Raw genomic sequence first — 144179 nt, forward strand, 5'->3', positions numbered from 1 at the left:
CATCAACTAAAGATGCACCATTATTTTATGTGCCATTAGGAAAACCCTTCTAATTAAACTGGCAACTAAAGAATGTAAGACACCTTTTGATTTCAGAAATGTTAAGCTATAAAAAAAAGGACATGTTAGAATCAATGAAATATGGTAATTATTTAGTGGTACTTATTATAATTATAATGGACATTATCACTGTTTCATAATTACTGTTTATTTTCTGACTCCCCTACTAGAATGAGGACTTCATGAGGACAGATTTCATGCCTGGCTATTCACTTACCATCCAGCTCACCTCTGGTACTCAACAAATGTTTGCATAAGTAGATTTCTAAAGTGAACAGAAAGTTCCTCGAAGACAAGAATTATGTATTACACTCTTATGTATACTTATTTTTTAAATTGACATGTAACACATGTAAAGTGCACTAGTCTTAAGTGTGGAGCCTAAAGTCTTTTTATATATGTATACATCTGCATTATAATCACTCAAATTAAGATATAGAACATTTTCCTACAGTACTTTTCCCGGGGCTGAGGAAATAGGAGGTATCTGTCTATACTTATTGATTGATTAAATGGTCTTCAGCTACCCTTGTATTGCTCGGTTTCAACACACTACTGTTTTCCCTAGTTCAGTGGTTCTCAAACTTGCAAGAATTTGGAGAATCACCTGGAAGGCTTGTAGAAACACAGATTGCTGGGCCCCAACCCCAGGTTTCTGATTTAGAAGGTCTGTAGTAAGCCTGAGAATTTGCTTTCCCAACAAGGTAGTGCTGATGTGGCTCTAGTGGGATGGAGGAGGGGGCGTGTCTTTCCAAAGGTATTAAATTCTCCCTAGTCATATGCTCATTCTAATCAGGGGTTCTTCACCTTTTCTGAAAGCCCTGGCAGTGTGGTGAAGCCCACGTACTCCCTAGAATAATATTTCTAAATGGAATAAAGTAAAATACTTGGGACTACAAAGAAAACCAATTATATTAAAATGGATTGTTCAATTATTTAAAAAATTGTAATATGTACAATATTTGTGACAAGTCAGCTGTGATGTGATACTAAAACATTTGAGGTTTCTGTTGGTGAAAACCTCCCACACCTACCGATAGTACTACTGTGGTTTGTTGCATACATTTCCAGTTGAAAGAAAGGGTAGATATCAGATAGAGTTTAGTGAAATAAAGAACCTAGGTTAGGAATACTCGCCCTTGTGCAATCTGAAATGGAACGCTCTACTCTTGACATTTGGTGAAGTTCCAAACAATTCAGTTTGGTGGTTCAATATTATTAATTAAGTATCTCCTATGTGGAGACACTTTGATAGATGATCGACATTCAGAGAGGAATAAGACACTACCTCTTCTCTGTACAAGTTCCTCCCATTTTTGGTGGGAAATATAAAAATATAAACTGATGATTAAAGTGGAGTGTGACATATGCAGAAATAGAAGTATGAACAAGGCACAGAAGTAAAGAATGGAATAATTTATGCAGAAGTGTGACAGATAGGGATAAGATCTAGAACTCGGTCAAATGGAAGTTGTAGTGGTAGACTATTACCTCGGTGGTCCTTGATGAAACATGCCTCCACATATTCAGATCCCCTGTATTGACTCTGAACTTGGCCACAAAACTTGCTTTGGCCAGAGGATATTACCAAGCATGACACAAATAGTTGCACATGGGGGCTTGTCTCTTGTAATTTTGGGGCTTCAGCTGCCTTTCAGAAGCTTGGACTTAGAAGACTGGATGAGGAAAGGCCATGTGGAGAGTGGCCCCAGAGGACGAGAGGCCATCTTGGATGTTCCAGCCTCAGCTGAGCTCTCAGCTGAATGCAGCCACTTCAGAAATCGCAAGTAGTAGTGAGGGAACAGCAGCAGTACCGCCCAGCCTACAGAGTCGTGAGTAGTAAATCATTGTTTTAACCACTATGTTTTGGAGTGGTTTGCTACACACCAATAGGTGATTGAAACAGTTGTTTTTATTTTATTTTTTTAAAATTTATTTATTTATTTATTTACTTTTGGCTGCGTTGGGTCTTTGTTGCTACGCATGGGCTTTCTCTAGTTGCGGCTAGCAGGGGCTACTCTTCCTTATGGTGTGCAGGCTTCTCATTACATGGCTTCTCTTGTTGCGGAGCATGGGCTCCAGGCACACAGGCTTCAGTAGTTGCGGCTCAGGTCATGGGTTCTAGAGTGCAGGCTCAGTAGTTGTGGTGCGTGGGCTTAGTTGCTCCACGGCATGTGGGATCTTCCTGGACCAGGGCTCGAACCCATGTCCCCTGCATTGGCAGGCAGATTCTTAACCACAGCACCACTAGGGAAGCCCAAAACAGTTGTTTTTAATTTCTTTACTTTCTGTCCTCTTCCATTTGGCTTTTAAAAACTGCAGAGGACAAAACACTGTTACAAAAAAAAAAAAAAAAAAAAAGCTGATGCAGAGATTTTTCTGCAAACAAATAGGCACAATTTCCAGGGAAGTGTCTAGTGCTTCATACTTTTAAATCCTATAAGATCTATGGCTAGAGAATTGATATGATAATTATGACTCTGGTAAAGTTAAATGCTGATCTTCAGAGAATGATTACTTTAAATCATAAACTCTTAAAACCTGGGATTTTGAGCAGGAAGACATCTTGGAGTCTATGCAGTCTAACCTCTTAATTTAAGGACACTGAGGCTTGAGAGGTTAAAACCACACAGTGTGTTGTTAGTGGGGTCCAGGAAGGAAGCCAAGTCTCCTGGCTTCTAATGCAGTGTCTTTTAATAAGCAAGAAATGGTCATTTGTAGCTTACCACTTTCATTATCTTATTTTCACAATAGGCTGAGTTGGTATATTTATACTTCCCAATTTTATAAATGAAAAAACCTGAGATTTGGATTTGAAGACACCTGCTCATTTCACATAACTCATAAAACCAGGACTAGATTCTGGGCCTTATGACCCCTGGTCCAGGACTTTTTTATTATATCAGGCTGCCTGTGATGTCCAGTGTAATGAGCAAAGAAATAAACGAATATATTTTTGAAAGAGAATCAGCAGCAGACACTAATCTGGTTCATCTTTGAGTTAGCAATATACCATGTACATAATGTTCACTCAGTAAATATTTGTAATATGAAATGAATATATGAATGAATGAATGAACACTGAATAAACAAAAGATAGACCAGGATTAAGTTTCATTTTAACCAGACATTCCGTTCTTGAAATGTATGATTACTCAAGATCCCTCTGTACTTGAAAAGGAATAGGGGATAAAACCCCAGTCAGTAGTAATGACAACATTTTATAATTATTGTGCTTTGAATTTGAAAGCAGAGTAATAGACACAAAGGTAAGCTCTTTCAATATGTCTCTCCTATTTTGTACATAATAACTCAGAAGGCCCTCTGTGGACATGGCACAATGGTGGGAAGGAGGTGAAGGGAAAACTTTCTACTAGGCCATCGGGAAATGAAGGTTACTCCCCTTCTCCCAGTGAAGAACTAAGGTAGCAGAAGTGACCCAGGCAACCTTGAGCAGCTTTGTCCAGTAGAAGGAGAATGAGAGCAACATATTATTTATTTATTTAATAAATAAATTAATTAATTTTAGCTATTTATTTATTTATTGGCTGCGTTGGGTCTCTGTTGCTGCATGCGGGCTTTCTCTAGTTGCGGCGAGTGGGGGCTACTCTTTGTTGCGGTGCGCGGGCTTCTCATTGTAGTGGCTTCTCTTTGCTGTGGAGCACGGGTTCTAAGTGCGTGGGCTCAGTAGTTGTGGCTCTCGGGCTCTAGAGCGCAGGCTCAGTAGTTGTGGCTCACAGGCTTAGTTGCTTGGCGGCATGTGGGATCTTCCCGGACCAGGGACTGAACCCATGTTCCCTACATTGGCAGACGGATTCTTAACTACTGCGCCACCAGGGAAGTCCAACGTATTTAATTTAAATTTTTCTAGTAGCTACAGTAAAATAAAAGAAAACAGATGAAATTAATTTTGATAACATGTTTTATTTAATTCAATATGTCCAAAATATTATCTTTTCAACATCTAGTCAACACAACAATTATTGATGAGATATTTTACTTTCTTTTTTTTTTTTTTTTGAGATGTACTTGGAGTACATCTCACTCCAGACTAGCCACATTTCTAGTGCTCAGTAGCCATATGTGGCTAGTGGCTACCATTTTGGACAGCACAGGCCTAGCCACACAGGACATGGTGATTCTGTAAAAGGAAGGTGACAATAATCACAGCACAGAGGAAGTAGTCTCCTAAGGAGCATTTGAGGAAGTTACCCTGCTTTAGTCCAATCATGTAACCCCAGACCACTGCTGTTTGAAGGGAGATTCTACTACCTCATGTTTGGCTCTTCAGCCCTGGGCAAGTACCTTAACCTTCATATAACTCAGTTTCTCATCTGTTATCACTTGGAGCTGCTCAGATGATTACATGAAATAATAGGTAAAAGCATTTAGTCAATACCTGGCAGGTAGGAAGTACTTGATTAGTAGTAGCTATAAAAATCTACTAGGATCCCACCTTATCACACAAACCTTAACCTCATTTTAGAGTTTTATAAAAAGGTTAGTAGGGCTCCCTACAGATTGCTATCGTCTCTTCTGCAGCAAGTGTAAAGGGGCTCTTAGGTAAGGTGAATTGGGAAAAAAGTAAAGAAACAAAAAAGGTCATGAGTTGCATTATAATTAGACTTCTTCTATTAGAGGGAATCATATTAATAAAATAAGATGGTGTTCTACTTTTAAAAAACTGTGGTAAAATGTACATAACATAAAATCTGTTACGGAGCAGGAGCCTATGGGGCCTTCCCAGGACAGACCCCTCCCCCATATCCTCTGCTGTAGTTCCTCTCTGACTACCCAGATAATAGTATCTCATGCATATTTCCTGAGTTTTTCATTTGCTAAAAACCACCACCAAGTGGAAGAAATTAACTACTTGACGATCATGAGTACGTGGCCCCAGACCTGCTGGTGACTAAGGATTGATCACCATCAAGCAGAGAATTGTGCAGGAGTGCATCACATACCCTTTGGGATGACTCTCTCTCACCTGGCCTTTAAAAATGCCTTGCTGAAATGCTTCAGGGAGTTCGGGGGGTTTTGGGGCACGAGCCCTGCAATAATCCTTTCTCTGCTCCAAACTCCGACTTTTCGGTTTGTTTGGCCTCACTGTGTGTTGGGCACACAAACTTGTGTTCGGTAACAAACCTACCATTTTAACCATTTGTAACTGTACAGTTTTATGGCATTAAGTGCATTCACACTGTTCTGCAACCATCACTGTCATTCATCTCCAGAACTTTTTCAGCATCCCACAATGAAACTCTGTATCCAATAACTTCCGATTACCCCCTTCCCCAGTCCCTGGTAAACACTATCCTACTTTCTGTCTTTTTGTGTTTGACTATTCTAGATATTTCATATAAATGGAGATCTTTATTATTTTATTTTATTTTATTTTTAAAATAAATTTATTTATTTTTGGCTGCGTTAGGTCTTCATTGCTGCACGCGGCTTTCTCTAATTGCGGCGAGCGGGGGCTACTCTACGTTGTGGTGCGTGGGCTTCTCATTGGGTGGCTTCTCTTATCGTGGAGCACAGGCTCTAGGAGCACAGGCTTCAGTAGTTGTGGCACACGGGCTTAGTAATTGTGGCTCGCAAGCTCTAGAGTGCAGGCTTAGTAGTTGTGGCGCGTGGGCTTAGTTGCTCCACAGCATGTAGGATCTTCCTGGACCAGGGATCAAACTTCTGTCCCCTGCATTGGTAGGTGGATTCTTAACCACTGTGCCACCAGTGAAGTCCCTGGAGGTCTTTATTTTTTGAAGTAACATGTTATTTCTTTAAACATTAAAGTAAGAAAATTTGTTCTTACGGATAGAGTAAACCTAGAAATGTTTTTAAAGAATAATTAATGTTGGAATGCATGTTGATATGTGCAGATGAAAGGCACTGAAGTAACAAATTATGACTATTACACATACATATCTGAGGGAGATGATCACCATGAAGGTTTTTCTTTACTTTTTAAAAGGAACTCTATGAAAATATATGCACATGAATATAAATTAGGACATCTGCATAAAACCATTGCTCATAAATGTCATAAATAATCAAAATGTTCATGAATATCAGAAATCTCTCTGGTTTACAGGTCCTTGGGTTCCAACCTTGGCTGTGTCACTAGTGTGCCATTTGGCCTGAGCTTAGGACCTGATCTTCTCAAGTCCCTCCTATCTTCATCTGTGAAATGCAGATACTAATAGCTGCCCTTCCTACATCACAGGGTTGATGTGAAGATCAAACAAGATAATCAGAGTAAAAGAGCTTTGAAAATACAAAGCCCTGTAGAAATGCAAGGCATTATTAAAGACTGTGGAGAGATTGCTAACACAATTTGATTCAAGGCCAAAGTTTTGTACTTCCAAAAGTTTAAAAGATATTCAGCATTTGCAAATTATTTAGAAAACCAAATTCCTGCTGTGGTGACCCAATACTATGACTGAATTATATGCTAAATGCTGTACATTTGATACCTACTGCTTGCTATAAGTCACATAACCACATTACCACACTAGATGTAATTGTACAGCATTTTGCAATATCTTCCATTTTTGGTTGGTAAGAGGTTATAAATCAACATAGCTTAAAGACAAACTCATGTCTTCACTAGAAAATTTGGTTTTTAATTTCTTTTACTTTTCCATGGTGGCAACAGTGCTCTCTGTAACATGTCTACTATGAGATGCAATTTAACAAGCATTAATTAAGTGCCTATGGTGTACAGTCATTTGGGGTAGAGATGGGGTTGGGGGAAGGGTGGAGGTCATGAGAAGAAACACAAAGAAAAAAGGGGTCCTTGAATTGGGGGAGATTTAAAACTGGTGGGGAGTGGCATATCCTGTGACAACTAACTACAAAGACACAATGAAATCAATGCCAAGAAAAGGCTTAAGGGGCTTCCCTGGTGGCACAGTGGTTAAGAATCTGCCTGCCAATGCAGGGGACATGGGTTCAAGCCCTGGTCTGGGAAGATCCCACATCTGTGGAGCAGCTAAGCCCGTGAGCCACAACTACTGGAGCCTGCACTCTATAGCCAGCGAGCCACAACTACTGAGCCTGTGAGCCACAACTACTGAAGCCTGCGTGCATAGAGCCTGAGCTCCACAGCAAGAGAAGCCACCACAATGAGAAGCCTGCACACCGCAATGAAGGGTCGCCCCTGCTCGCCACAACTAGAGGAAGCCCACGCGCAGCAACAAAGACCCAACACAGCCAATAAACAAATAAATAAATAAATAATAAATTCTTTTAAAAAAAATGAAAAAGAAAAGGCTTAAGTAATACATCATGCGGGTTGGAGATGTTCAAAGGATTGATTCATTCAACTAGGAGGGCAGAATCTTGTGAGATTTGTCCCTGGTCCTGATGCCTGAGAAGGATTCTTTGGGTCAGAAATAGAGGTGAGGATGTCCTGAGCCTGCAGGAACTACACCTAGCCTATCCCACAACTATTTACCCGCTAACTGGCTGATAAAACTAAACAACTTGGCAATGTGCCAGTGACTCTACACAGTAACAGCTGGGTGGTGTTAGGGGTTAAATCCCAGATTCTCATTTGAAAGCAAGAGCCTTTGGCATTCCACCATCCCAGGAGGCCAGTTCAGAGGGCAGTCATACACACCGCTGCAAACAACACTTCATTTTATTTCAGTTCCATAGAGTTGCAAGAATTTAATCTTTGTTCAAACGGAGGTTCCAAATTTAAATAACCCACGCGCAGCTGGAAAACTCTCCAGGCCTAAGTTCCACCTGCTTGTTTCTAAGCTAACTTCTGCTTGTGTCCCAGTCAGTTTTCACAGATCCAGCACCAACCTTTACGTTTGAGTTTAGTTTTGGGGGGAGGGATTACACTTCCCCTTCCAATTCATTACTGTTAGATTACTTTTCCCTTTCCCCAAAGTATAAGAACTCTCTTCTAACCATTATCATACTATTAGCTAACATTTATTGAGATCTTACCTTGGGCCAGGCAGTGTGCTATGCGTATTACAGCATCTCCCTTACACAGGACAGGTAATATTACTATTTCTATTTAATTGCAGAGGAACAGAGGCTTAAAGAGGTTATGTAACTTTTCCAAAGTCACCTGGCTAGTTTAGTGATGGAGTCCAGTGGAGTCATGACACGCACATATAACCACTGCACTGCATTATCCCTACCCACCTGTCTTTCTCTTCAATATCAACAGAGAATTCTGTGAAATTTAAGTGTCACTTGTACGCAAACCATTTTGAAGGGTGGCAATCTGTAGGTTAAGAGGAACAAGCCGCTCCTAACTTGCTAGAATCATGTTGACTAAGATTTATTCAGCACTCTCTATGTGCAAGACACTCTGCTAAACACAGGCACTTTCTCATTTTAACCTTCACAGTAGCCTTAGAGAGGGGCATGATTATCATCTCTTTAACAGATGAACAAACTGAGGCACAGAGGGGTTAAGCAACTGAGCTCAGGTCCTCTTAGAAAGTGGTGGGGACAGTATTTGAACCTTGGCTGTTTGATGTCAGAGCTCTAGCTTTTAAGCTCTGAGCGATATGGCCACTTCGGATGAGTTGAGCGTCCCTGACAAGACCTTACTTCAAAATTTCTCCCCCACTTGCCCCAGAACTTGAAGTGAGAAGCCTTAGACCCTCCTTTGCAGTTGGGAGTTGCTGTTTGTTTGCTGGAGAGGAGTGACCCTGGGAGTAGCGAGCATCGGTTTCCCTCAAAGCCCTGTACCAGGTGATGCAAGGCAACGATGGCGGGGGGGGGGGGGGGCGGCGGGCGGGCAGGGCAAGACCCAGTGCCTGCCCTCCAGGCTGGAGAGGAGCAGGAAGGAGATAAACAAGGCAGGTGCAATCGACACTGAAATTGAGGAACCAAAAGCAAATGAAGTCATGCCACTCCTTTGCTTAAAATCATTCACCAGCAGTCATCACCAAGAGGATGACGACAGCCTGCTTCCCTCAGCAAGACAGGCACAGCTACTCCTCCTGCATCTGTCTGTCTTCCTCCTTAGCTTCATCTCTGCCCCCCTGTCACTCACTCTGTGCAATAGCCAGGCATGTGACAGACACCTTCATGTCCTCTTTGCGTCCACCTGACCTAAGTTATAGCGCTCCTTCAAGACTTATCTTGGTCGCACTTGTATTCAAGCTTTTACTGCTCTCCTCTCCCCAGTGTATGCGACTCTATAACACTTTGTACACCTGTTATAGCAGTTATTACCCTAAATTGAAATCGTTTGCAAATTTGTCTCTTCAAAGGCTTAATCCTCTTTTGCATCCGGAGTGCTCACTCCGCACGGGGGACACACTAGGCTCTCAAAGCTTGGGTGAAAGCCAAAATACGCACATTAACCCGATGCAAGGATTCCTAGGTCGATTAGCAGTCCTGCACCCAGCGCTAAACGAAGACACTTGGGGATCAGCACTTGTAAGTTCAGGAGAAGAAAGATCTTTGGAAGGACCCAAGGCAGACCTGGGCTACACTCAACTGGATGTTCAACAGTAACTGGGGAGATGATGAGGAAGCAAAAGGCCTTAAAGTTCACCGATTTCGGAAATCTGCCTGGTCTGGCTCCACCATCGGTAACTTTTTTTTCAACTGGCCCTGTCACAATATTGTACTTATAGGCGTGCCTGCCTCTCCACCAGCCAGCACCTTCCAGCAGTGTACCAGTCCTCACTCCGCACCCATTGGGTGGCTCAGGCCGTACACATCACCCTCACCGTTTATCCAGGTATTATTGTATTAGATATTTAAAAATTATCAGCTCATTTAATCCTCTCAACAACCTGTGAAATATTTTTGTTTATTTTACTCGTGAAGAAACTGACGTCCGGAGTGCTGAAAGCACCTTGTTCCGTACCACTGCGCGCCCCTTTCCACTGCGCCGGGGCTGACCCCGCTCTCTGAGTGGAAGGGGTCCTGGCGCTCCACGCTCTCGGGCTCCAAGGACCCCTAAAGCAGAGTGGTCAAAAAATGTGTTGCATTCTTTATCTGCACAGTGAAAAAGTTGTTTCGGGGTAAAAGTTGTTGAGAAGGAAGCCAAGATGGGGAGCTAAGGGGGAGAGAAGAAACAGGAGGGGGGCGGGGAGGGGTGGAAGAAAGACCCGAGAGAGGGCTGGAGTCCAAGGCAGCTGAGGCCGGGCCGGGCCGGGGCGGGGCGCGGGGGCGGGCCGGGCGCGGGCGCAGAGCTATTGGCCCGGGCGTCCGGGAGCGGCCCCAGCGCGCCCGCCCGCCGCCCGACGGGGAGCCCGCCCGCGCCTCCCATCGCTGACAGCGGTCGGGCGGCACCTGGACCGCAGGGCGAGCGAGCCGGGCAGAGCCGCCAGCACCCCGCCGGGGACGAGGAGGCTCGCAGCGCCCAGTCCGGAGGAAGGTAACGCGCCGCACCGCGCTCGGGGTTGCGGGGTTTGCTTCAACCGGTGGGGTCTGCGGCCAAGAGGACGAGGGAGGCGGCGAGAGGCTGTCAGCGCGTCCGGCTCTAGCCTCGACTAATCTGCCCACTCGCTGTGTTACCTCGGGCAACTTTCTTTCCCTCTCTGGGTCTGTGTTTCCTCCTCCGTTAAATGAGGGAGTTGGTGTTGAATGGTGATGCTTTTCTGGTCTTCTGAGTTCTAAAACGTGAACTTCGTTTTGACACCCGGCAAGCGCCCTTTCTCAGTTTCGCACTCACTAAAGAGCCGGCTCCGCTGCCCAGGGGACGGTCTCCAGGAAGCCGAGGTGCTTGGGTAGGCGGCGGTTCCGTGGGCTGTCGCGTTTCCTGGGGCTTTCGAGGACTGAGCCTGGGCTTGGGACTGGCTGCTGGGTGGCCCTGACTACAGAGTAACTGCCCCTAGATTGCTCAGGTGGAGTAAGGTAGGGCGTTAGGACCCATCTGCAGGCGGGGGGTTGGGAAGGGGGAGTTGGGTGCCGATGATTTCTACCTGGAAAATAAGCAGATTTGTTTTGGAGTTCTCCTCCTACACCCAGACCTTGTCCCGTGGTGAGTTATAAATACAGGAATGAGATTTATTATCTTTCAAAGTAGAAAACCAACTGCTTCAGCAGCTAGGACATAGGGCTCTCCCAGCATGTAGGAAGTGGGCCTCTCTCTCTGCAGCCTCCCTCTTCCTTTTCCTCCCTCCTCCCTTTATAAATCCCCTTTGACTTTGAGGGGCTCCACTTCCTGCCTGAATGAAAAGTCCTCACTTTCGTTGAGTGCTGGTCTGTGACCAGCAGCCTCCAGGGCTTTGGGCTCTGGGTTGAGATGGAAGCCTAGATAAGAACAGACTATGAATCATACTGTCAGCCTCTACCATGCAAGGATGTGCAGAGGAAGCCCCATGGGGTTTCAGACAGACAGACAGACAGCACTGGAAGGTGGGATGGATTCCAACTGCTGTTCAGCTTCCCGTCCCCTTCTTGGCAGCCATTCTCAGCTATGCAGCCAACTGTCAGTAGGACGGAGCAGCCACACGGAGGAGGGTGCTTGAAAGGAGCAGGGGGCTTTGGTGGGTTCTGTGGAAGGTCTCCAGCAATTCTCTCCCTTCTCTTTCCCTCAGCCCTCAGTGTGGGATCCAGGTGAAAGGAGATTCCAGGGTCCATCAAGAGCAGTGGAGGAGGGGGGCAGGGCAGTGGCAATATTGACTTTTTTGGGGGCACTTATGGGCCAGACACTCTTCTTTGCATGTAACACGTCCTTAGTTCTCACAAAGCCACGTGAGAGCTGGTATCCTGATATTTACCCCATTTTACAAATGAGAAACTGAGGCTCAGAAAGATGGCTTCCCTTAGTCACATAGCTAGTAAGTGGCAGAGCTGGGATTCAAATCCAATCTTTCTGACTCTAAAACCTGTGTTCTTTTCCCTTTTTTGGTGCTCCTTGAGTAAGGGCAAGTTGGAATAGTGACAGCAAAAATGATTGTTATTGAGTTTTCACGAGGTGACAGACTCCATTCAAAGCATTCTGGAGGTGTTATGTCATTTATGGTGCAGGCGTTTCAGTCATTCTGGTGGGCATCAGTGATGCCTTAGCGTCTCTCAAGCAGCAGTCCCATTCTGGAACGCCTGCCTGATCCCACCCAGCTGCTGGTGAGTGAGTGGGTTGGGTGAGGGCCCTGTTTGCTTTATCCTAGAGGTGGTTTGAGGTCTCATGAAAGATTGATTGTCCACAGCTGATCCGTTAGACCTGAGCGTTGGCTTGTGAATGATCCCACTGTCCCCTAAGAGGCCTTTCTCAGACTTCGCTCAATAAACATTTGTGGAATGAATGAATTAGCACCTTGTGCAGAGTGGTCTGCTGTCCTGAAGAAATGTGAGGCGGCCCCTGGGGCAGCCCGGGCCCTCACCATCCTCAGAACCCAGGATGCCAGGCCAGATAGTTCTCCCTCTCGGGCAAGGAAGGTAGGGTGAACTATGCCCCTGTGGGCTTACAGATTTCCCTGGTAATGTGTTGGCTGCCACCTGTTTTATAAAGGAGTTTTTAAAGGTAGTAGATGAAGACAAATTTGACTTTTTAAAAAAGTTAAAAGGAAAAGTGACTTAGTTTTAATCAGGTTTCTGTTCTCTCAAAAAGGGGAGGAAACAAGATGGTACTATTTGCCTTAGGGCTTCCCAAACTTCTCCATTAGAAGAGTCTCTAATAGCAAAAGAAGCCTGACAAGTGCTCCTGGGGGTTGGGTTATAGTTCAGATTGGCCCCAGCGAGCATGAAAATTGTTTTAAGGATTTATGCAGGTTTTTTCATTTGATTCTGTATGTCTGTCAAATTTAGTTTTTCTAATAAATATTTATATATAGTTTTCTTCCCCAATATATTTGTGTAAAATTGGTGTCCTGGCATATTGCTTTATATTCTTGCAGGGCTGAGAATACCCAAATGGAGAAAGAGGACAAAGGTTCTGGTCTGGGAGCTTTAAGTATTGTTTTCATTTTCTAGTCACTTGGTTCATAGTGATAGAGCTTCCCAGCCTCCTGTGGTGATAACCTCTTTTCCCATTTTTCAGAGTGAAGAACATATTTAAAAAATAAAAACAATCATTGTTTTCCCTCCCCCAGACTTATTAAGATATAAATGACATTGCATAAGTCTAGGGTGTACACATGATGATTTCATACATGTATATATCACTACTATTTTTCTTGTAGTGAGGACGTTTAAGATTTAGTCTCTTAGCAAGTTTCAAGTATGTAATACATACTATAGTCACCATGCTGTATATTAGATCCTAAGAACTTATTCATCTTATAACTGGAAATCTGTATGCTTTGACCAAGATCTCCGTTTCCCCCGCTCCCCAGCCTTTGGCAATCATCGTTTTACTCTCTGTTTCTATGAGTTTAGCTTTTGTAAGATTCAACGTGTAAGTGATATCATTATTGTTTGTTTTCTTATTACCAAAACTATACCTATTTGTTGTAGAAAAAGATAAAATACAGATTAGCATTAATAATAATACATCTGTACTCAGAAACAACTAATGCAAAACTTGGGATACAGCCTTCTAAATCTTTTCTCTCTATCTGTATGTTAAAAAAAAAAAAAAAAGAACAAATGAATATAACCCTTACTTTTGATTGTATTATTGTCAGGGCTAAGAGCCATCTCAGGTTGCTTCTGAAAGAATGTTGAGAGTAAATCATGAATAATTAAAGACATCATAAAGGTTAATCCTGTTTGTGAACCCCAAAGTTTACCCCCTATAGTTCCCCTGTGTCATTTAGTTTCCAGCAGAAAGAAGTGCCCGCAGTGGGGCTGCTACTGAAGTTACGGAGTCAAGTTGTGCTCCTTGTTGAAGTGACTCGAGTATCTGAAATGTCTCAGATGTAACAAAAAGGTAGCTCTTCAGTGTTGTTGATGTGCAAAACGTGAGCAGAAAGTTCTAAAGCTAAATAGCACAGTGAGGAGGAGAGAGCCTTAGATAAGGTCCTTGCTCCAACATTGCATTTTAGTACCTGTGTGACTTTGGGTAGCTTCTGTGAACCACTTTTTCCTTCCCTAAATTGGAAATAATGACACCTACGTGATTTTTCTCCACCGAAGTCACTAGGAGGACCTAGTGGCAGGTGTTACTGTTTGTTACTTGAATCGCATGTCATTGTGTATGCAATTAAAAAAAAATTTTAAGGTAGAAAAAACCAAAAACATTGTCGGTCTTTATAAAAATGCTGAAATCTAACTCCTGGGCCTAACGTCAGTAGGACTTAATTATGACGCAGATGCTCTGTTGGATCCCTACTCTGTTTTCTTCAAAGAATATAGGATTCCTACGTGGCTGGCATCTCACTGATCTTCATCACAATCCTGAAGCGAAGAAAAGGACAGAAAATAGTCCCATTTCACAGAATAAAAACAGGCTTGTCATTCAAGGGAGCTGTTCCTTTGCACTGGGAGTCCCAGAGCTCCTGAGGGCTGTCTCTAGCTGCCTAAAGCAAGGCAGAGGCATGCTGGGAGGAAGCAGTGACAGCAGCCGGAAAGGTGATGATGCACCCCTGGGGGCACTCACCTAGCTCGGAGCAGCTCTGTGGAGAGGAGTGGGCCCTGTATCGGGAGGCAGGTGGCTTGGCTTCTACTCCTATCTCACAGATAGGCTGTGAGCTCTGGGTTTAGTCATGTCCTCTCCTGGAGCCTTGTTTTTCGTTTTTTTTTTTTTTTTTTAATCTATAGAGGGAGTTGGACCAGATGAAGTTCTTTCCAGTCTTAAAAATCTATGATTCTGGGTTATTTTCCATTCACATTTGCCCAGATAAAAGTTTGGTAAAGAATCCAAATGAATCAGGTGTCAGAAAATGTTCCCACTTCTGTTGCTTTCAGTGCCCCCTCATTATTTTCTAAGGGTCTCCCCAGCTGACTGCCCTCATGCAGAACACATGATCCATAGATCATTGAGGGGAGAGTTGTTTCTGCTCATCTATTTGTTACTGTTAATCTAGAACATCCTCAGATAAGGCTGTGTGCGTCACAAAGTACTCACTTCTGAAATCACTAAATACAGTACTTTTCTTTAGTGCCCACTGGGTATTGGTCCTGTGCTGGGACCCTTGCAGAACGTGAGAGAAACACACTCTAGAGCGGTTTAGAACCATAGGCTAGGGCGAGGGAGGGAGAGAGGAGACTGGAGAGAGGAGAGAGCGCCAGGTGTGGCTGGAACACCTTGGAGATGAAAAGGCCAATTTGGGAAAAGATTGAGGCTCTAAGGGCTTGGAATCTCTGGTTTAATTCTGCATCTAATTGCCTGGCACTCAATGGGAACTTAGTAAAGTATTTTCAATGAATTAATAAATGAACAAATGGAAGAATGAATGAATCACTCTTCTGAAATGAAGTCTGTGCTGAAATGTGGTGTAATGATCCTCAGGTGGTTGCAGTGACTTTACATATGTGAAGTACTTACCACTTACAAAAACATGTTGCTATGCATTATCCCTCAAAATCATGATAGAGATTAAAGGAAACCAAAATAAAAGCATTTCCTAATGTCATACTTTCTAGATATTTTGCAGCAACTAGTAGACCAGATTTGGTTTGCTATCCATAGATAAGTCTTCTTTCTATAAATGCATCAAGAAATATTTGAGAGGGGGGTATAAGACCTAGTAAACAAGTCCACAAATTTGCATTGTGAGTTAGAGGGAGAAAGAAAGGCATTGCTTAACTTCTGAGTGAATAGACATTCTTTTTTCCCTTGTAGAGCATTGTTTTACTGTAACTCCTGGTGTAACTGACACCATCAGCTTCTGATTAGACAGATGTGTTTTGTGCTGCCATTACTCACGGCCACAGGCGCCTGGTCTCTCCTGCCACTGGCTGAGTCAGTTGATTAAAACACAGGGCTCTGAGGCTGAGGGCATGGGCTGGATCCCAGGCCAAGCCAAGGCGCCCTGTCAGATCCGTGCCTCAACCACTCTGCCCCCTCTGCCAGCCATCTGTGCTGGGAGGAAGACTGAACTCTGGCATGTTAGATTCTTTAGGGCAGAATCTTCATCACTGCTGGTTTTAGACGAATCATTTGAGTTTCAGATATAAAGGGTCTGGCTCACAGACTTAGAAAATGAACTTATGGTTACCAGGGGGGAATGGTGAGGGGGACAGATAGACTGGGAGTTTGGGATTGACATGCACACACTGCTATATTTAAAATGGCTAACCAACAAGGACCTACCGTAGAGCACAGGGAACTCTGCTCAATATTCTGTACTAACCTAAATGGGAAAAGAATTTGAAAAAGAATTTTTAAAAAAAGAAATAAAGGGTCTGGGTTTTCAGTTTAATTCTTTGATTTTTTATAGAATGGATTCTAGGGTTGTTTTAGGTCTGCCATCTTGGGACATGTTGAAGGGCGCATCCTGAGACCTTGGTTGTCCCCCAAGTCTGCAACTATCACCATAGCGTATCACTTCCTCAATGTGTCTGTAAAATGGGAATGATCAGACCTGCCTCACATTTTGCTCAGAGGATTAAATGAGGGCGTATATTTAATGGTCATATATTTAACGTGGGGAGCGGATGCCCAAAGGTGAAACCAGGCTAAAAACTTGTCCCTTATCTTGAAGGCAGCAAGGAACTAATGGAAGTGTCTCAATATTGTGTGTGAAATAACTAGACTTTAGGATAGTAACACTGTCCAAAGTATGGAAGGTGGATTTGAGGTTGATTGAAGGCCCACTTGTTTGGACTTGTGGGAACAGATAAGATATTTTAAAGCTTTTGGTAAAAGGTACCTGTAGGAGCAGAGATGGTGCTGCTGTGTAATTCAAGACTTCTGGAGGAAGGTACACATGTGTTGGAAAATGGTGGCTCCTATACTAATTTATGGACTGGACCACATTGGGGATTAATTCCAAGATGATAACTATGCCTGCCTTGGAGTTAAGCATATTTATCTTTTTTTTTTGCGGTATGCGGGCCTCTCACTGTTGTGGCCTCTCCCGTTGCGGAGCACAGGCTCCGGACATGCAGGCTCAGAGGCCATGGCTCACGGGCCCACCCGCTCCGCGGCATGTGGGATCCTCCCGGACCGGGGCACGAATCCGTGTCCCCTGCATCGGCAGGCGGACTCTCAACCACTGCGCCACCAGGGAAGCCCCAATTTACCACTTTTAATAAGGACCCAGGTGTCCTTCTGGCAAAACGATTGAGGCTTGGACCCAGAAAGAATGTGTAAGGGCCGTATTTCCAGAATTGAAGTTCTGGGAATTGTTGACACCCAGTACGTGTTGAATTTGGTTCCTGCTTTGCAGAATTTCTCGTGCTCAGTAGGCACTGCTGCGGTTAGCAGTCTCTGAGTTTCCTGGCGGGGGAGGAGCAGGGAGGCGTGGGCCACAAAACTCATCTGTGGGCAAATTGCAAGAAACTGAGTGGCCCTTTTCCCCAAGCCATCAGCGTCAGACACAAGTATACACAAGTGTGTGTTTGTATGTTTCTGGGCCTGTGTTTCCGTTTCCCTGAGTGTTGTCAGCTTTATCCAGACCAACAGGAAAACCTGACATATACCCGGAGTTCCTCAGGGAAGAGCCCCTGGGGAGATCAGCCTCCGTTGCTAGAGTTGCCTAGATGTGGAGAGGATCACCCGCTTCCCACATGAACTGGGTGGTGGCCCGAGCCAAGGGTGTGGAGGAGATGTGGCTCCACCTGTCAGAAGCTTCCGGGAACAGATGTTCGTGGAATGGAGCACAGGTGTTTGCTTGGTGTGTGAGGAACTGCGGATGGAGTGGACGTGCTCCTTTTTTCCCTTCTCTGGTAACCTTTCCCCATGATCACTCTCTGAGTCATTGGGAACTGAAAGCTAGTCTCAGGCTGACAGGTGGAACACAGGTTGCAAGATGTACCCTTTAACCTCCTGGAGGCACCTCACCTTGGGGTTTTGGAATGTGAGACCTTTGAACCTGTCTTCCTCATGTGCCAAGCCCCAGGTCCTTCTCAGTGGGTTAATCAAACGGAAGAGGAATCCTTTGATAGATTCGGGTTTGGTCTCTCTCCTTTGAGACCACAGGCACCAAGACAGATGAGCTGTGGGTGGGAATGGTCAGCTCTTTGAAGGGTGTGTTTGTGTGCTTCACTCCCTATAGGTGCAATGACCACGTGTTTAAGTTTAGTTTGATATTTAAGTATAGTATGACTGGTTGATCTTTGGTGAAATTTTGTCGCTACTCTTTTAAAACTATTATTATTATTTTTTTTTTCCTTTTGCGGTATGCGGGCCTCTCACTGTTGTGGCCTCTCCCGTTGCGGAGCACAGGCTCCGGATGCGCAGGCCCAGCGGCCGTGGCTCACGGGCCCAGCCGCTCCGCGGCATATGGGATCCTCCCAGACCGGGGCACGAACCCGTATCCCCTGCATCGGCAGGCGGACTCTCAACCACTGCGCCACCAGGGAGGCCCTAAAACTATTATTAAACAGCAAACGTTTGTGGATAAAGGGGCAGCATGCTCTGGGGGGAAGAATATCAGACTTAGAGACAAGAGTTAGTTCATTCAATAAATACTCAGTGTTTACTGTGTGCCATAAATTGTTTTAGGCTCAGAGTCCAGTAGGGAAAGCAGACGTCTATAATTACACATGGTGTGATGTTAATAGTCAGATGTGAGTATAGAGGGAGGTGGGGTGGTGAGAGGGAAGAGGGAGCAAGTGCCAAGGGCTTCCTGGAAGAGGTGACACTTGAGAGGAGACTTGAGGGATGAATAGGGGTCAGAAAGTTAAGAGGGGCAGGAAATAGTGTGGTGGGCACAGTTTCACGTTCAAGGTAAGGTTGGCAGGAACTGAGGCCAGGGAGGTAGCAGGTGGGCTGAACATGGAGAGCTTTGTAAATCTCGTTAAGGAGACTGGACTTTATAAACTCCTAACTTGTATTCTGCACTGTGTGAAAATTGGGCAAGTATTTCCTCTCTGAGCCTCAGTTTCCTTATTAGTAATATGGAGATGATGATTGCCTGGCTTTATCTCATGACATTATAGTGAGACTCAAGATAATAATAGTGGCCAACAGTTACTGAATACTCACTATGTGCCAGACAGACTTTGCATTAAGCTCTTTACATGAATTAACTCATTGAATCCTCACCACAACTTTATGAGATAGGTACTATTATTGAGCCCATTTTATAGATGGGAAATCAGAGGCATGCATAGACGTTAAGTAACTTGTCTCAGATAAGAAATCTAATACATGGTGGAGTCAGGATCTGAACCGAGGCACTCTGGCCACAGAGCACTTCTCAGTAGTGTGCACGTGTGTGTGTGTGTGTGTGTGTGCATGCTTATGTTTATAGTGCTATCTCTCTGTCAAGCTTAAGAGCCTAGTTATGTTTGCTTGAGGCGGAAGAAATGCATAGCTCTTGACTTGCCGTGTGTAGTGTTTGGCTTCTCCTCTGCTACAGCTGAGCCTCTAAGCTGGCTTCCTCCACATTTGCCATTCAAGTCGCCACCTCCTTCCTGAGCACTGGTTCCTCATCTCCATCGGAGTTCTAGACACAGCCACTGAATTTTCTGCCCTGTTATTAGTTTTTACCTTTAACCTGGCTGCCCTTCCAGGCACTTCTGGTTGAATGCACTAATTCCGCAGCTGACTTAAGAACTTTGAGTCTTGTTTGATTCCTGCATCTCCTGAGGAGCATTGTTACTGCTTCCTTCTCAATGTTGTTCCCAAATGACATTTATATTTCACCTCTTTGCACCTTCTAGCTGTCTGCGGCTTTTGTGAGATCTATGGCAAAAGCCCTGGTCCTTTTGATTATAGTGACTCCTCTCATTCATGCTAAAGTAACATGTTTAGAAAAGTAAAAAAACTCACAGACTCCCCCATTACCCACTGCATAAAACACAATTCCTTCGTTTGACATTTGAGACCTGTGTTTTAGATTCATATCTTCCACTATCCCCTTCTATGCACTTAGTCTTCCATTCAAACCGTATTCCCCTTTCCCTATAGCAACCTCTGTGCATTGTTTACATAGCTTCTTGTCTGTTCCTTGAACGATACTTTTTTTTTTAAGATGTTGGGGGTAGGAGTTTATTAATTAATTTATTTATCTGTGCTGTGTTGGGTCTTGGTTTCTGTGCGAGGGCTTTCTCTAGTTGTGGCAAGTGGGGGCCCCTCTTCATCGCGGTGCGCGGGCCTCTCACTATCGCGGCCTCTCTTGTTGCGGAGCTCAGGCTCCAGACGCGCAGGCTCAGTAGTTGTGGCTCACGGGCCTAGTTGCTCAGCGGCATGTGGGATCCTCCCAGACCAGGGCTCGAACCCGTGTCCCCTGCATTAGCAGGCAGATTCTCAACCACTGCGCCAGCAGGGAAGCCCTGGAACAATACTTTTATTCCCCTTCTTGAGCTCTTCCCTGCCCTGCCACTTGCTCTCAAAATCTTACCTGTTCCTAAAACTGCAGCTCTGTGGTAATTCTTACTAAAACCTTCCTGGTTCATCACAGCAGGAAGTTTCCTCTCCCTACTCTAACTGGTTTAGTGTTTGGTTTATACCTCTTTTATGGTCGTCATCGCATACCACCTGTGTTAATGCTCTTTGTGTACTCATCTTATCGTCCCTATTGGTCTGAAATTTCTTAGAGGGCAGGCACTTACTGTTATTTCCTTATTGCCCGGAGCCCAGCAGGCTGACACAGTACAAACGTGCTGAATGAATATATTTTGAAGCACTGAGTTATATTCACTATCTTTTTTTTTTATACGAATTTCAACATGTCAATTGGCTATAAAAATTTAGTGGTCAGAGGGCAGTTATTAATTAGATATTTGGGTTTTTGTTTGGTGTGTGCGGGAAGGGATTAACATAGTGAGCCTGAGGCTGCTTGTCCTTAGAAACGCTTGCTTGCAAGGTTGGTCCTTGACTGGTACCTGGGAACTTGGATTGCAGAAGGGTTCCCACCACTCTAAATGATACCAGTAGTTCACTGTATCTAAACTGTGCAAACAATGCAGTTTATGCTGAGCACCTGCTTTCCTTCTGGGAGTCTGGAATTTGGGTACATGCCAGGCAGGGGGTATCTACATGGCCAGTCCCCAATAAAAACCCCTGGACGCTGACTCTCTAATGAGCTTCCATGGTTGTTAACATTTCACACATGTTGTCACAACTTGTGTGTATGACTCAGCTGACATAGGCCTCTTTGAAGCCCATGCCTGGTTTTCCCCAGACTTCACCCCATCTACCTTTTTTCCTTGCTGATTTTGCTTTGTATTCTTTCACTGTAATAAATCACGGCTGTATGATTGTATGCTGTCCTATGAGTCCTCCCACTGAACCATCAGAAATCTGGGGCTGGTGTTGGGGATCCACTCAACACACCATGAGATGCCACAAATGCAGACCCAATCCTTTTTTTTTCTTTTTTCTTTTAGCTAAGACTTCAGAGTTATTAAAGTTTTGGAGAGGTTATTGGTCCTCACATAAGAGAAGAACACAATTCTTAAGACTGTATGCATATGGGCATGTGAATGAACATAATGCTCTGTGAGATAAAGCTGAAGCCTTCTTGATTGCTCTCTGTAAAATTTGGGTGAGAAAGAGCTATTGGAGGAGGCTTGGTTTGATTTTTCATAACTCTCAAGTACTGTCAGAGTCCTAAAAATATTAGTTATCAGAACTAGGCTCTTAGAAAAACTAGGGGCAGTATTAGCCTGGGATCCACCCATTCTTATTATTCCTCTAAATCAGGAGTTGAGTTCCTTGGGACATTTTTCCTGCCTGAAAATAAGGGGTGGGAAGGGTATCCATAATGTTGAGATTCTATTGTGTCGGACATCAGCTAGGTATTTTACATGAATCATTTCCTTTAGTCCTCACAAAGATCCTCAAAGGTAGGAATTTTAAGCTGTACAAACATAGTTAAGGAAAATGAAACTTAGAAGAAGTGAAATACTTGTCAAGAGTCACACAGCTAGTGAGTGGTAGCCCTGGAATTCAAGCCTAGGTCCAAACTCCCAAGTCAGTGCTCTTTTTTTTTTTTTTTTCCCATTGTGCTGCCTGAACACAATGGTGTGACTTCATAAAATAATTAATAATCCATCACTATATCAGGTCTTTTACATGTGGCTAAGCCTTACCTGGGCCTCAGTAAATGTTAAGTTTTGAGAAGTTTTATCTTCTGGTGCCTAGCTGGAAGGTTTAGAGAAGGAGGAAGTTTCCCTGGTAATGGTGGCTTCTGTGCATGCCCTAGGCTTGTGTATTGCCTTTCCAGGGTCCTGGCTCTATTCACAGGGCCCAGGAGTGTGCTACAGTCCATGAGTGGGTGGAGGCAGGAATGGCCTGCTCTGTCATTTTGTCAGTTTCAGAGCAAGTGTGCCTGAAGTCTTCCTGATAATCTTGGATAAAAACTTGTCTGGGAACAATCTGCTTTATGAAATTTGAAGGTAAATGGAGAGTTGTTTTCTTTTTAAAGAACAGAACTATAAGGAGGAAAATAGAAATAGGTGATTTGGGGTGCCCTCTTCTCTTCTTATTAGTTTCATCCTAGGAAATGCTTTTATACCACATTGCTTTTAGATGATAAGCATATTTCAGTAAGGAAACAAGGCCTTGGGCTCCACAGAGTACAGTGGGAAGTGCTGGGTATGAACAAATAAGTTTAGCATCCGGTACAGGGCCCAGCACAGACTAGGTACACAATGAACATTTGTTGAATAGATGCAACTGGGGGGTAAGTGTCTTACCTCTTTTGCTGCCCAAAGGACAGAGTAACTTGGGCCCCAGTTCCCATTAGTGTGCTCCTGCTGAGGAAGGGAAGATTCACTTTTTTTAGATCAGATGTTGAACCTGGGGCCAGGCCATCATCATTTCAGAGAATGAAATGCAAATGGTTTCTCCTTGGTGGGATGAGATTTTATTTGTGATGCTGAGAATAGATTTAGTGGTGGAGGTCGTAATAATAACAGCTAGTACTTAGGTAGTGTTTATTATGCGAGACTAAATGCTTTACACCTACAAACCCATCTCATCCTCACATCATACCTTGAAGTAGATATTTTACCAATGAGGAAGCTGAAATGCAGAGAGACTAAGTAACTTGCCCAAGGTCACATATAAGTGGTAACTCTGAAATGTAAATGTGGATACCAAAGAGCAGCCACTTAACTGCTCTTCAGTGATATTATAAAGGAATAGGAACCTAGGCATTTTCCCCCAATTTTTTTTTTGTTTTTTGTTTTTTTTCCGGTACGCGGGCCTCTCACTGTTGTGACCTCACCCATTGCGGAGCACAGGCTCTGGACGTGCAGGCTCAGCGGCCATGGCTCACGGGCCCAGCCGCTCCGCGGCATGTGGGACCTTCCCGGACTGGGGCACGAACCCGTGTCCCCTGCATCGGCAGGCGGACTCTCAACCACTGCGCCACCAGGGAAGCCCCCCCAGTTTTTTTTTATTGTGGTAAAATACACATAAAATTTATCATCCTAACCTTTTCTAAGTGTTCAGTGGCATCAAACACATTCACAATGTTGTGCAGCCATCACCATCATCCATCTCATAACTCTTTTCATCTTATAAAATGGAAATTCTATACCCATTGAACAATAATTCCCCATTTCACCCTACTCCTACCCCCTGTCAACTACCATTCTACTTTCTGTTTCTGTGATTTGATTACTCAGAGTACCTCATGTGAGTGGCATCATACAGTATTTCTCTTTTTGTGACTGGCTTATTTCACTTAGCATAATGTCCTCAAAGATCTCCCATATTGTAGCATATGTCAAAATTTCCTTTCTTTTTAAGGGCCAGTAATATTCCATTATATGTATATACCACATTTTGTTTATCCATTCATCTATCAATGGATACTTGTGTTGCTTCCACTTTTTAGCTGTTGTGAAAAATGCTGCTGTGAACATGGGTGTATAAATATCTCTTCAAGACCTTGCTTTCAGTTCTTTTGGGTATGTACCCAGAAGTGGAATTGCTGGATCATATGATAATTCTACTTTTAACTTTTTGAGGAACTGCTGTACTGTTTTCCACAGAGGCTGTACCACTTTGCACTCCCATCAACTCTGCACAAGGGTTCTAATTTCTCCACATCCTTGCCAACACTTGCTATTTTCTGTTTTTTTTTCTTTCATAGTAGCCATCCTAATGGATGTGAGATGGTATCTCTTTGCAGTTTTGATTTGCATTTCCCTAGTGATTAGTGATGTCAGGTATCTTTTCATGTGCTTATTGGACATTTGTATATCTTCTTTGGAGAAACATCAAGTCTTTTGCCCATTTTTAATTGGGTGTTTTTTTTTGTTGAGTTTTAGGAGTTCTCTATAACTTTTGGATATTAATTCTTTATCAGATATATGTGATTTTCAAATTTTTTTCATTCTGTGGGGTGCCTTTTTACTCTGTTGATAGTGTTTTGATGCACAAAACTTTAAACTTTTCGTGAGTTCCAATTTATCTATTTTTTTCTTTTGCTGCCTGTGCCTTTGGTGTCATAGTCAAGAAGTCACTGCCAAATCCAATGTCATGAAGATTTTGCCCTGTGTTTTCTTCTAAGAATTGTATGTTTTAGGTCTTATATTTAGGTCTTTGATCCATTTTAAGTTAATTTTTGTATATGGTGTTAGGTGAAGGGCCAACTTCATTATTTTGCATGTGGATATCCAGTTTTATCAGCATTATTTATTAAAAAGACTGTCCTTTTTCCATTGAGTGGTCTTGGCTCCCTTGTCAACAATCATTTGAGGGAACCTAGGCATTTTGAAAGGCCATCTAGTTCTTGCTATTTCTTTGCTTTATTTATTAAAAGAATAGTACAGGTGAAAGGCTTCTCTTTCCATGAATTCCTGGAGCAATTTCTGGAAATTCTGCTTTTCTTTTAGGTCTATATAAACCTTAAACAATATTTTAACTTTTTATCAGAAAGAAATGAAAGTTCATGTTTGAGTCTTTTCATACTTTTCCCCCTAACATAATGTTGTTTTTTTCTTCCCTCAAATACCAGGCAAATAGTAGAAATCAAGTTCAAACAAGCAGGAAAGACTTCATAAACTCAAGTTCCCCCACTGGGAGACCAGTTCATGGAGAAACATGATGACCGGTTGGGAATTTGGATTCTTTAGAGTTTGTGATATGAAAGTCTATTCTGTGACCTTGAGGAAATAGGAGATTTTATTGCTTGTTCTGTTGTCCTTTAGAGTTGAATGTGCATTTTTGAGTCATTGGAGCATGGGGGTTGAGGAACTGTGAGCTCTTTTCTCTAATGAGTTTCATAGCATCATTAATTAAAGATGGCAAAGCGTTAACTTCTCATTTGGACATGTTTCCAGTTGTGCTGGACTTGTTTTTCAGACCACATAGTTGTTTTTAATTAAATATTTTGTGGTGTTCATATTTGCATTGAGGGAGCATACTGACCAGAACAAAGTGGAAATGCAATTGTTCGCCAGATTCCAGCCACAGATCCTCCAACCTTTTTTTGGGGATTTTTCATTTGTGCAGAACTAAATAATATGACAGCTGTGAGGCCTTAACCATGGAAATGCCTATTTATTTGCCTGTTGGAACAATTTCCATGACAGAAAGTACTGAGAGCATGCCCTTGATTTTTAAGGACAGGTTTATAAAAACATCAGTTATGAGATATATCAGCTTACATTTCATGGATGTTTTCAAATTTTGATGTGGCTGAAACTTTTCTCCATGTCTGTCTCTTAGAGAAAGTTTATAATTCAAAATCCTTGAAGAGAAAATAGAAAACTGCTCATCTCTAAAACATAGAATTTGATTAATAACAGTTCTCAAATGACTTTCTTCCTTATAGGTATTTGTATTTTGTAATGAAACTGGGCAGGTGGAGTAGCAGTTTATTAACAGACAATTAGCTTTTGTGATTACTTCTCTTGTGAAATCATTTTGATTCTTTGGTTTATTTATTTGGTTTCTAAAAGGTAGTTGTTTGAGGAGGAGGAAAAATCCTTCTGGTGACTTAAAGGTACTCAAAGTGACACATTTCATAGGAGCCCCATTTGGCGATGGTTTGCATTAAATGGACTATTAAGTTAAGCTACAGGTTAAGAGAGAAATGAGCAGCCCTGACTGAGAATAGAACACAGAAGGGCAAGGGACATGTGGCTGACAATGGCCTCCACTGTCCTGTCAGATAACCCTTTCTGATCTATCCCAGAAGGGTCTGAGAGAGCTCTATTGGTAGAGCCCAGGGTCACCCCTAATTTGAAGAGGTTAGAGGCTGGGTTGGTGTCATATTTTCCCTGGTGAGTTGGGTCTTTTTCAATGATTCAGAGTCCAATCTATAGAACAACGGTTTTTTGCTGAAGCAGACTATACCCCACATCGGACCTTGCTCATCTGGCTTCTTTTGACTCATACTGGGTACATACCCAAATTTAGCACATAATAATAATCTTTCCTGTAGAATTCACCAGTTACATACTGTGTGTAGGTTCGATCTCAGCTAGACTGTCAGCATGTCAAGGTTATTCATCCCCTTCTCCTGCAGCTTTTGTATTCCTGTAACAGCTGGTAGGATTCCCAGGGAATGAGGTTGAGAGTTATGGGTCTTTCTCAATTTCAAGAAATTGAGAAAGCAAACAGCTATTTGCTGCATGTATTCCCTTATCTATGAGCTCAAAGTTTAGCTATATGACTCCACATGTTACTCCCAACATCTTGCTAGCCACACGACTTAAGCCAGAAGAGAGGGATTGAAGTGGACACACATGAGATACTTCAAGTATGTATTTGAAGAGCTGTTGTAGGCGTGTTGGAAAACAGCTGTTTGCTGTGTCCACAGTGGATGTGCAAAAGGGAACAGATGGCAGATTAGATGGTAAAAACTTAGATGATAAAGGGCTGGTCCACCTTTAGGATAGGAAAGGAACTTAGAAGTTGTCTATCCCAGTCTATTCTACAGATGAGGAAACTGAGGCAAAGGCAGGTTGAATGATGAATCCAGGCTCACAGAGCTACTGAGTAGCACAGTCAGTGTTGAATTAATGTCTTGCGGCTTGCCGTTTTCCCATAATCCCCAAACAGGCTTGCTGTTTTCCCATAATCCTCTACTCCCAATCTTTAATCATTGCAAACGCTGTGACTAGATGCTCAAGTGCTCTACCCAGCAAAACTGAGGTCTCTTCCTTCTGGATTTTTTTTAAATTTAAAAGGCTAGATGACTATCTTCCTGGTGGAGGGGGTGTGCAAGTAAAGACCAGAAAAAAGAACATTTTCTGGAGGTCACTGTGAGCCAGTATACTTACTGAGAGTTCTTTGTTTTGGAAGATGCACGTTTGTACACATGTACCATTTCTCTGCCATGCCATACTTTATCTCTTCACCCTGAAGTAGTTTCTAGGGCATTTGGTTTTCCCTTATGCTGTGGAATGGTGATGGGGCAGGAGCTGCTACCATCCTAAGGCACATGCCAGTTTCCCTAAATAGAAGGCAAGCAAGAATCCTCAAGCTGGGTTTTTACATCTAACAAGTGAGAGCCCAGGGATCAGAGGAAGCTGCTGGGAGGCTGTCCTTGAAATGCAGATGAATTTAGAATGAAAGAGAAAGCACAGTGTTTGGCATGTAGTTGTCACTTAAGAAATAATTATTGAACAAATGAATTATGGTGCTTCTCTTCCTTCCCTTGTAATTATAGAGCTGGAAGGGAACTTAAAGACAAATTCAGCTCAACGTTTTCATTTTATGGGATGAGACAAGTGAAGACTAGTGATTTGCCCAAAGTCTCACAGCTAGTTAGGGACTGTGCTGGGGCCAGGCACATGTCATTCTCTGTCTTGATATTGTATTACGTTGAACCAAGTGAAATTGTCATTCTGTGGATCAGAACATTTGCATATTGCAGTTTTGTGTGGTTCCACCTAAAGGACCAATACTAAGTATACTTTCTTCTCAGTGATAACAATAACAACCTTGGCCTTCTCTGTAAAACAAGCCCAGAGCAGTGTAGCTTAGTGTGAAGATCAAGAATACTGGTTCTGAATCAGATGATCCTGGTTTTATATCCTTGGTCTTTCTAAGCTGAAGTTTCCTCATCTATAAAATAGAAAAACTATTATGCACATCACTCTTGAGATTGTTTTAAACATTAAACGAACTGATTCTTTGAAAGGCTTAGTATATAGTGCCTGGCACGTAGTAATTACTTAATGAGTATATGCTATTATTCATTGCATTAATAAGGAAGAGAATAGAACTCATAAAGTTTTAAAGATTTTTAATCCTTCTAGACAGCACATTCATTTCTTTTTCTCTGAAATCTGTGGGTTATGCCATACGTTTGTTGTCTAACTTGGACATATCTTTATATTCTATTTCATACACTTCTGCTGGTTATAGGGAATATGCTTGGAATGATGTTCTTTTTTTAAGACCTTGGCTTTGACAAAACATGCTGTTGTTCCATGCAAGATCATCATGGTAGAAGTAAAGCAAACGTGTGAATATGCAAAATTAGACCAGGATCTCCATTAAGGGACGGGGTCTCTTCTGTAACAGTCATGCATGATTCCTCCTCAGTTTCTAGCTGAGGCCAGGTGTATAGTCAGGGCTCAGAATGACTGACCAACCGACTAAGTATATTCTTTTAAAACCTGGGCCCTGGAACCATATCCAGTGTTTGCCCATCTCTGTCTTATGGGTCAGCAAATATCTCTACTGCCTGGGCTTGGAAACAGCCATGTGTCAAGTGTTTCTCATAGAACTCTTCATAACCCAGTGACACATCCAGAGCAAATATGTTTTCAGACAGCTGCATACTTAGGGGAAAAGTTATCACCCTCTGGGTAAGAATGGACTAAGGCACTCCCAGCCCTGAGAAGGAAGCAGTAGACTTACCCTGAAAACAAATACTTCCCTGGCAGAGAAAATAAACAGAAGCCCTTTCTCCTTCTCTTCAGTACCACCAGCCCACTATTCTTAGGGATCGTAGACTTTTGGGGTTTCTTGCCCTAGTGTCTATGCTGCCTTTGGACAGGACCAAGGCATGAAAGCAAGGGGAGGAGGCCATGCCCGAGATAAACCTTCTTCCACAGTGATTTGCAGGGAGGGGTACTTGCGGTGCATTGTCCTAACAGCTACCAGTAAATTCCCTTGTCAGCTTCCACCTGAACTGGTCTCCTCCCATTTCTCCATCCTCTGCCTCCATTTACTTTGCACACATTACTTTTGCCATTGTAAATGGAAGTAAAGTTCAATCTTTAGAGAAAGGTGCTACATGACTAAAACACTATTTATTGAAAAGACATGAACTTACTAAGAATTGGCCACCATTTTGCAAAAATAAATAGTATCCCCCATTTTACAAATGGGAAAACTGAGGTTCAGAGAAATTATCTGGCACAAGATCACACAGCAAATAATCAATGCAGCAGCTACTGCAGCCTCAGTGGGAGGTGATCTTTAACTTCACTGTAGGCCTGTAAGGCTAGGGTGGGGAGCACAGCTTTTACAGGCCTTTCAAGGTTGAGAAAATTGGAGCAAAAGGATTGTGAATTACTGGGGTACCCAGCTCTACTATAAGGAGTAGAAAATGTGTACATTCCTTCATTCACATATTTATTAAAACCATTTTTATTCAGTCTCTGCTCTTGGCTCAACATTGTGCTAGGCAAGGAGCGGGTATCAAAAAGGTAGAGGACGTTGCTCCTGTTGCAGGAGCTTTTATCCTATAAGGAGATAAGAGTCCTGAAACACCTGTCCTTAATGTAAGAAGAGGAGTTTGATTATGTGATAAAAACAGCCTGTGCATTTAGAGGCGGGAGAGATCTATGTAGGTGGTGAGGAAAGATTTCATGTGTTAAACATTCAGTCTCAAATGGTGGTGCTTATGGTGACAGAGGAGAGATTTCTTAAGATTTTTAAAAAACTTTTAAGATAATTATAGATTCTTATATAGTTGTAAGAAATGATACAGAGAGACCTGTGTACGCTTTACCCGGTTTCCCTCAATGGTAACATCTTGCACAACTATAGTATAATAATCATAACTAGGATAATGACATCCATACAATTCAGATATCCTCAGTATTACATGTACTCAGGTGTGTGAACACAAGAGTGCTCACCTGGGTGTGTTAAGTGCTGTACAATCTTATCATGTGCATCTGCCACTATCAAGATACCGATCAGTTCCATTCCCACAAGGGTCTCTCCCTCTTTCCTTTTACAACCATCTCCATCTTCCTCTTGCCTACTCTATCCCCATTCCCAACCCCTGGCAACCACTCTTCTGTTCTCCATTTCTATAATCTTGCCATTTCAAGAATGTCACACAGATGGAATGATAGAGTATATAACCTTTGGGATTGGCTTTCTTTTACAGTTAGCATAATTCCCTTAAGATTTATCCAAGTTGTTGTGTGTATCTATAGTTTGTTCTTTTTATTGCTTAGTAGTATCCCATGGTATGGATATACTGCAGTTTAACTCTTCACCTCTTTTTTTTTTTTTTTTTTTTCTTTTTGCGGTATGCGGGCCTCTCACTGCTGTGGCCTCCCCCATTGCGGAGCACAGGCTCCGGACGCGCAGGCCCAGCGGCCATGGCTCACGGGCCCAGCCGCTCCGCGGCATATGGGATCCTCCCAGACCGGGGCACGAACCCGTATCCCCTGCATCGGCAGGCGGACTCTCAACCACTGCGCCACCAGGGAGGCCCAACTCTTCACCTCTTGAAGGGCATCAGGATTATTCCTAATTTCTGGCCATTACAAATAAAGCTGCTATGAACAAGATTTCTTTTTTACACTACTTATGTAGCATAGTTGGGTCTAACCTCAGGCAGAGCATGAAGTGGGAGTCACTGTTGTGCCTTCCCTGGGGATATTTTGTTCTTTCATTTAGCACTCATTCAGTGTGTACTTTTTTGAGCTAAGCATTATACAACTTACATTCTACTAAGGAGTAGGTGAAGGAAAATTACCTTTGTTAACTCTTGGACTTCAGTAGCCTATGGCTCTCAGTATATGGCTTCTTTGGAAAATGAAGCTGGAAGTCCAGGGTGTGGACCTCATTAAGCTCCTGTGGACTCTGACAGGCCTCAAGAATTCAATTTTCAGGGTTTTACTCTCTGAATTCTCCTGGACCAAGTCAGACTTTCTGTAGCATTTAATGATTAAAAATTTAATTGAAAATCTTACCAGTCAGCCTTTGGAATTATTTTGGAAACAGAAGAATAGAAGAAGTTTCTGTAGAAATTGTTTACAAATCTGCTCTTCCTTAAAAACAAAAATTAAAAAATGGGACCTAATCAAATTTATAAGCTTTTGCACAGCAAAGGAAACCATAAAAAAAAAACAAAAAAAAAAAAACGAAAAGACAACTTACACAGTGGGAGAAAATATTTGCAAATTATGCAACCGACAAGGGCTTAATCTCCAAAATATACAAACAGCTCATACAATTCAACAACAAAAAAACAACCCAATAAAAAACGGGCAGGGGCTTCCCTGGTGGCGCAGTGGTTGAGAGTCCGCCTGCTGATGCAGGGGACACAAGTTCGTGCCCCGGTCTGGGAAGATCCCACATGCCGCGGAGCGGCTGGGCCCGTGAGCCATGGCCGCTGAGCCTGCACTCCTCAACGGGAGAGGCCACAACAGTGAGAGGCCCGCGTACTGCAAAAAAAAAAAAAAAAAAGGCAGAAGACTGTAATAGACATTTCTCCAAAGAAGACATACAGATGGCCAGTAGGCAGATGAAAAGCTGCTCAACACTACTAATCATTAGAGAAATGCAAATCGAAACTACAATGAGGCATCACCTCACACCAGTCAGAATGGCCATAATTAAAAAGTCTACAAATAACAAATGCTGAGGAGGGTGTGGAGAAAAGGGAACCCTCCTACACAGTTGGTGGGAATGTAAGTTGGTGCAGCCACTATGGAAAACAGTATGGATGTTCCTCAGAAAACTAAAAATAGAATTACCATATGATCCAGCAATCCCACTCCTGGGCATATACCCAGACAAAACTTAATTCAAAAAGAAACATGAGGACTTCCCTGGTGACACAGTGGTTGAGAGTCCGCCTGCCGATGCAGGGGACACGGGTTCATGCCCCGGTCTGGGAAGATCCCACATGCCGCGGAGCGGCTGGGCCCGTGAGCCATGGCCACTGAGCCTGCGCGTCCGGAGCCTGTGCTCCGCAACGGGAGAGGCCACAACAGTGAGAGGCCCGCGTACCGCAAAAAAAAAAAAAAAAAAAAGAAACATGCACTCCTATGTTCATAGCAGCACTATTCACAACAGCCAAAACATGGAAACAACCTAAATGTCCATCGACAGATGAATGGATAAAGAAGATGTGGTACATATATACAATGGAATACTACTCAGTCTTAAAAAAGAATGAAATAATGCCATTTGCAGCAACATGGATGCAACTAGAGATTATCATACTAAGTCAGTCAGAAAGAGAAAGACAAATACCATATGATATCATTTATATGTGGAATCTAAAATATGGCACAAATAAACCTATCTACAAAACAGAAACAGATTCACAGACATAGAGCTCATACCTGTGGTTGCCAAGGGGGAGGAGGGAAGGGAGAGGGATGGACTGGGAGTCTGGAGTTGGTAGATGCAAACTATTACCCTTAGAATGGATAAATAATAAGGTCCTACTGTATAGCACAGGGAACTATATCCAGTCTCCTGGGATAAACCATAATAGAAAAGAATATTAAAAAAAAAGAATGTGTGTGTGTGCACACACACACACATATGTACAACTGAGTCACTTTGCTGTACAGGAGAGATTGGTACAACGTTGTAAATCAACTGTACTTCAATTTAAAAAGTCAATTAAAAAATCTTCTTTTCTTTTTATAAGACTGGTAGACAAGGACTTTGACTCCTAGGAAGATATTAGACATTTGCCAGATAAAAGCTAGTTAAGTGGAAAGTTGAAATCCCACTTTTCCTTCTGTTTTACATCCCTGAAGGGGGTTTATTTCCATCTGCCCTCAAATGAGCTGTGTTGTTAGTTTGAGCTCATACTGAAAGTCTGTTCTATCCCCTCTGTTATTTAGCATATGTCATTTCATTTGAGTTTTGTTCAGAATTACAAAAGCCTCTGTCCTCAGGTGAGACTGAGTCCCACAGAATAGACCTCATTGGTGTTTTGCCTTCTAGCTTTTAGGGGCCCCCAGATGCTTTTCCCTTTAGCGGGGACCATACATCATATATAGCTGTGATTTCAATGTGGAGTGGGTTTGGGATTTCTCTTGACTCAAATTGCCCTTTTCTCACCTCCTACTTCTTTCCTCCCTACCTTGAAACCTCTTCTGACTGATCCAAGTAAGAAGTAACACCCAAATAAGAAGATACTGCATTAAATACATGCAAATACTGGTGTGTTGTAGCAGGCAGAAGGCTGTGATGTGAGTAACTAGTGACTCCAAGGGCTGATAGAAACTAGTTTGTAAATGTAGGTGATGGAAACATTTTCCCCCTACCAGCTCTGTGGGATTGTGGGAAGAAATGAAACACTAAAATTTAAGGTGGTGGGGTTTTTTGTATAATTCTTTTTTTAATGAATGTTGAAGGATGGTAGTTTTCTGTGCTTCTGAGGTACATGAATGTAATACAATGAATATTTAATAAAGTGAAGCCCCATGATGATATAATTTATTTCCTTTGTATCTCAGCCTATAGTAGTGGCATTTGAAAGCTATTATTTTGGGGAATAATATAATTATGGACCCAGAATTTGAAATGAAAGAGCATTGCAGGCTGACTAGTTCTCTTTGATCTCCTCAGTCTTTTCTCCCATTCTTTTTTCTTCTCTTGTATCCAAGATGAAAAAAAAAATCAGGCAGAGAATATCATATCTTTAGATAAGATTTTTTTTCTTCACATCTCTATTAATTTGTTTAATTCCCTTTTGCAACGCATTCATGAGGTTCACCACACTCCTTTTTTCTTCTTGGTGGCTTTGGCCTTCCAAATGGAAGAATAAGGCAGAAGGAATTTGAGGCATGTGGTGGTTAAGCCTGCCCTTAAAGCCCAGACTCTATTTTCAGACCATTGTGTTGCACCATCTCTACCATTAAACTTTTACAAAGTTTAGTCTTAATTTATCTGAGTTCATTAAATGCTTTTCCTGGGGAAATGTTTCTTTTCTCCTCTGACTTGTCTCTTGGTGAAGGTGAGAGTTCTCCCTGGGTTTAAGAAAGATGAATTTTCAGTTACCTTGTGAAGGCTGATTTTAGGACATTGTGTCAGGTCAGACCAAGAAGTTTGCTCTGGGACACATGACCCATGGCTGTTGTGGCTGAATAGCGTCCACTAGGCTGCTGGAGGCCTTCTGGCTCCTTCTGTCCTTGTGCTGCTTCAGAAAGTTCAGTCCAAGGAAACCGGTGGGCAGAATCTGCTGGAGACTAGAAAATGAAACAAGCCAGAGAGTCCGCAAGGGTCAGAGAGAAAGGGGAAGGAAGAGCCAAAGACTTAATAAGGCTACAATCCAGGCATCTAGCGGGTGACACCGTTGTCCATGAGGGGCAGGGTGGCATGGAGGTCAAGCGTGTGGACACTGGTGCTGAACAGCTGAGTAGAGTCCTGCACTGTGACTTACTAAGTTACTTAGTCTCTCTGTTTCCTTATCTGTAAAATGCTTACCTTGGCATATAGTTGTGAGAAATTAATGAATTAATGATATAAAGTATTTAGAACAATGCCTGTCATATGGTAAGTGCTGCCTAAGCCTTTGATATTCTTATAGTTATTATTAGTCAATAATAACTAATTTTGCCTAGTTTGCTGTTTACTGTCAAGAATAAGGACTGTTTAATTTGGTTGTAAAATATCTTACTCTTTAGAGGAGCCTGAGCACTACTGAATGACTATGTTAACTTGCTCCTGCCAGATTGGGATGGCGTCATTCTGGGCTTTGAGATGAAAAGTATTCTTGTGAGTTATGGGGCCATGGCCTGTTGTAGCCAAATTCTGCTGTGGTCTGAATTTTGCTCTTTTCACCAGTATGAATCAGAGCATTTTATTGCTGGCTCTATGAGATCCCTCTTTGGAAAAGAAAGATCATCTTTTTCAGTGCCATTATTTTGCAAATGAGGTGAACAAAGACCCAGAAGGTTAAGTGACTTGCCCGACATCACACAGGTCAGGAGTGTCTGAGCTGGGAGAGAGATTGACCTTAATTCCCATGACAGTATTCTTTTTCCAGTACATTCGGGTTTTCCACAATCACAGCCCTCCTCTGAAGCGTAATGTACCTGATAAGTCTCTCTCACACAGATGTCCTTAGGAGGTATTTATTGATCAGTCTTCATTGATTAAAAATTTATAAAATGAGGGCTCATCTTCTTCTGTAATCAAAGTTATGGGTAAGATTGATTTACCTAAATATTTCAGCTTTCCATTATAGCTTAGCCATTTATTTAAGATCTACCTTCGCTAGGAAAAAAATCCCCAGTATAATAAGAATTTATGAGTATTACCTGACCCATATGTTTGTAGTTTTTTTTGTTTTGTTTTTTGCGGTACGCGGGCCTCTCAATATTGTGGCCTCTCCTGTTGTGGAGCACAGGCTCTGGACGCGCAGGCTAAGTGGCCATGGCTCACGGGCCCAGCCACTCCGCAGCATGTGGGATCTTCCCGGACCGGGGCATGAACCCGTGTCCCCTGCGTCGGCAGGCAGACTCCCAACCACTGCACCACCAGGGAAGCCCGGTTTGTAGTTTTTGAAATGAAAACTTGAAATTCTATTATCGGTTTGTAGAAGCTAGCTGTTATCTATAAAATACACACATATACCCATATCTGTGTGTGAATTAGTATTTAAGAAGACAGACGGGGGTGAAGTTCCTCCACTCCTCTGAGCCCAGTTCCTCTTCTGTAAAACAGGAATGATAATGATACTTTCCTTACAGTGTTGGACTGAGGATTCAGTGAGACAGCTTATGTACATCTTCTAACATGGTGGGTCTTCATAGTTACTTACATAGTTACTTACAACAGCAGTAAGTAACTTCACATATAATCCTGCTAATCTCCCCAAAAACAAACAAAAAAACCCCAACTACATCTGAACCAAAATAAGCCTTGTTAGGACGTTGTTTTACTGGGGAGAGGTGCCTGATTTTACCCCCTACCTGGGCATCAGAATCCTGGCTTTATAGTCACTTAGCAACAGTTTTCTTTATATAACAATAGGATGAGGAGTTCTCAGGATTTCATAAATTGGTTGCAAATGATTGAGATGTAAATATATATATGTGTATATATATATATTTATAGCATATATTCATGTATACAAATGCTGTTATATTCAAATGTATATATATATATTTGAAAATATTTGTATATATACACACTATATTTTAGATAGGTGGATAGGTAGGGAGATAGAGTATATGTGTGTCTATTCTTGTTCCTCCTCACTAAGCTTAGTCATTACTCGGCACTTGCTCAAGGACAAGTCTTCAAGACTCCACTGGTAGATGTCTGTGGAAGGCTCTGCTGCCTTCTGATGAGCTCCTCAAGGTGCCAGAAAGGCTGAAAAGATGCTGGCACTGGTTCTGCTGCCTAGTTTGGAGCTCTGTTTATCTTTGGTCATTGTATCCACTCTGCAAATAGTACTGGGTTCATGTGATGGAAGAGAAGGTTTAAATTCCCTCTGATTGGAAAGAGTCCCTTTCAGCTTCAAGTCCAAACTCCAAAACAGTTTCCTGGGTACCATCATCATATAGTCCCAACCTCCATCCCATCCCCACTGCTTTCCAGTTGCTTAGGGTTGGAGATGAGGGGGGATTGTTTAATATCCTCTATTGTGTGAATTACACCTGTGAATTCCATCTCAGAATCCTTGATGAAATAGGTATTGTTTGAAATGTTACCTGATGAAATAAAATTGGAATCAGAATTCTGGAGGATTGACTAAAGTCTTACTAGTAAGAAATAAGATCTATAATTCTACAAAGAGTAAACTGTAGAATTCCTGTCCCCTAAATTCCCTACCCCAAACAGGTCTGTGGTTTAACTTTAATCTCACACTTCTTTGTGTCCAAAGTCTCCCCTCTCAAGGACCTTTAGCCTGAATCCACAATCTGCCCAATTCCTGTTGTTTGACTTAAATCCCACTCTCTCTGATATACAGAGCCTGGGCCTGTGTTATTACACACTTAGGTAATTTTGAGGCTCTATCATCACCTTGAAATCTTTTTCAGACATTCTCCTCCTCTTCCTTCCCACTTCAGGACCGGGTCCAGGTTGCTCATTAATTACATTCTTGAGCCTAGGTAGCAATGAATGCAGTTTGGGAAGGTAGGCTGGCTATACAAGCAAGCATGTGACTAGTCTCACTCACAGAGAAGAATACCTGACTGAGAAGGCCAGTTAGCTCAGGTAGTTACTGTAATGGTCAAGAGTGCCAAGTTCAAGGATTTTCACCCTGGCTCATTGGGTACAGATCCCATGCCCCTACCGCCACATGACCCTTTCCCTGATGCCCACTGTGAGTGCCAAGGGAAAAGGCTCAGAGCCACCCATTTCTGCTCCTGAGAAAAATACTCAGAGCACACACATGCTGATTACTGATGGTGGCTAAAGAATGTCCACTTCTTAAATGAAAGACAGTGTGCTTCTGTGTGTGTATAAATATAGACATCCTTTTGTTTTTCTGCACTCCACCCTCTCTAAAGTAGTGTTATGCTGTCTTCTGCATTGAATTCAATGAGTGTAGGTTGTGAATTGTCTAAATCTTACCCCATAGTCAAAGCTCCGCTCAAGTTTCACCACTTCCCAGTTCTTGCCCTCGTCTCTTCACTTCCTCACCCGTCACACAGTTGTCACAAATATACCCCTTTGTCTGTAGTCCTTTTCCTCCTCTGCAGCTGTGTTGTCTGCCCAGCTCTGTCACTTAGCAGCTGTGTGACCTTGGACAAGCCACTTGACCTTGCCGAACCTCAGCTTTGACATCAATAAAAGAAGGATCATGATGATACTTCTTCCTACCTGCCCTCCTGCCCTCCTAAGGTTGTTGTGAAGAGCACATATGCCAGAGTATAGTGTAAACCCCCAACCTTGTACAAATGGGAGTTGTTATTATTGCTGGGAGCCAAATCTTCTTCTTTTTTTTTTTTTGCTGTACGCGGGCCTCTCACTGTTGTGGCCTCTCCCGTTGCGGAGCACAGGTTCCGGACGCGCAGGCTCAGCGGCCATGGCTCACGGGCCCAGCTGCTCCGCGGCATGTGGGATCTTCACGGACCGGGGCACGAACCCGTGTCCCCTGCATCGGCAGGCAAACTCTCAACCACTGCGCCACCAGGGAAGCCCATGGCAGCCAAATCTTCTTGACAACAGGAACCAGGTCTTACTACTTAATAGTTGTATCTGTAGTGCCTCACCCAGTCCCAAACAGGGGACACTCTGAATGAGAGAGGAAAGGAGGACGGAGGGGCAGAAAGAAAGGAAGGGCAACTTTTGTCAGTTTTTATACCCTGTTTTACTAGTTATCATTCTCTCCTTCAGTATAGCTATATCTTATGAAAGATTTTTTTTTTCCTAAAAAGACATTTTGCACTGGGCAGAAGGATGACTTTTTTTTTTTTTTCTTCCAATATTCTTCCTCTACATCTCTTGCTCCCTCAGCTAGCTGGGTAGTGGTGTTGGAATTTACTCTGATCATTTGATTTTACGCTCATGAGGAAAAAACTTATAGAATTGGAGGATATCTGAGAGATCAGAGATCAAATGCCTCATTTTATAGGTGAAGTCACCCAGGGAGGTAAGTGAAACCACCAAAAGTTTCAGTCATTAGCAGCAGAGAAAGAACTGGTTTTCAGCTATTCCTCCAGGCTGACTCTGAATAATGAAGTATCAGTGATCATTTTTGCCTGCCTTTGGAGGGTATCTTAAGTGTTGACTGACACTGTAAAGCTCTTTCTTGGATCAGTGCAAGGATTTTTGTTGTTCAGGAGGGCTTAGGAAAAAAAAGATTTGCTATTGATGCTGGATCATCACACTCCCTGCCTGCTGTCCACACTTGAGGAGTTTATTTATATATGCTGATAAACTGGATCACATAAAGCATAAAAATCCCTTTTGTAACTAGTTGCATTACACGTCAGGTTTAACAACATTCTGTACTGCAGAGCTCAGTGTCTTGGGTGTGTGGGCATTGAGGGAAACGCAGCTCCTCTTTGCACCTTTGAGTTCCTTCATAGGTACTGTGTGCCTGGCCCTACCTTCCACTTTTACCACTCTCTTCCTGGTGTGTCGGACAGCACTTCGGAGCCAGGCAGACCTGGGTTCATATTTCAATTCTGTAGCTTAGAGGCGAGATATGTTTAGGCAAGTCCCTTAACCGCCATGAACTTCAATTTCCTCATCTGTGAAACACAGACAATACTGCCTACTTTGCTGGTTCGCCTTATGGTGTAGAGGTAATGTGTATAAAGATGGAAGATGGTATTGAAGGAAGATAAAATATCTGTTTCTTCTCCAACTTTTCCGTCAAGTCCAAGTTCTACCTATTAATTTCATTAACTTAGTTTTTATCTTTTATAACACACATACATACTTTTCAATATTATTAGTAGTTAATAAGGCATTTTGCTTTTCTATACAAAATCACATTTTTTCTTGTTGCCTTTCATCTGATTTTTCCAGGGTCTGGCTGAGAATTTTCAGAAGGCTTAGTGTATAATTTATCTCTTTTGGAGATTTTCCTTCCTCTTGCTAAAAAAAAAAAAATTTTTTTAAACCCCACCCCAAACCAAAACCCACCAAGTTGGACATCATTTCTAAATTTGAATCTCCTTTTTAAAAAACTGTGGTTCAGTTAGTTTAAAGAGAGGTTTCTCAGAAACAAATGTAGTGTATATTTTTCATGTCCACGAAGATTATGTCACAATTCCAAACCGCTATATATATTTTTTCCTAATAAGGCAAAGGCTTGGAGATAGTTTACTTTCTCGCTTTTTGAACAGAGAAAACATTCCTTTAAAAAAAATCAATTTCTGGTCCTTTGTAACAACGCTTTAAAACGCATGTGGTACTTCAGTGGAATTTGGTCCAGTATCAGCAAACACTGTATGGCAGGCACAGGGTCAGGTAGTGAGAATACAGAGGAGATGGACACGATGTTTCTACCTTCAGGGAGCACCCAGGGTCCTTGTAAGGGAGACTGACAAGTCAGCAGGCAGTTGCTGTATAATACAGTCCTGTGAGACCACAGAGGAGAAGACTGTAACCAACTTGTGAGGAAAGGGCTAGACTCACCTTCTCAGAGGAGGTGACAACTGGACTGTGACTTGAAAGATGAGGAGGAGTCTAAGAAGCTGGGAAAGGGCATTACAGGCAGAGGGAGTTCTGTGTTCTAAAGGCACAGAAGTGTCAGAGGTAAATTTAAGGACCATCAGGGTATGATGTCGGGGAAAATGGAGGGGAAGGCAGGGGCCAGATCTGGAGGGGCCCATGTAACACTGAGGGGTTTGACTTTTATCCTGAAGGCAATGAGGAGCCGTTGAATGGACCTCCCAGGGAGTCTTACACCAGAAGGAGACCTTAGAGGTCAGAGTCTAGCATTTCATTTGACAGATTTGGAAACTGAGGCCGAAGAATGGAAATTGACATACTCGTGGCCACACAGCTAGTCAGTGGCTGATAACGTACATCTTTGTATAGACCCAGTGGTGCCTGGGGAGTAGGGTAGAGGGGAGCCTTCACAATGAAATTCCAGTGTTGACCTTGTGAAGGCAGATTCTCATAGGAACATTTAGCCAAAGATTTATCATGGGGACTGCATGATTTGGGCTAATGACCCCAGCATGCCTTTTTTGCATATCATGTCCTTTAAAGGAAAGGCCATCACGAGCTAGAAATGCTCTTTGACTATTTTTAGGCTGTGTGGTAGGGGGAATTAGTGGAATTCTTAAGGTCAGCTCCAGCTGTTTTTCTCCAAAAGACCAGCTGAATTTTTCATGAGATTTGCTCATTAGGGCTTTTACCCTTCAGTGAGGCATTGTACTGAGTCTGAGTCAGCCTGTCCTGGGAAATAAGGGACGAGAGTATGGGGGAAATCTAGATTGGAGTTGGGATGGCTGCTGCCCTTTTTTTTAAAAAATGTTAAGCACTAACTAATATTAAGTGCTAATTAATGTTAAGTGCTGTCTTAGATGTGGTTGGTTATTTCTCATACCTTCTCAATCACAGTGAAGGTCCTTCTGGATTACAGCAAATACCTCAAAGGATTGTGGGGTTTTGAAGATTCAGGGATGCCATATATGTAGAGTCTGACATGATGCCTGGGTAGAGTTCTGACTAATTGCATCCTAGTACACTGAATAGCACCTTTCATTCAGGACTGTCACCTTGGAACACTCTAGAGATATCAAGTCAGATATTCCTTAAGAATCCTGTGAGGGGAACTTGCCCGTGGTTATTTGGCATCTACAATTACAATACTACCTCTCTATTGTGGGTCAGGGACTGTATGAAGGCAGGTGAAGTGAAGGTATTCTTCATTTCTTCTGGAGTGCTCTGTGAACCCTTACTCCTATCTAATCTTATGGGTGTTTTTTTGGAGCTCACGCTGTGTTAGAAGGTAAATGGATAAATATAGCTGTAAAGCATTTTTGCAGTTCACAAATTATCTTTCCATATGTGGTCTTATTGGCCCCCTGTAGTAATTCAGCAAGGGAGGTGGGCAGTGGTTAGAATCAATTTTAGAAAGGAGGAAATGGAGACTCAGGTAAGTGCTATGTTCGTGGTCACCAAGCTAGTCAGTGGGTGACTCTTTTCAAACCAGATCGTATGACTTTAAATCTCATGTTCTTTCCTCTTCATGATGCTGCCAATTAGATTGAGAAATAAAGGGCCAAGTTTCTCCTCTAGCATAAAAGTGGTTTAAGGAATGCCTTTAAAGGAAGGTAACTGTTGCATACCCAACTGAGGAATGAAGGGTCATGTCCCGCATGGGATTTCTAGACGTGATGGAGTAAAAGTGAACTTTGTCCCACTAGCTCCGGAATAACAGCTATTTTTCTGATCTAGAACTCAGTGACATTAAAATAACAATGTATATAACTTATGCTAATGAAAATAGTACTCATTTAAAATTGTTGGTTGGGTTGAAGAGTAGTGGAGAGGCATTAACCAAAGAGAGTAGGTCTTACAAAGTTTCTATCTTAAGAATTCTAACACAGATGATCCGAAAGAGAACCAGAATACTTCTCCCCTTCTCTCTTAAATGGAGAAAAATGAGGCCAGCCTTACTATTCACAGAACAGGAAGCCTGAGGAGATACTCCCAACACTTCAGTGACTTACTTAATATTTAAGAGGTGTTGTTTTTTTTTTTTTTTTTACTACTATGTGCAAGGTACTGTGTGGCTACAAAAATGAAGTGGACATAAATCTTTCCCTTAAAGAGTCTAGAAGTAGGAATTTGATATGTTTATAAGTTTCTGTAATGTTTATGTAATTGTTGAATGCTTATTGTGTTGGGCACTTATATATGAGCTTAAATCTTCTCAACAACCCAGTAAGACAGGTATGATGCCCATTTTACAGATAAGAAGCCTGAGGCTCAGAGAACCTAAGTAACTTGCACAAGAGGGTCACATTGTACCCAGGTCTGACTCTAGAGCCTATGCTCTTTCCTACTTCAGATGACAGATGTACAGATAAGAGCTACGAGGGCTCAGTGAAAGAAGTAATTATTGCTAGCTTGTGGAAGGGACATTTCTGAGGGGCAGGGGGCTGCAGGAGCAGCTTCATGGAGGAGGTGTCATTTAAGCTGGGGCTTGAGTGATTTGTAAGGTTTGGATGTGTGCAGATATAAGGGAAAGACATTCTAGGTGACGAGAACAGCAAGAACAAAGGTCTGCTGATGATAGTGTAGAGCTGATATTGAGGAGTGATTTGGCTGGAATTCACGGGGTGAGAAAGGGTCCATGGAAAATAAGATTGGATAGGGAGCTTGGGATGAGAAGTACGTCAGTACTAGGAATTTGGATTTACTCTGCCGTCAGGGAAGAGCTAGGGAAAGTTTTTAAATTGAGTATGGCATGCTCAAAGTGGGGCTTTGGAATATGAGTCTAGCTGGACTGTATACAGTAGCCAGAAGTGAGGGTGAACCAGGAAGTAAAGAAGCCATGTTCAGTTCATGTTCCCTTCTAAATGAGTGGTAGAAAAGGAGAGAAGGGGTTGAATTGGAGGGAGAGTGCAGAGGTTCAGTCAACCGAACCTGGCAACTGATTGGCTATATGGCAAGGAGAGGAAAGCGTCCACTCTCAGTATTGCTTTTAAAGATGTATTTAGTCAACAGAGTTCCAGGCAACTAACTGGGGGCTCAGAGATGAATAAGGCACATTATCTATCCTCAGGCTGTATTAGTTTCCTATTACTGCAGTGCAAATTACCACAAACTTAGCGGCTTGAAACAACACAAATCTATTATCTTACAGTTCTGGAGGTCAGAAATCCGAATGAGTCTTACAGGATAAAGTCAAGGAGTTGGCATAGCTGAGTTCCTGCTGGAGGCTCTGGTGGAAGAACGTTTCCTTGCCTCTTCCAGCTGTTAGAGGCTGTGTGCATTCCTCGGCTCATGGTCCCGTCCTCCATCTTCAAAGCTCATCACTCTAACCTGTCTTCATCCTCACATCTCCTCTCTCTCTTTTAGACCATCTTGCATCCTTATGAGGACCTTGTGATTCCATTGGGTCTGCTGAAATAATCCGGGATAATTTCCCCATCACGATATCCTTAATATCCTTAATCACATATGTAACGTCCCTTTTACCATTTACCATATTCACAAGTTCCAGGAATTAGGATGTGGACATCTTTGGAGGACCCTTATTCTGCCTACCAGGGAGTTAACAAACACATCTATGGAAGATAACTTGACAAAGCTTTTTGTCCCTGTAATCTCTTTTTTCTTCCCTTTATTCAATCAATGAAGCACCTGTTGTAAGTCAGGCACCATACTAGGTGCTGAGGACACAGGGATGCCAAGGCACCTCGCTGCCCACCTCTAGAGGAAGAAGAATTAGAGAAGGGCTGTTAATGTAGAACCAGAGACCAAAATGTCAGGCTCTTGGCTCTTGATTTTCTAAAGCGGAGGTCCAGGCCTAAGACGAGAAGGTTTAGAAGAATTTTGGTAAAATTTCAAAATGGGATCCTCCTACTCACCCTCTCTACTGCCAACCCCCAACCCCCAATTTAGATTTTTTTAATCTACTCAAAGGCCTCTGGGGATGGAGGTGTTTGCAGAAACCAGGAATTTGACTCCTTCTTACAATAGGGTGGGAGGTTGGAAGAGGGAGACAAGTCTAATGAAGAAAATAGAAAAAGCAGCAGCAGTAACATTCCAACCTCAAGGTAGCATAGAAAGGTGATTGAGTTGGTGAAATGTTGAAGATTTATTGTCAGCTGGTGTTTATGAAGCCCTTATTATGTCCCAGACCATTTAACCTACAGCCTAGTGTCATCCTCACGGTAACCCCGTAAGGTAGGCCTTACTGGCTATGTAGCACAGACCAAGAAACAAACCCAGAGTCCATAGGGGAACTGCCAAAGAACTAATGAAAGATCGGTCCCCTTCCAAGCATCTTTTGACCCTAAAACCAGAGTGTCCTACGCCATCACAGCAGCCTCTTATGTCAAGGGGTATAGTTAATGCATGTGGTCGGCATTATTCACCTGTATCCATTTCAAAACAAGTGTCTCTCAGAAAGGAGCAAGAAAGACCTTGCACACAGTTAAGAACGCGATATATCTTACACTAGGGTGGTATTTCATAGAGGAAAGACTATGTGAGAACATCATGGGAAGGTGGCCATCTTCAAGACAAGGAGAAAAGACTCAGAAGAAATGAAACCCTCTGACACCTTGATCTTGGTCTTGTAGCCTCCAGAACTATGAGAAAATACATTTCTACTGTTGAAGTCGCCCATCTTTTTGGCATTTTGTTCTAGCAGCACTTTCAAACTACTATAATGTATGCAGAGTATAGAGACATTCTTTGTGCCCTTCTTGCAGTTTTTTATGAGCTTGAATTAATTTTTTAATTTCAAAATAAAAAAGGAAAAATTAAAGAAAAATGGCACACATCTATCTATTCTAACATAGAAACAAAAATATTGAAAGGGTATTATTAAATTTTTAAAACCCAAGTCACAGAAACAATATCCACTTTTTTGTTGGGATATGTGATATGAGTATCTGAATAGAAAATGCCTGAATTGACATATAATACAGTGTAAAACAATGATTACTTCTCTGAAATGAAGTTGGTAAGTGTGAGAGAAAAAGAGGTCATTTACTTTATATCTTGTATGATTTTGTGATTTTCAAACATTTTTTAACAAAGAAAATATATGTTATTTAATGATAATAATAATAGTATTAGTAATAAATTCAATAAAAAAAGAACTTGATGTATCTTTGATGGGATAATTAATGGCCTGACCAGAGAGATTTGAGCAGGTCTGGGCTAAGGGTGAGGCACATAAGGCAGCCAGGGCACGAATCTATGGAGAAATCGTCACACAAGTACTGGCACTGCACTTGCCATACCCTGCGAGTGAGCGTCTCCTTACATCGTGTGCCTGGGTGCCTGACTGGTAAGGAGGCCTCACTCTCAGGGTGCTGCAGTACAGTGTGCTGTGCTCACACAACCTTGCCTCCTTGAATTTTGGGCCCTGGGCATCTTGCTTGCCTCACCCTAGGTCTTAAATTTGAGCAGGGGCCAGAAAGAGGAGAGGACCAGTGAGTTCAGTGACCTCAGTGCTGGCTGCACATTCAAACCCCTGAGTAGCTTAAAAAAAAAATCTCGGGTAAGGTCTGACCCCAGACCAGTTAAATCAGAATCACTGGCATGGGGTGGGAGGAAGGCAAAGAGGCCTAGGCACGGATATATTTTTTTTAAGTTTTTCAGGTGATGCTAATATACAGCCAGGTTTGGGAACCCCTGAGTTTGTACATTTGGAGAGAGTCCCTCACTGCCAGGCTGAGTAGGAATGTACATGATTGTTCCAAAAGTGAGGGTTTATGTAGTCCTTTTAAAGTCAGAGCTGAGGATTGCTACAGTTCAGTTAACTTTATGATTCTGAGTTTAATTCCAGCCTGGTTAATAAATCAGCTGGTTCTTCCACTCCCTTCCTCTGAATTTGAAACCTAGAAAATAATTAAATCTAGAATTCATCTGCAATGCCTGTTGTTATCATCAATGTGCTGGTTTCAGGGGTGCTGCGAAATGTATCTCAACCCATTTTATTAGCCCGTTTGCAAATCCTTATGTGGGTTGAATCTGTATCTGTCCCGGAAGATAAAGGAGGTCTCCTCTGAGTGTCCCAGCTCTCACATTAGGTAGCTGTGTGACGTTAAGCAGTTGGTCTAACCCCTCTGTGTCTCAGCTTCCTCATCTGCACAAAGAACTGGGTATGACTCCATGATTCAGCCATTACTTCGTTTTTGCGTTTGCTCTTGTTACAGCTGGATGTACAAATGAACATGCTTAATTTTGCTGTACTCTTTAACCGGTCGTCAGCCATTTCTGACCTATTGGGAATCCTTTATAGCTGTGATTGCCAAACCTGGCCAAACATTTGCATCCTGTGGGAACATTTTAGAAAATGCAGATTCCTGGGCCTTGTCCCTGAAGATCTTGATTCAGTGAGTCTTAAGCAATGTCTGGGAATCTGCTGCTCATCAGCCATATTTTGATACAAGCAATGATAAGTTTGATTAAAGTGGTAGAACTCCCAATTTAGATATCACTATAGAGTTGACCATTGACAGAGATCAGTTCTTCAAGGAAGCCTTCCCTGGCCCCCTGAAACTACATTATAAGCCTCCTGGTTAAAAGTTTTAAGGCACCCTGCTCTTCTGTTTTGTAGGACTTCTCAGGCTTGTTCAATATCTGTCTTCCCTTCTGGAATATAAGTTCTCTAAGGGCAGAGACGGTGTACACTATTCCAACGTTTGGGACATACGACCTAATCTCTTCCAGAGTTGAGATCTGTGGTGTATGCTGCCGTGGCAAAGGGAGAGGAAGTTTCCATCTGGCATTTTGAACTGGGGCAGGGCTCCAGGTGCTTCCCAAGCTGTGTAACCAATAAGAGCCCATGACTGTGTTGGCTTTTACAGCAGCTCTGTGCGATGTCCGATGAACCTTGTTATACTGTCTTAAATCTCCTGGATGTGTTGTAAGTCATCCCTTTTGTAGGTTGTCATCCCTTTTTTTAGATTTGAGTTGTCAGCCCAAGTGTGAAGATTAATATGAATTTTCAGCCGCCCATTTCCCCAGCTCCTTTCTCTTTACTGTTTTTATCTTTTGAAATCCTGATATTCCAAGACAATACAGATTAAAAGGGTAGTTCAGGCACATTTATCGAGACTGAAAAATGTAAAAAATTCCAGTTCCAGTTCCCTCCCTTGGCATTTCAGGCCCCTCAAGGTCTGACCCCAGATACTGTTTCCCCACTTGTACCCTACACTCCAGTTACCAGCCTTCTTTTTGAACACCCTACCTTCATGGTTTCATGGCCAGTGCACTTGCCCAGAATGTCCACTCCCTTCTTCTCAGCCTCCAAGGCTCTCCTCATTTGATCTCCTTCCTAAATCCCTGTGGCCCCTGACACTTGGTTTGTGCCTCCTTTATTAGTACTTGACATAGTACCTGTACGAAGGTAGGTTGTGTGTGATAGTCTTCTTCGCGTGGCCCATTTTCTTACCCTTGACTAAACTCTTTGATTCCTATGGGTACCATAAGGCTAAACTTGCCTAGGAATGGCAGAAGGTGAGCTTTTCTAGAAATCCAGAGACATTATCATTAGGTTTGAAGAGGAGATTAAGGTGTAGGGAGCATTGTCACATCTGAGTAGTCTTTCCTTCGCTGCACTTTCTTCATCCTTAGTTTGAGATCACCTAAGGAAATGTTACCTGTCAGTTGCGTCAGCCCCAGGGCTGAAGGAGGTGACTGAAGTAGAAAAATTTCTTCCACTTTTTTAAGAATCCTCACAAAAGTGAAAGCTTTGTATCTTGCGGTGCCTGTCAATTTTGACTTTCAATTGTTCCTCTGTGAAAAATAAAACAGAAACTTATTGGATAAATTATTCTTTCTTATTCCATCTATATTTTTTCATTTGTTCACTTCTTCCTAGGTTCATTTCATTTGTTCGTTTTATTTATTCATTCAACTCAGGTTGTTTTTGAGAAGCTACTTTGAACCAGTCACAAGACAATTGTTCTTTACTCTCAAGAAGCCCAATTTCGGCAACACATTAGATTGAGTAATTTACATGTTTTTTAGTAGACTGATGAAAGCAGAGACCATGCAGAAACAAAATATTCATATAGCGTTGTTTCCTGACAGTGCTGTGGACAAAATTTGCTGTTCACAAAAACACATTTCTATTAAAAACAACAACAACAACATTCTGATTGAGTTTAAACACATCTGAAGAAATTTTATTTATTTATTTTTTTGTGGTACGCGGGCGTCTAACTGCTGTGGCCTCTCCCGCCGCAGAGCACAGGCTCCAGACGCGCAGGCTCAGCGGCCATGGCTCACGGGCCCAGCCGCTCCGAGGCATGTGGGATCCTCCCGGACCGGGGCACGAACCCGTGTCCCCTGCATCGGCAGGTGGACTCTCAACCACTGCGCCACCAGGGAAGCCCTGAAGAAACTTCTTTTAGTGATAGTTTCTGGTTCCTGGGATTGCTACCATTCTCAGAGTCCAATGAGCACATATAAACACCCGCATATTGACACAGGTGCCTTTTTTCCTCTCTCCATGCTTGTCTTCTTTTCCATGTCTATCCGTAAAACAAACCCAAAGGGCCCAATCATTTTCCTGTTGCTGACAAGTTCTGCAGAGCATGCTGTGCTTTGAGGGCCAGTGCAATTCACTCATAGGAAATGACAAAGAAGAAAGTAGGGCATCCAGAAGGAGGGACAGCTGGGTGAAAACAGGACTGGGCTGGGAATCAGGACACCTGGGGGTCTAGTTTCATCTTCGTGCCTAACTAGCTGTGTGACTTCTCAGAGAATAAGGGGGGAGGGGTGTAATGAAAGATTAAAAGCGGCAGCTTTAGAATCTCACAGCCCTGGGTTCAAATCACATTCTGATTGAGCGACTGTAGACAAGTTACTTAACTCCTCGAGCCCAGTGTGATCTGCACGATGTGGAGAAGACCTGCCGTACTGGGTGGGCAGAGTGATTAACTGACTTCCTGTGTATGAAGGATCTTAACGCCACCTGCTCACTTTTCAGCCCAGAGAAAAATGACCAAGATGGTGAGAGGCTTAGAAAACATCATGTGAGGAACCCCTGAGGGAAGGAGGAAGTTCATCTTTCTCTCAACAAAGCAGACTCAGGGAGAACATGAACGCTGGTCTTCCTTTCAGACTGTTGAGATGTCATGGGGCTGTCAGAACAATTTGCTTCTCTTCTGAAGACCTCTCATGTGAGAGTCACTACTTAAGATTTCCTCCCCTTCCTTGAGGTCCACAGGCTTTGGTACAGCAGCAGCCATCTGGGAAAGGAGAAGGTGCAGAGAGAGTTGGGGGAACGAATGCTGCTGTTAATCAGACTTTAACCTGGGTTTGGTTGGCAGAATGTTGGAGATTAAGCCTGCAAGCCTAGCTCTTCTCTTTGCTGCCATCAAAAGCAAACGCCAACTGTTGGGGTCTTTTGGACAGCTGACAAAGAGAAGAGTATAGGCTTTTACAGATGTGGCATAGCAGGGCTGACACATGCAAAATATGTTGTTTGTTTGTTTTCTTCCAGTTTCAGTGAAATACAATTGACATACAGTACTGTGTAAGTTGAAGGTGTACAGCATAATGATTTGACCTAAATACACCATGAAGTGATTATCACAGTAAGTTTAGTGAACATCCGTCACCTCATGTAGATAGAAAGTTAAAGAAATAGAAAAAGTGTTTTTCCTTGTGTTGAGAGCTCTTAGGGTTCACTGTCTTAACAACTTGCATATTTAACACCCAGCAGTGTTAATTATAATTGTCAGGTTGCACGTTACCTCCTTAGTGTTTATTTATCTTGTAACTGGAAGTTTGTACCTTTTGGCTGCCTTCCTCCAATTGCCCCTCTCCCCACTCCCCACCTCTGGTAACCATAAATCTGATCTCTTTTTCTGTGAGTTTGTTTGTTTTTGAAGTATAATTGGCCTACAGTACTATGATAGTTCCTGTTATATAACATTGTCATTCAGTATTTCTATGCATTTCAAAATGACGCAAGGAAAATTTGAATTAAGCACACTTTGCATTTGGAGCCCTCACATTTCCCTTTTAGCCGCTGTTCCTATTGCTGCTCATTCCTTGCTTGTCCTTGACACTTTCTTCCTTCTCACCAGCGCCTCACAGTATCTCCATAAGGAAGGGAAGGTAGGAGTGAAGAGACCCATCATACAGGTGAGGAAACTGAGGCTTGGAGAAGTCATGTAATTTATTTAAACCAGACAGTCATGTGAAGGACCTGGAGCTGGAACCTAGTGAGTAACGTGGACCTGCTTTTTCAATGATGGACCCTAGAGCCAGGTTCGTGTTAAGGGGGAAGTGGAAGCTCAGTCCCCTTCCACCCATGTTCACGTATGAAATACCTGAGTGCCTAGTACGTAGATGGGTGCCACAGTGGCAGGTGCTGGGTGGGCATACGAAGCACTTAGAGGCCCTGGCCTTGCACATAAACTAGTGGAGGACAGATGTGAGTAGATGGGATTGGAGATGGTGTGGTGAGTATCCTGAGTGAGAAGTTAGGTGCTCATGGAGCACTCCAGAGGGGCACCTAACCTGGCCTTGGGAGGATGGGGAAGGCTTCTGTGCAATAAGTGACATCTCACCTGAGACCCAAGAGGTATTTTCTCAGGAACGAGTACTCAAGGAGCCAGGACAAGCATATGCAAAGGCCTGAAGGCAAAAGGAGCTGAAAAAGTTCAGTGGGGCAGGAAAAGAGCTTGGAGAAGAAAGCAGGTGTGAGTTCACGGAGAGCCCTACAGGCCACATAAGGACTTTGAGCCTTAGCCAGAGGACAGTGGGAAGTTGGTGAAGGGTTTTAAGCCTGGAAATATGGCTTTGTCATATTCATATTCAGTAGCATGAGGAGGATGGGAGGGAGGGCTGAACCTTAGGAGAACTGTTTGCTCATCCCGGGAGCTACTCCTTCTGTAAACACGTCAGGCATCCCTGTTGCCAAGATTCATCCCTCCCGAATTTTTGCACTGAGGTTGCCTCCGTGCTGACAGCCAGCTCTGGGCCAGAGATTCTTTTATGCTTAAGCAGAGAATGAGGGTCCACAGCCAGACAGAAGAGCGTTTTTCTGCTTCCTCAGTTTGAGGATCTGTGTGCAGGGGAGAATTAAATGAGATGTCAGTATCGGGGTGACCTATTCTAACAAAGCCACTGGCAAATGCCAGCACCACCACACACAAGCTTGGTGGCAAACACCTCCCTGGGCCTCATGGTCCTCATTTGAAAAACAAAGGTAACAAAATACCTCCCTCAGATCTTTGTGAGGATCCAATGAGATGATATATGTAAAGTGCCAGGCGTTAGGAGGTGCCCAGTAAATATTTATTACCTTCCTTTTTTTCTGCCTTCCCTTATTGCTGCTGCAGAAATCTTACAGTCCTTGCAAAGCCCGATACAGTCTGACCTATTTCCTTTCTGACCTGCTCAGAAAGACCCTTTCTGACCTGTTCTCCTCCTGGCACACTGGCCTTCCAGCACTGGCTCCCTTGAAGTTTCTTGAACATGTCAAATACACTCCCACCTCAGGACCCTCTGATACCTGCGTGGCTCGTTCCCTCATCTCTGGCAAGATTTTGCTCAAATATCATCTTCTCAATGTAAACCTACCCTAGCCACTCTCCGTAAAACTCCAATGCCCCTCACCTTATTATTCCCTTCCCAGCTTTGTTTTCCTCCAGAGCTTTTATCACCTTCCCAAAAGTTACATAATTGTTTTTATTTTTTATTTATGTTTTTATTATTTAGTTTGATTATTATCCCCTCCAACTGACATATACACTCTACAAGGACAGGAAGTTTTTAATGTCTTATTCATTACCGTATCTCCAGTGCTTAGAACAGTGTCAGGCACATAACAGGCTCTCTATAAATGTTTGTTGAATGAATGAATGAAATTGGTTAGCTCTCATGATAGATATCATCCAGAATATTGGGAGTTGGGGGGGCACCTGGTACTGAAGAGGCTTGATTGCCATCTGAGGGCTTTCCTACGATCTGGCTGGGTAGTAACTCCCCGCTACCCAATTAGGAGTCAAGGGTTCGAGCCCTTCACTTCTTTGTAAAATAAGGACATTGCCCTTTGCCTCACCAAATAGCCTATTTTTAGGAAAAACTTAACCCTAGAAGCTTTTACACAGAAGCACTGGTTAGCTTATAGTCCTATTTGAAGGTGTGGAAACCAGCATTTCTCCCTTTAGCCCCCCCTGCCAATTACCACTGCTGGAAAATTTAAGTTGTTTTTCTCCTTTGTTCTCTTCCTGTCCTCAACTCATTGAACTTAAAAACAATCTCCCATTGAACCTGGGAGGCAGTGTGATGCCTCATGAGGGACATGTTTCCAAGAATGTGGCCTGAATCTATTTCCTTGCCAGCCTTTGAGATCTAAGGAAGTTACTGCACATGAAAGAAAGCTACTGTGCATGAAAGAATTGAGATAGCCATCCCCTGGTGAAGTTGTCTATTTGGATTAGGTTCACTAATTCATTTACTCATTCACTTATTTCTTTTCTTTTTTTAAGTTAATTAATTTATTTATATATTTATTTTTGGCTGTGTTGGGTCTTCATTGCTGAGCATGGGCTTTCTCTAGTTGTGGTGAGTGGGGACTACTCTGTTGCGGTGCACAGGTTTCTCATTACAGTGGCTTCTCTTGTTGCGGAGCATGGGCTCTAGGCATGCAGCCTTCAGTAGTTGTGGTACCCGGGCTCAGTAGTTGTGGCTCGTGAGCTCTAGAGTGCAGGCTCAGTAGTGTGGTGCACAGGCTTAGTTGCTCCATGGCATGTGGGATCTTCCCAGACCAGGGCTCGAACCCATGTCCCCTGCATTGGCAGGCGGATTCTTAACCACTGCGCCACCAGGGAAGTCCCAACTCATTCACTTATTTCTTCACATTGAGAGACTCACAGTCAGATGGGAGAGATGGAGAGCAGACAGATAATTATAACTGGAGATATGTAGGTGGAGGAGAAAGTTTTTGTGTTAGTCAAGTTCCTGCTACAAAAGTGTTGTATAACAACCCCAAACCTCAGTGGCTTCCAACAAAAAATATTTACTTCTTGCTTCAATACCTACAGTCCAGCTAAGGTGGCCCTGCTTCAGGTGGATGAGGTTCTGGTCTGTTCTTGTATCTCTTTTTCTGAGACCCTGACTGAAGAGGCAGTGGCTACCTGGGGCAAGCTCTTCTTGTGGTCTATGGCCAGAGTACAAGAAGCCAAGCCAAACCACACAAGCACATCCACAGACTATGCTTGCATCACATTTATAACATTCCATTGGCCAAAGTAAGTCACAGGCCAATCCCACCACCAGAAAGATAGGGATGAATACTCTGCTTACTGTAGTGGCAACATGATTTTATAGTTCTGTTTCAGGGAGGAAGGGAAGAGTTAGGAATAATCGAATCTACTACAGCATTTAACTCTGGCTATGGGAGTGAGGGAAGGCTTCCTGGAGGTGGTGACTTTCATCTTGAAGGATGAGTTGTTTTTCAAGACAAACAAGCAGGCAGTAACATATGCAAGTGCATGCAAATTAAAAAAAATAAGTGTGAAGTGTTGTCTTAATATTTATTTGAGTCATCACTGTGGGCAATATGCAAAGAGCTACAGGAAGATAAAATAAAGGTCACCTGAGTACCTGCCTATGAAGTCCAAGCTTCATGGGGGAGATCAGAAAGATACAAAAGAGAAAAGGAAATTATGTAACCAGTACACTCTTACAAGCTGGATGGGACAAAAGTGTGAACTCAGAAAGGAAGCTAGAATATATTTTTAGCTATTTTTGGTACAGGATGCAAGATATGCGCTCTTTTATATTCATTATTTCATTTAATCCTGACAACCTTCGAGGGATGTCCTAATGAGAAACCTGAGCCTCAGAGTGGTTAGGTAACTTACCTAGTGGTTTGTAGTTAGCAAGTAGTGGTGCGAGTACTTCTTAGTAATTCTGTTTTGCCAAAGAGCAAAGAATTTATTCATAAAAATTACTAGTGTACACACTGTATTTTCTTAAGTAGGGCTGCTTTAAAATTGACTAAACCCATGTTTTTTAGTGTCTACTGTGTATGCAGTACTGTGCTTAGTAAAGGGCCCCGATCCTGGAGTAATCTCTGAAGTTCCACCTGGCTGTGGCATTCTGTAGGTCTCATCTTCTTCTCACTGCTCATGGGTTTAAAATGCCTCAAAGAAAATACGATTCTTGCCCATGGTTCTACACAAAAATGCTCACTTTGAATGTTGAGGAGTTTTGAAATTCTGCCTCTTCCATTCCCCCAGATTATATACACAACACCAGTAAGTGTTCTTTCTCCTTGGAAATGAAGGGAGACAAGCTAGGTGAGTTGCCTCCAGATTGAGCAAAAGTTAGAGGTGGGACTAAGTGGAGTATAACAATTCCCATTGTTGTGCAGATTACCTCTACCTAATACTAATTCTCTTGTCATTACGGAGCACAGATATACTCTAGTGGAATGTCCCTATGCAAGAAGAAGTGAGCATTTTTGCATTTTTATTTCTAGTTTCCTACCGGTAATCACTTGACAACTGGAATAAGGTCTCCCTGGTCTTCCTGACCTTTAGTGTGACCTTTTAGCCTAGCGTCCCATGAGTTTTCGGAGAGAACCACTTCCTTTTGCAACCATCTCTTCCCTCTGTGGATGGTTAAACATTGACAGGCGTTTTTGTGCGCTCTCCATCTTGGCGGTCCGGAATTGAGTTGAAGCATGTTTCATGACCCATTTTCTATTTGCTCAAGAAGCTGGCAGAACTGGTTTCCCTGATCTCAGACACCATCTCACATGGTCAGTTTTCTCCCCCCAGACGTGTTTTAAATCCTAAAATAATGAGCAATGCTTATAGGAACTGCCTCTCACTGTGTGGTGTTTACTATCTCACGATTCTGCAGGTAGATGATGCTCAGATGCTGTTGCCTCTCATCAAGTTGACGTTGGACGGAAGGAGAATATACTGTGCTCAGACTGGTCCAGGAGAGGGGGCGTGAGCAGGAATGCCGCTGTAGGTACAAGTGACCTGTCTGGCAAGGAATGCAGCATCCCGAGAGCCTCTTCTTGACATCATCCCACAGACCACTGCTTCCTTGAGGGAAAGGGCGCTGAGGATTTTGCTATCAGCCACCTAAAACTTTTGCCTAGCCAATAGAAGACTTTTGCTGAAGAACTGAACAAGATATCGTTTCATTTCGTTTTTGCATCTTCTAATCATCTGGGCTACAGTAACTGTTGTTTAGCTTTGAGAATTTTAAACCATATTTGTTACTGTCATTTTTGTGTACACGTTTCAAAATGATCGACTTAAGCTTCCTGACAGAGGAGGAGCAAGAGGCCATCATGAAGGTTCTGCAGCGGGATGCTGCCCTGAAGAGGGCTGAAGAGGAGAGAGTCAGGTAAGAGGTCGGACTGGTCCTCGGGCATGGGTGGAGGATGGGCAGTCTGTAAGAAGATGGGACACTTTTCTTTTCTCAACCTTAAGTGGTAGTTCTGACTTGGAACCTGACTTAATGGATTCCAATTTTAAGTTTATTTCCTGGACAGAACTTTCTCCTCCGTATCTCTTAATTTATCCCATAGGACTCCTGGCAGAAATAGTCTTGATTAAAAACCTATCTAAACTCCTTTAACTTATTAAACACTGGATTAAAAATGAAATAATGTATACAAACACCTACATACATCTCTCTCTCTATATATATATATATATATATAGATAGATATAGATAGATATAAACACACACATATATATCCACTTCTTTTTTTTTTTTGTGGTACGTGGGCCTCTCACTGTTGTGGCCTCTCCTGTTGCAGAGCACAGGCTCCGGACGCACAGGCTCAGCGGCCATGGCTCACAGGCCCAGCCGCTCCGCGGCATGTGGGATCTTCCGGGACTGGGGCACGAACCCGTGTCCCCTGCATCGGCAGGTGGACTCTCAACCACTGCGCCACCAGGGAAGTCCCTATATCCACTTTTTTTAACTGAATCTACTTAAAAAATGGATCATGTATGAAATTAGAAAAATTTTTTAATTTCTAAAGTTTTCAGAAGAAAATAAATAGAGAAGTAGCTCACATTTTTGCACATCTTCAGAAATGTTTGAATTGATTTCAACAGCAATTGAAATTAGTTCTGACTGAGCCAATTTTTTATTTGTGTTCCATAAGAAGGAGTGGCAACTTTGACACACTATCCACTTTGGGAGGAACCCAAATGTTCCACATCAACATTCCCGCCACTTTCACTCACTTGCGGGGTTGGAGGAGCATGAGGTCAGAATGCTGAAGAAGTGGGCTTGAGTCCAAGCCCTGCCATCCATTGCCTTTGTAATCTGGGGCCTTGAAGGCAGTGAAAGGTTTCCTCAATGTGAGTTAGTCATATTAACTGCATGATCCCCAACCTAGGAGTTATCCAAAAGGAACATAAGCCCTGTTGTTACTTCTTAGGATAGCAGGATCATGAATAATGGAGTTATTTGTGCCCATATTTCGTTATCCATATTTTGACCCTAATTTGAACGTGGGTGCTTTATAAAAGAACATGCTGAAATTCACTTCAAGCACTCTGGAGTGTCTGACTATGGCTACTAACAATAATTCATATATCGATAGTGCTTAACAGATTGCAAGGAGCTTACATGACTTTTATCTCTTCTGAGCTCACAACACTCGTGCAGTTGGGGGTGCAGGGTGGGATGTAATTACACCCACTTGATGTGTGAGGAAATTGACCTTGAGACAGGTCAGGTGACTCACCCAAGCTCATGTAGTCCATAGGTGTCGGAAGTGAGAACTAAATCCTGGCCCTCAGGTACTCATTCACTAACTCCACCTCCCCTCCCTAAGAAAACTATAGCAGACAAGACATCCTGGGAAGACTGTTAGACCCATTTTAGAAAGAAGTGGAGGGGGCAGCACAGAGAAAATATTAGTTGATTTTTCAAGCATAGTGGGAAATGGGAATTCCTTTCGTCTCTCGGAAGACAAGATGGAGAGGAAGGGAAAGAAAGCAGTGGAGCTGGGATTGCACCGGGTCCTGTCCCTCTTCCTGCCTCAGGATGTGGGGACTCTGAATCCTGGCGAGCTGCGATCTTTGATTCCTCCCACTTACAAGACCTTACGTGTGGTCTGTAATTCTGCTTCCTCTATCTAGCCAGGTTACGAAGAGAGATTCATTCTCCCTCCCTTCTGTATTTACTTGGCCCCAGAGATTCCAGGCTGCTGGGTCTTCCCTGTAGTTCTGTGATTCTGTACGAGATGAGTGGAGGTGTTTCTTAGGCATCTACAGTAATTGCTGAAAATATACTTAAAAATTCAAAGCTCTGCCTGGAACTGGGCCTTGTAAGGGGTGTGTGTGTAGCCACTAGTGCCAGCCAGTCTACAGCCACAGCAGGAACGCTGTGAGTCCGTTTGTAGCAGGGACTTTGCAGATTCTCCTTCCATGCACAGTTTCTGAGGATGCCTCGGAAGCTGCTGCTGCTGCTGCCCTTGTTTCTTGCTTTTGTAAACTGATAGGAAGAAGGCTTGGGGTGGTGAAAATCTGGTGTGAGTCAAGTCCTGTTTACTGTTACCATTCTGGGGGCCTTCCTAATTAGGCACCAAGCAGCTCATGTGGACTTGGCAACAGGCAGGTCCAGGACTGAGTGACTGTGTGCGGGGGGCACAGATGGGCATGAGGCCCATAGCCTATGGACACTGACAGAGGCTATAACCTGCTCCACACAAAAGGAATGGAGCTCTGGCACCCTTTGCTTTAGGACTGACGGAACCTGGGTTGGTTCTGAGACTGTCTGCTCCTGGGCTGGTGGAACCATGACTAGGTTTCTGGTCTCTGAAAATGCTATTCCATGGGCTTTTGCTTTTCAGCCCTGTCACCATCCCACAGCTGTTTGTCTCTAGCTCTTCCATCAGAGTGATAGCCTGACAGCTCTGGAAAGATTTTTTGGGTCCATATCAGTCACTTTACAGATAATGAAGGAAAAGCCCAGAGAGGGGAAGTGACTTTCCCAGGGTCACACAGCTAGTCAGTGCCAAAGCCATGGTAAGAAAAGCTCTTGGTCTGCTGCTTTTCCTTCTGCCCCATGTTGCACACTGGTATTGCTTTTTCAGGAGAACAGTAAGGGCCCTCGCGTGGACCTTGAGTCAAAACTTAGTGAATTTGAATCCTGTCCTCACCATTGATCAACTATGGTTCATTCAGCAAGTTACTTGACCTCCCTGAGACTCAACTCAGAGACTGGGAATGACCCTAGTACCAAAGTCAAAGAATTACAGTCAGGATTAAGTAAGATAATTCTTAATCTTCTTAGCACATAGTAGGTGATTGATACATTTTAATTCCCTTATTCACCACTCCACCTATGCCTCTAAAAAAGGACAGAATTCTCTGGTCAGTGGTCTGATTCCTTAGAAGGAAATTACTCCTAAAACTCTCAACTATTTAATACAGTGAAATTTAATTGAGTACTCATTAAGTCTAGGGAACTTCTCTGAACAAATGGAAGGAATTTTAGGGTAATTGAAACATGGTCCCAGTGCTCAAGGAATTTACCATTTAACCATTTAATGGATGATCAATTGCAAATTTAAAATCTCAACCTTGTTTCCCTAACGTGATTTTACAATGCCCCAGTCCTCCTCCAAGTTAGTATATGACTTTAGAAACATAAATTAGATAATTCTAATATTAGCCTAAGCAAAACATCATTAGAAAGGCAAATCTGCCACTAAAATTCAGACTGCTATTTCAAATGCTAATTCATTATGGGCTTTGGAGTATAACCCTCCTGTAGCCGTGAGGACATTACTAATGGATTATAGCACTGCTGCCCACTAAGACCAGACACTGCCTCAGAGTCCTTTTCAATATGGCTGTTGATGAGAGTTGGATTTAAATTGAAATCTATTTGCCATTCCTGATTTATCCAGTGCTTTGACTTGTTCACATCCAAGCTCTTTCAGGGCACTTTGGAGATGATTTATCCTTTATGCTACCTCCCATCCTGATTTCATGGATGAGAAAATGAGTGTCAAACAGGGGAAGCATCCAGTTTCCAAATCACTCAACCTGTTAATGGTAGAATGTGGATTTGAACCCAAGGGAATATCTACTGTGGTATCTCGGGGGTTCTGTTAGAAGAAAGCAATTCCAGGTCACTGTCTTTCATGCTGCCTCCCTACCTGTACCACAGTGCTAGGCCCAGTTATTACCATGCCTCACTACCCAGCTTGCTTTCCTAACTACCAGCTGGAGACATTTCACAAACCAGCAGTGAAGCAGACATCAGGATGGATTCTTTTTCTCTCTCCCCGCTACCTCCTCCCTCTCTGTCCTCCTTTTTTAAAGAAACACCACCATACATACATAGATGTCACTTTAGTCTCTTACGGTTTGAAAGTGACACACTCTAGAGGTGGTATTTCCGGTGCTTTGCATCACACTGCCAGCAGGAAATCATTGCCGCTGTGTGTCTGTACACCGCCAGCACCACATCCCCCATCCCATAAACACACAACCACATCTAGGGTGATGGGCGTTCCTGCAGTAGACACCATCTCAACCACGACCGCATCTTATGATCCTCAGCTGCTGCCTTAAGACCTACTTTCTTTTAAACAAAGGCAGTTGTCATTGAAGAACTGCTTTCTAGGACCTCCGATGGCATTTTCTGTGAAAGCGAAGGGGAAAGGAACCAACATTTGTCCAGGATTGACACTGTACACAGAGCTTCACATTTTCCCCTTTCATCCGCACAGCAGTGTAGCTGAACCCACTCAACAAGGGGGAGGAAATAGAGTGGAGGAGGTTAAGTGCCCTGTAAGATTGAAACCTTGCTTATCCGACTACAAAGCCTGTGCTTCCCACTCACTGTGCTGCTTCACAGCAGATTGTGGGGGTCTGTGGTGTGTCCACAGCACAAGTGATGCACGTTTCTTCTTGTTTTCCGCTGTAAAGAACTTTTGCAATTTATTTCATTTTCACGTGTTTGTTTTCAGATTCTCTATCAAAGGTTGAATGCCTTTGTCGAAAGAGCGAAGTGTGATAGCCATCTTAGACATCAGAATCATGTTTGGCTCTCTCAGGCAGGATGATGGGACAGTGGAAAGAATGTCAGCTAGGACTCAGGCTGGCTTCTGGTCCCAGCTCTGTGTGACCTTGGGCAAACCTCTTAAACTCTCTGGGCCTCATTTCGTCCCTAAAGTGAGGCCATTTGTAACTATCTAGGGTCCATTCAAAACAAACATTCTCTCATTCAAAACAGACATCTAAGAGTACTTTCAAATCACATAGTCTAACCATCTTGCCCAGAATATACTGAAAGGTTAAAAAAGAAAAATCTGGGAATGGATCAATCAACCTCTCTGGCCAGTCTGCTGATTCTTATTATGCACAGCTGAGCAGATAATATCGACCAGGTCCTGCCTATGATGTTAGGCCTTTGCTTCATCATGATGAATAGCTAGAAGCCGGGGTGTGCTATGTGAGTACAAGCAGGAAAAATGTTGAACGCAGGATGAAGGGCACCACTGCTCTTCTGGCTTTCCTCTGAAAGTGCTCACACTCTCTCTGCACCGCAGGAGTTGATGTTAGCAGTTAGGGCTGTGGACTAAATTTTTTATGTACAATTCCAAGCATATGCCTGGTATACGATAGGGAATTAATGAACTGTTGAACGAAAAAATGAACAGATATGGCCTTTACCATACAGAGAAAGCAAGATGGCCATCTTTTGCAATTGACTGAATTCTTTGTACATCATGGTGAAATTGTAAGGATTAAATGAGATGATGCATGTTAAGTGCCACGCGTGAGGCCCAGTACCGAACACATGCTTTGTATGTATTAGCTGAAAGAATGAGGTGTGGCCAGCATGTTCTGCCTGGAGGACCAACTGGACAGTGTCTTCTCTGGGTTGAGTGTTCTTCTGCCTTCACTCCTGCCCAGCAGCAGCCCATGGGTGTTTATTGAGCATCGTCTCTATCCTTAGCTCTCTACTAAGTACAACATGCACGTGTGGAGAGGATGGTAAGGTGTAAAAAGTGTGTCAAGAAACTTACCTTTTTCCCACTTCAACTAAATGGTACAACAGCGAGAGAATCAAGTGCTAATTTGGTTGGTACAATTAGAGTTCAAGAAAAATAAGAGATCAATATGGGCTGGTAGAGAAGATTTTATTTTTTATTTTAATTATTTTATCGAAGTATAGTTGATTTACAATATTATGTTTCATATTATATTAGTCCTGCATTGTGATTCAGTATTTTTATAGATTATACTCCATTAAAAGTTATTACAAGATAATGGCTATAATTCCCTTGCTGTACAATATATCCTTGTTGCTTATCTATTTTATACATAGTACTTTATATTTCTTAGTCACGTGCCCCTAATTTGCCCCTCCCCCATTCCCTCTCCCCTTTAGTAACCACCGGTTGGTTTTCTATGCCTGTGAGTCTATTTGTGTTTTGCATGTACATTAATTTGTATTATTTTTTTAGATTCTACATGTAAGTGATATCATACAGAATTTATCTTTCTCTGTCTGACTTATTTCACTAAGCATAATATTCTCTAGGTACAGAGAAGATTTTGACAGCACCACCTAGATGGTCGGATTTCTTTTTTTAGTCTACACCTTTATAAAACTTGGGCTTTGATGTCATACATACGGATTCATCTGTAAAATATTCCAAATGACTAAGCCAGAAAAAGAGATTGACTTACCCTAGTAGTGATTATCATGATAAGAGATATATAAATAACACTTACTGAATTTGAAAGAATTTCCTATTCTTTTGACACTTTAAAAGAAATGAGCCAGAAACCCAACCTCAATTCTTTACTGTAATGGCTTTACTATGAAGGGCCATGTGCTTCAATAAGCCTGACTCACATGGCGCAGGCTCATGTGCACTGAAAGCTTAGTGGGATCAGAGACTTGCAGACAGTCAGTTAGGCAGGAGCAGATCAAGAGTTGCATAAGGACCCTTACAAAGTGCCTTTCCGTTGAACAACAAAGATAAGTGAATAAATAATCTCATGAAGAGAAACTGGGAATTGTTATGCTATGAGGGTTTGTGGTCTTCTTCAACACGATGGTGGCTGATGCCGTATTTCATCATGCTTTTCCCTAATCCACCAAGAGGTGAGGAGGCCTGCCTCATTAGGAGGAGGCACTGCCATTGGGATGGAGCGTGGTTCACTTAACCCCAGCAGCGACAGGATCTCTCCTATCTCTTGTCTTTACTCAGACTAGGTTGGCTGCTGAGCGTTTATTTGTTAACTGATTTATTCACTCAACAGTTTCTGGGTATCAGCTCTGTGCCAGGTTCCGTGCTGGATGCTGCTGTTACAAAGGTGTTTATGAGGTAGTCCTTGCCTTCAAGGAGTTTGCAGAGTTCACAGGTTAGTGTGTAAGACAGATGTGCAAATAGATCATTAGAACACAGTGTGGTGAGTGCTGTCGTGGAGGAGCTGTGGGAGCACGGAGAAGGGCAAGCCACACGGTGCCCTCAAGGATCAGGGAAGGCTTCCCTGGGGAGGTGCTACCTAGATCTGAGGGATGAGGGGCCATGTGCTGGACAGAGAAGTGAGGGAAAGACATCTGGAGAGAATGCACATTTATTGGTCTCTTACCAGGATCCGGGCACTGTTAGGTACTTTCAGGTAAATATCGCATTTAATCATCCCAGAAGTCCTGCAGAGTAGGTCTTATTTCCCCCTATCTTTATAAACAAGGAGACTGAAGCTTAGAGGGGTTCAGTAACCTGCCAAAGATCACACTTAGGAAGTGTCACAACTAGGAGTTGGACCTAATTTGAGGAGACATCAAAGCCCATAGTCTTTCTGCCACACCTTTCTGCCCTTAATGTATACGTAGGTCATGTAAGAGCAGTGTGGAGATCAGTAAGAGGTCTAGTGTGCTGGCACGTGGGGGAGCATGGGAGCAAGTGCTGGAAAATGGATCTGAACAGGTATCCTGAAGCCAGGTGGTCAGGGACCTCATATGATATCCCTTCACTCCAAAAGCACTGAATAAACACCCACTGTTTTCCAGACACCAAGCAAAGCTATATTGAGTACAGGCCCTGCCCCTAGGGGCTCACTGTCTAGTCAAGGAGAGCTGGAAGGACTTCTCTTTTCTGGAATTGAACTTGAATGTGGTCCTTTGGGGAAGGGAATGTAAAAGCTCTACCAGCAGCTCAGGGTGGATTTTTTGCTGTGCTGAAAAGCTAGGCAGTGGTTCCACATATAAGCGATATCATATGATATTTGTTTTTCTCTGTCTGACTTACTTCACTCAGTATGACAATCTCTAGGTCCATCCATGTTGCTGCAAATGACACTATTTCGTTCTTTTTATGGCTGAGTAATATTCCATTGTATGTATGTACCACATCTTCTTTATCCATTCCTCTGCTGATGGACATTTAGATTGCTTCCATGTTCTGGCTACTGTAAATATACACACTACTCTATATAAAAGAGATAACTAATAAAGACCTACTGTATGGCACAGGGAACTCTACTCAATACTCTGTATAACCAGTGTGGGATATATGTGTATCTATAACTGACTCACTTTGCTGTACAGTAGAAACTAACACAACATTTTAAATCAACTATACTCCAGTAAAAATAAAAAAAAAAAACAGAAAATTTAGGCAATGGGAAACCATTAGAAACATTTTATAAGAACCATGACCTCTCTGGTGATTCAGAACCATGAAATGAAGACACTGTCCCTGTCTGGATTTGGTGATGGGCTGTCACAACAAGGTGTGTCCAAGCGTTGTGATTGGACATATTTGGCATACGGTCACTTCTTTCTAGGTAACTGGGGGAGGAGGGGAGTTTCCAGCAGAGAGTGGGACTCTGGCTGGAAAGGTCTCTCCAGGCACACGTGGGAGAGAGAAGACGTACTTGCCAGAACCCAGGTAACTGCCCCTCCTGCCTTCCCCATTCCCAGGCAGGCCTGCGTGCAACCCTCACACAGCCCTGCCACCACCTTGGGTGTGGCTGCCATACACGTTCTCTGGCTAACACACTTAGATTGACTGCTTTAGGAAGCGTGCGTATTGGCTCGAATGACAATCATAAAACCCTCTTGGATTTTTGTAACACATTACCCTCCAAGAGTTCAAAGTCACCTTAAGGCTTTTATTCCACTTTATCGTAAGTACAGCTCTATCAAAAAGAAAAGATAGATTTTTTGATTCTCATTTTATTGACGTGGATAGAGAGATGCAGAGATGATAAGACTTGTCATGTAGAACAGTGTTTTCCCCTCCACTGTAAATGAGGGAGATTTTAGGAGGGTGGTACTTGGTTTGTTCTTTAGGTTTTAACTTTTCAGTGAGCATGAATGACGTGGAACACTTAGATGCAGTATCTGCACAAATGGAATTTATGTCTGCCTCCACTCCCCACCCCATATAAATATGATCTTTCCTGATCCCAGCCAGTCTTGTTGAATTCATTTCTTGTTGAATTCAATTCATTCATAACATTAAGAACCAGGGACCTCATGCACTGTCCCCTACAAGCTTCCAGGAAAGTCTCTGATAAGCTCATTTCAGTGAAATGGCAAGAACTGATGAGCCGATAACTTCCTCACCAGTTATTCACTGAGTGTTTATTAGGTGCCAGGCATGTGCAGAGGGTGGTCTGCATGCATTAGCTAATTTAATCCTCATATCCACCCCATCAGGTGGGTTACTATTATTAACCCCTTTTTAAAGATGAGGAAACCAAAGCTTAGGGAAGCTTAATATGTCATCTTTCTCTGGGGTATTTACATTTGAACAGTGAACAACAAGCCTGCAGCCAAAAAGTGAATTTGCTCTTGAGAAATTTCAGGCATCATCTGGGGATCATGGCTTAAATCTTTGAATTTTAAAAAAGTGTTGGCCTTGGCTTCTCTGACCTTTCAGTCAAAGCATGCATTTGTTAGTCATCTGGGAGGTTTGTGGGATCTTGTAAGATATTGAGAACTTCATTTTGGTTGTATGTTTACAGATTTCTTTATGCAGTGTCATAATAAACTGATTTATTTACTGTGGGTTCTTAGCAAAGCTTTTTTTTCTTTTGTAGACATTTGCCTGAAAAAATTAAGGATGACCAGGAGCTGAAGAATATGAGTGGCCAATGGTTTTATGAAGCCAAGGCAAAAAGGCACAGAAACAAAATCCACGGAGCAGATATCATCAGAGCATCCATGGGAAAGAAGAGGCACCAGGGAGCAGGTGAGTTGATTGGACTAGTACATTTAGAGCCAGCATTTGTTTGGGAGAAGGAGTCCTTGGGAGAAAGGAAGGGTGTCAGAATCGTTACTGAAATCTGCAGCGGAAATCATTTAGGGGTGTGCTTTGCATCATGCATAGTCCTCTAGGTCGTAATCTCCTTGCCCTGGGTTTGGATGGATGAGGGCAGGGCTAAGTGACTTATTGTGGTGAAGAAGGATGAGGGAAGCCCTTTAGATGCCATGTTGAATTGGAGTAGCCTAGACAATTGAGGGTTATAAGGGATCTGCCACTTCCTCTTTCTTTGGCTTTTAACTCTGAAAATTCAGCACCTTTTCTCCTGAGTAGGGTGACAGGAAGAGATTGGCCTCCCTGTTCAATGACCTTGACACCTGGTACTTCTTTAAAAACAAAGTACATCATTTAAGGGACTGTAAAGACAGCATTTTGAGGGCTTCTTTAGAATTCTGTTGAGTTCATCAAATATTAACTGGGTACCTTGTCTCTAATTAACTCTGCACTAGCCAGTATAAACCTTTATCCCTAAGAACAGCCACTGTCTAGTTCTAGCCTGTACTCAGTAAGGAAAATAGCTGTCACCTCTTCAGTATCTAATATATGATAGGCGTTTAGTCCCTTTTATTTCTAATTGTAGTAGCAATCTTGTAAGGTAGGTATTATTATCCCCATTCTATATGTGGGGTATGTGAAGTTCAGAGAAGTGAAGTAACTTGCCCAAGGTCATATAGTTGGCAAATGACAGCTCCGGGATTTCAGTCTTTCGGACTCAGAGCCATGCTCCTTACAGATGAGGGCTGACCTCTTATGATGTGCTACGTATTGCTCACAGCCCTCTTGATTTCCAAAACCACCCAGACCTTCAGAAATCTTGAAGGGTGCAAGTTAGTACTGTGGACTCCATTTGCAGCTGAAGAAAATAGACTTATGTGTAAAGAGACCTGTGGATGTGAGTATTTGGAAATTGGGAGCCCTTATATTGCTCCATCTTCTTAACACTGATGAAAGTATTCCTGGCACTTACTGGCTATGTGGCCTTAGGCAAGTTTCTTGAACCCTTTGATCCTCAATTTCCAAATATGTAAACTTGGAAAATAATTACCTCCTCATAGGATAATGCATGCAAACGACTCAGCACTATGCCTGGCACTCAGCCATCACTCAGTTGATGCTAATTATCTAAGAGGTTCAGGTAAAGAGTTCTGGGTGTTCAGAGGCAAAAGAGGTTATTTCCTGAAGAGGGATCACAGAGGTTTTAAGGGGGCCCTGGCATCTGAGCTGGCTATTAAGGAAGATATAGAATTTGGATGTGTAGAGATTGGGGGAGGAGGAGGCAGTGGAGAGGGACATTCCAGAATAGAAGCATTTGTTCCCCTTTGTGTCCCAGAGCCCAGCCTCAAGTTGGGCCCATTGTAGCTGTTCAGTAAATACTTGGTAATGATGGTGTGTCTGTCCCAGTGAGGGCTCCCTGCCCTGAGCGTCCCCTGGCCATACACATTTGGTCCTGACCCCAGTTCAGGTCAGAATCACCTAGGGCAGTCAGAATTTTGCTTTAGTCATCTCTGCACATTTAAAGGTGCACCCATGCTCTCCGGAGACTATACTTGTAGGGAACAACGTGGGAATCTACTGACTTCTCTCGCAGATGTAATTTTTTTTTAATTATATGATTTCTTTTATTTATTTATTTGTTTGTTTGTTTGTTTATTTTTGGCTGCGTTGGGTCTTCGTTGCTGAGTGCGGGCTTTCTCTAGTTGCGGCGAGCGGGGGCTCCTCTTCATTGTGGAGCACGGGCTCTAGGCGCGTGGGCTTCAGTAGTTGTGGCACATGGGCTCAGTAGTGTGGCATGCGGGCTCAGTGGTTGTGGTGCACAGGCTTAGTTGCTCTGCGGCGCTTGGGATCTCGCCGGACCAGGGCTCGAACCCGTGTCCCCTGCATTGGCAGGCAGATTCTTAACCACTGCGCCACCAGGGAAGTCCTGCATGATTTCTTTTAATTTTCACAAGTGTCTTCTTTTTAAGAAGAGGAAAATTAGGCTCATAGAGCTCAAAAAACTTACCCTCTGCCTCAGAGCAACTTAGTAATATAACTAGGTCTTGTATACAGGTCTTTGTGTGTTTTTTTTTTTTTTTTTTTTGCGGTACGCGGGCCTCTCACTTGTGGCCTCTCCCGTTGCGGAGCACAGGCTCCAGACGCGCAGGCTCAGCGGCCATGGCTCACGGGCCCAGCTGCTCTGCGGCATGTGGGATCTTCCCAGACCGGGGCACGAACCCGTGTCCCCTGCATCGGCAGGCGGACTCTCAACCACTGTGCCACCAGGGAAGCCCAGGTCTTTGTGTTTTGACTCCTCTTGCAGATGCAATTCTGATCCCACGTGCTCAGACTCATTAGTGACTGCCTGGGCACTCAGGGGAGGCCTGACGTTCGGGTTCCAGCCTTCAGTGATAAGAGCTGATATGAGAGTTGTAGGTCGTGGAGGTAAGAGATAGATAACCTTCTTGTCTTTATCGTTTTCTGTTTCAGCTGAGCAGAGTAAGGACAGAGCAAACAGGGCAAAGGAAAGCTGGGTGAATAATGTCAACAAAGATGCTTTCCTCCCCCCAGAGCTAACCGGTGTTGGAGAAGAGCCAGAAGAAGATGTAGCGCCTGCAAACCCAAGGTGAGACTGAGCTCATGGGGAGAGCTGCTGCACGTGGGATTCGTGGCTTGGTTCTGCTGTATGAGTGCAAATGCCAGACAGGTCTCATGGGCATGGGAAGGGGGCATGTATGAGAGAATTCTGGGCCCTGATGTGGACAAAGCCTGCACAGTACTCTTTCTCAGCTTCCAGAATTTCTAACAGATCTGCATAGTAAATAAAACTAAAATGTTACGTGGTGATTTCTTCCAGCACCAACAAGAGCTGTTTGTTTTATTTGTGCTAAGGATATCTCTGTAGAGTCAGTGAAGAGGTACTCCAAAATGAATGTTGGGGAATAAGTCATTTCAGGAAAGAGATGAATGATGATCAAATTGTAACAGCTTGGTGCAGTAGAAGAAGCTCAAGCACAGGAACCAGGCGGACATGAATTCACATCCTGACTATGCCACTTATTAGCCATTTGACCATGGGCAAGTCATTTAATCTCTCTGAATCTCTTTTCCTAACTATAAATAGGAATCATACTATATAGGAAAGGTTATGGTGAGAATTAGTGGTAACGTATTTAGAATACCTGGCACATGGTAGGCACTCAATAGATGTCTCTTAAGGATGCAGATTGTCCTCAGTATTTCAGTCTTGATTTTTTGTGTTTTCCATACATTTTTATCATCTGGCCAATCAAAACGTGCATTTGTACAGTACATGGTTCCTGCGATATAGCTGATTATGGAGTTACTTTGCCACACACCTTTTGGAACCATGATGATTTGCTTTTAGGTATTTAAGGATCTTCCCATTGGTGTCTGTCCCTTGGTGGTATAGTTGTTACCCTTTGGTGGGAGAGCAGTTGCATTTTATCTCTACTTCCTAAGTGAAGACAACTCAATTCAGATTCTCCAACTGGAATGGAGTCAGTGAATTTGCTGGTGGGACAGTCAGTGATCCAGGATCCAAGGCTGAGGTACCTGGGGAATAGGGATGTTTCCAACATAATTTACAGGTGAGGGAGAGGGTCTATACTGTAGGCAGCAACTGGCATTTCAGAGTCAAATATAAGTAAAGTTATGTCACACGGATAATGGAATAGTGATTCTATTGTTTCCCATTATTTATCCATTTCCCTTTTGGAGAGGACTTGCTTTGTTGTCCTGGGTGGTAGGCGGCACTATTTCCCCTCTAGGATGATTTGTAATGTTCTGTTATGTCTGTAGAGGCCATGTCAGCTAGAGGTTGAAACACCTTAACTGTAGCTGTGAATTGACTCTGTGACCTTGCACTAGAAGTGACTTAACTTCTTGGGCCGTTGTTTCCTCGGCTGTAAAATGGGAATGAAATAGTTTGCTAGCAGGATTGTTGAGACTCTAATTAGCTAGTACATGTAGAATTCCTAACACATAGTTCATAGCGCATAGCAGTTGCTCAATGAGTGGAAGTGTGGGCTCTCACATACATACAGGTATTTCACGGAGCTCAGGAAGGGATGTGAGAACACGTTACCTCTTTCTCCTTGTGACTCCCCATGTTCCAGCTGCCTGCAACTTCCCTAATGGGATGAAGGCCTGCCTTCCTTCCATACAGCAAGAGGACACCTTAAATATTAGAAACTCTGGGAGTGAGAACACAGGCATTTAGATTCCCCTTCAAGGAACTGAGAGCAGCTCCTAAGAGCTGGATTTGATGGGGACACCAGAGCGCTGACTGACTGAGGGAAGAGGGGGACAAGAGAAGATTTGGGGGTGTCAGACACAAACTTAGCTCATTGTACTCTTTTATCTGGGTCAGACTTCCTGTCCTTCTCCCAGGAACTCGTTTCATCTCTAAGGGCCTAAGGGACCGAGGTGCCACTGCCCTCAGAGCATATAGTGTCCACATTTGCATCTCCATTGTTTGCTGCATTTCTCGCGTGACCTCAGAAGAGTCTTTCGGGTTTCATCTGTACGTACGTCAGAACTAAGCTGCCTCACCAGGATGTTATGAGACTGAATGAAATGAGGTATGGGAACCACTTGGCATTTCTCAGGAAGAAAGAAAATTGGCAATTTGCAGGTGGCCTTATAATGATGTTATTTTAACATAGATGAGGTAGGTTGAGAAGGCAGGAATAAAAATGTTAGATGTATCCAGCGTGCCTTGCTCATTACGTGGCATGGGTGGTAATCACCCAGAACTGTAGAAGGAGCTGTTGTTTAATTCCTCCTTTCCGTGTCAGAAACTACTGCTTTACTCAGTATCGGGTTCCATCATGTTTTTCACCTATACTTTAACATTTGGGAACTGGGTGTGTTAAGTATATTTGGGGGCCTGTACTTTTAGACTAAGTGAACTTCAATAGAATGACTCAATACATGTCAATATTTTGTCAGCCAGGAGTCAGGGCTTGGGGAGTGTGAGCCAGCAGTGACTGGATATTGGAGCTTCTGAAGGAGGTTTTTCTAATAAGCTCTGGGGCAAGAGTCCTTCTTCCGTTGTGGGTACAATTCTGTGGGCTTCTGCCTGTGAATAGTTAAAACACTGTGGGTATTCAGCGTGTATTCAAGCCTGGGAAGCTACCTGCGTTATTTTGGAACTCATCTTTGTTTGCATCTGTAGCACGGGGAAGCAGAGAGAGGTGTGATGAGCAGAGGAGCAGAGAATGGGGTTCCCTTTCGAGTGGCCAAGAAAACTCCGAGTGATCCCAGCTCTAGTTCTGGTTACTGATTTTCAGCACGGTAGTATTGGCACACACGGTGGGAAAGGACCAGTGTTTTGGGGTTTTAAAAAAAGGCATAGCATATTTTTGAATTTGCTTCACTCAATCCCTGAGCCATATTTCTTCAAGTGTTTGTTGATGTGTTGAAGGCTCATGGAGTGTAATACGTGTTAGCACAGCGCTGGGTACTGGGCATGGGCACAACATTAGCTGCCAAGGAGAAAGGGAGAAATCAACAATCCAAAGGGAGAAATCAACAACAAAAAACACGGGGGAAAAAAAAACACTTGCCAAATTTGCTTCTGATTCCAGACACAGTTAATATTTAAGCTGAAAAATACCTCAGAAGAGGGTACGTCTGGTGTAATTTTTAACTGCTTTATTTATTTTTTAATTTTTTGGTTGTGCCACAAGGCTTGTGGGACCTTGGTTCCTTAGTTTCAGAGACAGTGTGAGGCATAAGACTCTTATTTTTTTCTAGTAAGCAGACTTGTGAACTGTACTTAACCAAGTATCTCACCCTCATCCCATTTCCCGCCAATCCCAACCACAAGGTAACCCAGTGAATATTGTATGTTTCTGGTGTTTGATCGTGTGCTCTGAATACCTCATTTCTTCTTCTCTTTTGATTTCTGGATAGCAGGAACAAAGACATTTTGTTTAAAACCTAAATAATGTGCCTCATTGTAATTTGGCAAAGAACATAGATATTTTAAAAAACCATGGCACCTGTGTGCTGCTGCCTTCCCTGGCACTGGCTCAGTTGGCCTTCAGTTGTTCAGTCGTTCACCAGTTGTGTACCAGGCACTGTACAAGGCATCGTGGGGAATAGAAAGAAGGTCAAGATACTCTTTAAGTATCTCCCAGTTTACTATGAGAGATAAGATATGTATGCACAGAATGAGGTTGAATAGCAGACATGAAATCCATAGCTGCATGGAGTTTAGTAGAGAGAGACTGGTTTCATCTCTGGGCAGGAGGGGACAACGTGATATACAGTGTGGACAGTTGTGGGCCTGGTGGCTAGAGGCGCAGGAACTGGATTTCCAGGGAGCAGAGGGAGGAGAATGTAGAGACTCTGCTTGTCCTTTGTTCTTGGTGAGTGGGAAGGAGAAAGGAGGAAGATGACAGGAGAAGATGGCTGTTCCATGGAGACCCCAACCATCAGCATTTGGCCCAGGTCCTCTCGTTGTGTGACTGATTTATTTACTAAAGGAAATGATACAAAACACTGTGAGAAAACTGAACATGGCATCTGCTGTAAGCTTCCTCGTATCACTCACTGGCTTCTTAAAGTGACACTCAGGAGACATTGCTTTCTAGTCCTGAGCTATTGGCTGTTTTTACTGTGAGTTCTATCAGTGACCAGGATTCTTTTCTCACATTGCCCGCTAGATAACTTGATTCAACTTTGTGCTCACCTGTTTCAAGAACAGAGGCCTCCTGCCATGTGTTTTTCTATTAGCCTTAATTCTGCCTTCATTATAAGTTCCTCCTCTTGTTCCCTGCCCTTCCCCTCCCCATCCTTTTCCCCCGCCTTTCTCACATCCCTGTGGTCAGTATTCGATATACAACTGCCTCATCTGCTGTAATTCCTTTCTGGAACAGTGAGGAAGGCAACAAAAGGGAGCATGGCTTCCTCAAGTGTTCAGCCTGTTCCTGGGACTACAAAAGTAGTAAAGTGCAGAGAGAAGGAAAGGAAATGAATTTGCTAGAACATCTAGTCCATAATTTTAGTGACAACAATCTTGGGCAGGGCTCTGTGGCCTTGGGGCAAAATGCTCCCCTCGCCCCCCTCCAGTTCTTTAGCTTCGCTGTAAAAAGCCAGCACCTTCCGAGGTTCTTCTTCCAAGTCCTTGACTCTGTGATGCCACTAGGAGAACTCATGGAGTTTAACCAGGCACAGTGCTTTCAGCCAATAGTGACTTCCCCTCTTTTGCCTGAGGCAGGGCCACTGGAGCAGGAAGTCTGAGTGGGTAGTTTTCCTCCCTCTTGGGGGCCACTATGACCCTCTTTGCCCTTCTTACTCAACAGCCACGGGAGTAGTTGTTCAGGAGGGAGCTGGCTCAACTCACTTTTCTCCATTCACCCTCCCCGCACTCTCACCCTAGGGCTGCTCTGTCCCTCCGGTAGGGAATCATGGTCTAGAGAATCCTCCTCTCCCCTCTAAGCCAGCTCCAGGCTTCTGACCTCCCACCATCTTCTGGATGCTCTGCTTGTCTTTACTCCTCTTGTATTCGAACGAGAACTCACCTGGCCAGCCTGTAGAGTTGGGTTGGAAGTTCCCAGTAAGTTGCCCCAATCCACCATCCTCCCGGCACAGCATCTCTTAGATCTGCTGTTTCTTCTGTTCTACTGCCCAATCACTTGTCTCGCCTGTGTCTTTTCTTTAGCTATTTTCTACCCGAGTTAGAGTAAGCAGTGCCATTCTGGTTCTGACCTATGGAATCTCTAAAATGCTTTGCGGCCTTATTTCAGCAGGGATGTTCCCTTCTTGAGAACAACTGCTCACTGTTCTAGTCTGCATCTGATGTTAGGTCCTGACTTTGAGGTGAGTTTATTTGTACAGATTTAAACTGTGAACCTCCTGTGTGCCTGGTACCGTGATAAAAACTTCAAGGCTTCTGATGGATGGTTTTGTCTTGTTTCATGCCTGTTTTCATTTCTGTTCTACCATTGCCTTTGCTTCGCTGCTTAATCATCTCTAGGCTCCAACTCCCTCTACCTTCCTGGCAGTTTGATTTTACAAACTTCCTCTCCTATCCTGCCTTAATAGCTTCTGGCTTCAGAGGCGTGATTTACACTTCCTCAAAGGGTAAGTTTTTACTCGCTGAATTATTGTTTCTTTTGCAGTTCCAGCGTGGTAAATCCAGCTTCCACCATGATTGATACATCCCAGGAAAGCACAAGGAAGTCAGCTGTATCTCCAGCCAAGGTAGATTGAGCTCAGACTTTGAAAATCTCATTTGGGGCAGGACTGCCATTTTTCTCATTTTATCAAAGCACCGTGAAATAAAGAGAATTTCATAGTACTTTTTTCCTACCAAATATAGATAATTTTTACTGTTTAATATAAGAAATCACTCTTGTGGTGGAAAATTTTATGAATATCATGTTACTGCATTGCTGAAGACCTAGATTTTTTGTCCTAAAGAATGAAATGTCTAATGCTGTTGAGGGCTGCTTCTTTTAAGCATAGGAATGTGGCTTGTTGGTTCCATATCAGTCCTTATTCCTATTCATGGCTTCCTGAATCTCTGTTAGAGGTCTGCTTAGGGGAGGGAATTGTCAATTTATGAAACAACAGATAGCAAATATTGATATTCAGTCTTACATTAATAAAAAAATGCTGGGGGGAGAGATAAATTAGGAGTTAGGGGTTAACATATTCACACTACTATATATAAAATAGATAACCAACAAGGACCTACTGTATAGCACAAGGAATTATACTAAATATTTTGTAATAACCTAAAGGAGAAAAGAATCTAAATAAAATATATATATATATATGTATATGTATGTATGTATAACTGAATCACTGCTCTACACCTGAAACTAATACATTGTAAATCAACTATACTTCAATTGAAAAAAAATTCTATTTACTGATATGCTTTCTGTCATTAGAATTGATGATCATGATAGTGACTATGAACCACTTCGATACCTTGTCTTTTAAATCCTTATAGGAAAGGTCAGTTACAATTATATTTAGTACAGCTTTAATCTATCACAGTGAATCTCATACAGTAGGAAGAGCACAGGTGGGAATCTGCCCTAATTAGAGTCTCAGATTTACCCCAACCTTGACCAGCTCTTTGATATGTTCAGGCCCATGTTTTCTCACATCTGTAAAAATTTCACTTCTGTGAGATTTAGATTTGAATGCCTGGTTCTGGTTTAACTTTGGAGGACTCTGGAATTGAGTATATTTTATACAATTTTGTTCTGCGTTTTTTTGGGGTTTTTTTTTTTTTTTTTTTTGGTATGGCATATACATGGTAATTCTTTGCTAACCAGATTAATTAAGACCATCATTTTTCAAACATGCCAGATAGAATTTACTGGATAAAACTACCAACTATTGGAGATAATAAGCGTTTGCTGACACTGAGTTGCTGTTGTGACATTTAAAATGAATTTAATAAACAATATTTTTCCCCAGCAAAGGAAGAATCCATTTAATAGCTCCATGCTGCCAGAAGATCACTTATCTCAACAAATCAAAAATGAGCAGTCAAAAAATGGAAGGGCTGGTTTCTTTCAGACTTCAGAAGAGGGTAAATATTATTTTTATGGGCTAGATATTTTTATCTTTGTTATCTATGGACTAAGGGAAATTCTCAGAGTTCCTTTAACCAAAATAGCTTTCAAGAGAAAGTGAAAAGTCCTGATGGTTTTCTTCTACTATGCCCACTGGTTTCCTGCCTGAGGGAAGGAAGCAGAAATTTTAGAAACTGGAAGTTCATGCATTCCAGTCTCGGAGCTGACACTTGTGTGACCTCCATGTCTTGGGTCCCCCGACAGTGACCTGGGAAATTTTTTGACCAGAGGCATTCAGTCATTCATTTAACAGTCTTTATTGAATGTCTACCAGGTACAGACACAGTTCTCTGTTTAAAATTGAGAGTTTGCCTCAAGATAAAAAGACCACTTGACAATGTTACAATCCTCTAATCTGTAATTATCAGCCCAGTCTTCCAGGAGCATTTGATCAGATTTGTTGCTTAACTGATTGAAGTCTGCCTCTTATGGAATTTTACCATTCTTACCACTAAGAAGAAACATTAGACAATTTAATCTCTTCAAAAGCAACTGTAAGAAGATTCCACAAGCATCAAAGATTGGACAAGGGGTAGAAAATTAACAAACAGTAGAGTTAGGAGTTTCAATTAGCCTGTTTTAATATTAGTGTATTTTTCCTCTCCATTGGATACACTTTATATAGCATAAAATACTTTACAGAAAAGAAGTCACTGGAACATTACCTGTTTTTTTTTTAACTTTTTGACAAAATTAATTTTTGTTTTAGGTATTGAGATTTAAAAAAATTGAGCTCCCTTTTCTGGTTTCCATATGTGAATTTTTTAAAGTGACTTCTGTGTTTTTTCTTTACCCTCCTTGAGGAATTTTTAAAGTTTCTTTTTTAAAAAAATTTTTTATTGAGTATAAAGTACCACAAACTATGTATGTAAAGCACAGCAATCTTAAATTCAATGAAGTTCATGCATGAATTTTTTAAGGCTTTTTAATTAGGTCTGTCTTTATGCTTCATGCTTCATTGTCTTTAATATTTAGTGTTTTTGCTAAATGTAGATTAAGTTTATGATAGGTGTTTTAAATTATAGAGTTATTCTGCATTTGGTGTATCATCTAATATGTTTTACTTTTCAGGTGAATTGTCAGAGTCCAAAGAAGAGTCATCTATCCTGGATATTTCAAGCCAAAATTTAGAGAAAACAAAGCAGACTTTTCCAGGCCCTGAGAATGGGTCCCAAATCAAGGCTCCAATCCCCAAAGCCAGGAAAATGATCTATAAATCACATGACTTAAAGCAAGATGATAACCAGTCTTTTCCTAGACAAAGGACAGACTCCCTGAACACAAGAGGGGCTCCAAGAGGGATCCTGAAACGCAATTCCAGTTCCAGTAGCACAGACTCAGAAACTATTCATTTTCATCAGAACATTGAACCCAAAAGCAAAATTGTGTCACCTGGCCTAACCATCCATGAGAGAATTTCTGAGAAGGAGCATTCTTTAGAAGATGACTACTCCTCAAACTCACTGGAGCCATTAAAGCACGTGAGATTCTCTGCAGTGAAGGATGAACTCCCACAGAGTCTGGAGCTAGTCCATGGCCGGGAAGTAGGAGAATTTAGTGTTTTAGAATCTGACAGGTTGAAGAATGGAACAGAAGATGCAGGGGACATAGATGAGTTTTGGAATGATCCTAAGCCTTCCCAATACAGAAAGCCTTTGCTTTTTCAGCCGTCAGCCTCAAGCCCAAGTACATCAAAAAATGAAACACATCAGCCAACGACTTCTGGTTCCTTTCCAATTAATGAGCACCATTCTCCCAAAGAAGTTTTAACTACAAGAGCACAGTCCACTGAGAATTCACACGCCATCAATGAACACACAGCTAACTCATCAGAATTATCAAGGCTTGAATCAGAGTTGTCCAGAAGCCCTGCTGGTAAGAGATTCGTCACTACCAGGCTCTAAAAACTGAGCCAATGGGCTTGGAATGGCCAGGCCAGCCAGCCAGCCTGGTAGAAACCCATTTTGCTTTCTCGGTATTCCCGCTAAAATTCAAGCAGATAGCACTGGGGAATGTTTATGCCTCTTAATGGGTTTGCATGTTTTCCTCAATCACCAAAAACTAAAAGAACCAGGATAGCACACTTTCTGGCACATTATGCTTAATCCAAAAAAAAAAAATCATATCAATAATTTAACTAAACAAATTATAGTATTTTGAGTTAAATCAAGGTGTATATACAGAGTGAGAAATAAACATATGCTAATACCTTTGTACAGAGTAAATATATTATTACTCACCTAATGCAAATTTATCAATTACCATTTAACCAAACTTCGGTTTCTCTTTTAATTTCAGGAGTACCGTCACTTTCTTAGCCTCAAAGGATGGGAAACTAGACTTTAAATTCTTACTGTGAAAAAGCCTCATACTTTGGCCTGCCCAGGGCCTCCATGCATTTGTTCTTAGACTTTAAATGCTCTGAAGGAACTTTCTCCTTCAGCTGGTGTGAGCTGAGAGGCAATGAGAATACTGCTTTTTCCTGCTAACTAGCTGACTAGTCCTCTCTTGAAGATCTTAGAACTCTCAAGGGATGCCTCAAATGGCTTTCCTATACCTATATGATTACTTCACAATTCTTATGTTTTAAAACAGAAGCAATGGGAAAAATCATTTTGTGTACTCTCTCCCATCTTCACTAAGTCCTAATCTAACTCTATGATAATTTTTCTAGTCAGGAAAATTTACAGTAGCAACAGTCAAGTTTCTAACTCATTTGCTCTCCTCCTCCCTTATTAGGCAATATTAAGTGACCCTGAGTCATTTTTGCTTAGCCATACATTTTCATACTTATTCAAATCAATCCACTTCTTAAAGGACAAAGCATTTCCATCACCCCTCTCCCTGGGTATTTTAAATCATTGGAACAGAAGAGAATATTTTTTTAAAAAAATTAAAAATTAGCTTCTTCAAGATATAAAGGAACTCATTTTAAGGAAACTACTAAAGTTTGAATAAACACTAGCAAATAATTGGGTGATGCTTACTTAAGTGTTTATCCAAAAGATGAAAAAAATTTCTTTGGTAATATTTTCCTTTGTTATAATCCATAGAAAAAAATGGTAAACCTTTCCTGATTTTCAAAGTGCACCTGCTTTCCCACAGACTACCTTTATAATTTTGTATTAACTATTTATTTTTGCTTTCTGATTTTTAAATCTCAATCTCAGCTCACCATGAAGTCTGGGGAGAAGCCATCATCAGCTAAACCCATTTTGGTTGACAGACAGGCCTTCTGGTCTCAGAGCTTATAAACAAAGTTCTGCTTACTCATTAATGCCCTGCTTTCCCCCCTGTTTACCACAGAAATATATACGAGTAAATAATGGAGCATAAGAAGAAAATCAGGACCAAAAAAGAATGGTAAACTCTAACTGTGTGAATTATAAGGGTTTGACTTTAGCTCTGAGCTTTAGAACAGTCATTATCACACTCATTATATTATACTGGAAGAAAACAAAAGAATTCCTCAAAGGAAACAAAACATTATCTGCCATCAAATTTTTAAACTCTTCTTATTTTTAAGTAATATACTTTCATTTGAAAAGTGTAAAAACATTTGAAAAGAAGAAATGCATACAGAATAAAACAGTTATCATCTGTGATATCACCCAGCACTAACTATCACTAATGTTTAATTGTAGGGCCTTCCAATAATTTTCACGCATGGATATAATTTAAATTATGTTTATACTGTCCAGACTGCTTCTTTCACTAACAGTGTAGTACAAGCATTTTTTTTCATTATTAGTCTTCTGTTAAACAGACTAACAAAGAATTCTTAAAGATTTCTCAAAGGAACTTTATCATTACTGACATATATTTAATAGTATAATGTGTAGTTATGAAAGGAAACCAGTATCCACTATGTGCCAATTATTGTATAAGCCTTTGTTGTTTTTACATTTAGCCAGAGTTGATGATTAAAATCAAAGAGATACTTTTATTAACTGACATCTCCTCTGGTGCATTTCAGATGTAGCTAACGTCATAAAAATTCAGCTTACGTAATTTTCAAGAACATGTATTGTGTAGCTTAGCATTTATAAGGAAGAGCAAGAAATGCTGAAACACCTTTAGTCTTAACTAAAGTGAAAGAATAACTGAGTTCCCTCATCTACATGTGCCATGTGCCCTGTGAATAAAACTCAGAAAAGTCTCTCCCTACTGTTTCTTTTTTTTTTTTTAACATCTTTATTGGAGTATAATTTCTCCCTACTTTCTTGGTAGCCTAGAAAGAATTTAAGTGTCCTTCCCTAGCCTTCTAGCCGTTGGTTGGCAAACATCAGGGAACAGGTAGAAATCCCATTCTCCATCAGTCCTCATTTTACTTTGTCTCACAGAGACTATCTCCAGCTTACAGATTGTGGAAGGGAAATAGGGGATCATGGAGGAGCCTCTTGAGACCATGGTCCTCAAACTGCAGTATGCAAAACAACCACTGGGATAGCTGGTAGGAAAGATTCCTGGGCCCCATCTTCAGAGATTCTGGTTCAGTATACCAGGAGTAAGGCCCTTGGATGCAAATATCCTTCTTGTGCCATTCTGACGTTTTGGAGGGAGCTCCTTGTTTAATCTTCCTTGAACGTTGTTTTTCTAACTTCTGAAATCTCCTAAGTCTGTGTTTCTCGAACTTGAGTATAAGCCCTCTCTAGGGTTTATGAGTGGGCCAGTAGATAGGTGGCGTCATAAAATCAACATGATGTATCTTCCTGGAGTGTCTATTTTATGCAAAGCTTCGAGAAAAATTAATATTTAAAATGTAACATGGGTCAGAATACAAAATCTACTTGACTTTTTAGAATAAAACAGACACTTGAAAGAAATTCCCCAATCCGGCTTACACCCCATACTTCCAGGGGCCTATGTTTACCTTCCTTTACTGTTATAGGGCATCTTTGGTAGAATATCTTAATTAGGATGGTTTACATTATAACTCCAGATAAATGCTGATATAAACAGCTAATGGTGTAGAAAATGTAAATACAAAGTGCCTTTTTAAAAGATAATGTTAGTGATTGAATAATAATTCTTTAAGCATTCTCTCTTCTTATTTAGAAAAGCATTTCTGTGTTGCAGATGAACTGTCTCACGTTGAGCCTGAGTCATCTCAGGTGCCAGATCTCAGTTCTAGAGACCATCAGCAAGGTAAGCCCCCTCTTCTCAAGTCCCTAAAAGCTAAGACGTCCTCATGCTCTGGTCCACATGCCACTGAGATAAGGAAGACAACCGATGATTCCATATCTAAAGTCCTAGACTGGTTTAACCGAAGTTCTCATTCAGATGACAAGAAATCATCTCTCCAATATTCCCAAGAAATAGAGCCTAAAGGAAAAACAGACTCAAAGTCACGGATTGCTGTTGCCTTGGTGACCGATGATACCAGTCAAAAAGAAAATGGCTCAAAGGCTCTGTTATCCACCAAAGTTGAATTGACACCTGTGGGATCTGATTCAACATTCCAGGTAGAGGAAAATATGCCCTTTGGAAATGGCAAAAATGTGGATATCAAACCCAAATCTATTAATTTGTCCCCACAAGGCAAGGAAAGTCCAGGCATACTGCAACCATTTGAAATCTCCAGTCCAAATCAAGAGAGTAAAACTGTGGACTATAGCCAAGGTTCAAAAAACGTAGGAGAAGGAATTGGGGTACTTCCTCCAACCAATAACTATTCCTACAGTGTTTGCAAAGGATCTCATGCAGAAGATCAAGTTCCATGCAACACTAAGGATGTTGACAGTTTAGGTGAAGAAGAGCCCAAGCTTTGTGTTTATGAAGAAAATAGAAGAAAGTCAGAAGTGAATTTTGACTCTTCAACAGTTATCGAACAATGGAGTTTGAAAGACAATGTGAAGGCAGAGAGAGAGAGCAAAGGAAGAGATAGTTACATCCTAAAAGCTTCTTCAGAATCGGAGGCTATTGAGTCACCCCCTGAGGCTACCAACAATAAATCTCCTTGGAAGAAGCCTAAGGTCCAACTACAAGAAGCAGGTGAGGTTCCCCAAAACCAAGTGCAAAGAGAGAAATACAAAAGAGTGAGTGACAGAATATCCTTTTGGGAAGGTGAGAAAGCTACTGCTAACTTAACTCATAAAGAACCGACATCTTCATTTAGTCAGGAACAACTTTCTGCTAAAGCATATCAGCCTGTGAAGTCCATGGACAGTTTATCTATGGGCTGTAGTAAATATAATAATCAAGTCACTGCCGAACAAGTGGTCCTAGATAAGGATGGTCAAGCAGCCCATCTCTGCCATTTTTATTCCTCAAATAAAACTAAAGAGACCAGGCCCCAAATATCAGGTCCATCCAAAAATGATCCTTCAGCTGGCCAACCAGGTAAAGTGTCTCTGTTTCAGAGTAAGACAACTGAGCCTATAAGAAGATTACCAGTGACAGACAGTTTGCATTATGAAAAGGACATTACTTTTCCACCACTGCAACTTCTTTCAAATGTTGGGAGTGAAATACATACCTCTTTGGAGAAAGACAGATCTCTAATTGGTGAATGGAATCCCAACTTTAAAGTTATATCCCTAAAAGAAAGAATGGATGAACCCAATACAGAACAGGTCTATAATCACTCTCAATTTGAGAATTTGAGAAAGTTTTGGGACTTAGGAGCCAATCCAAACAGTCAAGATAATATTGAGAAGAATACTACCACAAGCCAAAAGAATTCTGTGCCTTCTACTAGCCAGAAACACAAAGAATTCAATGACATTAAATCATCAGGAAAAAATACCCATGAAAGAGAGACGCTTCTAAGCCAGAAAAAAGTTCCGGAAAGAGAGGAAATAGAGAAATTAAATTCAAAGGGCACACTCCAGGTGTTACCAAATGAAACCACATTTCCATTGAGACCACCCAGAAAGTCCACTCATCAGTTGCCAGGATATGAGTCATCAAAGGAAAACATGGGAAAAAATACAGAAGGGTTTGTTACTCCAGTGTTCAAGGAAGAAAAGGATTACTCTGACCAAGAGATTCAAGAGATTCAAGAATCCATCGTGAAAACAAGTGTTTTCTCTAAAGACTACAGAGACACGTTTAATGACAGCTTACAGAAGCTGCTTTCAGAAGCCTCATCACAAGTCATCCAGCCCTCTGGTGGAAAAGTTCATAAAAAACAAGCGCTTGAACCAGGTATTTCTGAAAATAAGACATGGCCTCGAAAGACAGATTTTGCTGATACTGAGGAAGAAGCCAAAAGACCTAAGGAGATCATTAATGAGCATATAGACAAAACAGTAGCTCCTCCAAAGGTCAATTCGAACACTTTGACTGCTAGTCCAGACAAACTCCTGAAGGAAGCAACTGGAACTCCACCCTCTCCCTTGCAAACCAAATGTGAACCGGCAACCACTAGGATCAACTCTGAGTCTGAAGAGAGTAGAGTTTATGAAGAAGGGATAGAATGGAGTCAGAACACATCAGCCTATCAGAGAGAGATACTAGCTTCTTTTCCAGAGGCAGAAACTTTGGGAAATTCAGCTCTCTCCCAGAAAGCTCAAAGTGGTGAGTGCCAGCTAAACACGGAGAACTTGTTTCAGATGGCTGCAGAAGGTTCTTACCCATTGGATCAACCTTCCTATCACCACAGAAAGGGTTCTTTTGGGGATGTGGCCAACACTCCCCAAGGTATGCCTTCTTCTAAGGATGCTCATCTTGTTCCTCAGAATAAGGCATTACCTTCTCAAAGGGAAATTTCTGAGACTGTAGAAAAAGTTCTTCTTCTACCCAAACCTGCACTGAATGATGTAAAGGCTGTATTACAAAAGCTACTTAGAGAAGCTTGGTTGAGTTATCCAGTTGGGAGGGAAGTAGTTTCTGGAGAAGTAAAAGCAGAATTTCCTGAAGGCGTGCAGGTAGAAGGTAGCCCCTCAAACTCTCTGGGAGTTATCCCATCACAGACTACAATGGACAGCATAGTTCCAGACAGAAAGGATTTGTATTCCTGCAGTGTAGTTCCTGATCAAACTCATAAAGTTGGATCTTATTTAGCTGCCCAAATGCTTCCATCAGAACAAACCCTTAGCTCATCTGCTTCTACTGTTGCTCAGTATGGCAAAGAGTTATCTCAGGAAGTGACAGAAATTGTGAGGGAAACAATTATTCAACCTAAATCAGAGCTCCTTGAATTCAGTGCTGTCTTAGAAAAACTACTGAAGGAAACAATTGAAACCCCCTGCTCAGAATATGACAGTGATACAGGGACTCTTTATTCATCAAAGTTAAATAGGTAGTACTGAGGTGCCCAGGCAAGCTGCTTCTGAATTCCATCCTAAGGAAATAAAAGAAACAGTAGAAAAGTCTGAGGCTCCATCAATTACTGGGAGTGCTTTTGAGATTGGCTTTGAGAAACTCCTTAAAGAATCATCTAACGGTCCTTCTTATCAGCTCCAAGTGTTGGTGAAGGAAGAAACTCCTGAGAAGGAGCCTTCACAGTCAAAGCAGGCCAGGTTCTTGGGGAAAGTGCCCTCTTTTTACTGGAAAGCCTCAAAGGCCTCTGAAATGAAACGTAAGAGTAGTGTTTTCAAATCTCAAGTCAGTCAACGTGATAAAGTGTTGGGAAGAGACAAAGCTGTGACTGATTTACCAATAGATCTCTGTGGTTTTGAAAGTGGGGTTGAGATCCCTGGAACCTCACAACTTTCTGTGGACCATGAAATAGGGACCACGGAAACTATAAAACCCCCAGAGGACAGGAATTATAAAAGTGAGGTTGCAGTAGTTTGAGAAGGGGCTTTTCAGGAGCTTGGTTTCAAAGAGGCTCCTGAAGCAATTAATGTGCCCAGAAATAGGCAACCCATTCCTCTCCTGACAAACAAAGAAAACTCTACAAAAATAAGTAAAGTTGAATTGATTCTGGCATCCCCATATAAGAGACAAGAGAAAAAGGAAGAAAAAGAAGGTTTCTCTGACTCTGATTTTTCAGATGGAAACATCAGTTCTAAGGCAGAAAGCTATAGAAATACCTCCAGTGAGCATTTTGAAGTTTTTAACTGATTGGTTAATGAGTTGATTTATGTAATGCTGACATAAAGAATGGTGTAGTTTTTAGAATTGGGATTAATTTGACAATCCCAAATGGTACTAAATTCTTCTTTGTACTTCAGTTCTCCCTAGATTTTCTTAATAAAAAACTACATTTCCTTTTATATTCTTTAATCAAATGAGTTACATAGAGATAGCTTTACCCATCAGGCAGTGTTTCAGAATCTGACTTTATTCTCACTGATCAATGATAGAATTTTTAGGTTTCAAAAGTATTTTTTAAAGAACTTTTGGGTTTTAGAGAGTACCTCTAAAACATCCAAGTGTGCTTTCCTCTTGGAACTAATTAGAATTTCCTAATTGGCAGTCCATACAGGAGCCTCTAGTAAGATTTGTGGCAAGAAACTCCCATATTGGTCACACATTTCCCTTTTAAGAACAGTAGTTTACCACATTAGTGGCTAAGTATCAGGAACAAAGTGCAAGGCTGGAAGTTTCCCTCAGATACCTTGGGCTGTGGTGTTTCTGTTGCCACTCTCTCCCTCTTGTTTGCAATTATCTGCAGGATCCTCCCCTTCTAGGGTATGCCTCAGTCTGATGACCTCACCTGATTCCACCTATAAGGGCATTGCCTGGCCTGCTGCATTTCTTTGGCTCCAGCCTTAGCTAAGTGGATGGAGATCTTAATCAATTACCATATTCACCTAAGTGGACTTGGGCTTCTGGTTTCAGCCAGGCTATAAAAGATAGGGCTTGTCTCAGTTTGCTATTCTGAGCAACCTGGCTATTTTGGGAGAGAAACCCAGGAACAAATAGGGATTAGAAGTTAGCTGATTAGAGTGATGAAATGATAAAGGATGCTCTCTGGCTGGAACATTCTAACCAAAATTGCACAACAACTAATGTTGATCACCTTCCTTAGTAGAAAATTAATAGAATTTGTCATTTTCTGGCTCCCTTCAGTCTCAATGAGAACAAATGAGCTTTACTGAGTGGCTGATTTGTGAGGTTTGGGCTCCTTTGCAAGTAGCTATAGGGCCTCTTATTGAAAACTGACCAAAGAATCCACCTTTAATCCTAATTAATCAAGCTGAAGCCCCTTTAACATTTGTAACTGGTGAGAAAAGGAAAATAAAATACCAGTCTCTCAAACCAGACATATGCAAGAGTGTAAGGCAACATCTTAAACTTGTTGAAGTAGACTTTTACTAAGCTACCCCATGAGTTACTAGGCCAAACTGACCTATAGGAGGTGAAGGGCTTGTAAATTTGCACTTACTTTACAGACTACTGCTTAATGTATATGGCTGTGTTAAAGTATACCAGCATAACAGATTGAACAGCAAAAAAGCCTATCTAAAAAAGAAATAGTCAATATAAATAACCACCCAGACAGACAGAGCCCAGAGAAGATATTTTAAAATTATAAGCCAAGTAGGAGGTATAAAATAGTACCTAGTTTTGTATCTTCTAGCCTAAATTATTATTTTTTAAATAAGTGAGTGGGGGTGGAGTGAGAGTAGGGAAGAACCTGACAACAAGGCACCATAATTTTGATGAGCAGCCTAACACGTTTGACTTGTGGCTGAGCTCTTAACCAACCAATACATCAGCATGTTCCTTTAAAAAGGGGGGAGGGAATGCTGGGAGATCATGCACATGATTAGTACACTAGAGCATATTAAAGTCACTGAGAAGGTCTGCAGTAAGAAACCTTTTAAGTTTGAAGACAGAGCATCCCAAATCTAATTCATCTTAGCATCCATTTACTGGAGAATGCCTATTAACATTGGGCAGAACTGGGATGCATTTCAGGAAAGTATTGTCTAGAGAAGTAGTTCCCAAATTCATCGACTCATTAATGGAATCATTCATTGATTTAGCAAACATTTTCAAAGTGCCTGTTGCCAAGCCACTCTTCTAGTCACTGAGACTACAGCAGTGATGAATGAGAGTACTCAGACCAGGGCTTATCCATGATGGAGTTTCCACTGTCAAAATGGAACAATTAAGGACTATCTAGAGAAAAACTTTTATAAAATTAGATGTATTTAAAGAACTGTTCTTATTCTCTGGTTATGCCCTTTTTCTTTTTTTTTTTCCTTGTGGTCCTAAAATGCCTTTCCTTTTATAAAATAAAGGCATTAGTAGATAATAGAGACCCCCCCCCACGCAAATGCCATAGTAAAATAAAAAGTTGACTACCTCATGTCATTACCCAACATTTTGTTGGAACTTTCACCAGTTCGTGAAATCCAAAAAGCCTACATTTGTTGATCTGGAGAATTCACCCATCTGTGTACCCAATTATACACAGATGTTAAAACATCTGAATCCTGCCTTCTATGGTTTTCAGCTAATTATTTTAATGCTCCTAAAACCATTTTGTGGCTGTCTTCAAAAGCTAGAAGTGAAGGGGAAAGATTCAAAGTCTGGCACAGAACAAATCATGTGCCTAAAATAGAGGTGTAAAAGACTAAGAGAGCACATTTCTATTAATGTGGGAATCTTGTTAATCTTGTTTCTGTATCATTTATGCTTACAAATATTTCTTGACCAGGAAAGTTATTTAAAGAATATACTAATATTCTTTAGTGGAGAAATTTTATTTTCTTCTGTTGGAGTGCTTCATAGAGTGAATAAAAGTATAGAGGCTTATGGCATAATGCCTCCTTTCAACCTACCATTTCAGTGTCCATTGATTATTAAGAGTTTGGTTGTTTTCTTTTTTGTGCAGTATTCATCGGTTTTGTCTTGCAACAGGTTCAGAAGAAGAACCCAGTCCTGTTTTGAAAACTTTGGAAAGGAGTGCTGCTAGGAAAATGCCTTCCAAAAGTCTAGAAGATATTTCATCAGATTCATCAAGTGAGAATAAAGTTTGCCTCACTGTTCATGCCCCCATCTCAGCTTAAAAATGCGTATGTGCTCTTCTGTGGCTTCACTGCATGCTGTTGTGCACTGAAAACCCTAAAGGGGGGTTAACAGATGAGAATAACTTTTCCCAAGTGAGCTGAAGAGGCTCAGCCTAAAGTGGCTGGAACTTTGCTTTTAAAATAAAGCGTGAGGTTTGGTTACTAGAATACTAGGTTTCCTTGAAGAATCCCAGTTTGAGTGTTTATTCAAGTACAGTGAGTTTTAAAAGACTGTGGTAGCTAGTGGTTCTAGTGGTAATAGCTAACATTGATTGAACACTGTGTGCCAGGACTTGGCTAAGTGTTTTATATGCATTTTCCCATTTAACTGGCATAGGCAACCCTGTGAGGGACAAATTGTTACTCCCATTTTACAGATGAGGAAAGTGAAGTTCCCAGAGGTAAAGTAGTTTGCTTCCTTTCATACAGCAGAGCTGGGACTCAAAATCAACAGGCTATTAACAAGAGCATTTATGAAGAGACCGTGTTACATATGACAGTGTTGGATGTCTGATGAATTTTTGCATGATATAGAGATGAATTAGTCCCTGGCTTCAAGGACTTTGCTTTCTCTTTTATCCCTTTCCATGCATTTCTTTTGGATAGTTGAATTATAAGCCCAAAGGCTATCTGACATGCAACACTTCAGGCACACTATTCCCCACTGGCTGCTGCTTTAACTGGTGAAGGATTTCTAGAGTACTAACATACAGCATAATGTATATAGGGACTTAGAGATTGTGACTTCTTGGGGTTTTGTTCTTAATATTTTTAAGCTAAAATGCACCCCTGGGATTACAGATGGTCATGCGAAAACTTATTGAGTGCCAGTTAACCACTGCCAAACTCATATGATTAAAATTGACCATTGTCATGTTTAGGATATTTTTATGCATCTGCAACTGAGACTGAAAACTCAGATTTTAAAAAAGAAAAAGCTATGCCACTAAACAATTCTTAAAATTCAGAGATTTTCAGGGCTCTGGGGGCGATAGTCCCAGTTTGGAATGCAGTCCTCACCCTACCAAAGATCTTGGAATCTCAGGGTTGGAAGGGACCTTGAAGGTCACCCATTCCAAACTCCCCCCAGTGCAGGAATTCCCTCTAAAGCCCCCTAACAGGTGGCCAACCCCCCACATCCGCCTGAATGCTTCCAGAGAAGGCGAGTCCAGTCCTTTGTCGGACAGCCCTGATTGTTCTTCCTGATGTTAGTGATGGGCCCTGAGGGAAAAAAAACCCCAAAACTCAGCAACAATTGTCCAATTTGGCAAACCTCTTGCCTGAGAAGCATGTGGCTATTTCCATGGTGCAGCTTTAAAGTACTCAGGAATGTGTAGAGTTAAAATAAAAAACACCATCAGCTGACGGGTATTCCTGCATGCTCCTTTCCAAATACCGATACCCACTCTCACACGAGCCTGCCAAGATTCCACTTAGCAGCTGGTCCCCAGTTACATCTCTTCAGTTGACTTCCCAAGCAAGGCTCCCAGAGGCATACACAAATGATGATGCACGCACAGAAATATTCGTTAATGACCGTGGGTTTGAGAAGGTGTTAGTCATGGCTAGCATCTTACCATTTCCAGAAGAATAAAGAGGCTGTTGCAGCCCTGTGCTTTCTCCTGCTGCCAGCCGATTGCTTGCTCTGAGCTAACCCTCTAACCCTTGGGAGTCCGTGTGCAGCAGTGTGCTGATGTAAGCTGCATCGGGGCTGAAATGGGAGCTCCTGCTATGGCACTGGCTCAACTAGCTAATCTAAAGAGAAAGTATTTTGGGGAAGACATCTTGGTTGCACCCCTCACCGCATCTTGACTCATTGCTTCCAACTCCGGGGGCTTCCAGGGACAATCTCACTGTTCTTTCTCGCCAAGGGTCAGTCGTTTTAACCATTTGTTAATTTCTCCTGCACAGATCAAGCAAAAGTAGATAATCTGCCAGAAGAATTAGTGCGTAGTGCTGAAGATGGTAAATATCTTTATGTATTTGCATGTCTGTCTGTGTATTAGGTTCTGGGATGGTTTGGGCAGTCACCGGGATGCAGCTGTTAGAGAAATAGAAGAACGTCATTTGCCGCTATGTGATGAATTGTGCCTAAGTTATTATAAAATGGTTCTGACTTGGTGCATTTAATACTGCTTGTATTCTTAAGGTTTCTGCTGATGATACTGTTGTGAGGATCTCATCAGAGACCCTTGGGAAGCGAGGGTTTCTAAAAATAGGAATTTGTATTTCTATGGGTATGAGCAGATTTTTGCTACTCTGACTTGCAAAACTCCTTGTGAAGGCAGGGAGAGTGGAGTGGGTTTCTGGGTTAAGTTATTGCTATATTTGATTCTCAAGTCTCAGCATTTAGATCTCTCTAGGTATAACTGGTAAAGACTTAAGGTCAAAGGAAAGGGTCCCAGAGCAAGAGTGGGGATCCTGCCTCTGCTCAAGTAAATAACTAAGTATAGACCAGGGGTGAAATTAACTGATTCTGCATTTTAAGGAGCCAGAAGGTCTTGCAGCTTGTCAATGGATCAGGTATTACTTGGTTCAGTTATAAAATGAATAGGGTAATAGTGGTGGGAGGGATGGAAATGAGTCTGATTTTTATGGTTCAGCATTTATGCAAACATAAATATAATTTAGACTTGTATGCTAGAATTTTGTTTTCTAAGTTGCCTGCACTATAATGATAAAAATGTATATCAACTGAGCTTTCTCATGTAAAATGCAGCAACAGAGCTCTTCAAAGGTCATTCCTTACTTTTATGTAATAGTTTTGTCTTTCTCATTTTATGTTTACAACCACCTCACTGAAGTAGGTGGGGCAGTGATTTTTATCTTCATTTTACAGATGAGAAAAGCTCAGAGAAATTAGGTGATCTATCTAAGCTCTTGTAGCTAGTCAGTCAGTGGGAGGGTGGGGACGGGCATCTCAGCTTCACTACTCCTAGTACAGTGCTCGTTCCATTTTCCATGCTGTGGCTTATTGAGTGAGAGGAAAGACACTGCACATCTCCTGTGCTGGATGTTGGATATTTAGTTGAACAGGAGACCTCAAAGAGGCTAATGAAGAATTGCACTGGGGAATGGAGGAAAGCAAGCTGAAAAACTGTCACGTGTATTCTGCAGTCTTAGTTGTGAATCTGACATTTGAGCTTTATTTTCGTGTCTCTTTCATCTTTCTGTTAAAATGGTATTTATTCTCAATGTTGCTCTTCTGAGTAGATCAAAAAGCAGATCAGGAACCAGATACAAATGAATGCATTCCAGGAAGTGAGTAGCAGGATCTTTCTCACAAATGACTGAATGTTGCCACTCTACATGGTGTTAAATGTGCTGAAATAACTAACCCCATTAATGTAGCATTTATTATTATACTAAACTCTTGCAGCTTACAAAACTATTTCATTCTGACAAGGGTTTTATTAAAAATATTTTACTACTATCTGTGTTGAAAGATTAATTCATGATTCCACTGAGGGATAGTTATATATATTTAGAATTTTTATGTATACATATGTATATGTATTATATATACACATGTTATTGCTCAGTACTTTTATACTTTTGCCAGTCTCTCTGCTCTTTGAATCTTTACTTAAAATGAAGTTGGCCCCTTCTAATATCACTTGGCTTTTATGTTGCAGTATGGTCTGGAGTATTGGATCTCTTATGGCCTTTACGCAAGGCTATAGACATGAAACAATTTATAATGTATCTGGACCTAAGAAAGAACTGTACTTTGACAATTAGTATGTAGTATGGTCATATATGCCTCTCTACATTATCTATAGGAGCAAATTTTATAATGCGCAGGGTTTAAGCTCTGAGGTTCAAAACTAAACTCTAGTATAGTTCAATATATAAAGCAAATGAACATATGAATCTCAAGTCGTAAATGTATGTGACAACATGGTTGGATCTAGATGGTATTTTGCTAAGTGAAATAAGTCAGAGAAAGACAAATACCATATGATCTCACTTATATGTGGAATCTAGAAAAACAAAACAAAACACAGACTCAGAGATATAGAGAACAAACGGATGGCTGCTGGGGGGGCATGGTGGCTGGGAAAAGGTTAAGTTTATTTTATAACTTAACCTTAAAAGGTTAAGTTATAAAATAAAAAAGCTGTGGGGATGTAATATACAGCATAAGGAATATGGCCAGTAATATTGTAATAACTTTGTATGGGGACAGATGGTTGCTAGACTTATGGTGATCATTTTATATGCAAATGTCAAGTTATTAATTAGTACACAACATAATATTGTATGTCAACTATATTTCAATTTAAAAAAAGAAATGTATGTACACTTGTGGTAGCTAATATGCATCAACTAATTAATATCCACCATGAAGAAAAGATAATGATTATTCACCATTTTCTGTTCAATCTTAAGACTGCTGTTCTTAACTGTGACTATTGTCTTGAGTACAAATAGTGCATTAAAAAGGTGTTTGTGGAGGCTAGCAAAGCATGCAGATATGCATGTGTGTCTTCTTGACGTCCCTGTTTGAGGTGGTTTCATAATCCTAGGCACTGGAGGGTTGAAGATAATGATACACACACCTGCCCTCAAGAGTCCACATAATTTTTAATAACAGTTTCCCAACAGTCTTTGGATGTGCTGATGGTTCTTAAAGAGAAGAGCAGCCAAAGGAAGGAGCCATTAGGTAGAGAAGTGCTACTGCTTGAAAGCTGTGACATCTCATCTGAAATCTGAAACTTTGCTCATGAGGTTCTCCTGCCAGAGATGAAGGAGCTGAGCTTTGGCACATGACCTGACAAATTCTTAAGAACCACCTAGGAAAGAAGGCAATCCAGGCTTCAGCCCTTGGTGTGTGTTCTCTGTCCGTCTGCTGCAGAGGAAACAAGACTTCTGTCCCTCAGGGGTGTTGGGTAAAGAGGCCTTTCCAGTTGCTTTTGAACTGGCAACTGGATACTTAAGTTTGGGCATCCTAGTTTATCTTTCTGTGTTTTGTTCAACATTTAACTTGAGAAGTGGAAACAAAACATAGGCATAGACAATGTATGCCTATATGTCTGTGTCTTCATATGTGACCTCCTAATTAGCTTAGTTATTGGTCAAGGGAAATAGGCTAATCATGTGCTAAATTCTGGGTAAATTAATTTCTCTTTTTTGTGATATTTTCCAAGATGACTCTTAATGTCTGGGCTGGGGTTATTCATTTTCTCTAGTAAAGAGTGTATTCTTACCACAAGACAAAATGAAATGCATGATCAAAACACAAATAACTAAAGCCCAATAAATGTAAAACTGACTACATTTGAGTAACAGATATATACTTTTGAAAATAATAGGGAGTAGTGTTATGATAAAAAAGTTTTGCATACTCATTGGGCTACATTGTGCCCTTGTGGGATCTACTTTTTTACTGCTTCAGTATAAGTCACCTGAATACACACACACATGTGTTATTGTTTAATGGGAAGTAATCAAAGTAGGTATCATCTTGTGAGACACCATAAATGTATTTTGATGCATTTGTGAGCCTAAAGCTAGGTGAGAACTATTATGTGAATAAGCAAATATTTAATGTGTGTAGTTCAAGTTTCTGTCTTCCTTCATTAGATTTCTTTTAACTAAAGATGAATTTAGCTAATGCTCAGGACTAAATTTGAGCCTTTTGAGTTACATGTAGAAATACAATTTTATTTTTATTTATCTGTTTTCCTAGTATCTCTTTCAATGAGAAAGTCAAGTCAGTATATTTATATCACACTGAAAAGATAATTTAAAGATTTCCTATCAGATAATGTTTATTTGTTTAGCAAATATTTACATAAGGCCTAATATGTGCCAGACACTGTTCTAAGTGCCTTGAAAAATATTAAGCCATTCAATATAGAAGCTCTGATTCACCATAAGAAAAGAATGACATTGTCATTCTTAGTCAAAGAAGAAGAAAGTTTTCTAACTAGAGTTACACAAATGAGGAAGCGAATTCATCATCTTATTGTGACTTCCACACATATACTTACTGTATCAGAAAGAAATCATATGCTACATTTTCATAGTAAATTCTTAGAGTATCTTAAATTGAATCATTCAAACTTGCCTTGGGATATCTCTATTGAAAACTCTCTGAATTGACAGGTATCTAAATAATTTCTATTTTCAAAAAATAATTAGTTTTGAAATTGTAGTCTTTCACGACTTTCTGAGGGTGAAACACTCTTACAGGTAATTCCAACAATCACTAAAGAAACCAACTTCCTTTTAGACACTCAATAGCCTGAGTTTATGACTGAGTTGTGTACAAAGATCCTTGCTATCTGATGAAATAGTTTTTCAGCCTGCAGCATGTTAAAAATGTAATATATCTCAAGGAGATGAACCAATAAAGTACAGATCTTGTGGTTCAAAGCTCTAATGTGAAAAAATATAAGTTAAAACCAATTCACATTGGTAGTAGGTTTCAGTATAATTCAAATCCAGTCCTGCAGTCCAGTAAACCTAGTGGTTTTTAAATTTTTGTTTTCTATTTGGTTCAACTCCTTGCTAGTTCTCTCTCTATAATTGCATGTTGCTTACCTTATGGTCCTGTGCATGTGAACTACTATGCCTTTAACCAATTTACAAAAACGTCTCTGTTCATAGATGAAAGAAAAGTGTGTTTTCAACTTATGCCTTATGTTTGTCTGACAACTGTGAGGATAATTTTGAATGGAAATGCTACTGTTTAGTTTCCACAGTGCCTTCAAAACCTGATAATCAGTTTTCCCACCCTGACAAACTCAAAAGGATGAGCAAGTCTGTTCCAGCATTTCTCCAAGATGAGGCAAGTTTGTCTTTTGTACCTTCCGAAAAATGGAACCAAATAGGTGAATTTGCTATGCCAAGGTTGGTGTGTCTGTATTCAGCCATAGCAGAGACTGAAGAGGTCAGCAGGACTGACCTTCGCCTCTCATGTCAATAGAGGTAGTGTTGTTAGTCCTGGAACAAGGCAAGGCACATCTCATTTGACTCATACAGTAACTCTTATTGGTGGTGAAGTCAAAGTGCATAGATTTGGGAATGTGACTTTTGTTTCAAAGTGGGTACAAAATAAGAAATCCAGCAGAAAAATGTTGGCATGAGCTCCTCTGTAGTTTAGAGTACAGTTGATTTGTGAAAGCTAAGTCTAGGTAGCATGACTAGCTTGAAAGCATATGTTAAAATAGTAAAGTAACAATGACATAGAAAACTTAAAGGATATCAACTGGGGGTAAGCACTTTATGTACATTATCTCATTTAATCTTCCATTAACCCTGGGAGGTGGGCACCATCGTTATCCCCAGATATTACAGATGAGGAAACTGAGAGTAGGAGAGGTAAGGTAACCTCACTCAGCTAGAAAGGGGTTAAACAAGCACTGGAGCCCAGTTCTGACCCCCATGCTATTAACTACTATACCTACTGTCTCAAGTAAGAACATGACTATTACCTATTATTCATTTGGTACCTAGTAAGTACCAGGCACTTGATATTCACTCTGATGTCTAACTCTCACAAACAGAGTGTGGTAGGTACAAATTTCTCCATTTTATAAAAGAAGAAAGAGCCTCACAGAGGTTAAGTAACTTTCCCCAAATCCAACAGCTACTAAAAAGTAGATCTAGGATTTGAACTCAGGTCCTGTGACTTAACTAAGATTCCATGTTCTTGCAGCCAGCTAGTTAGGAGCCTGAGCTTTGAGGTTAGGCACTCCCAGTTCTGGCCATGCTACTAATTTGCTACATGCACAGTGCTGTCACAGAGTACCTTAATGTTAACTGTTCTGTTTGCAGTTTCGGTCTGATTTTTTTTTTTTTTTTTTTTTTTTTGCGGTACGCAGCCCTCTCACTGTTGTGGCCTCTCCCGTTGCGGAGCACAGGCTCTGGACGTGCAGGCTCAGCGGCCATGGCCCATGGGCCCAGCCGCTCCGCAGCATGCGGGATCCTCCCAGACCAGGGCACGAACCTGTGTCCCCTGCATCGGCAGGCGGACTCTCAACCACTGCGCCACCAGGGAAGCCCTGGTCTGATTTTTAGTGGCGAAATAAAAGCTTCATCCTTAAGTGTTCTCTTAGTAGATGGAATGTAAGGAAAGCTCTGGATAATATATAAAAAACATCCCTCCTCCCCCCACTGCCTGGGCACCGTTCTGTCTACTCTTAGACTTAGATGAACTGTATCTGCAAGTATTCAGCCCTTGCATATGCTTAAGAACCCACATTACAGTTCCTTTGGAAAGAATCACTCATTCTTTGAAACTAACTCATTAGCTGGAAGCCAGCGTAGGCACCTCATGTAGTTCCTATGGTTTTATACCTTTGTAGATATGCTTTGGTCTTAGTTGGTCATATGAATGAACCATCTAATAATTTGAGAGGCCAATGATACCTGATTGGCCTGATTTTTTATTTTTCTCCTCCCTTCAGTTTTAACCTGCTGCCTCACTGCTCCACACAAAAGACAGTCCAAATTGTTTGAGTTTGTACGTCAGAGATGCCAAATTAAGCTGCATCATTTTACCTTTCAAAGTACCTGGGGTTGGACTGAATGTTAAAGGAAGTGGGATGAAATCAGGCATTGCTTCTTTGTCTACTGTCCCTTTGAGGCTTAGTGTCAGTCACATTTGTTGAGTACCAACTTTATGAAAATCAGTGTTCCAGGTCATCAAGACAAGGTCCTATCCTTCCAATAATCACTAATGGTCTGATGTACCAGGTAGAATGTATTACGGCTATGATAGGGGGAAATGGTCTGTAAGCATGTGGGAAGGGTGTATGATAATAGAGACATGAAAAATGTATGGATTTTTTTTTCACCCTTGAGGAAGGATTCTTTTCTCATCCATATAAATCATAATTTTTTAACCCTTTTCTTAATCTGCGTTAGGATTGGCTTCTGTTATATTGACATGTAATTGCATGGGCCCTGGAATATGTTGGCATGAACTAATCACTCCTCCATAAAGGTGTTTCCCTAACCCCAGGAGCCACTGAACTGCTCCATAAACTGTCTAACCCCAAAAGGAACTCATTCTGAAGCATAAATTCTTAAAGCTACCATCTAATAAACTATAGATCTAAATATAATAAAATTTATTATTGTCACTTTTCTTTCTTGACCCAGGTAAATATTTCCTGGGACATATTTAAAATAAGTATCTTGTTGCTATTTTTTTTAATTTGTTAAAATCTAATGTGGGCAGAATGTACAAATCAGTATACTTCCCTATAGCAACACAAAAGATAAGCACAATAGCACTGTTGAAATACCTAAGAGGTGGTTTAAAATTATATATACACACATATATACATATGTATAAAAAACTTGAAACACAGATCAGATTAGCATTTGTTTTCCCTAGTTTAATAGTGTCTCAAGTAAAATGAGACACTATTGATTTTTAGGGAAGTTAAGCCTATGTTAACGAGAGGAATTAGGCATGACATTTTATGATTTGATAGTAAATGTTAGACCATTTATTGTCTAGGTAAAGTTAATTTCTCATATGTATCAATAAAGTTTTCCAAGCAATATAAATATATAATATTAAGAGAATGCGCCTTGGGGCCACCTTGTAGGTGAAAAAAATCGCTTTGTTATTTCAGTACCTAACCACTGCTCTCCTCCTAAGATGAGGTCCAAGGCAGACCACCCACCCCATCTTGAATACCATTCCTTGGCAGTTAGCACTTTGACCTTGGAAAATGTCATAGATCAGTGGGATACAAGGATATTATCTTTATCTAAACAGATTTTGATCTTGACTCATTCTGAATTTAAATTTTGTATATATTATATAATGTTTTGTAGAGTGATGACAGAGAAACAGATACAACATCAGAAGGCAGTTACCAGCTCAGCAGACACAAGAAGAGCCCGAGCTCTTTAACCAATCTTAGCAGCTCCTCTGGCATGACGTCCTTGTCTTCTGTATGTAAACAAAGGCTTCATGTTAATATCCCTCTGCTTCTGCGAACCTTGCTCCACCATGCTCCTGCTACTGTAAAAGGGCCTTTTGTTGTATTTCTCAGATTCCAGGGGCATGAGAGCTTTTTCTCTAACCCACAGTTGGCTTCTGGCTAGCCAAATCTTCCTTCTTCTCTGTTTTAGTCACAAGAGAGTTCATATCCAAAATAAATAAATATGGTTTTTTGGATGTAAGTACTTAAAAAATAAACCTAAATGACCAACAAGATGAACCACTAAATTTTTCTGTGCAACAAATGGGGTAACTATCACAAAGTATGCTTATATCTCATATGCTTTTATATACTGTGTGCAGGTATAGAATTGTACCTCTCTTTTAGCAAGACTTTTATTCTGATGAATGAAAGTACTGATTCACATAAAAGAATAGGAGAGACGATTCTTTGCCCCATAGAGGGATTCAGAATGGAGTTTTCAAAGGAAAGCTCCCTAAGTGTAGTTGCTCAGATTTGATTTAGAGAATTTGACTTTACACAGAACTTTCATAAAGTGAGGTAGTTTTGTGTGTGCATGTAAGATGTGTATAGAAATATATATGTAAATATGTCCACATACACTTATCCAAATATCTCTGATATATATACACATGCACATATCTCACCAGGTATGCTAAACAAATGATAAATCTGTGCTTAAATTCTTACTAGCCTTGCATTTTTCAAACTCTTTGTAAAAAAATCTATTTTAATTGAACTTCTGCTGATGACAATCAAATGTATGGCCTTGGGAAGGCTTTAAACTTCCTTCATCAATCATCCATTTTCTGCCCTTCCTGACCTCTAAAAGTGTATGGCTCAGTAAGCATTTTCTTAGATTCAGTGGATGGGTAACATAGTAAAATTCCTTTTTAGTGCCTTGGAAATTTGATAGAGTGATGTGTCACTGTGATTTGTGTGCCTGAGGTTTCTCACATTCTCTTTCTTTAACACTTTAAATTCTAAGCATGCCTAAAAATGGAACTCTGAATGCCCCCTACCATAAAATCACCCTGCTTTGAAATGAGTCAGCATCTAAAAAACTTTGCATTTCACTTTTCATCTATGTCTCTTAGAGGCAATTTTTGTTAAACACTAGTCATCATGTCATGCGTATCGTGTCAGGTTGTCTGTGTTGGTACGCTTTTTTGATGCCATATTAAATTAACTGCTTTTATGTGCAAACTAGAGAAATAATGGCAAGCAAAGATTACATCCATGATCCTTGTGTTGGGTTCAAGAATGAGATAGAGACAAACACTGCTTGTTTCCTACGCTTTCAGGTGAGCGGCAGTGTGATGAGTGTTTATAGTGGAGACTTTGGCAATCTGGAAGTGAAGGGAAATATTCAGTTTGCAATCGACTATGTGGACTCACTGAAGGAGTTGCATGTCTTTGTGGCCCAGTGTAAAGACTTAGCAGCAGCAGATATTAAAAAACAGCGTTCGGACCCGTAAGTACATTTTGGAGTCACTATTTTCTCTTAGTTACTCTTAATCTTGTAGAAATTGGGAAGGAAAGAAAGTAATTGAAGGGAGGGTATGTGTGTGACTGTGTTAAAAGGAACGTTTGGGAAAAAAAGTTGGGGGGAGATGCTGTTTACTTTATAGATTCATATGCCAAACCTACTAAATTATAAAAATATCAGAGAAGCACAAAACGTTTCAAGTTGGAAGGGACCTTTGAGGTCATTTTGTCCTGATTCCTTCTTTTTACAGATAAGGAAACAAGGGACAGAGAAGATAAGCGACTGTTTACATAAATTCAGCAGCAAAATGAGGAATGATAGATTGAGCCCCAATCTCCACACACTTTCAAACTTTCTCTAAGATTAGGGACACGTGGGACATACTTTATAATGCTCTGCGGTGCAGAAATAGTTAAGATTCTAGAATAAGGTAGTTTCCATATTTAAATTATATTCTATAGAACTTTAGGGGGAATTACCAATTCATCTTTGAAATCACAGGTTTAACTGCATTTCAGTTTAGTTACAAAGTTGAATGGTATTCCCTACTTATCCCTATGCAGAAGTCTGATTTTTAATTATTTTGCTAGCATAAGTCCAATCCTAAAAGGAACTGGGCTTAATAGCCTTTTTGTTTTTTTTCTGTTTCTTCTTTTTTTTTTTTTTAACATTCATATGGCTTGATTAGGTATGTACCAGATTATTTTTTTCAAAAGACAGTCACAAAAACTTTAAATTCTGCAAGCATCAAAGCCTTTTCTTAATAGGAAACTAGCCAATAGAATTAAGCATCACGTTAGAAGTCTGTCGTCTTCCCCCTGCCCCACATTAGTTAAGGTCAAAGGAAGAAAGGAATTCAGGAAATATCCCTTAAAAATCTTCAAAACAATATAAAATTATCAATTCCACTGAAATCACTTTAAAAGCTTAAGTGTAAAGGTGTTGGTGAGAGCATTTATTACATAGTGCTTTTCCTAGTGTCATGAAATAATTACTTCTATCAATTTCCAATGCATTTTTAAAAATGGAGGTAGACACATCACTTTTATGTTCTCTGACCTTCTTGTCTGTTCAATTCTCTTTTTAGATATGTAAAGACTTATCTGTTACCGGACAAGGGCAAAATGGGCAAGAAGAAAACTCTTGTAGTGAAGAAAACGTTGAATCCTGTGTATAATGAGATACTGCGGGTATCTATGACCTCTCTATCTAGGAAAATCCTAAATAGTGACCTGTGCATTTAAAAGGCCATGTCATCTTGGGTAGTATCTCTACAGAGGAAGTCAGTCACCAAGAGAGAAGGAAATGAATAACCATTTTCTGAGAATCTGCTTTGTATGAGATGATACACCATGACTGTTGTATGCATTATCTCATGCATGCCCTCCATACCCTGCCAGGGGGATAGTATTATCTGCGTCTCACAGATGAGGCAAATGAAGCTTAGAGAAATAGAGGAACTTGCTCAAGGATACACAGCTGATAAAGTTGAGCATTGCCGCCAAAACAATCTTATAAAAGCCTAATTCTGATCATGTTATTTCTTTGCTTAAAATATTTGAGGATTCCCATTATCCTTAGGGTCAAGTACACCCATCTTAACACACACCACTCCCTTGATAACCTGAGCTCCAGCCTCATTCCACTTTCATAGTCTTTCTTCAGATCACCCTGATTCCTTTCTGTTCTTTGGAGGAACTACATTTTCTCACAATGCTGGGACTTTCTGTTCCTTCAGACTGGGATATTCTTCCCCACATTCTGTCCATAACTACTTCCCACAGCCTGAAATGCCTCTTCCTATGAGAAGCTGTCCTTAACCCCTAAGTTTCCCTGCTGCCTGCTGCCTCAGTCTCCTAGTTTTACAATAGGCTGTGTTAGCATTCAGCACTTTAACTACTGGTTTAATTGTAAGTTCCATGAGGGCAGGGACCAACTCTGTGTTGCTTGTAAACTGCCTACCCTTACGCAAATGATTTAACCCATCTGCACTTCAGATCTGCAAAAGGGAGATAAGAATAGTACCTACCTACCAATATGTATGAAGTAATTAGTATGCATTAAACACTTAGTAAATGCTGGCTCTTAGTGCAGTGTCTGGTATAGGTACTTAAAAAATGTTTATAGATGGAAGGATAGATGGAGGGATAGATGAATGAAGACTATACCTGGCTCAAATGCCCATATTCCTTTTTCCTTCAAACTTTATTATGCTGCCTTAGTCATGAGTAACAGATTATTTAAAACTACAAATATGAGAAGGATTATTCATTCCCTCTTTCTGAAAATTCTGTCCAAGTATTTGGTTATCCTCTGAGGAAAGGAGCAGCATTAAATTAACCCTCAGTCATCCATGGGTGAATTTTCTATAGCAAGTTTTTAATTATGATTTGACTATGATGTACCTCAGAACCCTAGCTATTTCTAGGTCAGCTACTTCAACCCTATACTCAGGAAAAACCAGCTAGTTTAAATGGTAAACTCAGAGAAAGGCAAGTCTGCTACAACCAAAATAGACAGTCAAGTAGTATATCATAAAGCCAAGTAGAGATTACTTTTAGATTAGAAAGACTATTATCCCTTCCATGATTATATATAATCAAGGATTGACTACATTTTAGATTAAAACTATTAGGATGCCAAAAAAAACCAGGTTGATCTTTTCTTGAAAAATATCGTGTCCTTGCAGGATAATGGTGGGAGAGGTTGTATGTATATGGGACAGGTGATATATGGGAACTCTTCTGTACTTTCAATTTTGTGTGAATCTAGAACTGCTCTAAAAAATAAAGTCCATTAAAAAATACTTTGTCCTTAGGTAGAAAATAGACCATTGGATTAAACTTCATTTGTATTTTTAGACTGAATTTGATTTATGTTATATCTAGTTAGAACTAAAAACATCCAGTAAAAATTGAATAATTGGCTTTTGTTTTTAGAGAGCTATTACCGGCTATGATATTTGAGCCATCATTTGCTTTTCCAGAGGGGGAAAGAAAAATGAGCTTTTGTGAAAGATGAATTTGAGCTCTTTGAAACAAGACACTTAGAATAAGATGACTTTGCAATATTCTTGAGACTTGAAACCTAACAGATGAGAAAATCTGATCTACACAGATGACTTTTTCTTCATCTCTATGTCATAACTTTGGCATAAAATAATATTATTTACCACTTTAATTTCCTTCTTTGAACTGCAGTATAAAATCGACAGGCAAATCTTAAAGACACAGAAACTGAACCTGTCTGTTTGGCATCGAGATACATTTAAGCGCAATAGTTTTCTAGGGGAAGTGGAACTTGATTTGGAAACTTGGGACTGGGACAACAAACAGAATAAACAATTGAAGTGGTACCCTCTAAAGCGGAAGGTAAGTGCAGAGTTTTTTGTTTGGTTTGTTGGTTGGTTGGTTTGGGGCCTAGGATACAGGAGAGAGCTGCTGTAAAATTGCGTTTTCATTCAGAATGCTTACCCATAGTTTGGGATCATTATGTCTTTTCACTCTGTCCCATATGTTTCTTATGCTCTTTTCTATATTTTCTATTCTATTTTTTTTCTCCTCTCTATTCTTTTGGCTGGCTATTTTTTGCTAACCTATCTTTTAGTTCAATAATTTTCTTATCTGCTGTGTCTAATCTGCTGTTACACCCATCTACAGGTCCTCAATTATACTTTTCAGATCTACATTTTCATTTCATCCTTTTTTATAGATTCCATTTCTCTGCTAAAATTCTCCATCTTCACTTTATCTTTATGAATTTATTAATCAAAGTTATTTAAAGTGTGTATCTGAAAACTCCAATATCTTAAACATTTGTGAATCTCTCTTATCTAATTTTTTATCTTAGTTTGGTCATTTGGTCCTTTGTTCTGTTATGCCTGTTCATTTTTTATTGCATGCTGGACATTGCATATGAAAAATTCTAGGGATAATTTGAGAGGGTTTACTTTTGCATCTGACACACAGAGTAGGGACACACCGCCTTAATTTAGTCTGGTAATGAACTGACTAGAAGCTGGGGTTCAGCTTTCCCATGGTCTGATCTAGTTTTTCTTTGCCCATATTCCTAGACTGTGGTCTTTCATGGGTTGCAACTGAAAACCTAGGTAGTACTCAAATTTTAGCATGTATCCAATTCACCTGAAGGACTTATTAAAACATAGATTTCTGGCCCTGTTCCGAGGATTTCTGTTTTGGTAAGATCTGGCCCAAGAATATGCATTTCTAACAAATTCCCAGGCATTGCTGATGCTGCTGGCCTGGAGACCATACTTCGAGAACTACTGGTCTAGAGTATTTTCTGAGACCATCTCTCCTTAGCTGGCCAGTTTTTGCCTCCCCAGCACTGTGAGAAGCCCTGCTCAGCTTCTTAGTCTCTTTCTGCTAGGCTTGTTGTGCTCTCAGTTGGCACTACTTGAAAATCAGCTAATGCCTCAAAGTGGAAAGCAGAGAATGTCAGGCTCCAACATCTTGTCCACTTGAGTCCTGTCTATCATAATAATTCTTCATCATCTTCAAATAGATTCTTTTAATCCAGTTTTTTTTTTATCCTCATCGTGAGGGTTGGTGTGATCCCAGCTAGTCCATCATAGCTGCAAGTGATACATACAATTAATACAAACTATTATTAAGTATCTACACAATAAAACAGTTCCACTTAAGAAATGGTTCCAAAATATCACATCAGAATCACCTGAAGCACTTATTTCTAGGTCTACCCATGACTTGCTAGATGAGAATTCCTCAGAAGTTGTCAAAAGCATCTCATTTTTAACTAACTTCCCTTATGTTTCTGACATGTAGCCATGTTTTGGAAACAAGGCTCTAAAAGACCAGTATTTGAAAGTAGAACTCTCTTATAATAGATATGTTTTAAAATTATTGTTCAGTCTTTGTTATTCTTACAGGCATCTCCTCGTTTGGTCTAAAATAATTAGGTTAATGCAGCTTTGAAAATGTAATATTTGTTCCTCCCCCCGCCCCCGCCCCCTGCCCCGACTCTTCTTACTCCTTCAAAGAAAGAGAATACAAATAAGTTGTTTTATGTGCTGGCTGAATGACTGACAAAATGTATGTGTTTTTATAAAAACCAAAGCATCCCAGAACACCTCTCCTGTCTCCAAGAAAGCCATTCTGATTTCTCTGAACTAAAGGCCTTGAGATGTTTTCTGTGTACCCCACAAAGATACACAATATAGCTTTCTCAGATATAAAAGCAACAGTCTAGCTCTGATGGGGAGAGAAATTTTAATCCAGGGCACTCATGAGTGATACATAATCTGAGAAATGAGGCAGATATTGTCCCATAACAGCACCAACAAAGAGGGTAAATGGTTTGTGTCTCATACCTGCTGACATTCTTTCATTTTCCAGACAGCACCAGTTGCCTTTGAAGCAGAAAACAGAGGTGAAATGAAGTTAGCTCTCCAGTATGTCCCAGAGCCAATGCCTGGTATGTAGTGATTTTCTGTCCAGATTTATGTCCTTACCTTATGTCTCCCCTCTTCAAGGATTTCTTTGAGTTCTATGATTTTTTCAAAGGTGAAGCCCTAAATAGACTTACCAATTTAGTAATCGTATAGACCGAATGAGTCAATCCACAGTTGTAAACTACAAAATTTCCTTTTTTTTTTTTATTGTGGTAAAAACACATAAAATTTTTCTTAACCGTTTTTAAGTGTACCATTAGTAGTGTTAAGTATATGTACAATGTTGTGAAGCAGATCTCTGGACTTTTTCATCTTGTATGTCTGAAACTCTATACCCATTATACCACAATTCCCTTCTTCCCCTTCCCTCCAGGTTCCCCTTCCTGGTAACCACCATTCTATTTTCTTTTTTTATGAGAAAAATTCTCTTTTTTTTTTTTTCGGTCCAGCTTACAGCCCTTGTTTTAACTTCTACCTCACTCTCCCAAAAGTTTTTATCTCCACAGCATGAATGGCCTTTCCTGTATAGTGCTGTGATACAAATGGAACTGGTGTGTTTTTTTCCCCCATAGGTGGGAATTGGGAGAATTCATATTGAAGCCCCTAAGAAATTAGAGCTCATTTGTCCTCTACTCTCAAGGTCTCATTAGAGGAGAAAGCTTTTTCTTCAAAATTTTTAATTGCATCCTTGATGTTAGGGCCTCAGTTCTCCAGCACAGTTAAGGAGCAAGAGACTGTCAGGAAATGAGTGCTAACCCCCCTCTCATTTCCCACACAGTTCCCCAAGTTGTCCTCCTTAAGAATCTACATGAATGTTAGGACTGAAATCAGGGGTTGCAAACTCAGGTGCTTTCAGTAGCCTATCAAAGTCTTAGATGAAATCCCATCTCCTCCCTAAAGCTTTTCCTGTATGTTTTTACCCTCACTGATCACATCATCTTCTAGAACATTACAGTAATAACTTTGCATTTCGTTCTTATATTACATTTTTATAGTTTTTTTTGATTTTCTCTCTCTAGCTTAACTGTAAACATCTCCCAAGGACATAGATTTCCTGTATTCCTTGTATGTCCAATGACATTCCTAGCCTAGGGCTGAGCACATAATAGATGCTCATTAAATACTGGTTGGTTGACTGATTGGGCCCACCCATCCAGAAATATACGGTAGTATTCCTCCATCCATGTGCACCCAACCTAGACAACAACTTCAGACTAAGCCAACTTCTCAGTAATTCCCTGTCCATAATACTGGCTGTTATGCGTGTCTGTACAATAGTCCTATAAAATTTGTAACTACTTTTAGCAAGAAGAGTGACTATACCTTAATAAGTACCTGTTTTGGTTACTCTGTACTCAAATATGTTTAAGATGCCTCCTATCAGCACCGATTGATATTGGTATTAATATTTGAAAGGTATATGCATTTCACTGAGTAGTTTTGAATATAACTGTAAATGGATGATTCACATACCTAATATCTATAATTGATCTCATTGAGCCAAGCAAAACCCAAAAAGAATGATGTAATACTCTGTACTTGGAATCAATTAAATTATTTTCATAGAGCTATCTGAGCTCAGTACAGCCAGACTATGAAAGATATAGTTAAGAATAGATATAATCAATTAGGATCATATGATCAAGCACTAGCTAGCATCGCTATGTCAGACCATTTTTAGGCTGGCATCTTTGGATGCAGTACTTCCAAGAGAGGAATGGCAGTGAAATTTCATTTTCTCTCTCTTTTTTTCTGTTACAGGTAAAAAGCTTCCTACAACTGGAGAAGTGCACATCTGGGTGAAGGAATGCCTTGATCTACCAATGCTAAGGGGCAGCCATCTAAATTCTTTTGTTAAATGGTAACAGCATTGATAATTCTCCACCCTCAGTTCTACAATAGCCTGGCCTTTGCTGCTTGGTTTTACTTTTCTGTATCTGTGTTGCTGAAAATCGTCATTCGTAGTATAAATAAAATAACTTGAGACAGTGGCGACTTGAGCTAGAGGGATCTTTGACATGAACCCCCTCCAAGGCTTCATTTAGTTTTTTGCTTTTTGGGTTTTTAAAATAAATTTATTTATTTATTTATTTTTGGCTGCATTGGGTCTTCGCTGCTATGTGCGGGCTTTCTCTAGTTGCGGCGAGCAGGGGCTACTCTTCATTGTGGTGCGTGGGCTTCTCATTGCCATGGCTTCTCCTGTTGCGGAGCGTGGACTCTAGGCACGCGGGCCTCAGTAGTTGCGGCACGCAGACTCAGTAGTTGTGGCTCGCGGGCTCTAGAGCACAGGCTTAGTAGTTGTGGTGCACGGGCTTAGTTGTTCCGCAGCATGTGGGATCTTCTCGGACCAGGGATTGAACCTGTGTCCTGTGTCCCCTGCATTGGCAGACAATTCTTAACCTCTGCACCACCAGGGAAGTACTTCATTTAGTTTTAAAATCATAAAGATAAGAGGGAATATATACAATCGAAACCAGAGATCACATACTCAGATACGTAATGTCTTCTAGGAGGTACATCTGCTGATGAGGACAATATTCATTACTAAAGAGTTTATGAAATGGCTAATGGTGATGCCACACCTCTTGGGTCCTTTGTGGAGCATCTGTTTTGTGGCCCATTTGCAAAAGGCCTTTTGCATCAGTCTGTAAATATCTGGGAAGTTATTTGCTAAATAGACCCATACTAATAATTAGCTCATAAGAGCTTAAGACAATTTGGGTTTTTAAGTTGCAACCTTTTTCTCTGTTGTAATATAAATGCTTGGCATCTAGTAAATAGTAACTAAACAGATATTATTGTGCTGTCCTAACTCTCTCTGACTAATTTTATCTATATAGATTCTACCAGAAGACCAGTTGTAGCTATTTAAGTTTATATGACCTTATTTATGATTTTCCCTATACATTTTATTTTATTTATTTATTTATTTATTTATTTTTTGCGGTACGCGGGCCTCTCACTGTTGTGGCCTCTCCCGTTGTGGAGCGCAGGCTCAGTGGCCATGGCTCACCGGCCCAGCTGCTCTGCGGCATGTGGGATCTTCCCGGACAGGGGCATGAACCTGCATCCCCTGCATCGGCAGGCAGACTCTCAACCACTGCACCACCAGGGAAGCCCCCTATACATATTCTTCATAGATGTCAACTGATAAGTTTTTCAGCTCAGGTCGGTCTCCCATTCCAAGACTAGTCCCGGCCCTTCTTGCCTTCACAGAGACATGGTAGGTTAAATTAATTTCAATTATTACCATAAAGTAAATGTAAATATTTGCAAATATGTAACATAATTTATCCCCAAAGTCAAATCTAGCAAATTGGAGAGGTTTCTCTTCTTTTGCAGTTCTGTACAAGACTGATTTCTTAGGCTATCACAGATAATCAGGAATAGATTTTAGAGGAATCCTCAAACAGTTGCTACATAGTAAACACTAAGTGCAGGTACTGAACTAAGTTGTTTGCTTAATATGTAATTCTAATATTAACCTTTTGAGGTAGGCATCACCATTCCCATTTGATAGATGAGGAAGCAAGTGTCTAAGGTTAAGTCAATTTCCTATACTACACAGCCACTAAGTGGCAGAGTCAGGATTCCAAGCAAGTGTGGTCCACTCTGGTGCAGAGAGTCTTTCCAGCAGGATGCCCCACCATCGCCATCACCATCACCATCTCTCTAACACTCTTTTTTTCTTCCATTTCCTCTCGCCAATCCTCAGTAGCTGAAGCACACTGAAAGCATTAGTTTACTGTCTTATTAAAATGCTCTCACAATAATGTTTCCTTTTGTAGTACCATCCTTCCAGATACAAGTAGGAAAAGTCGCCAGAAGACGAGAGCTGTGGGGAAAACCACCAACCCTGTCTTCAACCACACGATGGTGTATGATGGGTTCAGGCCTGAGGACCTGACAGAAGCCTGTGTCGAGCTTACCGTCTGGGACCATTACAAATTAACCAACCAGTTTTTGGGAGGTCTTCGGATTGGCTTTGGAACAGGTAACATTTGTTACATTTTTAATTCTCCATGAGTCAAACGCTTCTGGAGACACTAGAGATTGGTTGGTTTGTTGTTTTGCTTCTTCCTAATGAAAACAGATATTGTTTCTGTTAAGTATAATGAAATGAATGAGTGAAGGAATGTCAGGCTGTGTGCCAAGGACTCTGGATACAAAGATTAACAGGATGCAATGTCTGTCCACACAGAACTTAAGTTATTATGGGGGAAACCAGAAAAGCCTTCATCACTACTCTTTCCTGAAAAAACATTTATGTCTCTTCATGGCTAAAAGTGTGCTTTGCATAATAATAGTAACTAATATTTGTGGAGCACTGATCACTGTACTAAGTGCTTTATTTGCATTATTTCATTTAATCCTCACAGCAGTTCTATGAGTTGTTTCTAATGTTATCCCCAGAGAAACTGATGTTCCAAGAAATTAAGAAACAGAGCTAATAAGTGGCAGAGCCAGGATTCAAAATCGAGTCTGTTAGACACTAAAGCTGTAACTGCACTTCCCTAGAGATCACCTACTGTCACTTCCAACCCAGTGCTGGAATCCTCCCTACTATCCCCTTATGCACCTGACAGATTCTCATCTACCTTTTATATGGATGTGAAGAGAAATCATTACTCTGAGAGTAATGAGAATAATCCCAATTGTGGTGGGTCCCATTATTGGATATCTCAGATGGTTAAACAGTTCTTTCTCTGCCCTCCTGGTGATGTTAAAACTCTTCCTAGCTGTTTCCATTGGTAATTATAATTAGGGAATGACTCAGTTTTTCCCAATGAGCTATTCCTTTCTAAATGCAAAGCTTCCCTTTTTCTCCAGGGAAAAGCTATGGTACTGAAGTGGATTGGATGGACTCTACTTCAGAGGAAGTTGCTCTCTGGGAAAAGATGGTAAATTCCCCCAACACTTGGATTGAAGCAACCCTGCCTCTTAGAATGCTGTTGATTGCCAAGATTTCCAAGTGAACCCAGAGTCCACTGGCTCCTCCACTGAAAACTACTAAACAGGTGGAATCTGATCTTAAAAATGTTACTATGTAGACAGAGATCCTCACCTTCTATCTATTGCCATAACAAATGCTACACAGCATGTTAAAGTCAACCTGCATGTACTTCTTTGGTTACAAGGCCCAAGAGACTTAAATGATAACAAAACATGTAACGTGTTTGTGACTCCAACATTAAAGAAGATGTTTGAGAAAGTTAAGAAAATCAAACCATTGCTGCTGCTTCAAAGAAAAAGCTGCCAAAAATAATTAAATGTGGGGTGTTGTTAATGAACAAAGTTTTCCAATTTGCCATCATGTGTTTCTTTTTTTGTTTTTTTTCATTTTTTGGCCGTGCCACAAGGCTTGTCAGATCTTAATTCCCCGACCAGGGATCGAACCCACGCCCCCTGTACTGGAAGCATGGAGTCTTACCCACTGGACCACCAGGGAAGTCCCACCACCATGTGTTTCAAACCACAGTTTTGTGCTACAGTTAGAAGGGCCTGCCACTTGATCATTGAAAACCCTTGCATGAACTGAAAAAATGTTGGTTGTAGAAGAGTGACTGAAGGATACTCCTACGAGGGGACAAAAAGGCAGAATATCAGTGATGATAAAGAATTTGTTCATAAGAAAACTATTTACTCTGTAATCTCTATTGAAAATGGAATTCCATGTTAGGGCAATGAGACTATATTTACTGCATATATTTTTTGTCTTGAGAAACTTTCCCTTTTCCCAGTGTTAAAGTCCCAAATGTGCTTTGGTGCCACTCACTGGCCATAGGTGGAATTTAGTTTTGGGCTTAATTTTCTCCCAAGATAAGTCTCAAACCTGTATTTTGTAATAGAGTGCCCGTATATAAAACAAAACCTTGCATATATGAGATTCTGTTTTTCTTATAACTCTACTATATGAAAAGGGCATGAGAGTGGTTGCAGACATGCCTTGCAACAAAGTTTTAATTAGAATGTAAATTGTTAAATTATACTGTACTTCCTGTGTTTGTATACTTTTCATAAAGTATTTTGTAAAAACCGTTAGAATAAATTATTATATGATTTAATTGTCAAATTAATCTTACTTCTTGTTTTAAATGAAATACCTTATGTTAAGAACCCTAAAATCTAAATTCCCTAGCAAGGCTAAAGAACTTTTGGGCTAATATTCCTCCAGAGTCCTTACTGTAACTCTGGGCATCATTTCCTCTAAATTGGAAGCTTCAGCTGTGTTATTAAGAGTAGAACTTTTATTTTTAAAAAGTAGTTGAGGGACTTCCCTGGTGGCACGGTGGTTAAGAATCCATCTGCCAATGCAGGAGACTCGGGTTTGAGCCCTGGTCCGGGAAGATCCCACATGCCGTGGAGCAACTAAGCCCATGCACCACAACTGCTGAGCCTGTGCTCTACAGCCCGTGAGCCACAACTACTGAGCCCACAAGCCACAACTACTGAGCCCATGTGCCACAACTACTGAAGCCCGCGTGACTAGAGCCTGTGCTCCACAACAAGAGAAGACACCACAACGAGAAGCTCACGCACCGCAATGAAGAGTAGCCCCCGCTCGCCCCAACTAGAGAAAAGCCCGCGCGCAGCAATGAAGACCCAATACAGCCAAAAATTAAAAAAAAAAAAAGGTAGTTGAAAAGCTTTGAAGATACATTAACATTTATTCTTAAAGTTTTCCACAAAGGCATTTTTGGGTCATTTAATACATAAAGCATTACTCCCCCTTAGAACCCCACTAGCTCGCCATTCTCAAAACAAGCCCTGATTTAATATAGGTTGGGGGAAGCCTGGGTGGTGAGGGGAGGGTGAGATCTTACAACAGGTATCTAACAAATGTCATTGAAAACATCTGGAGTGCTTGCCTCCCTTCCCCGAAACAGATGCTAGAACCTTCGACCCACTGGCCAGTAAGAGCAACTAACCTAAAACAACGCCCTTCCCTCATTGTCTCTCAAGATCTTTTAGGAGGGTGGTTAATCTAGCTGTATTTCCTCTTCCTGTTCTGGCTGCAGGGAGGGACAAGATGAGGTGAAAGGAGGCACACCTCCAAAATCAGCTGGAGCCGTAGCAGAAGTGCAAATCCTGTTCCAGCTCCTGCCACTTCATAGTACAAGCTACTTTCTTAGCCCTTTTTTCAGTTACCTGCTCAGCCATCTGTCAGCATCCAGCCAGCTATGAAGCATGAAAGAGATAGGTTCTAGTATCTCTCCATCTGGGACTAGGAATGCCCGCCTCCCCCATACCCAGATCCCCAAAACACCAGAGCGGACAATAGAACCATCCTTACATCTGCCCACAGAACTTCCAACTGCCTCAGGTCATCCATGGGGATGTCATGTCACATTGTTTTTCCGAAAAAAGACTACAAAAGCTTTAATCTCACCTGGCTACAAGAGGAAGGCTAAATGGGATTTTCATGCATTATAAAGTATAGGCAACCTGAATTCTTTGGTGAACTCAAGTTGACAGACTTTTCATCCAGTGGGATTTTTAGGCAAAGGCCCTGCTGAAATTTTTTATTTTCTTAAACTGGAGGCATTTCCTTGAACTGCATGTTTTAGGGCTCTTTTTCTTTTTCCAGAAACCCAACCAGAAATAAGCCCAAAAGGGGGATTTATTGGAAATAAACTGTTAGCCCAGAGAATTAAGGAAGTACTACAGGAACTAGATTACTCTGGGGACTCGTGGGCTGGAACCAGGAACTCAGATACTGTCTCTCCTCTTCCTCAGGGACAGGCAGCTCCAGCATCACAAGCTCTCAGCTAAAGCACTTCTCTTTCCTGGATTCAGCTTGAGAGAGCTCTGGGAGAAACTGGCCAGGCTTGGGTCACGTCCCCACCTATTGGACCACTCACGGTAGCCAGGAATGGATAGGGTAAGATCTTATGCTTGGCCCTGCGTGGATTATGTGTCCACCCTGTGGCCAGGGAGAAGTGATCCGTTTTCAGAAGAATAAGGTATCATACACATGGGCACTGGAGAAATCAAGAGCTAGGTAGCCATGTAATTTGTTTCCCCCTTTGGTGAAAATGCTTCAAAATTCCATTATTTAAAATATGAAATAATATTCCAAAGAGTCACTGCTGCCTCTTTCCAGGGAGGCTGAAATTTCCCCAACCATCATGACTGCTGCAGCTTTTAAGTAGATGGTGAGGATCCTGGGAACTGCATAACCTGTTCACATGGCCTAGGAGCCCACCAAAGCATGATTACTGTTAGCCTAGGCTTACGTCCAGGGAACTTGCTTGGACTTCTTTGTACGTCTCTCATCCATACTCACCATTTAAGTAAAAAGTCCCCGAACATCTGCCTTCTCTTGTACTCTTAGGCATTTGTACGTCTTCTCTCATTTAATTCTGACAATATTCTTGAAACATAGGCATTATTATCCACATTTTATAGTTGGCGGGGAACAAAGAAACTAAGGCACAGAGAGGTTAAGTTGTCCCAAGAAGAATTCTTGTCCCAAGAAGCATCCCCATTCTCCTTTGGGATTGCTCTCCTATCTCCTCTCCTGTCTCCACTCCCCTGCAGGCTCATTCACTAATTTCACTAGTTTGTTTTACAAAACAAATGCTCCCACACATTTGATCCAATCACAGAACATTCCTTCCACTTCTTTGGCTGACTTGTTCCAAAAGAACTGGTTCTCCTTCAGCCTTACAAAAAGAAGACTCTCACTCTTCACATTCAGCACCTCAGTCGGGATGTGGGATCAGACTTCAGATCATTGTGCCCCTATTTTTATTCTTTGAGAAGAGTGATGTGTCCAATTTATCCATGATTATGTTAGCAGTTATCATACTGAATTGCTGTTTTTCTATTATTTGTCTCCATCATTAGACTGTAATCATCTTAAGACCTGGGACTGCAAACCTTGGACATAACAGATTCTCAGTATGTGAATTGAATGAATGAATGATTAAGCAAATGAATGAATGATGAACTAAAGACCATGGGGTTTGGTATCAAAAAATCTGGGTTTGAATTCTGTCTCTATCACTTACTCTCTGAGTGACTTGGGACAACTTAACCTCTCTGTGCATTAGATTCTTTGTTCCCTGCTAACTATAAAATGTGGATAATCCTGTGTTTCAAGAATATTGTCAGAATTAAATGAGAGAAGATGTACAAATGCCTAGTACTATGTAGGGCATATAGAAGAACTCTGTAAATAGCAGCTTTAAAAAGGAGATGTTAAAAGACTTAACAAAGACAAGTGGAGGGAACTCGTTGGTCACCACTAGGGAGAACATTGGCCAAGGTTCATGACTTGGACCTCTGGAAAGGGAATATACTGGATACCTTCAGGGTCAAAGGTAGGTGGGAAAATGGCATAACGAAGAAAACCATGGCAGAAAGGAGCCAAAAGTCATTATTACTAAACTGAAAGTTCTCTGAGAAGAGTGATATACCTAATTTATTCATGTATACTTAGCATCTAGCACCACACCATACATTACAAATGTTTGTTGAATAAATCAGTGAATGAATACTGATTAGGATCTTTTGAGATTTTTAACCTTGACAAGTGATCTATGAATTTAATATTTAAAATAATTTTAATATAGAAGAGATATATAAAATATTCCTAAAGTAGAAAATGTATTTAATCAACAGATTTCATTGAGCATCCATTATGTGCAAGGGACTTAGGTACAAAGAGAGGGGAAAGCATCCATAAGCTCATCCTCAAGAAACAACTGCTATTAACATCTTGAGTAGTTTTCCTCTTTTCTTTTCTTTTCTTTTCTTAGGAAACATATTCTGTGAATTCACTTTACTATATCAGACAACCAGATATGATAATCAGCAAATAAAATTTTCAATGTATGTCTGACCCTTTTATTTAAATGAAGAGGACTATTCTAATTTTCTAGTCACTTGCCTCAACTTTTCAAGTTCCATTTCAGTATATGAAGCTTGAAATTTAAAGAAAAGTGAAGAAGAGATGTGAGGGGGAAATTAAAAATAGGTTTCACTCACATTTTTAAATTCACTTTCATAAACCCTAAATAACCTACAATTTAAGTTATTAAAATTTTAGTTCAGGAGATTTTCCCAGCCTTTTGCTGGTGAAAGCTTTCCCTGATAGACAGATTCAGGATTTGGGACAGGAGATCCTGATCTTTGAGATAAAAGCAAAAATCTCAAACTCTTCTTTCAGATCTATTTTGCTCCAAGTGAAACCTGAAGCATTTAAAAATCCATCCATGTATAATAACACCCCAGGCTTTTTCCTTATCATCATGACTTGAGAAATTAAGTCTGACCACAGACTTAACAGTGATTGCAGGAATAGCTAACTCTTTGCTCTGTACTTAAGTTTTCACATCATTGAGATCATTCTAAATTTTAACTTTTTTATCTTGCTTTTTTCAATTATCTTTCAAACACAAGTATTTCCATGCCATTAAATTACCTATAAACATGATAATGTTTAATGTCTACATAATATTCTATTATATGAAAATATCTTAATTTTCTTAAAATTTTCTCTTTTTTGGACATTTTGGTTTCCAACTTTTAGCTGTTATAAACCACACTTGAGCAAAACTTTTTCTTTCAGAAAAAGGCCTTTCTTTCAACAAAGATCTCCCCCAGACGGACAATCATTAGTTCAAAAGGCATAAAGGTGTTTTAAGTTCTCAATACATCAATTGACTTTTACCATGGTATAAGAGAGCACCTATTTCACTATACCCTTACCAGTCCTGGGTCATCTTAAAAGAATGGGAAAATTTTTGACTAATTTGATAGATGAAATGATATCTAATGTTAACTTATATTTATTGGATCCCTGAAAGGGTTCAATTCTTGGCCATTTCTGTCCCCTCATCTATGAATTCAATTGTTTATTTCTCTTTTAAGATGTTAATGCTTTATTGATTTGTACAGGCTCTTTGTAAAAATATAAATCTGTTGTCTGTCATATTTATGGTGGATATTTTTCTCTATTCGATTTTTGCTTTCAACATCCATTCAACACATATTTATCTGAGTCTCCCCAAGGTGTTGGTCTAGTCATCAAGGATGAAACAGACACAGTTCCTGCCCCTAAGGATCTCAGAGTTTAACAGGGGAAGGCAGGGGAGTAAATGATGAGTGCAGTAAGGCTTTCAAATGCTCTGTTGGAAGTAGAAATAGGCTAGAGTGGCTGCACTAAAAGAGGTGAGTGGTCACGTCTACACTTAGGGGCTAGGAGACGTTTCACAGAGGAGGTGATTCTTGTCTAAGTATAAAGTGCTGAGTAAATTACTAAAGCGACAAGGGACAAAGTGGGAAAAAGCATTCCAGGCAGAGGGAACACCTACAGACAGGGCCTGCTAGGGAAACGTCAATAGCTGGTGTTAGGCTAGGGAATAAAACTAAAACGTCAGGCAGGTCCTGAGGAAGAAGGGGCTGGAGAGACCTTAGAGTCACATAATTTTTAAAATTATATATAACTTTAGATGTTTAAGTCAAATTAAGTGTTACCTTATTCATCTCTTACATAATATTTAAGCTAAGAAAGTCCTTCCTGACCCAGAACTTTAATGCTTACCTTTATTTTCCTCTAGTTTCCATTTTTAATACTTTGTTTTCATTTTAGTCTTTACATTGAACTGTTTAATCCATCTGGAATTGACTTTGTTGTGTATAAGGTAAGCCTCATTTGAATCTTTTTTTCTGTTTTAATGTTTATCACATCTATATTGTCCATTAAGCTTTTCTTTGTAACCCTATTGTGCCAGTGGGTAAAACAGGGAGTGCTGAATAGCTAATAAAATGTATTCCCAGTTGGGGACAATGCTTCGGGAAACAAAAGAAGAAACTTCTCTGGGGTTTGCTCTTTCACTGAGGTGTGTTAAACACTACAGGTACAAACTCACAGCCATTTAGGATCACCGCTCTCAGAGTACTACTGCTACTTTGTATTTATAGATTGCAAAATTTTGAAGGAGCCAACACTTTCCACAGAGATGACTTTATTCTCATGACCACTGAAGTGGGGAGAGGGAAGAGTAATATGTCACCACTGCTTGATTTGTTTATTCCCACAAGAAATTATGTGGAGTCAGGCTTCTTCCCCTGATGCTGGCTGGAAATCAAGTGGGCTTGGCATCTCTGTACAGTACAGGCCAGACACTGGGCTGAGAGCTGGACTGGTTAGAAAGGCAAGTATAACCTGACCAGATTGGTTCTGGAGTCACCGGGGTCCCCCTGTTGTTACTTCACGGCATTCTAAAGACCTGTCCACCAATCACAGGGCTCCTTACTGGGTGAAAAAATGACTGCTAGACATTGCCAGGAGTCCCTAGCAACACTGCGGCTTTTGAAATCTGGAGGGGGAGGCTGTGCAGTCGGCCGATAGTAGAGGAGAGTGCTGATGCCTCAGGAAGAGACGGCTCTCAGGATGGACACCCCACCCTCTGAAGAGCCCTTAGATAAGCAAAACAAAAAACTAGAAAACCAGGAAGAGGAGATGGAGTGTAAGGAACTGGATGGTCTGAGGAAAGCCTTAGCAAACCTCCGGGGACTGTCCGAGGAGGAGAAGAGTGAGAAGGCGATGCTGTACTCCCGCATCCAGGAGCAGTCCCAGCTCATCTGCATCCTGAAGCGGAGGTCAGACGAGGCCCTGGAGCGCTGCCAGATCCTGGAGCTGCTCAACACAGAGCTGGAGGAGCAGAGGATGCAGGATGCTGAGAAGCTGAAGGCCAAGAGCGAGCAGGCCCAGAGGCTGGAGGAACGCTTTATGACCCTGGCAGCCAACCATGAGCTGATGATCCGCTTCAAGGATGAACACAAAAGTCAGAACATCAATCTGAGAGAGGAGAATGAGAAGCTGAGGATGGAGAATGACCACCTCTTCAGCCAGGCTCTGAAGGACCAGGAGGCCAAAGTATTGCAGCTCACTGCCCAGAGTGAAGCCCTCACCAAGGAGCTGGAGTCTCTGAAACAGAGGAGCGCTCAGGAGACCTGCCAGGCCCAGGCCCAAGAGAAGGAACTGCTGGAGCTGTTCCAGAGCCAGCAGGCCTGCGCCCACACCAAGGACACAGAGCAGCTGCGCAGCCAGCTGCAGAGCCTCAAGCAGCAGCACCAGCAGGCCATGGAGCGGATGGCCAAGGCCGAGCAGGCACACAGCCAGCTGAACCGGGAGCTGCAGGCCAGGCTGCAGGCCGTCACTTGTGAGAAAGACGAGCTGTTGCAGCTGTCCATGGAGAGGGGCAAGGTGCTTCAGAACAAGCAAGCAGAGATCCGCCAGCTTGAGGAGAAGTTGGAGACGGCCAATGTGGCCAGGAGGCGTGCGCTAGAGCGGTTTGAACAAGAGGCAGTGGCTGTGGACAGTAACTTGAGAGTCCGGGAACTCCAGCGCAGGGTAGATGGGATCCAGAAGGCTTACGATGAACTCAGGCTGCAGTCTGAAGCCTTCAAAAAGCACAGCCTGGATCTTTTAAGCAAGGAGAGAGAACTCAATGCCAAACTCCGCCATCTCTTTCCATAAGGAAGCTTCTGGTTCCTCTGGCCTCCAATTTAGAAATCAAGTATTTGTGCCTTGTGGCGAGAGTAAAGATAGGATTCCATTTATTCTACTTTTAAGTACAAGAGACCACTCAAAGAAAAACTACTTTACTATGATATTGTTGTTGCCATTGTCAGGATAACACTAATTTTCAGTCCTACCACCTAGAATACACAAGATTTACCAAATTTCTTTCTGTGCCTTTGAAATCTTCCTAAGTTTGCTGTCAGTATCTCCACCTCCCCCATAACTTATTCATTCTCAACCTCAGATATCTTCATGTGTCCTAAGTTTTAAAATTAGCAGCCGTTATGGACTTGAGTGAATCTTAAAAGTGCAATGGGATGTGTTACTCTGAAAAGAAAAAAATAGTATAATTAGCCCTTGTAGATAGGTAAGCTTGTAATCTCCCGTAGTTGAGACTGTAATCTATAACAGTTAATAGCATATTAATAGCATGGGTAACTTGCAGAAAAGTGTCTGATTTTGCAATGGGACAAACAGTTGCTCGCTTCACCTGCTTTATGGCAGTATCCTTTCTATTTTATTTTATTCGCACTAGCTTGGAGAACAAAAATTGAGCTCATTAAATTCTTTTCCAAAGTAGGCAAACTTTATTATAGTCAGTCTATATGAGCAATAAGATTCAAGTAAGTAAAATCAACCCATTTTAATTTTTCCTGCAAGCTTAGATCACATTCCATTTTCTTGGTTTTTCTCCTTAATAGAAATGGATTTAAAGGTACAAAAAAGCAAATATCAGTAGTTTCATTTAATATTGCACCATATGCTAATAGACAAAAGTCCCCAGTTCGGGGTAATAGGTCACAGCACACTGGATATATAGAAACACATAGTGATTGTTGTGTTTCTATTAACATACTTTCTTGCAACTCTTTCCTTTTATTAAAAAACCCATCTAAATGGAATGTATGTATGTATACTTACATCATTTTTGTAGGAATACTTAAATGTGTAATGATAAAAACATAATAGTTATTATATATTTATGCAAAGTTCTTAAAGAGGTAGATGTAAAACTACACTTTATGTTTCCTTATTTCCCTGTATTTAGTTGACATAGAAGCATTATTATGAATACTTCCCAAAATAGATTGCAGTGTAGTATTTTTCTCACACATTTAGTGCCAAGAGTGCCAAGAGTTACCTAATGATTTGAATTTATTAAAAAATATTACTTGGTACCTTTTTAATAAACAATTTTAAGCATCACTTGCCTTACCTAAAGCAATTTTTAAAATCTATTTTCTCACAGTTCTATTAAGATTGTGGTATTAAATGCAAATTCCAAGGATCCACCTTGCTGGCATGAAAGGACTGTTTGCTTCCTCTTACACATTACCAAGAATCAGAATATATAGGAGCTGATTAAGGTTACCCTTTACCGAGTGCATACTATTTATCATTGTGCTGAAGCACTTTCAATGTATTGTTTTATTTAATCCTTAGCACCACTGAAGAAGCTCATAGTGTTCATTTCTGTTTCAAAGAAGAGGAAACTGAGATTCAGTAATTTGCTCAAGGCCAGTTGGTCACTGGGGAGCCGGGATTTTGATGACATCACACTGAAAGATTTATTGACTGTCTACTGAGTACCAAGCTCTGGGGGTGGGCACTGAGAATAAGCAAGAAGCAGCATGTTTTCTGCCCTGGAAGAGCTCCCACACAGTCTAGCCCAGGGGCAAAAGAGCAGTCACATACAGTGTAATGTGTTTTCACAAGGGGTGTTATGAGATCACAGCGGGTAAAACACACACACGCACACACCAGTTAAAAGCCTGAGGGTAAGGTTTGGGATGGTAGAGAGGATTGCCCGGGATGACTAACACAGAAGTTGATATATAAGCTGGTTCTTAAATAACTAGTAGAATTTTATCAGGTGTTGAAAAGAGAAAGATTTCAGACAGCATCGTGTAGAAAGCCACAGAGGTTTTTAAAAATGTCCAGAATACTTGGAAATCATAAGTAGTTGGGAGGAAGTGGGGAGAAGCATCTCTACAGATAGAAGAGAAGAGAGGCGGGAGGAGACTGGCAAGTGCACAAACAGGAGCCACAGACGAGCCCTCCTCCTCCTCCCACGCAGGTTCGGGCGGATTAGCGAGGAGACTGGTGCGCATGCTTGCCAGCATCCCTTCCCGCCCCCTCCTCCACCCTCGCTGGCCCGTGCAAGCTCCGCCCAAACAGCTGTCGGGTGGGGTGATCTCTCCCATTCAACTTTTGTGCCCAGCCTGCGAGGAGGAGGAAGAGGCTCCTGGGCAAAGGCCAAGCGGGTCCTGAGGGCCATTTGAACAGGGAATTCTGGGATCCTCATACAGGAGTGTGGGCTAGTAGAGGACTTGCCACCTGGGCTCTTCATTAGGAGGGAAGGGTGCGTCTGGAAGAGCATGGGGGATGGGTAAGGTGCATGCTCCCTAAAACGTGGGCGCAAAGAAAGGGTCTCAGTTGACCGGGTCTAAGGACAATACTGTTCAGTCATGCTAAGGAGTTTGTGTTAGGTTGAACCATATAAAATTGCCACTTTGTAGGTTACAAATGATTAGATGTGGGCCATTCCATAATGCTCACTCTAATACCCTTTTGAAAGATATTGAAAAGAAAGTGGGTAATGAGAATAGAAGGTCAAAGATGGATGCCTAGAGAACAGCTGAGGAAAGGAGCCCACAACACAAAGGAAGAAAGTAACAGTAATGTGAACCTATCATGTGTCAAGTGCTTTTCATGTCACCCTCATACCAACTCTTCAGGGGAGGTTCAATTATCACTATTTTATAGATAAAAAATGAGACTCAGAGAGAGAGGGTGACTCGCCCAAAGCCAGGAAGTTTTGGGGTGGCAGGGGTGAGATTTGAACCCAAGCCCCTCTGGCAGGACCGGCTTCATGGACGTGCCACCTGCATGGGGACCCTGCACTTGGTTCTACTGCTGCTGCCTTGAGATTCTTAATAATTGTGTGGCAAGGGGCTCCACATTTTCATTTTATGCTGGGCACAACAAATTATGTAGCTGGACCTGCTTTCTGGCTCTAAAACCCATGCTTTTTCTCAGTATACAAACCACCTTCTCACCAGCCACAAAAGGGCAATGTTTTGTATTTGTTTGGTTGGTTGGTTGGGTTTTTTTCCCCCTCTGTGCTCCACAGCACTTTGTAATTCCACTCTCAGTGCTTATCTTGTATTTAATCTGTGACCCAGACCAGATTAGGGCATGGACAACTAGTTATTGTGGTATGCTCATCTGTAAAGCCATGTTTATCATTGGAACAAACTGTCAAAATGTAAATCAGCCACCTCCAAGTGACTGCCCTTGAGGAGAAATTTAAAAACAAAACAACAAAACTCCTTTGTAAAGCAGACCTAGATCCCTAGTGAATTTGTCTGTGGCATCCACAAGCAGTAACCCTAAAATGAAAATCCATAGAACAGAGATTCTAAAACCAAATAACGTGTGACTAGTGCTGTGTAGCTAAGTGTGATCTTTTGTGTTACCTACACTGTAAGCCCTTCAGTGTGCCTCTAAGGAACTTGTCTGGTTCAAAAAAAAATCAAAGAGAGCTAGAAAAGGAAGGAGAACTACAGGAAAAGTGAACTGACTGGCTGATGTTTTCACAACACTGTCTCCGTTTCACTTAGTGAAAATTAACTGAAGTTAATTTGTTTCTAATAAACAAAGTATTGATAGAAAATCTATTTCTCCCCAACTCCACTACATTGAAGTTAAACCTTTAAAGAACATTGTTTGAAGGAATACCTGCCCAGGTGCTTGCTGTTCTATCCAGCCCTCATTGGCTCAGATACCTGTGGAGTAGCTGTGGCTGGGTCGGGGCAGGAATGATTCTCTGTTCCCCACTATGACAAGATGAAGAGAACTGGGCAGACATTTGAGATACTACCTCTTGGCACATGAATAAAGGAAAAAGGGCCACGACCCTAACTACTCTCCCCAAAGCTGACCAGATGACTTGTCTTCATTATCATTGGCCAAAATTGGGCCATATGCAAATACCCCAACCAAACATCTTCATGGGCAATGTTGCCACCATGACTGACTTGGACCAATCAGAATCTGCCTGGATCCTGGATAGGATAGGAATGAAGCCAATCTCTGTGGCATATAGTAGATGGGGCTACCTGACAAAAGCAGGGCTTTGCCAGCAAGGATGAAGGGAGATGGATGTTGGGTGGGCCACCAACAGTATCTGCTGTACCACATCTACTTAGATTGACAGGGCTTTGTCCGGCAGGGAGTCTGTTTTTTTTTTTTCAATCTCAGCCTCTTAAAAAAGTGGTTGGAATTTTGGGAGGTGGCCAAGAATGGACTTTTCTAATCATTTGTCCATCTCCTTAAGGACAAACTGGATATTATTTTCCAAACATTAAGAACATCTTATTAAATTTAAGGGCCTAGGGCTACTTGATGTTGTTCTTTTCAAACCTTCTGTTTATCCCATTTGGCAAAAACTAATCCAAGAAAAGAACTTTCCCTTGGACAGAACTCCCTGGTCATTCATTACACAGTCAACTAACTACAACGCCCCTTCTCCAACCCCCTCACTCCTCAATTCAACAAAGGGACTTATCCTAGCTATTTGTCAGACTCTCCCTATTTAATGCTTCTAATCCACTCTTATTTGCACTAGTGTGAAATAATCTTCCTTTTCATGTTTAAGATGATTCATTACAGAATTGTTTGTAATAGCAAAAGATTGGAAATACCCTACATACCATCAATAAGGAACCAATTAAATAAACTCTGGGCCCTCCATACCTTGGAATACATTGCAAATGCAAAAAAAAAAACAAAAAAGAGCAAGAGAAAGGAAGAAAGAAAAAGGAAGCTCTCTGTACACTGATATAGAAATATCTCCAGGATATACGCAGGGGAAAAAAACAGGGTGCAAGTACTTCCCTGGTGGCGCAGTGGTTAAGAATCCGCCTGCCAATGCAGGGGACACAAGTTCAAGCCCTGGTCTGGGAAGATCCTACATGCTGCGGAGCAACTAAGCCCGTGCGCCACAACTACTGAGCCTGTGCTCTAGAGCCCGACAGCCTAGAGCCCATGCTCCACAACAAGAGAAGCCACCGCAATGAGTAGCCCCTGCTCTCCACAACTAGAGAAAGCCTGAGCACAGCTCAAAGACAGCGCAGTCAAAAATAAAAAAATAAAATAAATAAATTTATTTAAAAAACAAACAAACAGGGTGCAGAACATCTATCATATATTACTTTTGTGTAAGGGGGAGAGAATGGGGGGGATAAGAATGTAAACATATATACCCCCATCTGTATAAATAAATATTGGAAAAAAGAAATGCTAAAAAGAAAGTGTTTATTAGTGGTGTGGATGAGTGTGGGGACAGGGCTGGTTAAGGATGAGAGTGTGAAGGAAACTTCTCAACTTATCCCATTTTGTATCATTTGACTCTTGAACCATGTGAATATATCACCTCTTTAAAACTGGGAATTCCCTGTCAGTCCAGTGGTTACAACACTGTGCTTTCACTGCCGAGGGCCTGGGTTCAATCCCTGGTCGGGGAACTAAGATCCCACAAGGCGCATGGCACAGCACCCCCCGCAAAATATATATATATATATATATATATATATATATATATATATACACATGTATATTAAAATTAAAAACAAAAAATATCTTCTGCATAATTGCTTCCCAATAAGCTGTATTTCTGTGCAGATGACTCAAAGAGCCTACAGATTTTTCTTTCCCCAAGAACTGAGTAGACAAGACTTATTTTCTATAGAGCCAAATATGGCCTGACAGATCTGGGTCAGGCCATTCAGCTGGAGGCTGCTGATTTCATTAATGTTCAGCCACATACGGCTAATGACAGTATCTTTTTCTACCCCAAGGACTGCCTCCTATGATTCCTATTTCTCTCCTAAGTATAAAGATTTAAATGTATTAACTTTTCTTATGGATTTTCACATGTCTGTGTGAGACCTAAATTTTAGATTTTGGAAAGCCTATTTTCTCATCTATTCAAGTTTTTAGGCTTTGGGTGTTGGTTTTTGGTTTTGACCTAACAGACAAAAAAAGATGTAGAGGTAGGGCAGGCCAAGCCACTCTGATATTCAATTTTAATTAGTAACTAATTTATTTAATATATCTCATTAATGTAACAAATATTTATAGAGAGCCTATTATCAGCCAGGCACTATGTTAAGTGCTGGGCACAACGTGAGCAACACAGAGAACTTATCCTCACTGAATCTGCATCCTAGTGGGTAAGAAGAAAATGCTAAAGGATAGGATGACATGGGAGTGCATAGCAGGGTTTCTTAACATAAGGTAGAAGAGGTTAGGGAAAGCTTTTCCTAGAAGTGGCATTTAAGTTAAAGCCTATATAATGTATAAGAATTGTCCAAGAGCAGAGAGGAGGAAAGCATTAAAGAAGCTCAGAAGCCTTCATAGCACTTCCTGTTCTTGGTAAGAAAACTGCTTTCACAATAGCCACACCATCTAGGGCTGCAGAATAAGCACTCACAGTAGACTCTAACAAGAGACTCTGGCTAGATTAATCCAATTATGCTCACATCCATATTTATCTCCATCCCTGTCAGAAATCTTAGCTCAATCCTCCCCATGCCCTATCCCCACTCAAATCCTTTCACTACGCCCTTTAGAAACCCAAATCTGTGATCAACAAACTAGTCAAGGTATTAGTGCAGTGAGTGAAGGGGAGCATTGGCATCAGACTGCCTTGTTTCAAATCATGTCACTTACTGGGTATCCTTAAATAAGATCTTACTGGGTGAAGAGGAAATCAGAGAGCTAAAGCTTTCAGTGAGTGAGCATTTATCCTACTTTTCCTATCCCCTGTATTTCACAGGGGAAATGGCCCATACGTGGTGAGATAAAGTTGCTTTTCACTGAAGAATCCCAGATAAGAAAAGAATCCCAGGTAATAAAAGTAGTGAAATAATTTATTCAGGCACTGATCATCATTAGATGAAACCATTAGGAGAAAGGTTAATGGAGAATTTTACTGTCACCATTTGAAAACATTGATCAATCTTAGCATCACTAAAAACAGGAAAGCTAGATGTTATATGCCTCCTGAGGTGACTGGCCATGAAGAGCAGCGCATCCCTGCAAGTATTCCGGCCAAAAATGTTGAACCTTAAGCTAACTAAGCCCTGAGAACTAACTTCCCACTTACAGGAACTATGGGGATGAGGGGAAAGTAAAACAGTACAAGAAAGCAAACAGACAAATATAGAATAATGGGACATTGAACAGGCCAACTGACCTGGCTTCTTCGGAAAATCAAATGGCATTGGTGAAAAGGGGTGGAGGAATGCTGTCTTAGATTAAAAGAGGTTTGAGAGATATAAGGAATGTATTAGAATTCTTTGGGTCCTTATTCAATCAAGCCATCTGTAGCTGGAAATTTTTGACACAATTGAATATTGACTGGGGTTAGATGATACCAAGAAATTCATAATAATTTGACTAGTTGCAATCATGACATTGTGGTTACAGAAAAAATGACCTTATTGTTAAAAATGTATAGTGATGTGTGTAGGGATAAAATGACATATGTCAAGGATTTTTATTTTACAATATTTCAGGGTAGAAAAAAGGCAGGGGGATGAAGCAAGTGTGGCAAAATTTTAATAATTCTTAAATTTGGAGGAGGAGCATACAAGGGATTCAGCATAATTTTTTCTCTAGCTCTGTATGATTGCAGATTTTCAATATTTAAAAAATTAAAGTTAATAAAGAGCTGAGGTTTGTGAAGGAGAGAGGAGGAGAAATGATTTGAAACTGGCAATGGGAAGCAAGAGCAGCACAGTCAAGGTCTGGCTCTGGGGTGCCTGGGGTGAGAGATAAGACAACTTCCCGCCTGCCTGCGAAGTGGAGCCCTTCCCATCAGAACACGAAAAGCTCTGCTCCTACCCTTCCAAATCTCTAATGCCCAAACTTCCTCTACACCTGCTCTCCCTTTTCCCCACCAGAGCAGCAAATCTCAACTTCAGGGGCTGCAACTGTGGGGCTTGATTAGTTGGGAAGCATACCAGTAATTTGTTACTATTTTAGTTGGTTACAGATGTTGGTCATTTTAAAATAAAATAAATCAGATTCCAGATTAGTCCACAATACTATAATTCTCATTCATTTACATTCAGAAATGGTTTTTTGAGAGGAAAGGAATGGAAAAACAGCTAGCACACTGAGAATTGAACATAATCCATGCAAATATGTAGCACTTGTAAACATAATCCTTTAGTACCCTAGACAATGTCAATCTTTTGAGTCTTTAATGTTCATCCAATCATAAAAATCCTCTCATGGTCTTAGTTCCTACCTTTTACAGATTATACTTCATGAGTGCATAGGCAAACTATATTAAAATGAGCATTCTGGCCTCTGTAGCACTCTTATCCTTCTGCTGTATCTACTCAGCAAAATCCCAACCCTGATTCAGCTGCATTCCCTACCAACTCTACACCAACTCTCTGTTTTAGGAAAGCCAATAAATGTATGTATTGGTGATGAAGAACCATAAAGCCACGGTCTTTGTGGAGGATTTGATAAATTGGTACTCATAATGTATTTCAGTCCTTCTTTTAATGTGGTTTTTTTTTAATTTTTTAATTTAATTTTTATTTTTTTATATAGCAGGTTCTTATTAGTTATCCATTTTATACATATTAGTGTATATATGTCAGTCCCAATCTCCCAATTCATCATTTTTAATGTGCTTTCCTGTATGGCACAAATGGAAAAACTAAAACAAAAGAAACACAAAAACAAATTATATTTGCCAGACACCTCTGCAGTTATATTTGGAAGATGCAAATGAGGCAGGGATCCTTTCCCTCTGCTTTGGCTGTTTTTGCTGCCAAGCACATTCTTGAAGACATTGGGTTTTCATCCTAGTATTCATTCACTAGTTCTATCTATCTATCTATCTATCTATCAATCATCTATCAATTATAGGTGATTTACAATATTATATTAGTTTCAGATGTACAGCATAGTGATTCAATATTTTTATAGATTTTACTCCATTTAAAGTTATTACAAAATAATAGCTGTAATACCCTGTGCTGTACAATATATCCTTGCTGCTTATCTATTTAATACATAGTAGTTTGTATCTCTTAATCCCATACCTCTATCTTGCCCCTTCCCCCTTCCCTCTCCCTACTGGTAACAACTAGTTTGTTTTCTGTATCTGTAAGTCTGTTTCTGTTGTGTTATATACATTAGTTTGGTTTACTTTTTTAGATTCCACATATAATTGATAACATACAGTATTTTTCTTTCTCTGACTTATTTCACTAAGCATAATACTCTCTAGGTCCATCCACATTGTTGCAAATGGCAGAATTTCATTCTTTTTATGGCTGAGTAATATACCAGCCATAAATATGTATATATTATATATCCATTCGTATATATATGTATATAGCCATTCATCTGTTGATGGACACTTAGCTTGCTTCCATATCTTGCCTATCATAAATAATGCTGCTATGAACAATGGGGTGCATATATCTTTTCGAATTAGTCCTTCCTTCTGTCCTTCCTTTCTTCCTATCTTTCTTTTGATGTTTCCCCCAGGAACAACCTGTCAGCCACCTTGGAAGTGGATCCTCTAGTTTTAGCCAAGCCTTCAGATGACTCCAGCCCAGGCCAAAATCTGGCTGAAATACATGAGAATTCCAGAGCTAAGCTGTATAGCCAAGGCACTTACAGATTTCTGACCAATAGAAACCGCCAGAGATAACAAATGTTTATTGTTATTTTAAGCCACAACAATAAGTACATGTTTATTGTTGTTTTATTGATGTTTTTAGGTTTTGGGTAACTTTTTAGGCAGCAATAGATAATTTATACAACAGGTTGAGAGTTTTGGCAGCAGCGGTGCTCTTGAAGCTAACATTCCAGCTTTCTATTTACAACTTTCCCAACTGGGGCAGAGATAGCAGTGACCTATCAGGCCTGTTTGGCGACATCGTACTGAGAGGCATTCTTGATCACCCAGCCTAATGCCCACTCCTCCAGTCCTTCCAATTACTTTGTAAACACCTTCTCTGTATTACATCTTTTTCTGCTTAAAATAGCTGAATTGGTTTCTGTTACCTGCAACTGAGCTTAACCAAATAAAAATACCCATCTCAAAGCAACAACTAAACACTAGAGGCATTCCTGCTAAAGTCAGGAATAAGACAAGTAAGTTGGTTATTAACAGCATTATTTGATATCGATCTGGAAATGCCGTTTCATTATAAGTCAAGATAATGAAATAAGTATTGCAAAGAAGGAGCCAAAATTGTCATTATATATAATAAGGTGATATAATTGTCTACCAGGGAAATTTGAATGAATAAGCTAAAAATAAAAACTATTAAGAAAGTTGAGTGGGTAAGTCAGTTAAAAATTTAACAAAAAAATCAATAGCTTTCCTATGTAGCAACAATAACCATTTAGAAAATATAAAAGAAGAAATAATTTAGTCCAGTAGGAAAAAATGCATAAAGTTGCTGGGAAAAATAAATTCATAAATTTAATGCAATTTTCATGAAAATTCCAGCTTTTTTTTGAACTTGGAAAATTTTATAAAGTTATCTGGAAGAATAAATATTCAAATAGAGATTAAAAATTCTGAGAAAGTAAGACTAACAAAAAAGGACTTGTCCTATGACATATTAAAATATATTATAAAATTGCATAAAAATGTAGTGATTTTGCTTCCAGATTGGTTAGACTGATCAATGAAATAGAAGAAAAAGACCAGAAATACATTCAACTTTACGTAAGAATTTAATATCCGGTATACATGTTGGGAAATCAGTGTGGCAAGTATGAATTGTTCAATAAATCATATTGTGGCAAATAACTTTTTGAAAAAATTATATTACTATGTCACATTTTATACTAGAATAAATTCCATTTGGAGCTAAATGAAATAATCACTTGTTAAAAACTCTTAGTAGGGCTTCCCTGGTGGTGCAGTGGTTGAGAATCTGCCTGCTAATGCAGGGGACACAGGTTCGAGCCCTGGTCTGGGAGGATCCCACATGCTGCGGAGCAACTAGGCCCGTGAGCCACAACTACTGAGCCTGTGCGTCTGGAGCCTGTGCTCCGCAACAAGAGAGGCCACGACAGCGAGAGGCCCGCGCACCGTGATGAAGAGTGGCCCCCACTTGCCACAACTAGAGAAAGCCCTCGCACAGAAACAAAGACCTAACAAAAAAATAAATTAATTACAAAAAAACTCTTAGTAAATTATAAATAGAAGTAATTAAAGAAGTTCTAAAACATATAGGTAAATATCAGTATTATTTAGGCTAATAAAGCCTTTTTAGGCTTAACATCAAAGCCAGAAACCAGGAAGAAAATTTTGATAGATTGACCATTTAAAAATTATAGCAAAACAAGCAGTTTTTACCCCTTTCCTCCCCCAGTAAATGATCAACTGGGGGGAAAATTGGAAAATATATAAGAGACAAAGGTATGTTTTCCTTATAATGCAAAGAGTTCATATAAATCAAGAAGGACAAAGACAGATATTTTCCCTGACAAACATTTTCTCCTACCTCAGAGAAAAATGGACTAAGGAGGTAAAAAGGCTATTCACATTAGAAATCAATTAGTCATGTGAAAAACATTCAACCTTCTAATAATCAAAGAAATGCACATTCACAAAAAAGGATATCACTTTTAATTTTCGGATAGGCACATTCTAAAAAGAACAAATCCACTCTCATGAGTGCATAGGAACTACATACCATGACCACCACTGGGGAGAGATACCTTCCCGTATGTAAGAAGGGTCTATGGGGCTTCCGTGGTGGCGCAGTGGTTGAGAGTCTGCCTGCTGATGCAGGGGACGCGGGTTCATGCCCTGGTCCAGGAGGATCTCACATGCCACGGAGCAGCTGGGCCTGTGAGCCATGGCCGCTGAGCCTGCGCGTCCGGAGCCTGTGCTCCGCAATGGGAGAAGCCACAGCAGTGAGAGGCCCGTGTACCGCAAAAAAAAAATAAATAAATAAATAAAAAAATAAGGGTCTATGTATAAAAACTTAGCCAGAAATTCTACTTCAAATACTTTATCCTAAGCAAATCATAGGATAAGTGAACAAAGATGTTTGCACAATATTATTGTGTGGTTTATAATGGTGAAAAATCCAATACAACTTAAGTGCTATCAGTGAGTAACTGGTTGAATGAAAGCTGGAAAGTTCATGAAATGGAATTGTAGGCAGTCATCAAAAATAAGCATGTGGACCTATGTTTAGTTGTATGAAAGATGTCCACAAAATATTCATACCAAAAGAGTAGAGTTCAAAGAACTAAAATAAACAATGTGTTGTTCTATGTCTGTACATAGAAAAACTCTATTATACACCAAAATTTTAATAATAGTTATTTTGAGGTAGATTATGGGTAATATCCTTCTACTTATTTGTACAGTTCTGCACTATCTGAATCTTTTGCAATGATCATTATAACCAGAAAAAAGAAAAACCAACTCTGAAGAAGGAGAGAATGAGAAGAATGAGGAGAAGAAAAGGGAGGAACGGTGAAAGGGAGGGAAAGCCATTTTCTGGGAGTTTTACCCTTGCTTCAGTTGCTTTTTTTGTCTTCTGAGGCTACGTTGTAAAAACTTTCTTCTCTTTCAGTTTTCTACTTTCCTCTTAATCCAATTGGAGAGGCTCTTAAGCAATGTATATTTAATCTAAAATCTTGTAATTTAGGGGAAAAATGATAAATCAATCCATGATCTTGATTTTGCGCTAGGAGAAAATGCAGTTCGATGGGATTACCAGCCACACAAAACACCTGTAAGTCAAAATATGACAGAATATTTATTATCTCAAACTGTTTGCTGTTCTACTTTAGCAAAACCTTTCCTAATGGGAAGGTTAAGAAGGACATGGAGGCCACTTATTTCTTTTTCTAGATACCATATGTAATGCTTATTTGTGCCCCTTGAAGAATTGTTTTCATTTGGTTGAGCTTTAGTGTAATGTCTTCAGCTAAAAGTTGGAGATCTTCTTCATTCATTCATTCAACAAATATTTATCGAAGCCTCTCCTGTGCCAGGTGCTGTTCTGGAATATTGGGACCTATCAGTGTCCAGCTTTCCTGGAAATTGCTTTATATCCTTCTAAGAAACAGCCATATAAAGGTAGCTATTGGTGAGGCTATCTGTTACTTTATTCAGTATCCCATAGAGAAGTTTCTTTAAGACATGAGAACTGGAAACATAGTTGAGGAATTCATGTATACTTTACTCATAAGCAAATAAAGGAAAGTTTATTTATTTGTTTGGGTTACCAGGAAGTTTAGTCTATTGTTGGCTCAACTTGAGGAATTGTGTAAGATTTTACGTCCATCCTATTCTAATACAAACTTTTCCTCCTTTCAGAACTCCTTATCTTCCTATTTCATCTGTATTTTCACTGGCCTTGCTCTGTAAAAATTTGAGTTGTTTCACTGTATTCTAGAGTATTTGTGAACTGCTCAAAATCTGAAATACCTTATGGTACTAGAGGAACAAAATAACACCATGAGGAAACAGACAAATCCAGAATATGGTGCATTTTTCAAGACAACTGACCTTGTCTCTTCAGAAAGCCAATATTAAGAAAAACTAAAACGTGGAAGGGACTATTCTAGTTTGACAAATGGGGGGGAAAACAATCAAATGCAGTAAGTGAGCCATGATTGGATCCTGGTTCAAAAGAACATATCTGCTATAAAAGATGATTTTTGAGGAAAGCTGAGCAAATTTGGATATGGTATGGGTAATAGATATTAGCAAGATTGTTAATTTTCTCAAGACCTGATAATAGTATTATGACTATGAAATAGAATGTTCTTATCTTTAGAGGTGCATACTGCAACATGTTTGGGTGGTGTGTCTTGTCTGCAACTTTGGGATGATTCTGCAAAAAAAAAAGTTTTACAAACATTTATATACAGATAAAGCATATACGGCAAAATGTTAATTGTTGAATTGTTGAGTCTGGGTATTGGGTACTATTGTTGAATTAGAGTGGATACTGTAATATTCTTTCACATATTCTGTATATTTGGAAATTTTTATAATAAAAACTTGGAAAAATTAAATTACATATGAATGACTTATTCACCTCTTTTTTCTTCTAGTACTCTATAAGTGTTTGAGTGAAAAGATCTTGTGATATAGCGAAAGGGGAAAGGAGCAATTCCAAGAAGAATCTGATCAGCAGTCTTAAGTTCCAGGATAACTAAGATTATTCATAAATTAGGTATCTAAAAGATCAATTCTGAGCGAGACTGGCTTCACTGGAGGTGGAAGCTAGAATACAGAGTATTGAGAAGTGAGGGCCGAGAGGGTAGACCACTTTTTCAATAAATCCCAGGCTTGTTGTTATATTTGCCGGTGTTACTATGACATCACTGGAGATCTGGAGCTACTCCAGCTCCAGATCTCATTCGAAATCTCGCGGTACTAGAGCCTGGTGGAGCGCGAAATGCGGTGGGAGGGGCTGGAAAGAGATCGACTGACTTCCGGCCAGGCCGTTGTCTGGGTGGCGCGGTCGAGTCATCGTTGGGCCTCGCCGCTTCCATCTCCCTTCCCTCCCCCCCCGCCCCGGCGCGGGGGGTCGACCAGCCAAGTGGGGCGGGAGGCGACTCGGACCTTCCTCTTCATTTCGTTCTGGCCTGCTGCCAGGCTACCCGCTCTGGGTCCTTGGGACCCACGAGGCCCGGTCTGAGGGGCCGGGGCCTACGTGGGCCCGCCGTCGGGCCCCATGAGGCATAGCCTGACCAAACTGCTGGCGGCCTCGGGCAGCGACTCCCCAACCCGCAGCGAGAGCCCGGCGCCGGTCGCGACCTGCTCGCTGCCCCCGGACTTGACCCGGGCGGCAGCGGAGGACGAGGGGACGGCGGCGGCCGGGTCTCCCGGCCGCAAACAGCCGCGCGGCGACGAGGGCGAGTCGGACGCCGGGAGGGGGGGCCGCGGCGTCGTGGCCGCGCGCGCGCCCTCGCCCGAGGAGATGGAGGAGGAGGCTATCGCCAGCGTCCCCGGGGAGGAGACGGAGGACATGGACTTTCTGTCCGGCCTGGAACTGGCGGATCTGCTGGACCCCCGGCAACCAGACTGGCATCTGGAGCCCGGGCTCAACTCGCCCGGGCCTCTCTCCTCGTCCGGCGGAGGCTCGGATAGCGGCGGCCTGTGGAGAGGGGACGACGACGACGAGGCCGCGGCTGCCGAGATGCAGCGCTTTTCTGACCTGCTGCAGAGGCTGTTAAACGGCATCGGAGGCTGCAGCAGCGGCAGTGACAGTGTCGGCGGCGAAAAGAGGCGGAGAAAGTCCCCGGGAGGAGGCGGCGGCAGCAGCGGCAACGATAACAACCAGGCGGCGACAAAGAGTCCCCGGAAGGCGGCGGCGGCTGCTGCCCGTCTCAATCGGCTGAAGAAGAAGGAGTACGTGATGGGGCTGGAGAGTCGAGTACGGGGTCTGGCAGCCGAGAACCAGGAGCTGCGGGCCGAGAATCGGGAGCTGGGCAAGCGCGTACAAGCACTGCAGGAGGAGAGTCGCTACCTACGGGCCGTCTTAGCCAACGAGACCGGACTGGCTCGCTTGCTGAGCCGGCTGAGCGGCGTGGGACTGCGGCTGACCACCTCGCTCTTCAGAGACTCGCCCGCCGGTGACCATGACTACGCTCTGCCCGTGGGAAAGCAGCAGCAGGACCTGCTGGAAGAGGACGACTCAGCCGGAGGAGTGTGTCTTCATGTGGACAAGGATAAGGTGTCGGTGGAGTTCTGCTCGGCGTGCGCCCGGAAGGCGTCGTCTTCTCTTAAAATGTAGGGTCAAGTAATCTGCTCTTTATCCGCGTTTACCCCTTTCAACTCCCTTACACCATGTAAAACACCTTAGTGGGACATCTTCACTGGACACATTTCAGAGGAGGAAAAAAAAGTAATATTGAATCTTTAAGTGTTTAGCTAAAAGCATGAATGTGACACTGTAACCAACTCCTAATGATAACATGTCACTATTAAATCTCTCTGACAGTTTCTTTTTTAGGTGATTTCCTTCCTGCCAGGCTCCGTTGTAGGGGTTACAGAACAGTCGTTCCCGCCTCACAACCTGGTAAGGATCCATCTCTTCACGTAACGCTCATGCTCTGCTGCTTAGTCTACTTTAATGGGCAACATCTCAATTTGTGTGCGTGTGTGTGATTTTTTTTTTCTTTTCTTTTTTGGAAGGTGGGAGGGGAATCTAATTTGGGCCCTGTCCACCCTGGAAACAGACTTGTGCTGGTCAATATTGTATTCAAGTTGCTTCTTCTGGTTGAAATAGCTGTTAATGTGTCCCCTTGTTCAGACTTGCGTGTACCTAGCTCTTCTGTCCCCAGTGTGGACATGGCCTTGGATGACATCGGTTCCAACTGTACACTGAAAGCTGCTAATAGAGATACAGTTTGGAGAAAGTGACACAGGTGAAGTTGAATGGAAGTTCCGAGTTGTACAAGGTGCAAATTGGAATTCCAATTTTAGAGCAACTTTTCAGAGGTTGACAATAAGTACTTGGGGCATACACAAATGTGATAGTTATTTTGTGGAGATGACAGAAATCTCTTAAATATTCAAGAATGCCTTTTAGTTTTCATAGATCTAGATATACAATCTATTCAGATTAATAGATTTTTATATCTCACCATTAGAGAAGTTGGAAATTAACATGCATATCAGACTCCTGTGTTAGTTACTTAAAGGAAGAATAAGAATGGTTAATGAAATGTTTCTTTGAGGACCAGCACAGTGATTTACCCTATCACTGAGTATGAATAAATTGTTGAACACCTTTATTTTTGTTGTATTAAAATTTTAGGTTAAATTTATGTATGATTAGATATTGAAGGTTATGAAATGTGAATGAAAACGTGTAAAGTGAGGCTTCACAAAGAATCTTATTCTCCATATTTCAAGGGTATTTGTCCTATTTAAAAAAGTAAGTTTTAAAATTGAGTGACTTAATGACACGATTGACACTTTTTCCAAAGTTGGGACATAGTCTTCCTTTGAAGTACTCTATTATCTATTGTCCAGTTGTATAGATTGAGTCACAGTGTCTTTCAGTGTAAGAGATATTAAGAAATTCTTTGTGAAACATCACTGTTTGATAAAGTATATACGTATTTAGCATCCTTGTTTTTCTTTGTGCTAAAGTGGATACAGCTGTTGGGGCAGAAGAGACGGGACCAGCTGCTGGCCACATTTCCTGCTTTATTTTAAAAGGTAGTATAAGAAATGAGGAAAAAGAGGTAATATCAGGGCTTCTGCTTTTATTTTAAAATGTTCATAATTAAAAAGTATTTTCCAGCAGTCCAAAGATGTAAGTTATCTTACATATAAAATGTTTTATTTTGTTGTTATTTGGTTATGAAAATGGAATCTTGTTCTTGCAGAACTGTAAATGTTTTGTTGCTAGATAATACACTTTTGAGACCTAACTTGGTCTCTGGTTTCCAGTGCATTACAGCATATTTTGTAAAATCATCTACTGCACTTGAGCATGAATGGATAGTAGCCAAACTCACAACCTGGAGTGATGAACCTGCTTATACCTAAGTGCAGGAGCAAGCCCCTCACAATGCAGCTGCATGGATTTTTAGTGCCTACTGAATTATATATATAAATATATATAAAAACCAAAAGTAGTTGGAAAAGTTATTTGAAATGACTAATTTGTGCTATCTTTATGGAATATGTTAAATGTAGCTTTTTGAAACAGAAGCCTTGAATTGAAAGTTAATTAATACTTGAACATTTTGTATATATTTCTTTGTATATAATTTTGTGCAGTACCAATGACAAAAATATGGTGTCATAATAAAACCAGGTTTGTTGATCTTTCAGTCATGGGCTCAAATAATTTATTCATCTCTAACATGACATTAGAAAATAATGGATGAAAATAGGAAAAATGATTGTTGTTAATGCTGTGGGTCTTAAAAGGTTCTGGAGGCAGTAAGTGCGTTTTTCTAAAAATTATACCATTCCCTTGGAATATTTTCTTCCTAATGTCAATGATTTTCCTGCATTATTTGAAGTTTGGGGCTGGGGAGAAACAGTAGTCAAAGCTTTCTGAATTGGGATGCTTTGACATTCCAAGTATAGATTTTTAGAATGTCATTTTATAAATGGCAGTTTTTGGAAATACTTGATTAAGAACTTTTGAAAATGGAGATTAGTATCGACTGTTTTAAAAGCTGCTTTGTTAGGTTGCTTCTGTTTTAACTGTCTTTCCTTAGTTTCCATTTCATTCTCTTTTTTTTCTAATTTTGGTAAATTAGTGATTTTGTCATTTTTTGCATCAACGTCATGGTCTTGTTTTTACATGGTATTGCATGTATTTAGGACCTATCTAACAGGGGCTTTAAATAAATTTGGTCATATTTATGTGTAAACACATTTTACTGTAAATGTTTGGGTTTCTGAATTTACAACAGATATGTTTATTTCAGTATGTAGTAAACAATATCTTAAAGTGTCCTATTCACTACTTGTTAATTAAAAAAGTTATGATTAATATGAAACTGTTGTCTTACTATTTTTAGAAAATTGTGTTCTGAATGATTAGTAGTTGGATAAAGGAGATTTCTGGAATATAATATGGATTTAGAAATTTTCAGGTTTGGCTCTATTTACTGTAATGGATGAAAGCAATTTAGTGTTTGGGGAATCTTTAAAAAAAAAATTTTTTTTTCCTAATTGTGCCTCTGTGGCAAAATGATACAGCAAGTACTAGAGTAAAGATGTAGCTTTTAATGTTTGTCTTCCGATGGTGACAGGAATTTATACATTAATTGAACTAACACATCATATTGACTTAATGTTTCTGCGCTTCCTTGACCAAACCTAACTAAAAAGTCCACGTTTGTTAAAATGTAGTTACACCTCTGATATAATCCGACAAAAAGTGTTCGAAATATTTAAAATATTTGTGCATTTGATAATCACTAAATTAATCTCTCTCTCTTCTCTTTAAACAGCTTAGCAGTGTCTGCAAAAACGAATCTTTTCCTACAACCTGTTAACTGACTGGACTGATGGTAACAAAGTAATTGTGGGAGCCATGTCGGTCAAAAATTTGGCATCTGCTGAAAAAAATGAATGCCATTTTCAAGTTCCCAAATTACTTCTATACTGATTTCACTTTCCAGAAATGGAGATATGAAAAGATTCTCTGGAATCCTTGAAAGACTTAATAGAAATACATGAGACAAAGTTAATTTTGGAACAAAATTATACTTTTTTTTGTCTTTCATGGGAGTGATACTCAGTTCTTTGCATACCTTTTAAAAATTGTAACCATTGGAGAAGAGAATGATAGTATTTCATTAAGGAATATTAGATTCTTTACATAATCAAGCGCACATTCTGTGGAATTAGATTTAGTGGAGTAGAATTACATAAACAGGCCATCAGTGATCACAGGCATATCATGAGTTTGTATTTATTTCCTGGAACATGAGAACTAATCTGAAGTACAGACAGACGTTGCTGAGTAGAATATAAAAGTTAATGTAAAGTCTTTAAAGAGTAGTCTTTTTAAATAGATGCATTGCTTTGTCTGTATATCTTTGAAAAATTGATTATGATTAAATGTGTGGGTAGTTAATTGCGATTCAGGGTAATGCCAAGATGTGTGGATTCTGAGGTTTTTGGCTTCTTGAGCTTTCTCTGAGGACTTATTAAAAATATTTTGAGGTTTCTAATGAATGGTATACTAGTTTCTACTGTTTTATATTAAAATTTCTCTAGTATGTAAGGGCTTTAGTATTCTGGATGATGGGAGTGGCTTTTTTCATGGAATATGGTTGTTTTACTTAATTGAAACATTTTTCCAGTTCATTACAAGTGTGAAAAAACACTCAAAACTCTGGTTGTTTTATTTCATTTTTGTTGGATTATGTTAATACAATTATTTCACCTGGTCTAGACTGAGTCATTTTATCTTACTGACTCATTTGGGAAGTGTGCAGATGATAGAAGTGGGAGGGGGTAGCAGATAGGCTCTTATTTTCTTTCCAGAACGATTCATCATAATAATTATAGTTTGGTTATTGTATGGTGATATAAAAAATTTATTAAATCCACTCAGTTTCTTGTAAGTGTATTCAGTGTCTCTGATGCCAGGCAGCAAAGAGCATTCCCAGTGGCTTATGCTTATGTGATAGATGGATGCTCCTACAGTATGAACAGTACAGCTGGTTGTATTGTAACCAAAATCAGGTAGGCATCAACACTATTTGGTGACTGTAACTACTGCTTTGATAGAATAGAGTGGATAATTCACTGATAATGAATCATTACCTTTTAAAGTATGTGATTACCTAGTTCAGTATTTTGGAGGTATGCTTTTAAGCTAAACAATCTTGTGACTATTTAAGGTTGAATAGGTAGTAAAATATTTTCAAGTGTTTAGTTTTTTTCCCCAGGCTATCAATACAAAATTTTGAGACCTCCCCAAATGGTTAAATTTTTATATTTTACTGTACTGTTTTTTGTTGAGAAACCATGTAGTTACCATTTAAGCCAGGGATCACAAAGGGGAGGTCCTCCATTAGAAACTTGTAAAGTGTTTGTTTGGCCAGCACAGTATTTTTTACATATTTGAACTTGAATACCTCAATACTCTCTCTGCCGGTCACTCCCTATTGTTTTATAATACCAGACTGAGCTCAGAGCTCTGACCTAGACTGCAAGTGGTCATTTACATGCAGTTTTAAAGTGCAGAAAAATTAAACTGGAGATAATTTAAATTTTATTCAGAAAGTAAATTACTTTATCGTTAGCAACAAATCATGTAATATTAGAGGAAAAATATTTTTTAAAGATAAAGGTTAAAAGAAAGTTGCCCTGTTCATTGCTTTGGTTACTCTCAGTGTTTTTATTCTTAGTTTTTTACCTTTCCCCAATTTGTACATTCAGGATTTTTTAGTTAGCCTTTTTTCCCACTTTTTAAAAAGAAACGAGGTCACAGTGGGCTTTCATAATTTTTTTTGTAGTTTTTGTTTGGCCATGCCATGTGGCTTGTGGGATCTTACTTCCTGAACCAGGGAATGAACCCGGGCCCTTTGCAGTGAAAGTGTGGAGTCCTAACCACTGGACCGCCAGGGAATTCCCATTTTTTTGTAGTTTTGTTGACCCAAAATTTGTTGAAATTCATCTTTTGCTCAATTTTCAGTTAATCTAATTTAAAAATCTGGTCACTTGGTGTTTTGAACATTCGTGTAGCTGTTAATATGTACGGATTTGAATTTTATTGGTGGCCCAACTTCCTTTAAAATGTGCCATCAAATTCTGTTTCCTTTTTACCCACTGAGGTCAAACCCCTCTGGCTTCTAATGTACCATAGTCTGGGGTTTACAAATTAACATCTTAATTTAAGTACAGTATAACATGAACCTTCTTTTTTAAAGCCAAATAACTACACAGAATAAATTTTGAAAGACAGGTTTAAATAGTTTGTTTACTGTGACAGAATTGAAATAAACTATTTTCCTGACTGAGGCAGTGTTCTTTAGGTCTTAGCTAAAAATGACTGTTTCCTTAAATTGTAATGCAGATCACAGCAGGTTCACACAGATTTGCCCCCTGACCAAAAATTTTGGTAAAGTAGATTTGTAGCAACAGGTTTAAAGTAACATGTTCTTTGGCTTATGTTGCCCATTTCTACTAACTGGGAAGATGATTTAAGAAAAATATGGTAGAGGACAGATGTTAGAAATCGTTTTTGGTTGCAGAAACCATTGTAAATTTTTGTGTGTTTATAGATGGTGGTATGCTAGGGAGTAAGTACAGTGGGAGTGTTTCAGGATAAGTAAGGAAACAATTTGCGCTAAATTATCCATTTAGTAATATCAGTGGGTTTTGAATTATCTAAGTTCATTACACCATTCTCTCTTTTTAAAGGAGTCTAATTCAGTAATTTGGGTTTCTTACTTTTGAAGTCAGGAATTTTAATTTTTTTTTTTACTGTGATAAGTAGAACTCTGCTTTAAATAAAAATGACAGCACACGCATAAAATGTATAATTTTGGGCCACACAGCTTTATCATGGTATTTTAGCTTGTGAAATAAAGATTTTTGGGTTTTTTTTTTCCCTTTTATATATGTTTTTCCTAGTTGTAAAGGTAAAGCATATTCATTTCAGAAAGCTGGGATTATCCAGAAAGGAATCAGAATGAAAAGAAAAATCAGCCTTAATTTTATAACCCAGAGAATATCCACAGTAAAATACAGATTCTTTTGTCTGATAATTGGGATCATTTTTTTAATCAAACATAGTTTGATAGGGAATTTTTTTTTATAATCTGTTTCTATTTGGTTTTGACTTGGTGTTTCGTTTTTGTTTTTTTTTTTGACCTCGCCACGTGGCTTGCGTGATTCTAGTTCCCCGACCAGGGATTGAACTTGCGCCCTCAGCAGTGAAAGTGTGGGGTCCTAACCACTGGACTGCCAGGGAATGCCCTTGTATTTTATTAATTGAATTTTAAATTTTTGGCTGCACTGCTTTCTTCAAGGGACACTGAAAGCCTGTCCCACTCTCAGAGCTGCCTTTTTAAGGTGACAGGCTAAATCCTTTCATATAATTTTAAGTAGCATGAGATTATTTAACAGATATATCACTGTATTTGAAAAGAATAGTTAAGATGCTTGTGAATGTGGTCTTGAATGACACAAATATTGTTTGGTATGACTGGCTTGTTTCATAAGGAAGTGTTGGTCTAGCTCTGCATTGTGTAACACTGAGGCTATTATCCACATGTGGCTAAACAATTTAAATTAATTAAAAGATTCAGTTATTCAGGTGCACTAGTCAAATTTTGGGTGCTCAGTAGCCACATATGGCTAGTGCTAACATATTATCAGTCATATATAACATATTTCCTCATCATCACAGAAAGGTTTGTTGGCCAATGCTGATTTAGATGCTGTTACATGAGAAAATGGTTTCAAGAACTGAGATGAAAACTTTTAGGAAGGGAAACACAATAGATCATTTCAAAAATTTAAGTGATCTATCTTAGGAATTGAGGAATAGACCTAGGATATTTCAAAAAACAAAACCGAAACAATAGGAAGAATATGGCTACCTCAAATTTGAGTGCCTGATGACAGGTGCTACGTTAGGTCAACTTACATATACGATACCAATCTTGAGTGAGGTTACTGATGAGGAAACTCAGGGCCAGAGAGATCAGTTAACTTGCTCAGTATCATACAGCCAAAAAAAATGGCTCAGGTCTATGTGCTTCTAAAGAATTATACCACACTAGATGAAAGCTTCAAAGATGGAATTTGCCTTAATCTTATAAGAGTATAGCTTTCCAATGATATAAATAAGATGACTTTTGAAGTAGGTAACTATCATTAGGACAGCTCAAGCTGAGTCTGAATAATCATCTGTGAAGAATACTGGGAATTGATCCCTCTGTAAGGAATGTTTTTAAATATGTTTTAAGATTCTATGAAAGAATAATACCTATGGAAACAGTGAATTGAGAAAATGATGTGTAACATTTCTGTAGTGTATTGATACTCCCCACCCTGGCCCCTGCCATTTTCATTCCTGTTTGGATTCTTTATGAGGTTTTCAGTGAAAACTGCTGTGTGGTTTTTTCCCTGTATTACAGACCAAACTGCCTAATGTAAAGGAGTAGAGCAAGCAATGTGGGAGAGACGGTATTGGGAACACTAGAGAAGTAGGCTCTTGTCTGAGTGGGTAGTGTTGAACAATTTATTCAGCCTTTTGTTGTAGATCCCAGAATTGTACCTCATGCGATAAATTACAAGTCTTATTTATTCATACTTAGATGTAGGTTATTTTTAGTTTTATTTTTGTGTACAGATTTGCTTAACCATCACTGAATTTCTAGGTCAGGTTCAGGTAACTGAAGAGCCTTTATAAGTAGTTTATATTGTCTAGACCCAAGGTATGCTGCAAACCCAGTCTGGAGCAAAATGGGAAATAACATCTTGCTAAAGACAGGCTTAGAAATCCTAATCCAGTAATTTAAGATGTTTCCTTTCTCGGGTAGCAGGGCTGAGTTATACCTGTAAGAAAACATTGAGACAGTTCACTAGAAGAGACAGTTGTATCAAGTGGCAAATCTGTGTACAGTACATATTAATTCCAGAAGTCTTAAAACTAGCTTAGGTAAAGACTGAGGTAATGCTATTCTCTTCAATGTCTTTTAGTCATAAACACTGCCCTTTTGTTTTCTTTTGTCCTTTTCTCCGTTTCACCTCTGGAAGCTCATATAGTATAGATTGCTTGGTACAAGAGTTCATCAGAGAATAACTGAATTATTTTGGCTTATAGCAAGACATTTTCTGGTGGAATTTTTTTTAGAGGAAGTACTCAAACCCTAAGAACATTATGCATATAATGTACCTTTCATGCTAGTCACAGTACTTTTTACAGCTTTGTAGCTAGTATTCAATATATAAAGTTAAGAACCTGAACTACACACCCAAGAGGTAGTGTGATAAATTTCTGGAAGTGTTTTCAAATTCTTGAGAAGTATTCTTTGATTACCCAGAAAAAACAAGTCTTGTTAACTCTTTCAAGTCAAACAGGTAACATTGCCTTAAAAATAGAAAATGTACTTGCTGTTTTAAAGTCTGCATTTTCTAGGCAATCATTTATATATATTAAAGTTTTTCGATAATTAAGGAAAGCAGTCCTACCTGGCTGCTAGGCCACCATTCACAGGGATAGCCAAGAAAACAGGGTACAGGCCACCAAAAACAAGACCCACCAATCCACCACGTGTTATGGTACAGGTTTCACAATGTAAATCACCTAGGAAATAAATTAGTTCAGCAAATGGATAGTGAAGCAAACATTTAAAGAATGCAAGGTCCCCTTATATGTATCACAGATACTCAATTTTCAGGCAGTAATACAGCAAATGCATTTCTACAAGGCATGTTAAAAGGTATAATTACACATGGATAATCTAAAACAGCCAGGAATAACTGATAAAACCATCTTAGGAAAAATACCCTAATTTGTTTTGAACTTGAATATAATACTCAGTTTTCACTGCTTCTAGCTTTTTGCACATGTATTCGCAAACCTGAGCTAATATTTTTGTCTTTAAGAAACTTTTTAAACCCATGGGAAATTTAACAATTTGATTTATCTTACATTTTTACATTATACAGTGTGATTTTATTTTTATAAAATTGTTTATTCATTTCCAGATTAGTACAAGGTATTAAAAATAGAAAGCTAAGCTAACCTATGTTTTCACTCATTCTGTTCAGTTTATTGTGCAGTAAGTTTCCCTGCACGTAAAAAGTCTTTCCAGGGGCTTCCCTGGTGGCGCAGTGGTTGAGAGTCCGCCTGCCGAGGCAGGGGACACGGGCTCGTGCCCCGGTCTGGGAGGATCCCACGTGCCGCGGAGCGGCTGCGCCCGTGAGCCATGGCCGGTGGGCCTGTGCGTCCGGAGCCTGTGCTCCGCAATGGGAGAGGCCACAGCAGTGAGAGGCCCGCGTAATGCAAAAAAAAAAAAAAAAAAAAAAAAAAAAAAAAAAGTCTGTCCACACTGATCTTGGGGATTCAAGCAAATACTCATCTAATTTAAACAAATCTGAAGTAGCACTTAAGAGAATTTAAATGGACTGCCTCCCTACTACCACCTGTGGTAATAATTTTTTTTTAAATTATTAATCAGAAATTCTTTCATAATTTAGCTATACTTGGAGTACTCAGCAAATATGGTGAACTGTCCAAAGGAAATCAAGTCTCCATGTATTTGATAACTATTGCACATATACACATTTAGTGCTTTTAGAGGTTTGGTGATTTTTGTGGGAACAAGATAAAGAGTCTTGTTCCCATAAAAAATTTTTTCCCCTTAAGAAAATCCTATAATTTTTTAAAAATTAAGGCAGTCAGCATTTAAAAAAAAATAAAAGTTTCCAAATATTTCTTACTAAACACTGTGGGAGAGATAAGTTAGATAAAGGAAAGTATTTAGAATTACTGTGTATATATTTTACTTGTTTGGTAGACCATGCTAATCTGAATGAATTGCTGCTTTACATAGGCTAGCAAGGTTCAGTCTTATCCAAGCAGTGACTGTATTACAGCATATAGCCAATTGCTATGATTATTTAAGGATTAATGTAAGGTGCAAATAATGTACATATACCGAAGCAAACTTGCTGCTGACAGTGAAATAGAATTTACCTGTATTCAAAGGTAAACTTACAAAACCTTTGTAAGATACGTGTGCCGTCAAAAATGGGATCACTGCCATCGGTAAGCCAGCAGCTACACGAGCCTGTGTCACATGTAGGATGCGTCGAAAGAGACTATTTGCTATTAGGCCACAGAGGGCAGCATTAAGTCCAATATATGTTGATCCATTTTCAAGCAGATTCCTGAGTCGGTGAGAAAAAACAGTAACTTTTTGGCTGTATTGCGTGTGTAAGCTCTCCAACAATTCTGGCATATGTTACAGAACTTATCAGGACTTTAGGATTAACAGGATCCAACATTTATATCTTATAGCTCCATAAAACAAAAACCTTTAGAAATCATTATGTTTTACATATAGATTTTTATTCTAAAAGGCTTTGAATATGGTCAACACTTTAAGGATACAGTGATACATTTAGTTTTGCTAAATGTATTGTGGAATTTTGCAAAGAATATTGGTATGGAAATTCCACACCACCCCCCCGCCCCGCCCCCG

General features: G+C 40.9%; 4 protein-coding genes across 13 annotated transcripts in view; 3 read left to right on the plus strand and 1 right to left on the minus strand.

The window, feature by feature from the left end:
- Window positions 1-10275: 10275 nt before the first annotated feature.
- Window positions 10276-109973, plus strand: SYTL2 (synaptotagmin like 2). Of its 5 annotated transcripts, XM_082627347.1 has the most exons (20): window positions 10276-10420; window positions 55115-55612; window positions 65311-65462; window positions 68001-68136; window positions 73664-73745; window positions 74979-75093; window positions 76208-77011; window positions 80216-80284; window positions 86900-87001; window positions 88960-89013; window positions 90262-90309; window positions 93750-93844; window positions 96850-96969; window positions 98285-98454; window positions 99557-99659; window positions 101670-101840; window positions 103845-103923; window positions 105662-105761; window positions 107689-107894; window positions 108731-109973. In XM_082627347.1, exons 2-20 carry the CDS (start codon window positions 55512-55514, stop codon window positions 108874-108876), a joined length of 2853 nt encoding a protein of 950 aa, XP_082483473.1. In that variant the 5' UTR covers window positions 10276-10420; window positions 55115-55511; the 3' UTR covers window positions 108877-109973. The 5 variants fall into 5 exon arrangements, with proteins under 5 accessions (XP_082483473.1, XP_082483469.1, XP_082483470.1 ...); XM_082627343.1 differs by lacking the exon at window positions 96850-96969; XM_082627344.1 differs by lacking the exons at window positions 90262-90309; window positions 96850-96969.
- A 5592-nt stretch (window positions 109974-115565) lies between these two features.
- Window positions 115566-118294, plus strand: CCDC89 (coiled-coil domain containing 89). The gene has a single exon (XM_082628782.1). It carries the CDS (start codon window positions 116277-116279, stop codon window positions 117390-117392), a length of 1116 nt encoding a protein of 371 aa, XP_082484908.1. The 5' UTR covers window positions 115566-116276; the 3' UTR covers window positions 117393-118294.
- Window positions 118295-131972: 13678 nt separating this feature from the next.
- On the plus strand, window positions 131973-137180 carry CREBZF (CREB/ATF bZIP transcription factor). 5 transcript variants are annotated; one of them, XM_082626932.1, is made up of 4 exons: window positions 131973-133260; window positions 133472-133549; window positions 134629-134697; window positions 136455-137180. In XM_082626932.1, the coding sequence occupies exons 1-2, from the start codon at window positions 132203-132205 to the stop codon at window positions 133485-133487; spliced, it is 1074 nt and encodes a 357-aa protein (XP_082483058.1). In that variant the 5' UTR covers window positions 131973-132202; the 3' UTR covers window positions 133488-133549; window positions 134629-134697; window positions 136455-137180. The 5 variants fall into 5 exon arrangements, with proteins under 5 accessions (XP_082483058.1, XP_082483056.1, XP_082483057.1 ...); XM_082626930.1 differs by having other exon boundaries at window positions 133472-134697; XM_082626931.1 differs by lacking the exon at window positions 136455-137180 and having other exon boundaries at window positions 133472-133898; window positions 134629-136447.
- Window positions 137181-141280: 4100 nt separating this feature from the next.
- Window positions 141281-144179, minus strand: part of TMEM126A (transmembrane protein 126A) — an 8113-nt gene continuing 5214 nt past the window's right edge. For both annotated transcript variants that reach the window (XM_082628628.1, XM_082628627.1), the window contains exons 3-5: window positions 143672-143865; window positions 142162-142276; window positions 141281-141525 (exon numbers count right to left, since the gene is read on the minus strand). In XM_082628628.1, the coding sequence (XP_082484754.1) occupies window positions 141333-141525; window positions 142162-142276; window positions 143672-143865 (502 nt within the window). In that variant the 3' untranslated portion in view covers window positions 141281-141332. The remainder of the gene's footprint in view (window positions 141526-142161; window positions 142277-143671; window positions 143866-144179) is intronic.

This window comes from Mesoplodon mirus, assembly GCF_964341445.2.
Source record: "Mesoplodon mirus genome assembly, chromosome: 7".
NCBI classification, from domain to species: Eukaryota; Metazoa; Chordata; class Mammalia; order Artiodactyla; family Ziphiidae; genus Mesoplodon; species Mesoplodon mirus.

What these genes read in the sequence shown, in the direction of transcription:
- CCDC89 (XM_082628782.1), top strand. Translation starts at nt 116,277, where the DNA reads ATGCCTCAGGAAGAGACGGCTCTCAGGATGGACACCCCACCCTCTGAA.
- SYTL2 (XM_082627347.1), top strand. Translation starts at nt 55,512, where the DNA reads ATGATCGACTTAAGCTTCCTGACAGAGGAGGAGCAAGAGGCCATCATG. An exon ending in GCTGAAGAGGAGAGAGTCAG is followed by an intron (nt 55,613 to 65,310) that starts GTAAGAGGTCGG and finishes TTTCTTTTGTAG; the next exon opens with ACATTTGCCTGAAAAAATTA. An exon ending in GTTGTCCAGAAGCCCTGCTG is followed by an intron (nt 77,012 to 80,215) that starts GTAAGAGATTCG and finishes TCTGTGTTGCAG; the next exon opens with ATGAACTGTCTCACGTTGAG.
- CREBZF (XM_082626930.1), top strand. Translation starts at nt 132,203, where the DNA reads ATGAGGCATAGCCTGACCAAACTGCTGGCGGCCTCGGGCAGCGACTCC.